Genomic DNA, 144179 nt, shown 5'->3' with positions numbered 1-144179 from the left:
TATCGCCACAGTGAATGATGCATGGTTGTTGTTTAGAGATCTTCTTACTGCTGTGATCGACAAACATGCCCCAAACAAAAAGATACGCATAAAAAAGTCGTGGATTAATTGTGATCTAGCTGTTCTGCTTCAGCTACAGCCTGGCGCTAAGCAAGCAAAGTCCCATTCTGCCAATGACAACCTTGTATTTCGCCAGATAAGGAACAAGGCCACATAAGCAGTGAGGCAGGCCAAAGCCGGCTACTTTAAAGAGCCGTTCTCCCTCCATACAGCCGAAATTCCACCTGCTTGGAAAGAAGCAGTTGTGCTTCCTCTGTTTAAGGGCGGTGATCAGGCTGACCTAAACAATTACAGGCATATTTCCATCTTGCCTTGTGTGTCTAAGATTCTGGAAAAACTTGTCAACAAACAACTAACCAAACACCTTAATGTGAACGGTATCATTTCCGGGGCACAGTCTGGCTTTCGATCTGGGTATGGTTGTGTTACAGCTACCACAAAGGTACTCAATGACATTACATCCGCATTAGATACCAAACAACACTGTGCTGCTATATTCATTGACCTTGCCAAAGCTTTTGAGTCCGTGGGGAAAAAAAATTGGAAATTGATTTATTTGAAACTGGGACAATTCACAAATAAACATTAAACTTGTTAAACAACAGAATATGTCTTGGGCCAGGTTATAGCAGCAATTGCTCATTTCCATCTATAGTCCCTGGGCAGGTATAACAAATTATACGTGAACCACAATACACTCATTCACAGACTTAGCAGCATTGGTGTCACTGATCACTCACTGGTTTGGTTTTCCAATTATCTCTCTCACTGGGTGCAATGTGTAAGATTTGAAAAGCTTTTCTCCCATTGTCTCACGGTCACCAGGGATGTCCCCCAAGGCTCCATACTTGGCCCTACACTTTTCTCAATTCAACCAACTGGCAACTCATTCACTTATATGCTGATGATACAATTCTTTATTCCACTGGTCCTTCCCCTGATACTGTCCAAGCTACTCTGCAAGATAGCTTCTTCCAACTACAGCAGTCATTTTCCCAACTCACTCTCAATACCTCCAAAACCAAAGTCATGTGGTTTTACCGTAAGGGTCAGGGGCGTAGCACAAAATCCTGGGCCCTGTAGAAAGGCATTTTCTATGGGCTCCTCGATCCCCGCATCCACAGCTATTCATTCTAGCATCTTTTTGGGCCTTACCACAAAAAGTTAATTTCAGTTTTTTATAAACATGTAATGTAATTTTTTGTATCACTAATTTTGGGATGAAAATGCCAGTAGGTGGACTATGTAGTTTTTGAAAAACCTCGTTCTTCCTTTTAAAAATGAAAATTTTAATTCAAAGGTAATCAACGCACTGTAGCTTAGCCTACTTTGACTGGTATGACCAGTATGTAAGCAAACTTTAGATGTTGTGTATTATTGCCACTGTTACATTACATTTTTGCATTCACATCTCTCAATTACTATTTGGCCAATGTTCAGGAAATGTTACATTGTTTTTGTTACAACAACAATGCTAATGTGTTCAGAATTTATCAATGAAAGTGGACTCATGATAAAAGTATGAGTCAGTGGGAGACACAGAGACGGAAAAAAGATTTAACAAGAAGCAGGACAGCAGCTGTAACCAGTTGGAAGCAGGAGAGTACAGTAATTTAAACAAATGTGACATCATTTATGGCATTATAAAAACATCTCATATCTCAGTTTATTCATGTACTGTATAGCAACTCTCCACTGATTGGATGACATGAATATGGGTCATCTGTAGATCTTTTTGTTTTCAAGTTTAGATTTAATGCTCTCATTACTGAATATAATTTTCTGTTTAAGACTTCAGAAAAGGTAGAACAGAAAAAGAAAGGGTACAGATAAAAAGTTAAAAAGAGTTAAAAATGTGTTATTTCCTTTTTCATAGATTTCACCCTGCTAAATTATATCTTGAGAGGCTTAAACATGACATTGATACTGATTGCTCCTTTTGCTCTAACATGCCTGAAACTGCTCTGCATGTATTTTGGAATTGTGCTCATATACTGTGAAGATGTGGTCTCATTAAAGAAAATATCATTGTTGATTTTCTTGGTTTCTATGATTTCAGAAAGGAGGAGGTTAATCATTTTATTATAAATCTTATCCTTCTTTCCAAAGTCCATATTCATAAATGCAGGTTTAAAAAAACTCTAAACCTATCTTTGCTGCATTTAAAAATGAGCTTGACCATTTTTTAGATAATATCAAACCCTCTTCCAATGTTAAAAGCATGAAAACTGTATCATTGTACTCTTCCATGGTCTCATAATGTCGTTTGATGTTTAATTGCTGAGCTGTATTTCTCATGGCAATGGCATACGTTTTTTTGTTGTATTTGTGCTGATCTTGTTGTAATGCCGTGATTTTGCAATAAAAGTGTTAATTTAACACCGAAAAGAGTGGATGCATATAGATGCTTTCCTAGTGTTAAATGTAACACCCTGAGTTCATTTAACACTGGTGATTTTGCTGTGTACATAATAACTTTTTCCAGCTAAATATTTGAAAGGTTTCTCCCTCTCTTACTCGCTTGTACCTGTGCACTTATCTCGTTATAGCCTAAGTGTTTACTGTTGTCTGTGTAGCATTTCAAATTGTATTTTATTGTAAATAGGAACCTGTTTTTAATGACTTGCCTCTAAAAATAAAGGTGAAATAAATAAATAAAAGTCAGCGTTTAATGACGCCGGTGTCTCGTCTCGTCATTATCGTTAACGAATTTAACACTTCAGCAGAGGTGTTCATTTACAAACAGGCTAGTGGCTTGACTGTTAATGTTGAAGTATGGATTTAATTGCGGGGGTATTTTGCCGACAGTAATTAGCAGTACACTAGGCCTAATGAACAGGACACAGGGTGAGTCTGATGAAAACTGCTGTCTTCGCCCAGACAGGTCCGAGATAGTCTCGCATTGCCCGACCTTTCTGCACAGCGCTGCTCCGAGAACGTTCTGCCTCTTCTGTTTAGAAGTTGTGAATTAACAGCTCAACAGCATCTTAGTGTCTGGCTTTCGTTTGATATTTAGTGTCGGCAAAATGGCTTTTTATTGAGTTTCCTCTTAGCGAAATGCGCTAAGTGAATTTAAGTTGGGGTTTTATTGTGAAGGGTAGACATGAAAGGTTTAACCATACCAGCGGTATGGTTAAATAATTCTTTTCTCAACCTTTTTCAACAGTTGCGATTTTCCTGTCAACTATACGCGTGCTCCAGGAAAGCGAAGAAAAGTTTGCTTGGTATATCCACCAATCATAGTTACATTTGAAGCAGCAAAAAGTGTAGGCTAGTCTACCACAGTCAAAGCCCCTCGCTGATGTACAGAGCCGCGTGCTTGCTGTGACCATGTATTAAAAGAACGGCTGTGACCGCAGTTTTTTTTGACGTCAATTTTTTCCTCAACCTTTATTGTTCGGCCGTTTAGTTTTATTAAACGTTTTTAATATCCAGTGCTGTCAAAACTGCTCCAAATGCTCCAAAATCCAAACCCCAAGTTCATTGGGTACCCAGGTAACAAATTAAGTGTGAAGTAGATTGGATATACGGTTCATGAGACAGAGGCTTGACCACACACGCACGCATGCACGCACGCACACACACGCACACAAACATATAGAGGCTTCCCAATGTTAGATATAGTCTACTAGCCTAGAAATCTCGACGCACCCTAGCGGCAGCAAATGTAATCTGCCATTAGCCATCTTGATGTGGGTCTGGCTTGTCAGTCATAATATAGCCTACTGTAATTATTATTATTCATGTTCTTGAACTCATCCTGTAAAATGGCGACCTCTAGCGAGGGTTACCCTGACAAAACAGCCATCGGGTTATACCCAAAAACCCTATATTAAAAAATTGTATAGCCTAAGAAGAGTAGAATTGACATTACATAATATAATAATAGATGAGATAAAACGTAACTTTGTGCAGTCTGTCAGTTATGGTTAGTACACTTCTGACGTAGCGTTCCAACTCTTTCTCCGACCAATAACAGACCACTCACGTCAAAACACTTCCGGTTTGCTCTCCAACTTGCCTTTCCATCGGAGCAGATATCAGAGGAGTGAACACCACGTAGACCATAAGCTAAAAAAAACCCATAAAGGTACCAAAAGATGAGTTTTATCCGCTAATTAGCGTTCGAGATGTTTGTAATGACTACAAAATGCAGGCAGTAGTATCTGTTGAGTCAGATATTTTGGCTAACCGGTAGCTAGGAGTGGTTTCAGTTAGCCACTAGCTAACGTTAGCATGCTCTGTTTGAATGAGCATATGACTGGAGCTGCATGAACACGTTTTCAGTGGAGCTAGTTCAACAGCATGAAGCTACTTAGTTATAAATGCCCAGACCTAACGTGTAGCAGGACTGAGGTGTTGGTACAAATAAGTCTGGCTTTGGTGAAATATTTTGACGTGGGGTCATGGTGTAACCAACTTGTTATAACTCTCGCAGATGCCTCCCAAAAAGACAGAAGCTCCCAAACAGCCTACATTAATTGGACGATTTGGAACCTCTCTGAAAATTGGAATTGTGGGATTACCTAATGTTGGGTATGTACATGTCATAAGTAATGTGGATGTTATGGCATGTTAATGTGAGTGAATGAACACATGTTGAATTCATCATTTAGGGTTATCTATTGACACTTTCATGACTCTGTCATCCACAGGAAATCCACCTTTTTTAATGTGCTGACCAAAAGCCAAGCTTCTGCAGAGAACTTCCCTTTCTGCACAATTGACCCAAATGAGAGCAGGGTACCTGTTCCTGATGAGCGATTTGATTTCCTCTGCCAATACCACAAACCAGCCAGGTGTGTGTTATGTCCTCATGACAGCTGGTTGTAATTTCTTAAGCATCCGTGGATTTTTGTCTCCTCAACAATCCCTTCATGTCTGGCTGTTTTGTCTCTTTAGTAAGGTTCCAGCTTTTCTAAACATCGTGGACATTGCTGGTCTGGTGAAGGGAGCTCACTCAGGACAGGGACTTGGCAACGCCTTTCTCTCCCACATCAGTGCCTGTGACGGCATCTTCCACATGACTCGTAAGTTGTCATTGCTACTGCATGCAGCTGCTGTGTAGTAACAACTGAGTAGAGTGGACAGCTGTTGGGAGGGCAAGTTAAGATCCATTACGCCACTTCTTAAAGGGGAACAAGGCTCATTTACAGAGTTCACTCATGTTATGCCTGTGGCCCAGGTAAGATGATATGGCCAGTACCTGTGAATATACTCTCTTTTATAGTGGGGTATCTAGAATAGAAAATACTTTGTTTGGTTCCTTTTTTTGCATGCAAACGAGCAATCATTTGTCTTTTTTGCATGTGCAAAAACTATTACTAATATAAAAAGGTATATTAAATCACTTCATATCCAGACATGACACATTAAAAGACATTGACATAAAAACGCAATAGAAGCTACATTAAAGGAGCACCAGGTGAGGACTGAATGAAGGTTTAATAAATAGTTATAAAGTGCTATAAGCTGAGGTAGCAAACTGGCTTCAGAAAGTGGCTGTCCTTACATGTTAAGATATTTTATGGCAACAGGGACATACAATTTTCTATAGATATTTTTCTTTGCACAGGGAACTCTGTACCTTTGCCCTGAGGGCAGAGCTGAAAGGGGTGATTTAAAGGATGGCTGTGGTCATCTAGAAATTCCATGGTGATAGACAGTGGGGTTTGTTTGCAGCCTGTACTTGTACTGCCCAGTTGAACTACTCTGGAAAGCCTTTGTCTTGCTTTTGACACTTAGGTGATCGAACCAGGACACAATGTTAAAAGTGAGTATACTTTCAATTAGGGATTGGTACATTCTGTTTTAAGTGCATTGGTTGACCTCAAAATTCCTACGTTTGTGCAGCAGGAAGGAGTCTTTGCTGTACAGTTTGTAACTGCATTCCAACCTTAATACCTTTATGGTATCAAACTATTAAATATTGAAAGCTGGCATTGAAAATCTGGTCACACTCGTAATTTGACTTACTCATTGTCAGATCTGATAGTTCCTGATTTTAAATACAATTTAGACAATTTTATTTAAGCAATGGTCTTATCTGGCAGCTTTTATTTAGACATTAGGTTTATAATTTAGGTTTTACTTGGGTGCACAGCCTAATCTAAAACTCTTAACGGATCAACACGTTTTTTGTGTCTCATTCATTGCCTTTTGAAGTGTGCATGATTTTACATCCCCGTAATATCAGTTCTCAAGTCTATAGCTTTAGGAAAGACACACATGGTCATAAATAATGACTGAACTGCTCAGGGTTTAGGATTGACATGGTTGAATTTGTTTTGATGTAATGAAAGGCCCTTGGATTTCTGACTTGATCTGCAAACACTTGTGTCTTTTAGGTGCGTTTGATGATGAGGATATTATCCACGTGGAGGGTAACGTTGACCCAGTGAGGGACATTGAGATCATCCACGAGGAGCTGCGACTAAAGGACGAGGAAATGATTGCTCCAATCCTTGACAAACTGGAGAAAACTGCCGTCAGAGGAGGTGACAAAAAACTAAAACCTGAATATGTAAGTAAAGTGTGTTTGTGCTATTAATCTGTTGTCCTGTTTCACATTTGTATCGTTATGTATCACTATTGGGGGATATAGGAGATGATAATCTGTAATCAGTCTACAGACATCATGTAACCTGCTGCTTCTTGCTTCAGGATATCATGTTAAAGGTGAAACATTGGATAGAGGAGGAGAAGAAACACGTCAGATTTTACCATGACTGGAACGACAAAGAGGTAATTATGTATGTACTATGTATGTATGTGTGTGCATTAATACGTTTGTGTGTTAGGCTTGTGTGTCTAAGTGTTTGGTGTAATATTCCTAAAGTGTAGTGGGTAAATAGTGGGGTTTTTTTTCATATCAAAAAGTCTTTGTCTGGCAGCTTCATTGCGTCCTCGCTTGTTTGATATACCAACTTTTCCAACTTAAACTTTGTGATTTTTATCATGTTTTATTTCTTTTTGACAAATTTCTGCCATTGTCCCCCTTTTTTTTTTCTAGTGCGCAAATAAAAAAAAGCTTTTACTGTAGTCGACTTGATGAACTGAGTTTTTGAAAACCAAACTGTTTTATGATGTTTTTAAATTCTCTCCACAGATTGAGGTGTTAAACAAATACCTGTTTCTGACATCCAAGCCCATGATCTACCTGGTCAATCTCTCAGAGAAGGATTACATCAGAAAAAAGAACAAGTGGTAAGTTTGCTTTCACATACCCAGTGTGCATGAGTGCATGTGCCATACATTGTTTAAGTATGCGGGTATTGTTGACGATTCAACATAACTCACCCTGCTTCCTGATTTTCTCAGGTTGGCGAAAATCAAGGAGTGGGTAGATGCTCATGACCCCGGTGCTCTGGTCATTCCCGTGAGTGGAGCTCTTGAGTCTAAACTGCAGGACATGGAGGAGGAGGAGAAGAAAAAGTACTGCGAGGAAATGAAGACACAGAGGTGAGACGTGAACTCACAGTGTAGCAAGAATATTGTGGTATCGGGTTGAGTAATGGTTTACCTACCACTAAGGGCTGCAACTAACGATGATGTTTGTTGATTAGTCTTTGACAAGTCAAAGTATCTGCAGTGCAAAAGGCCTTGAGTCAACTGACATTGAATAAATTAAATAAGTCTCGCACCATTGTGTAATTCAGTTTAAATCTACAATAACAGAGTAGTGAACTCTGCACCTTTTTTAAAGATGCACTTTTGCTTGAACTGCTCCATCATGGCTTCTCTGTGTGTTTCTAGTGTTATGACCAAAATAATCAAGACCGGCTACGCAGCACTACAGCTGGAATACTTCTTCACAGCCGGACCAGATGAGGTGCGGGCGTGGACCATCAGGGTAAGTGCTGTGATATGAATAACCTTTCTTTAAAGTTTGTTATTTTATGATTAGTGGTTAGGCAAATAATTCTGTCATTGTATCATGTTTTCTCTCTTCTTCTTTGCAATGATTTGAGTAAGTTACTACACATTAATGGCCTGAAGTGTGACACTGAGTGATTACTACATCTGAGAAATGCGCTCCAAATTTGCATTATTTTTTTATCATAACCACATTTTTGCAGATTTGGATTTTCTTAGCCTGACAATCAGACTGAATTGCCATTTAGGATTTCATCTTTCACTGTTCATTATTTGCATTGCTAAAAAAATCTGAAATGTGGGCAGCAATTCAAAGGTTTGTTAGTATTTACTTACGGTTGCATGTTTTTTTTTTACAGAATTCCTGAATTTCTAAGTGTATTTGCAGCACATTTTTTCATGTTTAGATTTTCACTCTTGTATACATTTGGTCTTTAGGGACCACCATACAAGGCTCCATTGAACATTGTTGCTTTAAAAATATGTATTTGGCCATTTTAGCAGCATGTTTTTCTTTAGAATTTTTTATATATATATATATATATATGTGTGTATGTGTGTGTGTGTGTGTGTATTTATAGGGACTTATGCTAGAGTCTGTATCCTAAACTGTGATCAAATTCTTCAAGGTTGCAGTGTGTTAATATATTTTCTGTACGGTTCTGTTGTATTTTGCTCCAACAGAACGGTACCAAGGCTCCTCAAGCTGCAGGAAAGATCCACACTGACTTTGAGAAAGGCTTCATCATGGCCGAGGTCATGAAGTACAATGACTTCAAAGAGGAGGGCAGTGAAAATGCAGCCAAGGTGTGTGTTTTATAGAGCCTATTAAGCTTGAACTGGCGCACTGTTGAATTTCTGCCAATAACGGCGTTCACTGTCTTAGAAATGTCCTTGGAATACAATTTTTAAATGTGTCTTCTTTCACAGGCTGCTGGAAAATACAGGCAACAGGGCAGGAACTACGTGGTGGAGGACGGCGACATTATCTTTTTCAAATTCAACACACCCAATGCACCTAAAAAGAAACCATAAGACCATACGATCAGCAGAGGGAGAACTCAGAATATTGTTTAGTTGGGCCTCAAAGAGCTACACTGTCTGCTGGTTTTCATACTTCTCTTTGAATTCAGAGGACCAGCACATGGCTTGGTTGGCCAGAGGTTTTTACTCAACCGACCTCCCAGGTCTATTGAAATGATTAACGTTTCTGTACGAGAATAACACACATTCCTATCTGTAATATTTGGAGCAAATTTTCAAATGGCACTAACTGTACCAGTCATACATTTTTGAAAACACTAAATTCCAGCTTTCATGGTCGAAGAACGGGTATAATTGAACTGAGAAATATATAATTTTTCATTTTACTAGAAATAGACGTATAAACGGTAACAGAACACAAACTGCACATTGTTTTCTAATTGATGCTGGCACGGTCCATGTGTTTTTAATATGCATCAGATGATCAGAGCTTGTCCTCTCTTCTAGATATTTTTTGATCATTAAGCCACGATGCTCGGAGGCTTTTTGTTGAAATTTATCTTTAAGACGATCTTTCATTCCTCTGAGTAATAACAGCTCGCCTTTCTGTCATTAGTTGACAATTACCCGAATGTGGACTGCTGATTAATTGGCGAGCTTTCACATCATAACGACTTAAAATAAATAAAATATAACTTTTAATTAGTGCTTTATTACAGACACCTGTGTGCTCAATCTGTAAATCAACTCTTATGTCATAAAATAAATTTAAACAGTTCCACCATGAGTGATAGTAATATACAACGTTTGTTGTTTGCCACAGGTGCCTAATCAGCATTAATTAGGTAAAGGCCATCTTTAATGAGTTTTAGGTGTTTCCCCCTAGAATTAAAAAGACAAACTATTTTCTCAGTTCCTTTATACCTTTTACCTGAATTAAACTTTGTTTTATGCTATTGACAATAAAGTCTTAATACCTTTGCCAATTGTGCTGAAATATACTGTCTATAAACGTTTGACTGGTGCTGTGTTTAGTATTAAGAGAAAATGAAAGCCATCAAGCAGTGTTGTACTTTAGGCCAGTACTGTGCTGTATTCTGAGGGGGAAGAATATTGTTATTTTAGAAAGAGCAAAGCAGACATCCCTGAAAGTGCAGGAATAAGACACCTGAATAGAGAATGTTATAAACACTGCTTTTATTGACTTTGGTTTGGGCTGGTTTAAAAAAAAAAAAGGACAACATTTACTTTATGAACTCCACCCTGTGTTACGAGACAATGCTTTATTGTAAATCAGCTACAAGAGCGCTGTGGATCACCTGGATTGTGCAGCCTCATGATGCCTCTTGTTTCACCTCACTGAATCCATAGTGTGAATCTTTAATTTCAAGAGCCCCCAACGATCCCATCATTAAAGATTCTGTGGAAGATAGAAAATCCCATGAACCTTAGGGAGCCAGGATATAATAAATGTCATCTTCATCAATATGCATGTGTCAATAAAAGGAGACAAACCTGTCATTGCTTTGTGTATTTCTAATTTTCCTGATGTTAGTGACTAAATTCACAAAAGGGAATGAATGGACTATGCCACTGAAATAATCATAGGTTTTTGCAATGTTAAATTACAATCAGTTAATAAATTGATATCTTAAAACAAGCTATTGTATTATTTAATTCAATGTATAGCTAGTTTTAATATGAATCTAGTTTGATTATGATGAAAGACTGTAAAAGTCATTAATGCAGTGACACACTCCTGCTCCATACAGGTAGGGCATGTGGATGTTATTTATTACCTAAAAACCTACTTAAAAAAACTTTTCAGATGGCAAAAGAGCTTTTATTGTGGACCAAACCAGTATTTTGGCGTTTTCCCCTGCTTTATCTATAAAACGTTTTGAAATGTTAATGTTACATTTTTATCCGAGCAAACTTACTCGGTTATTAAAAATGTGTGATAATAGTCACAATATCCACAACAACAGAGTGGACGTTAAAGACCGTAAATGTTAATGTGTAAAGGTTAACATATGTTCTTTGTTAATTATGTGATAATTTATTCACGAAATTAACTATTGTAACCAGTTACAAGTCACTATAAGGCTGTAATAACTTTTGAAAACTGCTTTGTTGTAGTAATGGAGGCCATCCGATGATTTACAGTGAACATAACTTTAAAAACTGACTCGAGGCACTTTTATTGCATTGCAGTGTTATGAAGAAAAGAAAATGCACTGCATTAAAACAATCGACAATATTTAAAATATATAACTTGATTTTACATCAACATTTTGAAATAAAGTGTGTAGTTTCGACACAACTGCTGCTTTTTAACCAGTATCTTTGTTGGGAATCAACTACATTCCATCTCTTGTCTCCTTCAACAGCAAACAGGAAACACACGTCCTATAAAAAATTAATGACATTCCGTTTAGCCAATGACATCCGCCAAAACTCTCGCTTAGCCAATCCCCTTAGAGAAGAAGGGCGGGACGTCCTGTAATGTGACGCAAATTCGACTTTCAAGCTTGTTAGTCCCACCTTTTTGTGTTTCCCGCACCGTCAATCAAAATAGAAAAAAATCGACCCGAATTCACCGATCAACACTAGCCCGCCTTTGATAAAATAATCATGTTTGGAGTTTAGTTTACCAGCTAATCCTCCCGGTTACTACCATTTACGATATGACTGGTACCTAAACATTTAGCGCATCGAAGCGTGCAACTAATCGGTGAGTTTGTGCAACCTACAGCGAACCAAGCTACGTCTTTTTATCTTTTGCTCTACTGCTAACTAGCTAGATATGGTTAGCTAACTGAGCTAGCTGGCTAGCCACGGAGTTGACAAAGTAAACATTAAATCTGGGTCGGCATCGCCAAAGAATTTGCGCTGCAAAGTTGAATTTCGCAGCCAGCTCCTTTTGGACTGGAGAGTGGGGATGCTTTGCGGGCTTTTCTGGCAGGCAGGAGTTGAAGATTACAGAGTTTTGCTGAGTTTCCCCCTCTCTCCCTGCTAGCGCCACAGCAGAGCAGCCTCTGAAACAAGGAGAAATGGCGTCCGCGGACGTGGACAGCAGTCAAAGCGAGTTTCTGCAACCCGGCGGCGCAGCGGAAACACAGGTATCCGACATTTTCTAGCTCGTTTTTCTCGCTCGCTTTCGATTGCTGGTTGTGTTTTTGAGAGCATGAAGTTCACACGTTTTAAAATTTTGATGGCATGGGGTGAAAGCCGTACACTTCCTGTGTTCCCCTCAATAACGGCCACCCACTTTACCCCTGTAAAACCCGCCCATAGTGGGTAGGACACTGAAGTCAGTCACTTGGGTCGGCTCGCTGGAAGATAGCCGGTGTACCTTGGGCTGGGAGGATGCTGGAGTGTGATAATATTGCAGGAATAGCGTCCATAATCAAAACAGTAGCGTTCAGTTGTGCTGTAATAGCCACCCATCCCCCACACCCTGCTCTCGACCATTTCTGAGCCTGTTATCTTCACTCTGTGTGTTGGTGGTTGCTTCTAGGTTGTGGCTGTTGCATCGTTTGCATCAGCACAAATCCTACATGATCCCCCACTTCCTATGATTTACTCTTTGATCTAGCAGCACGATCTCTGAATCCATATCTGATTTCCACACAATAGCCAGGCTGGTTCCCTTTTTCTTTGATCTAATCTAACGCTGAGACAAATCTTGTTGAAGTGTGATGTGTCCTTGTTAATGTGAGTGTTAATTTTACTCCCAGACAACAGACATGTCCGCCATTCAGCTGACTGGTTCCGACCGATGGGAGGTGTTAACTCCTGTCTCAACTGGGAAGGAAGACCAGGGAATCGTTCACATTCCAAACTCGGGGATTGTTACGTCCAACGGGCAGTACATGCTTCCTATTGGGAGTCTCCCCAGCCAGCCCATTTATGTTACAGCATCTGGGAATGAGGCTGCAGCCAATGGAGTGTCAGGCATTCAGTATCAGGTAAACAGAAACAGATAGACATTTAAGATACAGCAGGGGATCTGTTCAGGCAATAAGTTGCTCAAACCTGTTGTTTCTTCTTCCAGGTCATCCCCCAAATCCAAAATGCAGATGGGACACTTACAGGTTTCACCCAGGGATTGGATGACGGCACGGGGCAGATCCATCTCCTCCAAGATGGCGGCCAGGGCAGCATTGGAATCAGCTGTGCCACAACAGCGACCACAGACCTCCTGACGCAGGCGGGGCACGTACAGTCAATCCAAGGCCTCCCGCTGGCTGGGGGGTCAGCGTACACTAATACAGTAGGGCTGCCCGGCAACATAACATTCGTCCCTATAAATAGTGTGGATCTGGAGTCTCTAGGGCTGACTGGAGCACAGACGGTCCCCATTGCAACAGGGGTAACACCCGAAGGTCAGCTGATCATGGGCGGCCAGACGCTGGACAATCAGGGTCAGGACACTGGCGTCAAGCAGCCGCTGGTGACAGTGAGCAGCGCCAACCAAGAACTCTACGTGCCAACCACCACTTCCTCCTCCAACCCCTCCCATCTTCCGGAGACCATCGACGGCACCGGGGTTCTGACCCAAGCAACCGCCGTGTCTGCAGGCGTGTCCGACCCCTCCTCAGAGAACTTCAACTCCCAAAACCACCTGCAGCAAATCCAGGTCAGAGTGTGTGTCTTTAACACCATGTCGTGTGTATGTGTGTCAGGCCTGGATGCTTTAAGGCAGTGGTTGGGATGATCACTAGATCTGATGGATCACAAGAATTTAAGTGATAAGAAGGAAAATACTTATTTCATATTTAGTCACTAGTTTAAATCACACTTAACATTTAAGAACGTTGGCTTCTTTAGTTCACTGAAAAAAGTTTGTTGTTGTTGAAAAAACACGATTGTATTCCTCAAAGTAAGGTTTCTGTTCTGTTATCGGTATCGAAAGTCAGGGATTGCATCGGCACTAGTATCTAGAAATTTCAAACGACTCCAGCCAGGGGTATTACGTAGACACTGATTTGATTTAAGGGGTCACAAGCCAAAAAGGTTGGTGCCACTGCTTTAAGGCCACAATGGAGCTTACTGTGTATTTAACCCATGGGAATTACACCTACTGCTTGTTGAAGCGTTCAGCGTGTCTGATATGCATCCCAAATTTCCCAGAATTTATTTGGCCGATCCACTTAGATTTGCCTCAAATTAGAGATGTTTTTTTTCTTCTTTTTTCACAACAACAATTGTTGCAGAATGTACTTCTATGATCAGATGCTGTTGTGCAATCAATTCTCAAGTGTTTGGAGCTCCTAACCCTTATTTTCCACTGGGCGCGTCGCAAGCAGTTACAGCCATTCAAGTCAATGCTTGATATTCCAGCCCCACAACGCCGGGTCTATTTTTATGCAGTCGTTCAGACAGCCGGCCAGGAAGTGAATCAGTAAGTGTATCCAGTCACTTTACCAAAAGACACCCCCCAATATAGTATATGTCTCCTCTACAACACCACAGACGACGAGAGATTCATCTTGGAGGTGGAAAAACATAATAGACGTCACAGATCTTTTTTTATAAAGACAACACCAGAAAAGAGAAGGCATGGAGTTTAACTGTAGGAGTGCCTGGAGTGCAAGGCAGATACTAGCTTAATTAACATGTGACTGTTCTGTAAAGAACAAAGTAGAGGCAATATAATCTGCGAGTCGGGCTGGCAAAACGCTCCACTTCTGATATGTTCCCGGTGTGGTAGGCGCCTGGCGGTGCACGGAACAAAACCGGAACGCAGCACAGACGTGCCCAGTGGAAAATCGAGGTAAGGGTCAACAACCACAAAAAAAAATTCTTAGCCTGTGGGAAATGCTAACTATCCACTGTACTGTACGAACCAGGACCTCCTTTATAGAAACATGACGTGAATGCTGCTTTCTCAACCTTTTATGTTTAATTTATTATTATTTAATCAGCAGGTCTCATCCTCTAATGCCACCACTATCTCGCAGCCCATCCTGCAGCTGTCTGGGGACAGCCAGGGTCAGGACCTAAATGCAGCAGGTCAGACTCTACAGAGTGTGCAACTGGTCAACCCAGGGACCTTCCTCATCCAGGCCCAAACTGTCACCGCTACTGGGCAGATCCAGTGGCAGACCTTCCAGGTACCTACAAGGAGTTACTTAACGTTTTAAAGCATTAAAGTTTCCCATGGGCATTATTTATGTAGCATGTTGTGTTTTCGTGCTGTGAAGGATGTCAGATTACTAACATGTATCCCACCTCTCTCTGTAGGTCCAGGGTGTCCAGTCACTCCAGGGGCTCCAGTTGCCCCAAGGGCAGGGGCAGGCCCAGCAGCTGACCTTAGCCCCAGTCCATACTCTCCCTCTGGGCCAGACAGGCCAGGTCAGCCTGCCCAACCTCCAGACAGTCACAGTGAACTCGGTAGCACAAGGTGGAGTTCAGTACACACAGGGAGAGGACCAAAACAGTCCAATTGGTATGGGACACCTGCACAGGCTGTACGCTAGGGCTGTCAAAACTGGCCAAAAATTACAGTTGAATATTTTTTTTTAAAAAGGCACAGAGGTTCGGATATAATTCGAAAATCATTTGCTCAATATGTCCATAAGAGGGCAAACCAATACAATGAGAGACATAACTACATGTGTAACGTTAGTCCTCTCTCCCTCTCTCTCTCTGGAGCGTGCAGGAGACAGGACAGGCCGCGGATTACACCGCCGTCATGGAGACGTTCGTAATTTGGTCATAAACAACCGAGTCTCTTGCTGTTTATGAATTTTTTCGACGAAATTTTGTCGTTTCTGCTGTTAAAGATTTACGTTGGCGTCTTTGTGCCGTCTTTTTCCCCTGTCCTCGTTGTTTGTTTACTTCCGGTAGCGAGGCACATAGCCCAGGTAGTGCTGTTTTTTTTTTAGTCTTTATAATATTTGAATATACATTCAAATTTAGAATATTCGTTGACAGCCCTACTGTACACCCTCACACATAATTCTTCATTTTAATGAGCAAATCTTAAATTTCTCGTGTTGAATCACTTAAAGAGACCCTAAATCTGCATCTTCCTACCCACCTCCCTGGTTTCAGGTATCCAGATAAAGGAGGAGCCGGACTCTGAGGAGTGGCAGCTCAGCGGAAACTCCACGCTCAACCCCAGCGATCTGAACAACCTGCGTGTTCCGATGGGAGATGAGGAAATGGAGATGGCGGGCGGGGAGGGCAAGAGGCTCCGCAGAGTAGCGTGCACCTGCCCCAACTGCAAAGAGTCTGGAGGAAGGTGGGCCTGTCGAAAAATTTACACATTACAAATACACATATACTAGGAAGTGTAGGTGTTTGGCTCACCTTTGTTCATTACAAATAACTCCGAAAAACAAAATAATGCTCAAAAACTTTATTGAACGTCATAATAACAGCAATAAGAACTAGATTACAACTATATAATGCAGGTTTGTTCAGCATCGGCCAATTTGAATACAACCATAAATCCATTTTAGAGACACCTGTCAGTGACCCCCACATGTTGTTAATTGCAGTGCCTGGCTACAAAACACTTGACATTTCTTCTCTTTTATCGCTGTTATTCTCGTTTGTTTATGTGCCATTAACAATTCAGGTTTCCTGGGACTTATTTGCATACAAAAATATTAACACAAAATGCAAATGTTTTGGCTAATCCTTTGTGAGCACAGTGATGTAAGACTATTATTGTTTTATCACTTAACAATTCTTGCACTTTTTATGTCTTTTTTATTAAGCTTTCTGTGTCATTAAATTGCATATTTTCAGCCTTTGCATTCATTTTTACCCACAGTATATGTGTTTTTTTACTCATTTGTCATTGTTCTGGCATTTCACAGAGGTTCAGGCATGGGGAAGAAGAAGCAACATATCTGCCACATTGCCGGCTGCGGGAAGGTTTACGGGAAGACGTCTCATCTTCGAGCTCATTTGCGCTGGCACAGTGGAGAGAGACCCTTCGTCTGCAACTGGATGTTCTGCGGGAAGAGGTTCACCAGGAGCGACGAGCTGCAGAGACACAGGAGGACACATACAGGTGAGGCGATGCTCAAATAAGTCTGGTCACTTTTGAAATCACCTCCAAACACAGGTATACTGCATTCATGTTGGAAGAGTGACAACAAATGCAAACTTGTACTTGTACCGCTTTCTGTCCATGATACAAACTTTAAAGGAACATAGCTGTTGTTAGACTTTACAGTTAACAAATAACCGATACCAAAATATGTTCATGTTTGTCTGCACCTGTCCCCGCCATTGTTTTTGATTACACAATGTTCAGTGATTAGAGGTGTCGAGCGTCATCTGGGAAGTGAGAAAATGAAAACTTGCAGCAGCTCCAAAGCTAAATGCTAAGACATTTTGAATGATGTACAGCTAAGCCTGGTTGTTTTATGAAGGCAATAATTAGCAGGGATCTCTTTTTTTTTTATAAGACTTAAACATGTTGGGTGTTGTGTGACTTCACAGGAGATGACTACATGGTCGCTAGCCTGTAATTGTTCCTGAAATTATCCAAGCTGCACAAGCAGTATTCATTAAATGTTAACAGAGTGCTAATAGAGCTTAAATGACAAAAAGTTACCAGAATTTTGTTGATCATTTATTAAGTAAATTTATGAAGTGTTTTATTTACGTCATTATTTTCTATGTATCATAAAGTCTTTGAAGTTTTGTGTTTCATCTGGCTGCAATACAAATGTTTTTTTTGGGGGTTTTAGTTTTCAGATCTGTTAAAGGACAACTCCGGTGTACATCAAACCTAGGGGTTAATAACAGATGTGTACCCACTCGATCGCTTTGTAGCTTGAAACTAGCTAGCGCGGGCCGCTGATTAGCTTACAACGCTAGTATTCGGGGCACAGGGAAAGTAAAAACAAATCGCTATTTATACCTCTAAAAAGGCTCACAATATCACCACACTTCAACGGTAGCATAATGAGGGTCCCTAAATGTTAACTGAAGCATTGTGAACATTGTAAGTGTACAGACAGTTTATTAAAAAGATTATAAAGACGTTCTCGTATACAGGCGGCCGTCTTGGGAGCTACTGTCTTTCTAAACTATCTTTTTAATACAGAAGTACAGTAGTCCTCCGACACTCTGTATTAACGTTACTGTTACACTTTCCAGGTTAGTGGGGATGCATACCGCTCAAAACCAACATTAAAAACGTAGTAATATTTAAAGAGTTTAGTTTTGTTGTTAAACTGTAAAATGAGAGGTGACGTTAAATCATCTGTTTCAGGTAACGGCACTCTAGGGTAGCGTCTATTTGCTGGATTGTTCCGAGGTAACCGGCGGTAGCTAACGTTAGCAGATAAGCCTGTTGACAGCAACGGCATTGTTCATATTTATGCACAATGACACATAAAGCAAACTTGCTAAAAAAGGAACTAGGCCTACACGCTGTTTTCAGGTAACGTTACTGTTGACATTCAAACAGGCCTGTGTGTGTGTTTTGAGAAATATCTTTATACTGCATTAAGGCTATATTTATTTTTATTTATTTATATATTATTTTATTGCCATTACCTGTTTTCATACATACATAAGTTTAGTTGTTTTAGTTGGATATTGGATGTGAAAAGAAGGAAATGGTTCTTCCATAACATTGCACTTTAGATGTGTGTGAATTTTCCCCACCAGGAGTCATTTATATAGTTGTATTTTATAGCGATCGATTATCTATTTAAAAAATGTTCTGTGTTCTATGCAAAATGTAACATTTTCTATTAAAGAAAAGATAGAAAATAAATATTTGTGTGTGCTTTGTAGTTAGAAAAAATGAAATCGGAATCGGCTAAAATCGGTATCGGCTGGCCTAACTCAAAGGAAATCGGAATCGGCCTAGAAAGTTGTAATCGGTGCATCTCTACTTAGAAGCAGAAATCTCAGAGGCAGTTACTGCATTGTTAGATACCACTGGATGTATTTGAGAAAATGTTTTTGTAATTTGGGTGAACGGACTTCCACAACACGTACAAATCAACAATAGTGGTTATTTCTGAGCAACAATAGTGTTTATTTTGGGTATGGTTGATGATGAAAAGAAACTTTGTTCGTGCCTACAGCTATACCCTGGCAGGAATAACACAAATAAACACAAATGATCCCAATATGATTCCGCTGCCAACTTGTGTGCAAGAACTTTGTATTTTGGCCAAAATAATTAATTTGGCTAGCCCATTTATCAGTCAGTGTTAAGAGATGTGTGTTAAACAGTGGTCTATATCAACGACGATTCATTTAGGGGATTGCTCCGGTGTCGCCGGAAGATCCGCCGGATGTCCCTCATTTTCGGCCGGATGTCCCTCACCTTCCACTTTCTTTGCGTTGGCATTCAAAATTTTGATTTATGAGGACTATGGTTAACTGCCCCTCACATCTCTGCAGGGTAAATCCAGACAGCTAGCTAGACTATCTGTTGAATCTGAGTTTACTACTTAGCGCCACCCAAGACGATTGTGATTGGTTTACAGAAATGTCAATAAACCAGAGCACGTTTTCCGGAATGCTGTGTGGACTCGACAGACCCTCCTCCGCAGGGCTGTGGAGATAGGTCTTGCAATGCGAGACTACTAAAACAGTTACTATTATATTTGCCTTCGGCACTCTGTCTGATGTTTCTGTTTCGCTGATCTTACAGGAGAGAAGAAGTTTGTGTGCATAGAGTGCTCCAAGAGGTTCATGCGGAGTGACCACCTGGCCAAGCACATAAAGACTCACCAGAATAAAAAAGGCGGGGTACCCTCCACGTCTCCGCCCACCACCGACGCAGTCATCACCGCCGACGGAACCACGCTCATCCTCCAGACCGCCAACCACGACCTCTTAGCCAATCAGGAGATCCCTTTGCAGCTGGTCACTGTGGCGTCCGGTGAGCCTATGGAATGAGGGGGTGAATGGGGCGAGGTGTTTGTTTTTGAGAACTAGCCTTTCCCAGGGACCTCTTGGGCTTTTCTCTTTCCCCTCTTAACTTGTTTTTTTACATATGAATATATACGTAAATATATATGACAAATATATATATTTTAAGTAAGAGTTATCATGACTTTGTTTGTTTTTTTGCAGTCTTTTTATTGGCTGGCAAAAACAAAAAAACATTAAAATGTGGTTGCTATGTACACACACACACACACACACACACACACACACACACACACACACACACACACATACATACATTAATACTCAAGACAGGACATGAATACTCAACACGATGAAATGCCTTATTTTGTATCATACTCTTGTATAAATTGCTGGAGGTGCATGTATTTTTTAAGCTTTGCAGATGATGTAACTGCATCAGAGATAAATGTGTTTGTGAAATGATGATGATGAGGAGGAGTTTCTGAAAGAGAATAACGAAGTAGTGAACCTCTCTGGGATGATTGCATTTTTGTCTCTGGAGAATTCTGACACTGTTTGAAGCAGCGCTGCATTCACGCTGAATTGTTGCACTGCTGCAGCCATGAAGGAACACTTGTTTTTAAAAGGAATGGTTCAACATTTTGGGAAACATGCTCTTTTGCTCTCTTGCAGAGAGTTAGTTAAGAAGATTGTTACCACTCTACTTGGTGAGTGGTAACAATCTTCATATCTAACTCTTGGCAGGAAAGTAAATAAGCACATTTCCAAAAATGTCAATCACTAACAGGCAGCAACACTGATGTTATGCTGTGTTGCTTCAAGCAGAGCGGGAGGTTCAGCTGGTTGTCAGAGTAGGACGACAGTGCCACTGTTAACTGATCAGAAGTTGGGGGGAAATAGATGCAAGCCGCTCTGAAAAAGGGCAACTTCTTCCAGCAGCTGGTTAGTCTGAACAGAATGTCTCATCTGTCCTCATGAGCACACCGTCCGCGGTGCTTGTCCACGTCTTTATTTTTCTTTCCTTTTGCATATTTTTGTTGTAAATTCACATTATATTTCAGTTTTCTGTGTCTCTTCGCTGATCTGCGTGTCTTCTAAATCAAAGCCACATGATGGTGATCATAGAAGTGTTGAGTGGCTGCCTCTGAATTGCTGCATGGCTCTTCATTGTCATTGTCAGCTGCATATGGCTGCAGCAGAAAATGCATGAATCTTGCCATGATGAAAACAGAGAAACAGATGCAAATCAGAACCCCCCCCTCCCCCAGGGTGTTTGTCATCGAACATTCCAGTTGGACACCGGATGATGTGGGATTAGTTTTGCAATAACTGGTCTGTTAGTAATTCTGGCCAGATGTCACTCAAGTCAAAAGGAAAACAATCATGCCATTGTTTGTTGTTTTGGTTTTATTTTAATTAATGTAATCCCTTTCTCGGTTTGTCCTCATGTTTGTAGCATTCATTTACATGTATATTATCTTAAGTTCACATTGTTTATAGAAGCCATTACTTAGTTAACAGAATTTCTTGTATCAAAACCTTATTTTAAGTGATTTTTTTTTTTTTTTTAAAAGAATTGGTGTAAAAATTGAATGTTACCTTTTGTAAAACCTTTTTTCAAATGGATCACAATAAAAATCTAAAACCTTCCAGTAACAGGATTTGTGTCCAGGGCAGCATCGAGGTACCTTTCACATAGAAGAATGATCTTCTACACAGAGAGGGTTATAGAGGGTCGGCATTTTGCATTTGGAACAAAAATGCTGGCTACTAGACCAACAGGACACTGACGGTTTCCAGATTTTCATTCAAAGTTTGTTTTTATTGTTTTTAACAACATAAATCACATTCACAGTCCCCCGCCCCTTAGAATAGCGTCCATACTGTCCATTAAATCAAAATAGAATTGTAATAACCGAGTATACATACAAACATTAACCTCCAACCAAATACAACAAATACATACATACAAAAAAATAAATAAAATGAATAAATAATAAAGTGTCCATAGTAGTGGCGTTATTTAAACAGACTTAACATATTCAATAAAAGAGCACCATATCTTAAGGGTTTCCAGATTTTGAATTTAATAACAACGGGGGGGCTTTAGCCTTTATGACCTTTCATGACTTTTAATTGCATACTGTACTATGACATGCTTTGACTTTTTTATTTGTATTTGTCTTGACTTATTTATGACCTACTATTCTTACATTATATGACTGACATTTATATGACACTTTATTTGACATACTGTATTTTATTACTTTTTCATGACATACTTGCTATATTTTTTTACTCTTTATGACATACTTTAGTACTAAGACTTTCTTATGACATACTATACTCTTAACAGACACAAAATGCAATTAATATGTCTGTGCCACATGAACAGGGCCCTTAAGTGTCAACAAGATGCGTTTTCAACTCAGACATTGTTTAAATTCACCTACCCTGGTCCCTGTCTCGATCCTGCTGGTAGCTAGCTTGCCCTGCTAGCTGATAGCCGTTAGCCATTAGCTGCTAGCTGCCGTCCGGTGAGGGTATTCAGACAGGCTTCTGTGATAATCATCCCAATAAAAATCCAGGGAGCAGCAGTGGTGTGGCTATGTCCTCCAGAGGACAGTTCATGTCATGTCTTGAAGTGTATTCCCCCCTAAAATAAACAGTACTGCGGTAGTAGCTGTTAGCTGCTAGCTGCCCTCCAGTGAGTGTGTACAGCCAGATAGCCGTTATAGTATAGTATAGTATGTCCAAAAAGTCATAATATAGCATGTCAAAAAAGTCAAAGTATAGTATGTTGAATAAAGTATAGCATAGAATGTCAAAAAAGTAGTAGTATACTATGTCGAAAAAAGTGATAAAAAAGTCATAGTACAGTGTGTCGAAAAAAGTGATAAAAAAGTCATATGTTGAAAAAGTCATAGTGTAGTATGTCGAAAAAGTCATAGTATAGTGTGTCGAAAAAGTCATAATATAGCATGTCGAAAAAAGTGATAAAAAGTGATAGTATAGCATTTCGAAAAAAAGTCATAAAGTCATAGTATAGTATGTCGAAAAATGTCGAAAAATAAGTATTTGGTCACCTACAAACAAGCAAGATTTCTGGCTCTCACAGACCTATAACTTCTTCTTTAAGAGGCTCCTCTGTCCTCCACTCGTTACCTATATTAATGGCACCTGTTTGAACTTATCAGTATAAAAGACACCTGTCCACAACCTCAAAACAGTCACACTCCAAACTCCACTATGGCCAAGACCAAAGAGCTGTCAAAGGACACCAGAAACAAAATTGTAGACCTGCACCAGGCTGGGAAGACTGAATCTGCAATATGTAAGCAGCTTGGTGTGAAGAAATCAACTGTGGGAACAATTATAAGAAAATGGAAGACATACAAGACCACTAATAATCTCCCTCGATCCGGGGCTCCATGCAAGATCTTACCCCGTGGGGTCAAAATGATCACAAGAACGGTGAGCAAAAATTCCAGAACCACACGGGGGGACCTAGTGAATGACCTGCAGAGAGCTGGGAACAAAGTAACAAAGGCTCAGTAATCATCAGTAACACACTACGCTGCCAGGGACTCAAATCCTGCAGTGCCAGACGTGTCCCCCTGCTTAAGCCAGTACATGTCCAGGCCCGTCTGGAGTTTGCTAGAGACCATTTGGATGATCCAGAAGAGGATTGGGAGAATGTCATATAGATGAAACCAAAATAGAATTTTTTTGGTAAAAACTCAACTCGTCGTGTTTGGCGGGGAAAGAATGCTGAGTTGCATCCAAAGAACACCATACCTACTGTGAAGCATGGGGGTGGAAACATCATGCTTTGGGGCTGTTTTTCTGCAAAGGGACCAGGACGACAGATCTATGTAAAGTAAAAAATGAATGGGGCCATGTATCGTGAGATTTTGAGTGAAAACCTCCTTCCATCAGCAAGGGCATTGAAGATGAAACATGGCTGGGTCTTTCAGCATGACAATGATCCCAAACACACCGCCTGGGCAACGAAGGAGTGGCTTCGTAAGAAGCATTTCAAGGTCCTGGAGTGGCCTAGCCAGTCTCCAGATCTCAACCCCACAGAAAATCTTTGGAGGGAGTTGAAAGTCCGTGTTGCCCATCGACAGCCCCAAAACATCACTGCTCTAGAGGAGATCTGCATGGAGGAATGGGCCAAAATACCAGCAACAGTGTGTGAAAACCTTGTGAAGACTTACAGAAAACGTTTGACCTCTGTCATTGCCAACAAAGAGTATATAACAAAGTATTGAGATGAACTTTTGTTACTGACCAAATACTTATTTTCCACCATAATTTGCAAATAAATTCATTAAAAATCCTACAATGTCATTTTCTGGATTTTTTTTTTCTTCTCATTTTGTCGCTCATAGTTGAAGTGTACCTATGATGAAAATTACAGGCCTCATCTTTTTAAGTGGGAGAACTTGCACAATTGGTGGCTGACTAAATACTTTTTTGCCCCACTGTATAGCATGTCGAAAAAGTCATAGTATATAGTATGTCGAAAAAAAGTGATTAAAAAAAAGTTATATGTTGAAAAAAAGTGCTAAAAAAAGTCAACATGGACATAGTATAGCATGTCGAAAAAGTCATAGTATATAGTATGTCGAAAAAATTTATAAAAAAGCCATAGTATAGTATGTCGACAAAACGTAATAAAAAAAGTCATAGTATAGCATGTTGAAAAAGTCATAGTATATAGTATGTCGAAAAAAGTGATAAAAAAGTCAACATGGACATAGTATAGTATGTCCAAAAAGTGATAGTATAGTATGTCCAAAAAGTCATAGTATATAAAACGTAATAAAAAAGTCATAGTATAGCATGTCAAAAAAATGTCAAAAAAGTCATAACATAGCAAGTCGAAAAAAATTTATAAAAAAAGCCATAGTATAGTATGTCGAAAAAAAGTCATAGTATAGTATGTTGAATAAAGTATAGCATAGAATGTCAAAAAAGTAGTAGTATACTATGTCGAAAAAAGTGATCAAAAAGTCATAGCATAGCATGTTGAAAAAAGTCATAGTATATAGTATGTCGAAAAAAGTGATTAAAAAAAAGTTATAGTATGTCGAAAAAAAGTGCTAAAAAAGTTAACATGGACATAGTATAGTATGTCCAAAAAGTCATAGTGTAGTATGTCCAAAAAGTCATAGTAAAGCATGTCGAAAAAATGTCAAAAAAGTCATAGCATAGTATGTCGAAAAAATGTATAAAAAAAGCAATAGTATAGTATGTCGACAAAACGTAATAAAAAAAGTCATAGTATAGCATGTAGAAAGAAGTCATAGTATAGCATGTCGAAAAAGTCATAGGTATGTCGAAAAAAGTGATTAGAAAAAGTAATAGTATAGTATGTCCAAAAAGTCATGGTTTAGTATGTCCAAAAAGTCATAGTATAGACTGTCCAAAAAGTCATAGTATATTAGGTCCAAAAAGTCATAGCATGTCGAAGAAAGGCTATTTAGCCTCTCCCCCCCTATCCTGAACCAGCTTTTGCATTATGTGCTATGAACTACCCACTACCCTATCTGCTCTATTCTTATGGCCGTTCTCCTGGTGTATTTGACATCTTCATGTTCACTGCTAGCCCTTAAAATTCATTGCACCTTGTGAGGTTCAAACCCACAACCATTGTGTTCTTAAAACCACATTTCACCTAACATGCCATGAACTACCCACTAGCCCAACTGCTCTGTTCTTAAGTATGTTCTCCTGGTGTATTTGACATCTTCATGTTCACTGCTAGACCTTAAAAGTCATCGCACCTTGTGAGGTTTGAACCCACGATCATTGTGTTCTTAAAATGAGCTTATGCCTTTTGTGTCACTAACTACCCTCCACCACAAATTCTCCACTTTTGGGACTGTTCTCCTGGAATATTTGACATATTCATGTTGACTGTTAGACCTTAAAAGTCATCACACCTTGTGAGGGTTGAACACACAACTATTGTGTTATTAAAACCTCTTTTTGCCTTATGTGCCACTAATTACCCTCCACCCCAACTTCTCTACTCTTGGGACTGTTCATAGAGTAGAGAAGTTGAAAAAAAGTCATAGTATAGCATGTCGAAAAAAGTCATAGTTTAGCATGTCGAAAAAGTCATACTATAGCATGTCGAAAGTCATGGAAAAAGTCATAGTATAGTATGTCGAAAAAAAGTCATAGTATAGCATGTCGAAAAAGTCATAGTATAGTATGTTGAAAAAAGTCATGAAAAAAGTCATAGTATAGCATGTTGAAAAAAGTCATAGCATAGTATGTCGAAAAAAGTCATAAAGGTTTCTTTCTTCTTTTTGATCACTTTTTTCGACATACTATGCTATGACTATGCTATGTTTTATTTGGTAGGACGTTGGCTCTGAGGTTAACACTGCTACCAGCAAATAGGCACTGTAGATTCTGACCCCTGGTCAATCCCCAGTCCGGTATGGGCTCTTTTGTGTTTGCATGGTCTTCCAGACTTTCTTTCACATGATATGCGTTGCCTTTTCAATGACTGTTTTCTACATAATATACTATGACCTTTTTTAATCACTTTTTTTTATGACATACTATATACTATGACTTTTTTATGTTTCTACCTTTTTATGACATACTATATGAAATAAAAATTGTATGATATACTTTACTATGACTTTTTCTGACATACTATATATACTATGACTTTTTAAACCATACTATATTATGACATGTTTGACATTTTATGACATACTATAATATGAATTTCATGTTATACTATACTATGACATTTTTATGACATACTATAAGTTTTCATGGCATACTATATTGACATTTTTGTGACTTTGTATAACTTTATGACCTAGTATACTACGACACTTTTAATATTTTCCTACCTTTTTAAGACATACCGTGCTATGACTTAATATTTTTCTACCTTTTTTATGACTTACTACTATGACATACTATCCTATGACTTTTTATTTTTCTGACATACTATACTATGACCTTTTCATACTTAATATTTTTCTAACTTTTTTTATGCCAAACTATACTATGACTTTTTATGACACTATATTATATTTTGACATACTTTACTATGACATATTTAAGACTTTTTATGACATATTATACTGTGACTTTATGACACACTATACCTTTTATGACTTTCTATACTATGAGTTTTTTTTTAATATTTTTGTGAATTTGTTATGACATACTTACTTTATATTTTTCTTACTTTTGTAACTAAATATCTTAAGCCAAATACTATCTAAGCAAATACCTGAAAACATGCACGAAACAGTGACAATACACTGGACCACTTCTTAATTGGGGAATTTTATTTAACAAAAACTGACAGCCGAAACAGGATGATAATGACAAATCCATGGATATTACCAAGAAACAGAAAATCCAATATTTTTAAACTGAACTCTGTCATGGCTGCTCTTCCCACAAACTCTCGTCGTTTGTACTTTATGCTGCAACCTGCACAAGCTAGTGGATCCACCACTGTACAAAATAATAGAACCTACTTTTCCAGACTTATCTAGTATTTTAGAATTTTATTTTAGCAAGTCTCAAGTGGGGCTGGGCATAAATGTAATATCTTAAAATTAAAAATATTCCACCCAAATTCATTATTCAGGGTGAACAGTACGAGTTTAAGCTGATGTAATGAATAACGGGATCATAATTCACTGCATTGGACACCAGTTTGTTTATCTGCTCTGTGGTTAAAAAAAACTTATTAATGTCATGATATTGACTTCCAACATATTGCCCAGCCCTAGTATTAAGGTGTAAAAATGGACAAATTCAATGATTGTTTACATCATATGGACTCTGTAAAATAGAAGTGTAAACATATCAAACTGTACCCTTTACCAATTTAGAGCCTAGCCTAACAGCTTGAGTCGTGTTCCTGTGTGAACAGAAACCCCTCCAAACACTAAATCTTTGATTTGTCAGAGATCAAAACCCAAACCCAAGTTAACCAGCAGTCCTCCTCCCTTTGTGCTTGAACTACAGCCCAAACCAAAATCCCAAATCAGTGCAAACTTACAGAATGACATCTATTACAGGGGAAATAAAAAAAGAAAATAAGTAATATTAATGATTCACTTCACGAAATACATTCTCACCACTTGCACACATGGACAGAAAAACCTCACAAACCTTACACCTGACCACTTTAACTCCCCTTTACACATTATAAAAAAAAAAAATAGTTTCAACCATTTAGCACTGGTCAGTGTGTCAGCAGTCCCCAAGGCAGATGAGAAGTCTCTTTAAACTCTTTAAACAGAGTCCAGTTCACTGCCTCATCACAGCCACTGCAGCATCCTCACAACTCTGTGTGAACATCTGACAAAGAAGAAGGGAAGAAAAAGATGACAAAAACAAGTTAAGTTGATGAATATGTTCAGGTTAGAGAGGCAGATGTGTTTGGTTTATTTTTAAGCATACACTGGACTTGCAATCTAGTCGGTTGTGAGTTTAAGTACCTGTGCCTTGCGTTTGTTTTGTGTGGTTTACTCTCTCCTGGACTCTGGTCTGCAGCCGTTTGATCTCCTGGTCATAATCGGTCCACTCGGCCACGATCCTCACCGCAGCCTGCAGCTTGGGTTCCTTGGTCATGGGGTTGTTACACTGAGATCAGGAAAAATGAGCCACATTATTACTTGCTCTGGCGATCTCTCAACAGGGGACAAGAACTTGTTAAAGTGGTCATTTAAAGAGATCATTGGTGTTCTTACTGCCTGACCCGTCTCACATTTACTACGTGGGAACAATTTCCAAAGCTAAAGTATGAGCTGTTCCCCTCAGGACAGGTGCAGAGGCCTGTACTATGAAGCAAGATTTGGCGTTTACGAGGTAACTTCAGGTTCAACCTAGGGGTTTCTGTATTACCGGGTTCAATCGCTGTGGTTACTCATGCTGAACACCTAACCTGATCATATGTTGGAGATTAGAGATCAACCGGTGTAAAAGCACCGCCTACTGACCAATCAATACTCGATTGATAACAGCGTCACCGTTCTTAGACATTTAGGTGGAGCTCGGTGCAGAGAGAGAGAGAGAGAGAGAGAGAGAGAGAGAGAGAGAGAGAGAGATTAAATTACAACATTTAGAGACTGACAACCCCGTTAACATTCCCTGATGGGTATTTTTTTATGAAAGATATAGATTTTCAGTGGAGGGAATTACGTATTATAGATATTTATTTTTTTGCTCTCATGATAGCTGCCACTGCCAGGGTTGCAACTGAAATACTAGGCTAAAGCAGTTAGCGGCAGTTTATGGAAAGTGCATAAGTGTAATTATGGTCAGATCTTGGTCCCGACTGATGGGGAAGTGATATTAATAAGCGTTGTGATTTACGCATCTACAGCGTCGGCTATTTTTTTTTGCCGGCTTTCCTCCTGTTTTAGGAAGCAGCGACCGTATTGCGTTTTGCCCTCGAAACCGTGTCTGTGTTCTTCATGTTTATGTAGAATTATAGTTTGCTCTTCTTATGTAAAATATGCGGCTCTGGTAGATGTTTGCGATTGGTCGTGCTGTGCAAACACCTCTTTTATGTGAACGCGCGCGCCGCTGGATTGGCTTGATTGAACTAGTTGATAACCACCGTTGTGACACAGCTTATGCGGGACCGCGGGTGTTAGGTTAGGTGAAGCCGGGTAACTGAAAGAAATCCAGGGCATGTTGATCTTGATTCGTAGTACAGGCCTCAGGTCTAACCACAACACCATCAAACTGCTCAAGGCTAATGAGGAGACATGGGTTAGGTGATGGCAGCAGGGTGTACACTAGGTTTTATATTCTGCTGTCACTTGATTTAAATTGTTCCATGTGACCGTGTGTGGTGGATTTTAGTTTATTTGTTTTACATATCTTTAAAGAATTAAGTTAAAGTTGACCGTTTTCTATCTGTGGTGATGGTGTGGAAAATTCTAACTCTCAAATTCTGTGAGTGAACACAAAAAAACACCAAATTAATAAGAGAGATCAGCTTTCTTCAGTTTTTTCTTGTGTGAACGCGGCAGATTTATAAGGGTTAAGGGGTTGAAAAAAAAAATCGCCCACTGTTACAGCACCACTTTGTGTTTAAAAAGAAAAAGAAAATAACTCTTACTCTTCTGCTCCAATTATTAGATTTTCTACTAAGAATGTAACACTTTTCAGAGTATCAAACATAATGTACCCAGATCCAAACCCTTCATAAGCCTTTGGAATTATTTTTTCACAGACTCAGCACTCTGTCGATTACGACCTCTCAGTGAGCCTGTCTGCCCTCTAGTGGCTGTTTTGAGGCATGGCATTCCTCATTGAACTGTGCAGGGGGCTATAGGTCTATGACACTTTGTTATTTTTGAGCATTTTGTCCTGATCCTATCCCTGACGTCTACACACAGACAAACTGCTGTTACCAGGTCTATCGTCTTGGCGCTCCTCTTGGTGCTGTCGTCACACCACGTCTCGCACCACAGCCACTCCTGAGGCAGAGACTTGATGGGCACCTGGTGGATCATGTTGTTGGGCAGATCCTAAAAAAAAAATGACAGACTTCACAAAAAGAACTTAATGGAAACAGTTGTTAAGGTTACCTCTTTGGTTAAATTAAACCAGGACAAAGAACGTTAAAGCTTTAGATTCTTTAAAGTCAGCTTTTTCAAACCGTTAAAAATGATGATATAAAGGTTGATCTATAATGCGCAGCCAAGCATCGGAAGAAAGCATCTGCTTAATTAACATGCCCCACTCTCAGTCTGCTGCCCTTATGTTTTGTAACTGTGGTGAAAGCTCTCCTTATTAATGAGTTTAAGGAAATTAGAAAATCTAAGATGTGAAAGTCAGCTGCTGAACAGCATTGCTTTCACAGTATGTTGTCATAAAAACATGAGCAGAGAAGAAAACAATTAGCAAACTGACATTGTGAAATTAGTCTTTTCTCACATTATAAGAAGTCTGCTGATTAACAACCAACTCTCAGATTACAGAGCTTCCTTGAACACAACAGGGAACGTTTTCCCTGTTTTCCAATTTCATAAAGCACTAAAATTAATGGAAACTGACATCTAAAAACATGCTTTGGAAAATGGTTGGCAGCAAAATAGGTCTTTTAAAAAACTGTCTCAGTCTTTAGAATCAGATCCCAAACGCACATTAAAAAGGCAAATGTGGACAGACAATGAAAAGACAGACCTGGTCGAGGTTGGAAAGGCTGTTGGGGTCCTGGCTGAGCCCCTGGTACTGTCCTCTGAGTCGGTCTCCTGCAGCTATTTTCCTGAACTTCTTCAGGTCAACCACATACAGGGCACTGCAGGGTAACAAGGGTAACGCATGAAATATGCAGGAAAGTATGAAAAATGTATTGGGAAAGAGCGTGAGAGCATGTCTGTGTATGCGAGTGTGTTTAAGGGCGACTGCTACAAGACGAGTGTGTATACCTGATGTGGTATCTGCGTCCGGCGAGGTGGCTCGCCCAGTAGCCGGACTTCCAGAAGCGGTAGCCATCCATCTCCTTCCGGCTCTCGCAGAACGGAGTATAACCGTACGGAGCTCCCTCCAGGTCAAAGTCCCGCAGCTCCTTCAGGTCTGTTCGCACAATCTGAAGGAGAGTAAACAATACAGGTGACACTTCTCGTCATCAACAGTTAATCTGTTTCTTGATTGTCCATACATATTTCAGAAAATAGGGCAAGACGACGTCTAAACTCCAAAGTCGAAATATATATTCAATTTACTACTATAGAACACTAACAAAACCACCAAACATTTACATTTGAGAAGTTGATACCAGTGAATGTTTGGCATTTTTTGCTCATAAAATGAATCAGAATTGTTGCAATTTTGTTGATCCACCAACTGACTAATAGCTTAAGCTCTAGAGCACGCATGAGACAGTATAACATTGTTTGTAGTTGTTTAAAAATCAACTTTTTAATGATTTAAGTCCCAGCGAAGGAAATCATACCCCATGGACATTGTTGTCATAGAGGTATCTGAGTCAGCTATCAGTTTATTCATCTAGTTGCTTTTATATCATCAGCTTATGATCTGAACAGTAGAAAGGAACAAATAGTTGCAGGATGAATAACAGTGATTGTACAGCTATGTGTGAGCTAACCTGGTCAGCGTCTACGAACAGGATCTTGTCGACAGCGAGAGGAAACAGCACGTCCAGGAACAGGATCTTGTAGCCCCAGATGATCCTCTGCTTCTCGGTCTGTTGGTGTAACCAGCGAGGCCACTTGTACTGGACCAGCTCATACTGGAAACCATACTGCTTCGCCATGTGGGGGATGAACTCCTGCAACAGGGTCACACACAAAACACGCCTGTCACCGTGTGCTAAGAAGTACGAGAGGCAATGGCGTCATACATAACTGGCTAAAAGACATTGATTGATAAATGGGCAATTTGATGAAAACCTTAAAACATTTTGAGAATGACACTATTGTGTTGATTTTTGCTGGCTTTTTGTTTCAAATGTCTTCAGATTTTTTTGTTATGTAAAAAGACTGCACAGGCTGGGTGCTCAATCAGTTCCACAAATACAGAAGTAAATCCAGGGAACTCTAAGGTGACCTGGGAAGTTAAAAAGACTGATCACAGAAAAACAACAACCACCTTAAAAGCTTAAATCAAGACTTAATTCAGTCTGGCTTTAGTCTTACTATACTATACATATATATATATAAACAATTATGAGCAATGATATCTGGAGCTACTATGGAGTTAAATATGGAAATGGGCTGAGTGTGATTCTAAGTTACAACAACAATCTTATCTTTGACTTTAACAAATAAAAAAGTCAGAAAATACAGCGTATTACAGGATAATGAGGCTTAACTAACTAACTCACTAAAACCAGAGTGAAAACAGTCATAAAAACAGGACTGATAATGATGAATGGGCCAAGAGAAGCACTGTCAAGTCTTCTCATTCATCAGGAGATTTTATTCTACAGGTAAGGAGTAAAAATCTCATCCCTGCTGTATGATTCATCTTGGTTTTCAGAACTTGTGTTTGAAGCTCACATTATTGACGGACAGTGAAGAAAAGCTGAGATGCCAGCTGATTTTTCAAAAGTAAAAATCCTACCTTGAACGTTGGGGACAGATAGTTCTTGAGAAACCAGAACTTGACGGGGGTTTTGGTGTTTTTGAGAACTGACAGCATCATAATCCTGAGAGGGAAGGAAAAATGAAAAGATTGGCAACAGGGCTGAGAGAACAAAGGGATGTTAGTTTTTTTAAGGCTTTTCGATGATAAAACAATCCCCTTTTTCTTTGCCTGGTCACATCTCTGAGGCTCACCTGAGGAAGCGCTCATACAGGTGCCCCGAGGCCACAGAGAAGATGTTGATCACGTCGTCCTTCTCCTGCTTTAGCTCCTCTGGCTTTCCTCCACCTGTGAACCCTCTGAAACGAAAAAGCACAAAAAGGTTTTTTTGAAAAGTTTACAAATTAAAATTAAGAAAAATACACACAAAATAAATTAATCACATTTGTTTGTCATCCAGGTACTTGCAGGTTAAAATAAATAAATCTTTGCACATAATGTACTGACGGTGCAAAACTATTGTTAAGGCACCTCACCTCAATTATGTTCATTATTGATTAATTACTGTTTTGAGTAAATTCTCACACTGTCAGAAAAACAGTTCAAAATCCAAAGATGTTCACTTTTCAATGATGTAAAACAGATCTTAATGGCTCGCAATGGCTTAAATGTAACGGACGTTCATTAATATCAAAAAGTTACGACTTAAATCAACGACTTAAACCCTTACTAAAATTGTTATTGATTCATGCTGTCGATTGACTAATTGACTCATTTTTGTAATAGTTTTTTTGTCACTGCTAATTTTGAATCAAAGCTGTACCTGGCCAGAGATTTCCAGAAGCCAGCGTCGTTTTCCTCGGTCGCGTCACTCAGCAGCTCCTCATTGAACTTGTCTGGTTTCTTCTGGACCTGATCAACACGCAATTTTGTTAGTTGAACAACCTGTATTAAATTATATTATCGAACCATTTGACATAGCAAATCAATATATTATCTAGCTTGGATTATATGGAGGACCCAACCCATCTAATCTGTAAATAAATAAAATGCACAAAAAAATATCTAGAAATGAATCTAGAAATCAGTTAAGACCTTCTGTGTGTCCCTGATTTTGCATTTGGCTGATATATGTCAACATATGGCAGCTGTTCTGACTGCTAATGCCATACTTCTCAAGAATTCCCACCTTTACTACTACCTACTGAAATAATACTATATATATATATATCTATATATATATATAGATATATATATATATAGTAGAATATGTTGCTAAATGCTAGGCTGAAATTAAAAAAGATGTCAGTTTTGTGCAGTGTTTTTGTGCTAAGTTATAATTGTTATTACACTAGTCCATTGATTTACTGGTGGCTGTAATGTTCAAAGAAACACACCGATGTGGCAACCAAAGTAGGGAAAAAGAAGACTGCAAGCTAGAAAAACACACATTTAAACAATGCAGGTTTCAAACTTTTAGACATCAATGCACAATACGACACAATGCGTTTTGCTGAGTAACACCGAATGTAAACACAAGAAAGCTCCACGGGGAACCGTTAATATTGAAGTGAGTTTGAAGATAAAAATATTTGGATTTAAGTTTATTGTGTTTCTTTGTGCCTTTGTCTATTAATTTATTTTTTTCAAAATTTATTTGGAGTATTTTACTTGTATATTTATTTCCTTATTTATTTTAATTAATTCGGATTTAGTCATCTATATCCTAGAGCCGTTCTAGGAATGTATTGTGTTTGCATGTGGCCACATCTATGATATGTAAATTTCCCAATAAAATGTATAATTTTACCCATGTAATTTATGTACATACTGTATAATGTATATTATATATACAGTGTATATGTTCGGCATTACTCAAAAAAAAAAAAAAAACAGTTTCTTCTACTCATTTAAATTCATGAGAACCCAGTCAGACTGAGAAATCTAAAATTGTAGCTACTCCACTATCCACCGATTTGGTTTTTATTTACTTGGGGACAAAAATGAAATCTAACGGAGTGCAAGGGCACATTTCTAACACCGTTTCCTATTGTGCCAGACAGTCATCACTTCATCCCAGGTAAACTGACCTTGACTTTAATGATCCTGCTCTTGAAGTTGTTAAGCACGACTATAATGTCATCAGACTCTGCTGGAGAGTCCGTGCCTTCATGGCTGCAACAGAAGAAAAAAAGATTTAAGAAACTGAAAGTTTACAGCCAGTTTGTAGATCCAAGAGACTTAACTTTAAAACTAATATGGCCAATTCTCCATGTTCTTACCTGTAAATCTTGTAGATGTCATCCGAGCGTCCTTTCCTCATCTTCAGGATCCAGGCGCCTGGGTTTGCCTTCAGCTGAAAGTAACCCTACAGAGCAGAACACAAGAGATTTACAGTTTTTGGGAGTATACTAATAAAGGGACATAAAAAGCTATTAAAAAGTATTAACAAACTATACCAAATGGCAACTTTCTGCTCTAAGGTGTTCTGAGGCTCATCGGTAACTCACCAGGTTTGCCATGACGATTGTATCCATAATGACGGGCTCGGAGGCAGTTCCCAGGGTGAACTGGAGGCCACGGGGCGGCTGGCCTGAACTGACGTCAAAACAATGGCCTTCCAACAAAAGGTGCTCCAACTCGTACTCTGCTGCTACAATGTTCTCCACCTGCAGACACAGGAGTCCAAACAAATAAAGTTCATTTTGTGCAGCCCAATAACAGAGGCCAGGGGATTTACAAACACACACATTAGTAATGCTTCCCAAATAAACCCAAGGTCTTCAAGAAGAGAAAGAAAAATCCTCAGCACATAAGCAAAAATGGAAGAAATATGTGAGGGTGCAACAGGGGCCAACATTATAAAAGAAAGTTTAACAAGTAATAAAAACAATTAAATAGGATTATAATTAGAGGGAAAATACAACAATTATTGGGGTGCTGAACTTTATGTATCTCACCTTATAAAAAGGCAAGGCCCTCAACATACAAAGTAGTATAACAGTGTTTAATTGGTACATCTTGTTTAATCGTGTACCACAATTTAAACCTTAATATCTGAAACATAAAAAAAATCCTTTGTACAGTCCCTTAGACTAATAAATGAAAAACAGATCCAGTAAATTGAATCATCTGACATTTAAATAGTGCAATATCAGTTTGGTTTGAGTCTAAGGGGGACAGGCAGCATTTAAACACTGACTGATGACACACATTACAACCCAAACCATTGGACCAGTATTAAAACATTCATTCAGAGAGCAGGATAAAGTGGGGTGATAACTTCGGACTTTAGAGACTTCAGAGAAACACTTCATTTAAATGTAAACACTTATTTCACAACTATAGATCCTGATCGAACCCAGACAGACATATTGCTTTACCTCCTCCAGGTAGATGTTGTCCAGATCGTAGCGGGTGTGCACAGACTCCACCATCCAGCTCTCAGGAGTGTTGAGGTTCAGGGTGAAGAGGGGAGACTGAGGCATGTCCAGGAACCTGGCCATGGGGCCGGGAGAGAAACTACCATCAGCTTGGAACGCCACCTCCGGCTCCAACACATGACGGTAAAAACTGGAAGAAAACACAGGGACTCTTGTAACAAGTGGAGGAGTCATCATACCATAATCTGCAATTTCTGCATGCCTTTAGCTAAAACAGCAAACATAAAGAAACTGAAAAATATCAGATTTTGTAAAAAAAAACAAAAAACATCAACAGACTGGCTTAAATGTTAAGGCATCAACGTTAAAAGGTGCCCTGTGGAGTTTTCTTGTAAACAAAGAAAAGTTATGTTCACACTCAGTATAAAACACAGTGTGTGTATCCTTGAGGTCTAACAAAAGTGTCCTGTGCATTTTTCTTCCTCATAAAACATTTGCACATAAACATTTAAGTATTTCAAATCCAACAACTGAGCAAATTGTATGAAGTGCTTGAAAGCCCTGGAAATATTTTGCGAACTGGATTTAAATGGTTTTAAACTGATCCTGTTTCCTGCTGAAAGAGGACAATAATCCGCACAGTTTAATGCTAACAAGGTCTTCATGCGACACTGAATGCTTGTGGTAATAGGGAGTGAATAGAAAAATGAAAATTAAGCAAAAGAAAAACCTTCTAATTATGCAGTCCTATAAGTCAGAAAAAAAACATGTTTAAATTAGAGAGTGTGCCCTGTCAATTATATTTTTCAAATCTAAATTTTACATTTCTGGCTTTTCCAAAAAGAACTGAGGCCGTACGCATACAGTGATGCTTAAAGATCTGTAGTATGGTTGGACCAAATCGTAATTGGAATCCTAATGCTGGCACAGAGCTATACAGTATTATATTTAAGGATCCAGTGCCTAATTTAAAGTAAAATATCAATAAGCACATTCTGAGGGTAAAAGGTAAACATCTAGCGAGAGAAAGCAGAAACACCAGGGTATTGGACATATACTGACACTGATATAGCTAGGATGTAAGCTTCAGAAACAGTCCTCACCTCTTGAGAGGTATTTCTGACAGTTTGGATTGGCAGTTCATGAAGACCCGTAAGTTAACGTTTACCAGCTGCTTCAGAACCTGCAGGTGGAGAGGGGGAGGGAAAGACAGGTTAGAAATAAAACGTGGACAGGCTCAAAGTGAGGCCACATAAATCAACTGGACGAATCAGTAAGAAAGACCAAATCCAACGACGGACGGCCTTCAACCCACCAACAGGAGAGGAGCTAGTTTCTGTGCGTCCCTGGTTACAGGATCCACCACGGCAACAACATTGAAGTACACGTCTCCCTCCTTCGGGCGGATCTTCACAGCACTGCCAAAAATCAGCAAATCAATGATGAAGCGAAGTAAACACAAACAAGATTTTCAAGGCTGTTGCTGGGTTGAACACACACAAAATGTATTCTGTATTTACATTAAGTTTGAAGGTAACTTTTGATACAGTATTTGGTGAAGACGGTCCAATATTTTATTGAACCCAAAAATTAAAAAAAATACAACGACATACATTGCAAAACCCTAGAGGAAAGCTAGAGAGGGTCTCCCCTCCCAGAGTAAAGGAGGCTTGCTTGTATAAATGATGTGCTTGTATTACAACTTTACCTGTAGCGGTCATCTGCAAAGTCATATTCTACCCGGGCCTCTCCTTTGGGCTGAGAGGAGAGCAGAGCGTCCACCTTCATCACAAGATCGCTGGCCCTGAGAGAAATCCTGCATTTTATTTTACAGAATCTACAAAAGATTTTAACCTTGTGAAAGTGTACAGATGCGATGAAGGGAAATAAAATACCTGTCCTCCTCAATCCCAAACTGTTGGACTTTGCTTTTGATTCGTTCTCCGGACGTTTTCAGGATGATGCTCTCCAAAAGCAGGAAGTCATCCTGGTTAAACACCTCCTCCTCCTCCAGAGGACCTATGATCTGTAAACAAGAAAGAGAGTATTGATTGAATAGCTACAGTAGCTGTGGTAAAATGGTAGATTTTATCCATAAATACAAACTATATTTGTTCATGATGTATCTGTATTTTCAGTGCAGGTTCTTAAAACAACAAGAAACGAGATTGTGACTCACTCTTCCGTTGCTGATAACGGCATTTTGTCCTTTCTTTAGTTTTAGCACGTCTCGGCAGTAGGCAGCGTGGGAGAACAGGAAGTCAAATTTGGGACCCTCGTACGCATCCTTGAACAATGACACATCCATTCCCTGAAGGAAAAATAGATAACTTGTAGGCAGCTGATAAAAGGGAACATTAGGAGTAAAATAGGGTTAAATGTTTCAACAACAGGCGGAAACAATCATTTTGAACAATGATGAGTGAACCCGTCCGTCCCCCCTCACCCCGACAGCGAACTCCCCGATGTCGACTCCCGTCTCCAGGGCCGCGGCGGTCTCTTCTTTAGCCAACTTGGTGATGAAGTTCTTGGCGTTGTTGGCAAATTGCGTCTGCATGGCGGCCCAGATGGCTCTGGCCAGGCGGCTCGTCTCAGCGGACGGAGCGGCGGACGGGTTGTTGATCATCCCCAGTCGGACATTGTTGCTGGTTTTCTGTTGTGGAGCAAGTGAGTGTTGAAGGATTTGTCACGGCTTTAAGAGCAGAATAACAAAACAGCTGATATTTCCAAACACATATTAATTAAATTAATGAATTAATTAAAATATAAATAAAATGAACACATGATGCCACATTAGAATCTCACTTTGAGATATTCTGGTCCTTTCTTAATAAAGTCATAGACATAGAAACTTTTACTCTACAGTCTACAAGATAGTAGATCAAATCTGTAAAATCAATACCACAATACGAATAAGAACATTTTCCTTCATCAATGTTAAGGAAAATGTATGCAAGTCCCATAGAAAATAGTCAAATAAATGATTAATGAACTGTGTTTCATTTCTTAGGGTTACATTAAACAAAACTCTTCACGTGTAAACAAGAACTTAAAAATATAGGAATCGCTCAACATTTTCAGGAAATATTTGTTTTCTTGCTAAGAGTTAGATGAGAAGTTGATACCACTATCAGATCTCTAAGATAAATATGAAGATACATCCAGAAGCTAGTTTGGCTTAGCTTAGCACAAAGACTGGAAACAGCTTATGAGCTTGTCGTCCTGGCACGTTGCAGTAACTTACTGGAGTCTAGTCGTCACAGTGAGGTTGGAGACTCCAGGAAGCACAACTTGACATTTTTACTTTCCAGTTAAACAAGAGAGACATTATGGGCCCATTCTTGCACCCGGCGCAACGCAAAGCCTGACGCAAGTGTCTTCGCTGGTTTAAGACCGACGCAGTTGTCAATTTCCCGTCCAGCGCCCACGCCGTTGAAATAGCAAATGCACCTGCGCCCATCTGTGCGCCCATGGGCGTGCAGGTCTCACAGGGAGGTGTGTTCAGGTGCATTCTTGGCGTGTTGCTATCTTGAGGCAGCAGGAAGTGATCGCGCCATTGACCAACAAAAACCTGGTCTAAAGTCAATAGCGCAGCATTTCATTGTTATTTTAACAGCAAATTAGTAAAATGCGCCTAGGCTCGTGCACAGCGCGTGCACACCATGCTTGTTACACACACACACACACACACAGGGAAGCGCAGCAGCACACAAACATGCAAAAGATTACAAATAAAAATATTACGGTGCAAATCCGCCATCATAATAGCAAAGCGCCAAGGTACAAACGCGCCTGGCTTTTAAAGGGAATGGGAGATGACACTCTGATTGGTTTATTGCATGTTACGCCCAAAACACACCTATGATTAATGACGACACTAAGTACAACCCTTTTGAACCATGCGCCCGGCGCACGGACCCTTTTTTCCGCCGTCAAACTAGCAAAAGTGGATTTGGACACGCCCTAAACGCACCTGCGCCAGGCGCTTCAAGCCATGCGCTTAGATCATTAAAATAGGGTCCTACATGTTAATTAGTGAGCTTTAGAGGTGTCGGTAGGCGGATTTTGTTGCCTTTGGACAGAGCCAGACTAGGTGTCTCCACTGTTTCTAGTCTTTGTCATTATCAAGAATTAAATACTGTATGCGTATTTCCCATAATATAACTATTTTTTTAAAGGACTCTTTTTTTAGTTTGTAAATACAATTTGCTTGAAATAATTAATTTGGACAAGCACAGTATGTTTTATAGAAAATGTGTTCATATCATCATGATATAAAATGCTATAAAACAACACTATTGAATCAAGATCCAGCCCAAAGAGATGGAATAAAAAGATTTTGTACCATGTGTCTGATGGCGTCATAAAGAAGCTGACGTCCCGAGGGCTTGTCAAAGTCTCCAACCACCCAGAAGGTCACAGGACGGATGAAGCCATCATCTGACAACCACAAAGGAAGAAACAGGGACTGTCAAAATAAGTAAATGAGGTGACGCGACACAGGTCAACATATGGGGCAAAGGAGCCATTTTGTTTTCGGTGAAGATGAAAGTTTGGTAAATTGGGCAAAAATCTATGTGGGTAGCATACTGGGCTGCAAGAAAAAAAAACATGAAAAAGTATATATATTCTGGGTGGTATCTACTTGAAAAATCATCTCATGTCATTCTCCATGCAGCTGTAACAAATGACACATGCTCTCCTAAGGCCGTGATTAGACAAAACGGGTTTGTAGGTTGCAAAAAGCGAGGTGCACTGTCTTTCTTGTTGGAGACCCTGATCAGACCAGTCGCATCTTTTGGTTTTCTTGCTAGGCAAGCATCGAATCAGCCGTCCTCAGCCAACCGTTATTTTCCTGTGAAGTTAAATGACGTTGGGCGTTTATTTCCACTTTGAATTAAAGTTCTTTTCTACTCTGTCTGATCGGGGCCTAAAGATGGAAAAAAAAAACATGTTAGAACTTAGTGAGCAGTTATGTCAACACATTAGTACTTCAGACTTTGATACACAATAATCACATGCGTAAATGGTGCTTTGTTTCCTCTGAGAAATGAAACACAGATGGAAGAGAGGTGGTGGATTCACAAACACATCTAAACACCGCCAGCAATGTAGATCACAGGAAAACAGAAAAAAATGAGCAAGTGAGAAGAGGAGGGAATAATGCGGAGGAAAAAGGGTGATTACCATGCCTGTTGGTGGTGGTCATCCCTGATGCAGGGGAATTTTAAAATCACATGAATAGGAGGAGGAGAGGACAGAAGGAGAATACATATAGAGAGATTTTAGGCTTGAAGGTGACTAAATTATCTTCACTAGAAACAACAAAACCAACTCCACAAGCATTCTCTTCCATTCAGTTCATTTTGTTATTGGACCAGCCATCATATGAGACCGTCTTGCACACCCTTACCTTTCTTAGTCATGTAGTTCATGCTGTTGGCCACAGCGGTGCTCTTCTCTTTGGTGTCGAGAGTCAAGAAGCGAGCGTAATCATCTACAAAGAAGTTGTCTGCAAGAAGAGAAGAAAATGGAGTGAACTGTAGCTCATGTAGCAAATGCCAAAGATTATATTTTTTTTGACTCTCAAGATGTGTGAATGTGTACTAGGAGTGAAACGCAAAGCTACTATCTTTTTATGTCACAAAAACATCTGTATTCAGATTTATATCGTACGTTGGCCGAGCCTACAGCAGGAGTTGTGAAAAAAACTTAAAAATGTTTCATTAAATGTTGTTCTGCTGCCATTTATATTGTGTATATTTTTGATTTTGAATAGCTGTATATTGATTTTTGTATACTTACACCTACTGATATTTTATATTTTGCTATTATTTACTCTGTACTGCAAGTGCAGCACAACAGTTTCCCTGGAAAAAGTGTTCATCGCTTTTACATGTTATCCCTTGGATCCTTTTGTCTTTCTATATCCATAAATAAACCAAACCAAAAACTTCAGCATGTCGGTTTCTGGTCTACTGTTAAGTCTTGAAGGTGCCAGGCTTCAATATCGGACCATTAGGTAAAAATAACAGCTTTTCAACATTAGTCAAACGTTATCCTCCTCCACACAGCTAATCAGGTAAAAGCATGAGAAGTGATTGAGGAACTGTTTATCTTCCTAATGTGTACTCACTGGTATCAGACAGATCCAGGTATGTTCTGCTGGTGGACAGCACTCTGGGGTTTATGCGAGGAACAACATTGGGCTGATTCATGATGAAGTCCACAACATCATGATCTGTGGCCAGCTCCCCCTGCGAGCCATATGAGCACAGACTCAGAACGTTAAAGGAATCATTCACAGAGGACATTCTTCACTGTTCACTGCAGACCCAAAAGTGATGCAGGATGTACCGGTCTGCGTGAATTTCATAGTCACAGTTAAGACAGCCATCTTAAGACTTAGCTTTTCCACTGCAGTTACTGACGCTTGTGTATCGACTGTTTTCCTCCAACAAGTTGGGATTAAACATTAAAAAGGAGAAAACAAGAGTGATGACTTACACCATGTTCTCCACTAGAACTTCAGTAGTAACTGAAATTGACAGTGCTGATGTAATGGTGCTTAAAGACCTTACAAAACAAAGGCCTTTGAAAAACATTTCTCTCTTCAGACTGCTGGAACGACATTAAAACAGGAAAGCATGGCAGATGGCGTGCTCACAAGGATCTAGAAACAGAAAAATGATTACCCACTATAAAGACAGTGTACTTGTAAAAATGAACTCGTCCCAAAAAAATCATCTGGAGCTCTGTAATTTATTTTTCTTTCAATTAAACTCTATTTTGCATCAATAAAAAAAAAAAAAAAGGACAAAACAGCACAACAAAAACACACCCACTGGTATTATCACTGTGTCAGCTTACTATCAGTGAATATTTAACTTGTTCCTTTAAGTCTTTTTTAATGAGATTAAACAATTGGAATATCTAATCTTTACAGACTGTATGTACATAAGAGCTCATCTGGAGTTTGTGGAAATAACTCGATGCATTACAGCATTTATGCAAAGCATATCAAATACTCATCAATAAGGTGTACTCGTGTCTGCGCAGACATTGATGCAGTCAGTAGTTATTTTGTGATTTTGACTCAACTGCAGTGAAAATTGATTTTGTGCTGAAGATGAATATAACGTTAGCTATCAAATACACATCTTTCATTTTTAATTAAACCTTAATAAAACAATAGTGTTAAATCGTGACGTAATAATGAAACGTCACTGGCATCACTGTATATCAAAGTGTGTGTGCGCTCGAACTGACCAGGTAGACGGCTCTCTGGTAGAAGGAGGTTGTCTCCAGAATCTTCTGCATGGTGACTGTCTCCAGTTCGTCCGGGTCCAGCTGTTCACGCTGGTAAGGTATGCCGTTGTACATGACCACAGGCAGCGGGCCAACCCCTGTCTGCTGATAGTACGCCCGTCCTTCCTGAAAGACGAGATACAAGGTGGTGTTTTCATTTGCGCCCTTAATAACACAAATTGGAGTAGGAAAATCTGAGCCATGCTTTTATCTAAGGCAGGTTTGGCTATTGCATAGTTATAAAATGTTCATTCTATTTCTATGGACTATTGCAACATTTTTAGGCAGCTACAACTTATGTTAAATGTTCCTAGAGTTCAAAAACATTACACCTGTAAGGCGCTGTCCGACTTAACTTAAAACGTACTTGCTCGCTGTTGCCTGTAATAAAAAAATGCCATTCCTTGTTTAACTATCTATTGCTCTCATTTTAAAAGGAACAGTTTGACATTTTGGACATGTTTTTCCCTCTGTTGCGTAGAATCAGGGGACAAGATTGATACCTCTAAAGCTCACTAATTAATACATTATATTTTGCTTCAATAATCTGTACACAAACAAAAACGGAACCACATTTGTAAATTTTAGATTTTAGTTTTACCCCTTGTCACCTTACCTGCCACCTTCTGCATACAGTCAAGAGAGTGGTGTCAAACTAATCATCTAACTCTTGGCAAGAAAGCAAATAAATGCATTTCCCAAAGTTGCCCGTGTGTATGCCTTTTCCTATATAAATACCTTACTTCAACCCCAGTATAAAACTATTACTAATAAAAAGGTAACCACGTTGGTTTGGGCTGATACTGTAAAACCAGCAAAATGATAGTAGCATTCAGCAGTGACTGTGACATGACATTCAGCCCCACGCACCTTCCTGTTGCTATCGTAGTTGGAGTCGGCTCCCAGGACGCTGCTGACCTCCACATAGGGGAACCTCTTCTCCAGCACTTTCACCACGTCCCCAACACTCAACTTCCCACCGATAGGCACCCGGTTGAACATCTAGTAGGTAATAAAAAAAAATGGGAAGGGAAGGAAAAGGTGACGGGGAGAACAGTTATTAGCTAGACAAAATGATCACAACTTTACCATTTTTTTTTAGAGTCTCTGGTGTCAAACCTAGGCGTTTTAATTAGAACCATCAGTGGTTTTGAAAGGTCGACTCACCGAGATGACGGCTTCAAATGCACTCTGACTGTCCACCTCGTCGCTGATGTAGTTGTAGGCTCGGACCAGCGCCACACCTGCATCCTGCATACCGTCTATGTCATCTTCATCTGACACCACAAACACCAGCCCTATCCTAAAACACACACCAAATAAACTTCTTTAAAACAGAGTCTCATGTGTATATTGGATAGTTGAAATGCAGAGTGCGTGCGTATTCAAACAAACTAACCATCCCAAGATGCCCCATGCAGGGAGGCATCAAAGGTCTCTCCAAACCTGCCTGACAAAACTCCTAAATTAAAATGGATTTTAACTACACGTCCCAAATTTTTCTGTTTTTTGTTGTTGTTGTTGCAGTAATGTGGAGTGATAATATCCTTATCCTGAAGAAAATACATATAATGTCAATGTGTAAGGAATCTAAACCTAAATATCCTTGTTTATTCTCCTGATGGTTCTGACGAGTTTACAGTCCACCACATCCCTGATGACACCAACGCACCTGAGTGGGATGTTGTTAGCGTAAAACATCTCTGCAACACTCAGCAGCTCAGCAGCATTCTCCTGAGTAGGCTCCAGAATGATCACCTGCAAAATGCACACAAATGTTTGTTTTTTTCACAAGGATTCAGATCCATCTGGATTTACAAAGGGTTGATTAATCAGGTAGGAACGAACCAGATTGTGGAAGTTCTTGCGGATCTGCCTGATGACTCCGGGGAAGGTCGGTCTGAGCAGCTCCTGCACGTTGTAAGGCCACGAGCTGTACCGGTGGTCTGTCTCCAAGTTGTTAATCCACTAAAACAAAAAACAATCGAGGAGGAAATAGTTTGATAGGAGCATACAGACTGCAGAGAATATTTGGTATTTTGGCCTCATAAATGACTAACAATGAGCTGATTATCCAGTGCTATGTATGTTTATTGAAGTACAGTACTGAAGCACAATTTTAAGGTAACATAATTATAATTCAATTATAGAACACAGTGTATATTATTCTGAAATGGGTAATTCTGCATGAGTACTTTTACGTTTAGTACTTTAGGTATATTTTGATGCTAATACTTTTGTACTTTTACATTAGTAAAAATTTAAATGTCCTAAAAGGCTGTATTGGAATTCTAGCTCCTCCAGGTTTTCCAGGACATGTGGGAACAAGAACTGGCACAGTAAAACACAACTGTGTTTGCATTTTTTGTTCCCAGCACCAGGGCTTAATGAAGGGTGCTAATTTTTGGGATTTTGGTTACGTGATTTTCTTACGCTGATGGCGGAGTTGCGGATGTCGACAGCATAGTCAGACTCAGAGGGCTGCACGTTAAGCTTCAGGATGTCGTGGATGTAGAGCGTGTCGATGTGCAGGGAGCGCAGACCCTCCATCACCCTGGCCTCACTGCGCAGCACCTCAAACACACTGTAGGGAACAGGAGTCAGAGTGTGGCAATCTACAGTTGGTGTGTGCGTTGCATGCATGTGTGTTTAATATAATAATTAAATTCTAACAGGATATACAGTAGTGAGTACATCAGCATGAGAATGTTACACATTTTAAATGTGACTGCATATACATGTTGGATTTCATAAGTTGCAAAAAGTTGATGAAATAATGTCTGGAAAACTAGGCAAGGAGGGCAAAAGAAATGAGAATGAGACGAGTGGACAAAAGCAGAAAGGAGAGGAGGAAACACACGAGACAGAAAATGAAATAGTTTGAACAAAATAAAAGCATTAGGAGTAGGGCTGTCAAACAATTACATTTTTTTAAATCGCGATTAATCACTGAATTTCTATAGTTAATCGCGATTAATCGCATATTTTAATCACATGATTAAAATTCTGTTATTTTGCATTTCAGAATTGCAATTACAGCAATTGTTACCAGTGTATCTTGATTGGGAATCAAATGAATGCAAAGAAAGTTACTTTATGAACTTGATTTTAAGATTTGTAATTATTTATTTACTGTAAACAAAAGAAAAATGTGTGAATCTGTCATTATTGCACAATTTCTCCAAGTACCTAACTAAAAAACTAAAAATCCCTATCCTTACTAGAGTCAATATAGTGTTTAGTAACTCCTAAATAATGTTGATTACTCACTGATGTCCAGTGATCACCGGTTAATGAGACAGCGTTTGCAGCACCTTGCAGCAGTTCCAGTGTGGCTGCTTTCTCCGCGTGGTATGTGTATGGTGAAACTACTGTCTCCCTCGACGGCAACAAGACAGGTCAACCGTAGTAAGTCTTTAAGACCCGAGTCCTCTACGATGCTGACAGGCCTGTAGTTAGTTGCCACCCGTTTAGCCCGCTAGTGGGTAGCATCACGTTAACTGTACTACTATGCTTAGCTCCGTAGGTGGTAGCTCGTACTTCGGTGATATTTTAATTCGGCTTTACACAATGTGCATATGGCTTTCGACTTGTCTACGAGCCGTCTGGGAGTTTTGGAAAATAAAAAGCTCCATTCAGAGTTATTGCTGCTGTGTTTCTCCATCATGCAAAGAAAATGTAAGCCTGCAGTAGAAGGATGTGTTACGAGGAAGTGGCAGCTTGATGATAAGGAACGGTGCTGCAAAGGGTCAAAATAGTAGCCTGTTAGGCACGACGCAAAGCCGAGTGAAGTGTAAAATAAATTAATAAATGCCGGCATGCGATTAAAAACATTTATCGCGTTGCGTCGGCCCTTAATCGCATCACGGTTAACGCGTTAACGCTGACAGCCCTAATTAGGAGCATTTGTCTGTACTCTGAAATGAGTTTGGAAATTGGAAATCTCAAAAGAGATGTTACACAGCTAAATGATAATATACTGTACATTACTATATGACAGTGTGTGTGTGTGTGTGTGTGTGTGTGTGTGTGTGTACCTGAAGATGTCTTGTGTGTCCAGATCTATATGCAGCCCATTGATGAACAGGGCTGAATCCCCAGGCTGCAGGCCCAGAGTTCCTTTGAAAAACTACAGAGACAGAGACGTCAACAAGACTAAACATCCTGTTCACATCAAACCCTAAAACTCCCCATTCAACTCCAGCTGAGCAGATCCCCACGCTGCGTAGCAGGCAAACGTCAAAGCAGGCTGTCGCGTAGTCAATTATAACGTAAAACTAGAAGCAACAGTCACCACAAAGCCGTAACAAGGAACGCCTACAGCTCCAAACAAGCACTGACAGCTCTGTTTAAAGTCAGTCTGTTTAGAGCAATCAAACCCCACACTCAACAAATCTAATTATTGGAGAAAGGGTGTGTACACGCTCGTGAGAAGTTGTGTGAGTGTTTGTGCGGCTGCATATGCAAAAGGAACGCTCAAAGACGTTCTGGCGCAGTCAAATCTCATTACAGAAAGACAAAGACGTCAGATTAATCATACTCCAGACACTGCAATTACAACAAGACATGATTAACACAAATATTTTTCATCCTAGAGAGAGGGAGGGAGGGAGGGAGAGAGAGAGAGAGAGAGAGAGAGAAATGTATGCGTGCATGTGTCCAAACTACTTCAATCAATAATCATTTCTCGCTGCAGGACTCAGTGCGCCTGCCGTATGAATCACCGATTTAGTAATTAAGACGTTTGTTTGCTGTTCAGCCCCCACCCATCCAAACTCTGGTCTGCACACCAAGATAATGTGAGCACAGCTTGAGGAAGGGGGGGTGTGAAAGTTTTTGACAAGAAAAAGGTGTGATTACTTGTTCCATTAGCAGGGCAAAGCCAAACACACTGTCATATATTGAATGCTTTTCAAGTCAGATGTTGTTTACAAATTATCACATTATAAAAAAGGTGTGAGGAACAAAAAGAAAACAGAAAGGGCCGTTCTCATTTTGAGATATTTCCCTAAAGACGGCTAAGAGGCGGAGGGGTTGTGGTTATGGCTGTATGCAATAATGTTATCTAAGGTTTTTCTCCTTTATTGGATTAGATTGGTAAACAACTAAACCTAAATTATCCCTGACCACTGGACAACACGGTCAGCAGGAAGGGAAAAGTACCAGCATGCTGGATAAAGATAAAGACATAAGACAGAGGAATGAAAGAGGATGAAGACATCGAGTCACTAGCCAGGTTTCCATTGAAATGTAGCGTCAATTTTAAACAAATTTACAGAAAATCAGGAGAGAAAAAAAAAAAAATGCTAATTTCCATTTCCATTCACTTTATCTAGATTTGTGTCATTGTCAACACATTCCACGAAAAGTCAAACCAACATTTTATTGATCATATTAACGTTAAAGTGGTGTCTGTGTAGCCAAAGCCTAAAATATTTTATTCCTCTGCGTCACAGAGCTCCATTGTTTTCCTATTAAAAACACATCAATGAGCCACACTGTTGCACCGCATGACATGTTCCATCATTACCATGCACGCATGAGCACGCGCGCGCACGCACGCACGCACATACACACACACACGTTTATTACACGTCAACCCCACATACACTGTCCTGCTGTGAATACTCACTAGAGCACCAAATGTGTATAAATCCACAATTAAAAATAGTTTCCGATAAGTGCACTATTTTCTCCTGTTTAAGTGATAAAAACTACAGTGCCCAAGTGTTTAGGAAATACTGTAATTTTTTTTGTCTCTTCATATGAGTAATTGGAAATAAGAAAAATATGGAATAAAGCCAGGCTCATCCCATTATCATAATCTGTTGGGAGTTTTAGTTGTATTAAATAATAATAGAAAGTTTAAGAAGATTGATAGATGAAAAACTACGAACATTCAACAAAAAGTGTACCTTTTGGTTCTCGCCGATTTCTTTGCGGATCTCAGAGTTGACCACTGTTTTAGTGATGGACCTGTGAGGGGAAAAGGGCAGACTGAACTGTAAAACTGCAGACTTCAGTAACTTAACTAAAACTTTTTACTGTAGATACTGTGTGTGTGTGTGTGTGTGTGTGTGTGTGTGTGTGTGTGTGTGTGTGTACCTGGCTTTGGTGGGGAAGTTCTGACTTAGGTCTTTCATAACAGTGAGGGCTTCAACAGCGGGAGCAGCAAGAATGCGAGCTGCTGTCTGAAAACTTAGATCTATAAAAGAAAAGGTGGGTGGACAGAAAGGTAGGCAAGGAAGGCAAAATAAAAATGGGAATGGGATGAGTGGACAAAAGCAGAGAGGAGATGAGGAAACACACAAGAGACAGAGAACCACAGAAAGATAAATAGTTTTAACAAAATAAAAGCAGTATGAGCAATTGTCTGTACTCTGATATAAGCCCACAAAGGGTGGACACTCAACTTTCTAAAGCATACAGTTTTGTTTTTTTTACAATTCATCCTGAGTGGGACATGAATGTCTGTACCAAATTGTACTACAATCCACCCAATAGCTGTTTGTCTGTGTGTACCCAAATGTCAACCTACTGGTGGCGCTAGAAGAAAAGTCAGAGAATTACCAAAGTTATTAGAGCACATCGTCTGGGCACCATGAATGTCTGAACAACATTTCATGGCAATCCATCTATATGTTGTTGAGAAATTTCATTCTGGACCAAAGTCGTGGATCCCCCGACCGACGGACGTTGCCATCCCTAGAGCCATGTTGCTAGCGTGGTTAAAAAAAGTAATCTGTTAAGCTATTTAACGTATTAATTAGTAAATAATTCCATGTTAACAAGCTTGTCTTCACACACAGACATTAATTAAAACTATCTCAAAGGATTTAAGGCAGGATTAAGAATATAGACTAGACTATATCAACATATGTGTATGTGTAGAGGAGACACTGTATGAGAGTATATAGAGCTTCGAAGAATGGAGGCGTCGAAGAGTGTAGCGAGGACTACTTCAATGCAGTGAGCATCTGTAACGATGTTGTAGCCTGTGTGGTTATTAGCCCCAGGAGGTCTCCCTCTCTTTGTAAACAGGCTGAGCTATGCCGCGTTCTATTTACCTTGGAACTCAGAAGGTAGAAGGAAGGAAGGAATGACGTCATACCCGAGTTGAATGCGTTCTATTTAAAAGTCGGATTTTCATTGTTTTCATTAGCTCTAGCCCGGTTAGCTATTGTTAGCAATATCAGTTGATAACAACGCATTACGTCGTTTTTTGTGCATGCAAACAGCGTAACAACATGTCCACAGATAGAAGTTGAACATGCCTGTGTGAACGACTGATTTAGTGACACAAATAAGACAGAAGTGCTCAAAACTTTATGTTACTGCAGCTTTTCACAACTGTTGATACAGGGGGCAGCCATGCTGGATTTTGAGCTCGGGCTACTGCAAGGTTGTACGAGTTCCGAGCTCATAAATCCGAGGTCAGGGGGCGTGTTTACGACTTTGACCTCGTTAAAACCGAGTTGCGAGGTAAATAGAACGCGGCACTAATGAGCCCCAGCGGGGTAGAAGATAAAGACAGGCGCCCACATGACATGTCTCTCCCATCCCCTCACATCCTTTATTAAACACAATCAAAGCAGCCTCATGCCTACGATAGACATTTGCGTGAAAAAACCCCCCCGCATAAACCAGGAATAGTATGTATAAATATGTATAGGATGACCTCAAAAGTGGACACAATTACATCTGTGAAAGTGTTTAATATGTAATCCAATAGATGATGTAACCTTAATCAATATTGCTTTTATGTTGCAGCAGACAATGCTCCCATGGCCTCAAGATATTATGGCTCAAATGTATCAAGAGGATGCTGATCGACCGCGGCCATTGATTGCGGAACTAAACAGATACATTTACCGCTGCGAGATTGGTATGATCTTACTGTTAAAGCAACATAAGCCAATACTAATTTTGGTTTATTTATTTATGATCAGTGCGTAGGTAGAATAAATCAAACTAATGAAACAACTGCATTGATAGCACATCTACAACAGGGGTTCTCTCACTGGACTTAGTTAACTTTGTGTGTCAGGGAATGATTAGCTAAACACGTACAGTAAAGTCTTGCAATTTAGAGTTAATTTACATTTACATTTAAATCAGCAGAAAACTAAATCTAAAATGTCTCTTTATATCTTATTGTACATCAAGGGGATCACGTTTTTGCTCCTTTTAATTAGTTAGCTTCTTTCATTGATTAGCTTTAAGGATGTTAAAATCCAGTTATTCCATCCTGTCTGACAGTATCATAGATACACCCTGCATAAGTCACAGCTCTTCACTGAAGCTATGTGGTGTATACACTGGGTGATATTCAGTGTCTTGCATCATTTTATACCCATTGTACATATTGAAGTATTCAGATTATTTAGTTAAAGAAAGACAATACAACACATTCTTTCTCTTACAGGTGAAAAGTTGATTTCATAATCAATAAACCCCACCCTTGCACATATTTTAAACTCAGGGGTCCTGCATTCTATATCTTACTCATGTGACAGTACAAAAGGTATTATCAGCAAAATGTTCTTAAAATATAAACTATAAAAAGTACTCATTATGCTGAAAATGCCCTCTGTAATGGATTTACACATACGATCATTGGATAATTAAGTAGTAATAATTTAAGAATAGTTTGTCAAGGCGGAGCTATTTTTAAAATAAAGTGTGTGTTTAAACAAAGTTTGGCTGCACAGTCTGACTTCATAATGAGTGAGGTTTCGGGGGTTTTAAGCAAGGGATCTGTAAAAATGGTTCAGGGTCAGAAAACAATTGATCACAATTTGATGGGGATGAAGATCTGCGACGTCTGCCATTAGATCATTATCTTTTGTCCACTGTGGCAATGAAACTAAAAGACACGGAGTTCAGTCCGAGTCCTGAGGGCGTATTTACAGGATCATAAAATCAATTCCCTCAAAATGTAAGTGACAGGAATAATGCCTGCAGGTGGTAACAGTAAGCGGAGGACGTGTTTAGCTTTGATGCTCAGAGGGCCTCACAGTTTTATTTTCATTAGCCTGTCAAGACATTGGCCCTGTCAGTTTTTCATATTTGTTTCACTCTGCTGTCAACAATCAATCAATATTAATTAGATTGACCTGAAATTAGCATAGAAGATCCCCCTGCCTGTTCTCCAAAGTTGACTCAGAGTTAACCTTTGCAGAGCAATGGCGGAGTTGCAGTTGGAAAAAAGCTGCCTGTAAAACCCAGCGTTAGAACATTAGAGGGTAACGCCGCTCTCTCTCTTGCTTGCCCCACACACACACACACACTTCAGTGTGGCTGCTGGCTAACACGAGCACTCTTTTTTTTTTTTTTCCTCTGTCTTTTTTAAATTGAGTCCAGAAGCCGAAAGCAAAGCCTAACTTCACTTGTAATGATATTAAACAAAGTAGTTCAGTTAGAAGGTCACACACACAGCTTCAATTAGAAGTTAGAAGCTCACTGCTGTTTTTAGGTCTGAAGAGGTTATACAGGAGAGAAGCCAGTCATATCCTTCATTTTGTGACTTTCGATTGAATAAAAGACTTTTTCCAGTCATATTTCGTCACTGAAGTTGAAATCTTGTCTCGTCTCGTGAACCCAATATCATGTGTCGCCTCGTGAGCTGAGGGTCTCTTTACACCCCTACCAATAGGCATAAACACATATTTCTTACATATTCTACATATCCAAATATGTTACAGCGGGAAGCGAAAGAAAAAACAGAAGCTTTGCAGAGGAATGATTTGGAGAAGAGACCCACCTTGCATTTGCCAGACTTTCAGAGGGGCCATGTCATTGGTGCTTTCTACCAAATGTTTCCTCAACTCCTTTAACTGCTCTTTCAGCTCTGGGTAGAGGGTCCTGGTGAGAGAACGACACGGACAGAGAGTAAGTGCATCTGCTTAAAGCCCTAATTGCTCATTTAAAGTGTGATTCACGGGATTCACATACTGATTTGTTTGTTTTAAAAAACTGTATCACCGGCTGATGCAGAGCCACTCACTTCAGTTTGCCAAAAAGGAATCCCTGGACCTCGTCCACTGGATCATTCTCTCCGATCACTGTAGCATTCACCTCCGCCTCTGAAACCACAATCAATTACCTCGTTACTCACATGAGGACTCCTCCGGATTACACCATCATGTGTGTGTGTGTGTGTGTGTGTGTGTGTGTGTGTGCGCGCACCTTGGACTTGTGTGTCGTCCTTTGCCTTGTACTCCTGGCTTTTGATGGCCAGCTCCACTCCATACCCCGACAGATAGACTTTCTTTCCGCTTGGATTCTGGAGGGTTAAAACATTGTAAAAAGACGAGAGGGTGAAGTCGTCCTTATCTCTATCACAGGTTTGTTAGATGCTTTAACACCACTTGAGGATATATTCAGCAAGAGAAAAATGCATTTGTAAAATGAATTCAAACTGCACTGATGGTGAACTTAACAATGTTTCCAATCCATATACAACTAAGTCAGCAGAAGAAAAACAATATAAATATGTGCTTGCTCGCTACTTTGACACCTTTTAAATACAGACAACATTAACTGTACCGATTGGCCTCGAAGCTTTAAAGTAAAAAGAAAAAGTATTAAAACCTCTCTATTGCCCAGGACTTTGTGCCTATAAAGCTGCGGACACACTGACCAGACGGCCGACCCTCGGCAGAAAAGGCAGTTGGACTGATCAGTCTCCCCGAGTTAGTCAAAAAAGTGCCTCGGAACGCCAAAGCGACGAGACGTAATACGTCTCCATAACAGCAGCCGGCGCTAATCTGTATTGTTGCCCAAAAATGAAAACCAGCAGCTGATTGGACGAACGCGTCACGTGGGTCTGGTTTCTCCGGAAATTCAAAGACAGACTGTCACGGCGGCTTGTTCAGAATACGATCTCATATTGTACTAAAATAGTTCACCGAAACCGTTTCTAAAAACATTTTAAGCGAGAAATAGGCCATGCAGTTGCTGAATCGGTCTTCATTTCAGATCAACAAAGGTCAGTTTAAAAGATCATAATACGCTCCCCGTATCCGGGTTAGCACTCTACTAATCAGATTGGTCATTTGAGTCCGACTGCCGGCAGTGCCCACCCCGCCGATTATACATGTCAAATCGGCCAAAATGAAGGGCGACGGCCCCTCGGACGGACGACGGCACGGAACACACCGAACAGACTCGAGTCACTGACCTCGCCAGACTGTCCAACGGCCGATTATTGGCTTGATGTGTCAGCGCCTTAAGACAGATGGTGAGAATAATTTAGCATAATTAGATTAACGTAGCAACTGTATTTGCATGTGAGGGAAGTAGCAAGCCAACTTCAACCTGACATGATAAATGGGAAGCACTTTTCATCCCAGGTCAAAATGAGAAGCCCAATTAAACTGCAGTGTTTTCTTAAATTAACCCTAACTTTCTTTAAGATAAAGATAACTGGAAACACAAGTGCTTTTTAATCAACACCTTGCTTCATGTTCACTAACAGGTACATACAGTCTATCACTTGTGGGGGCTGCGCAGTACTTCCACACACCATGGCAGCAGTTGTGGATGGAGAGGAGAGTATACATTCACAGTCACACAGAAAACCACAGGAACTAGAATATCATTTAAGTTCCCACATCCAGATGTTTTTCAAGTTGCCAGTTCGCTGTGCTTTTCAGACTACACAACTTGCTATTTTGTTTTACACACTTCCTGACTGACCGGCGACAGGGGCTCACACTACTATTAGATCTTTTACGAGGAGGACTCCCCAAGCGTAGTCTCAAAACTACGTTTTTGTCACAAAAACACATGCGAGAAATGACACGGGACATGACGGGAGTACCATACGTGAGATGGGATTTTTTTTTTTGCCAAAAACAAGCATTCCAGGTTGTTGGTGGCTGATTTGCGGCGATAAAACAAAGAAGAAAAAGAAAGATCAGACAGATCGCTTTTAGGGGGTGTTGTCGTTGACACACGTGTTCACAAAACAGCCTGTTTCCACACATCTTTACAATTCATAGCCTGTTTTCTCTATGTACAAGAACAACTTTGGTCTGTGCTGAACATGTAATACATACAGTTAACAAGTACAGGCGACCCCCCTCTTGTTTCCCCCCTCAGCCCGTGTCTTGTGGTCTCACTTGCTGTAGCTCCCCGGCAGAGTCCCTGACTGCTCCAGATATTAAGCCCGCTAGATTTCTGGAATGTGTCTGCGAGGCATCAACAAGCCTCTTGTCTCGCGTTTTTCAACAGTTCACACATTGCGCTCGAGCACATGCACTGAGCCACTGCTGACTTGCTTCCGATATGGTGCTTTTGTCAGGGAGCTCCAAAAACCTGGCCAGCGGAAAATCAGGGCTAAAGTCCTTTAGTGGGCACTTGCCTTTAGTAAGCAATCTAAATACAGTAGTAGTGCATCAATTTGTACTTTTTAGTTGTGTTGGTATTTCTGAGAATATGTGCAAATGAAGAAACACATCCAGATATAGTGTGTTTATATCTGTTATAATGTGTCTAATGTGTGTGTGTGTGTGTGTGTGTGTGAATGTGTGGGAATTGATTTATGTCTTTGCTGCTTGCACTCACAGAGTATGCACATTTTTATGATAACTCTTTTAGTTTGGTATGGCATGTGTAGAAAGCGACTGCAGGGTCATAACTAACACGATGTGACAAGCCTGGAAGACAGCCACAGTGGAAATGTTTAGTTGTACCACAATTCGTTTCCAAAAGGCTGAATTGTTTGATTTGTTTTACCTTGTGTAACACTTTTTACTAAAATAAAGCCTGTATCAAGAGAAGAGTGAGCTGGTCAAAGCCGGGGGGGGGGGTGGGGGAGATAGATGAATGGATGTTGAATCGGCCAGGCTCTTATACCCAATTTACACCTGGCCTTAAAATGCAATTTGTGTTTTCATATGTTATCTAGATGAAAAACGTGTGTTAATGTCTGTTCACAAATTCCGCCAGCCCGCAAGTTAATACAGTGTGTCCTTTAGGATTTTCTTTTAGCAGTGGGGGCAGGTCTGTGGAGCGGTTCGTTTAATAGTCGACTCGGAAGAAAGCGAAGTTTTGACAATAAACTACATCAACAGAACAGTATGTGGAGTTAAACTGGACGGGCCCAATAACCTCTGAATAGTTCTACTTGTTGTTAAATTGCAACGTGAGCGGCAGCCAACGGGGGGTGCATTATGTCGGCAGGATCATTAAAAAGGCAACCGCGACTACATTTTTTGTACAGGCCTATTTCTGATACTGTGGTGGCAGAAATTTTGCCGTGGTGGGCTGCCACTACAAAATCAACATAGAGGAAACACTGTAATACTTCTATATCCTGCTACCCGCTAGCTTTTAATTGCGGTTGTGCCATTGTGTACTGTGAACTGCATCAACCATTTAAAGTGAATCTTGTTAAAAGAGTGTGAGAAACACCTACAGCCAGGTAATGGCGGAGCACATAAGTCGCCAGGCCTTCGTTGACTTTGGATGATATGACTTGGTGAAGCCTCTGGAAATCTGGTTTCCCAAACTCGCCATACAGAATGACAACAGGAGCATCTGGATTTGATCCTGGGTATTTGTGATCGCCTTTGAAAAGGTATGGCTTCCGCCTGAAAGAGAGACGGCGATGTCAGGTATAAGTTTGGTCATTATTTCACTGGTTTATCACCCTTGTGTCTGAAATGTACGCGTCTTTAATTACCTCTCAGGTGCTGATTTCAGCAGTGTTGCTAAACCCTCTTCATCACACGTCTTTTCTCCGTGGACGCTGAAAAATGCTGAGCAGCCAGAGGGAGGAGGCTCATTGGACGCTATCTAAAAAAAGAACAGCAGGATCTTTCATTCACATTGAAAAGAATAGGACACCTCTCACACACACATGTACAATCCTTCAAACACAAAATCAAAGCATCCTCCTGGTACCTGTTGGAAGGAGTATACTGTTGCAGAGTAGGCTCTGAGGGAGAGGGCGAACTTGAGCATGTTCACCTGGATGGAGCTGAGCAAGGCGCCGGCTTTCTTTACAATCAGGTCATAGTAGGCCTGATCTGTGTCTGCATGACGACAATCAGCACAAACAATAGTAACGTGTCAACATTGAGTTCCTTGACATGGTTTCTCTCGCTCTATTTAACTGTTTAAGATTCTTTAAGTCTTTCACGGGAGTTATGGTCCAACAGGGGTCGACACAAATGAAGGAAATATTGTTTGCAGCTCTGTTCTATCATGTTATTGCTTGCATAAGTGTTTGGCCAAAACACTGACACTGCAATTGCTTCCAAGAGGCTTTCACGCACATCATAAATTCAGCTGCTCCCAGCACAGAGACTAAAAGTGAAAACTCGTCTCGAGTGGCTGAAGCAGCTTTACTTTACCATCATGCTCTCCTTCAATGTTCTGACTGGCCTCCACAAAGTCCCAGAATTTCTCCTGGCTCTCCTCTGCCAGGAACTCACTGAGGACGAAAAAGATAAGGGTGGCAGTTTCATAAGATGTGCGTGTATGTATGACACACATTGTGCATACTGTCTGTAAATTGTTAACAGCTACATTTGGATGAATAACGGACTTGAAAGAAACAATGACTTTCTAGAAAAAGTTTTTTATTTTTTATTTTGCTAGTCAAAGTCAGAGCACAGGGCCAGCTGCAGCATGCAGTACTGCATCTGAAGCCTTTAAGTATTCAGCATCTTGCTCAAGGACGCATCAGTGAGACACAAGTTTAAACTCACTTAGAGGACATCCTCAGTAATGACCCTACAAGTCCTCAGGACATTGATTTATCTATTATCTGCTTCCGAAATGTAATGTCAGACGTAATGCGGCCAAATGGCTGATACTGCTGAGCAGTGCAGTGTCATACCTGGCCTCCAGCAGCAGAGGGGTATCTGCCCATTTGGTTGTGAGGCTGGTAGTGACGGCCTTGGAGTCTGCACCCCCAGATACTGCAGAGAGCAGCGATAGCAGCAGGACCCATAGAAGCCACATCCTCACACCTATGCCTGAGAGAAGAGTGGAGGGAGTGGTGTCAAATGAGTTGAAGATTCATAGGAATGGCAGGGTAATCAGAGCAAGAGTTTGTGTTAAAGAGCCAGAGAGGAGATAGCAAGCTAAGTTTATATATGGCACTTTAAAAGGATATTTGGTGACACATGGACATCTAAAATACAGGTGTGACACGGGAATCCAGTCAATGAGTGCGAGAAACATTTCACTGTCTCAAACATCAGTAGGATTATTTTATCTGTGATTTTGCAATTGTTAATATGCAATGTACATATTGCTACTTGATATTGCTTTAAGCCATATTACCAAACACACTAGGATACTACAGATTTGCCTCTGCCATAAAACTTGATTTTGAAGCCTGTTTGCAAGCTTTCCGTCTGAATGCAATGTGTATGTTTATATGTCAGCAGTGGTCATCATAGTTTCCAACAGTTCAATGACACATGAGTAGGAGGCAACATCATATCAAAGGTGGCCATTAGAGATGCTTTTGACATGCTTTATGATGCAAGGTGCAAAGTACAACCCACCTCAGCTTGATGTAGATTAGGCTGAACCACTAATTTGGCAAAGCAGCCAATTGCACCAAGGTTCAATTTGGCATTTGGTTTTTCATCATTTGATTCATTGCAAATTTGTTTGGCAATTTACATCACTAAAGTAAAAATATCAATGAATGAGGGCCCTGCATTATTCCATTAGGCTGTAGCCCTGAGTCTGAAGCAAGTCTTAAGAATTGTTTTAGTTTATATTGTGTCCATATTCCTAATAAAAATGTTGCTTAATGTGAAAATTGCCTATTTGAGGCACAGTGAACCTGAGGCTAGGTATGGTCTACTATGGCTGCAACTGATGATTACATTTTATAATCCACTGCCATCAATCAGCTAAATAGTTTGCCAATTAATCATGTTTAAAACATCACAAAACACAATAGAGCCCAATGTGATTAATTAAATTACAACAACCGAAAGTTAATCAGTTTCTAATAATGTTAAGTGAAGGTAAAGCTGAAAACTCTCACATTTGTCAATCAAGTTATTGACTTATATTTGCTGCTCTATAGTCTAGTGGTTCCCAAAGTGGAGTCTGCGGATGCCCATGGGTCCTTGAGGGGGTCCCCAGCACAAAGAGGAATAATTTATTTTCACTATAATCCATCCATAAGTAACACAATGACTAGTTTGGTGATGGGTTTCATCCACTTTCTTCAATAAAACATCTACAATCAAAAATCCTGTCAGATGGGGGACCCTGGGATGAAATCTGATCAAATAGGGGTCCGTAAATAAGTTTGGGAACCACTGCAATTGTATACTGTGTGCACTGCACTTTATTGAAACTTCTAGGCGACATGGTGCATACACAGAGGGCTGGAGGTAGCAGATTTTTGGCAGAACAGGTTAATCCGGCCATAAATCTAAAACAAAATATTGATTTATCTGGATACAGAGTCATACAGATATAAAGTGCGAGTAAGGCAGGAAGAGGAAGGACCCTGAGTCACGACATCCTAATTTTAATGACAGTTTCCTATCTACTTAACAGAATACTATGTTACGGATATACGGACACTCGCTAGTAAACAAAAAGCTCCGGGATCACTGTCCAATAGCAAAGTTCAGCGTGTCTCCTCCGTCCAATGAACGCACAGTTTGTACACCCGGATTGTTTCAATGATAATCACAAGAGCCGTAAGGTAACGTTAATGTGTTTGTAACATGTTTAGGTTGAAGTGGTCTCAACAGCGTTAATGTCCGTTATATTGACATCCAGAGCCCGTTAATAGTTGGTGAACTCAAGGCGAGCTAACGCTACCCGAAGATTAACGTTAGCCAAAAAGACGCAGTGAGCTAGCTAACTGTTCCTACACAACAAGGAAAACTACACGATTTTAACTTGTTTCAGTTTAATCACAGTCAGCTAATATTGCAGTCTCTAAACACCATTTACAACTAGCCTCGGATACAGTCGTTTATAGTTTAATCACATAGAATATTATAGAGTTTCTCACCGAAGCCGGCTCCGTAGCTTCCTGCATTCATGGTCGGCTGGGGAGTGGGAGGGTCCTGTTAGATAGATTAGGTAACAATAATTTTTGCCTGTTTAAAATTTCTGAAATCCTCGGAGCATTAAACTATTTAACAACACTGAAACGTGACTTGAACACAAAATATTCAATTTCACTGAGAGATAATTAAAAAACTGAAGTATGAAGGAAACTGAACCTAATCTGGCAATTAACATTACTGCCTAACCCCTTCCTCCGAAACTGAAAAAGAAAAAAAAACCATAATTAAACATATATTCTTCTTTTTTTTACTCAATTAAAAAAATATTTTCCCCCAAGAATAATGACACTAGCACAGAACATTTGGAGAAAAGGAACAAAAGTTCATATTCATTTTAAAAGTGGTTGGACTGTGACATAAACTCAGAAAACAAATGCAAATCACAAAACTATGATATTCTTGCTAAAATGAGACATTTACTGTATTTAAAAATATAAATGTGAGTGGCTGGAAAGAAATTACCTATGACAACAGAGATCATTACTGGATAGTTATATAGCTAATATAAAAATGTAGCAGTGTTCAGTGGTTATTTGTTTCAGTTAAATGAAAACCCCCACCCTAAACATAATTTACATCGTGCCATCCTAGTAATTTTGGACAGTAAAATCAATATTTACTAACGTACACAACTCTCTCCGACTACAAATCAGAGCAGGCGTCACTTTTATTGAGTTGGTTCATTGACATTTCATTAGTGGCAGGCTCCATTGGTTCCTGGAAATTAGTTTGAGATAGTACATCCAAAAAGAGTTTATCTGAAAGCAGTTCTTGCTGATGTAAAACAGAAAATGTCCGCATGTTTTTCTGTTTTTACTGTCTATGCTGCAGATTTACAGGATTACTGTCATGTCGCTGCCATTATGTCATATCACATGTGTTATATATTGAAAGAGAGGAGTCTACAGAAAGCACAGGTAGGCTATGTATTTGCACGTCTATCAATACATTTGTATGCTTGTATCTATGTGTGTAAGTAGGTGTATCTATGCAGGTATGTACACTATATGGCTATGTACATGCAGAACTACATACAAATATTCTTGTGTGGGTATATTTTATTCTGTAGATACGTTTAGGGCTCCCACACTAATTTTACACCAGCCACTGCTAAGGTGATTCTTATGTATTTGGGACTTGATTTGAGAAAACAGCATGTATTCATCTGAAAATGGGAAATTAGGTTTGCTGCATGCATGGTGTGATAGCCATGGGAAATAAATCCTGTATTTAGAATAAGAATAGGCTGTCCCTTTGGTCAGCAATATTTCTTATGTGGTAATGGAAAAGTGGAGAAGGCACCTGGGATTCCTGGGATCCATTTTGTAAAGCTTTACCTTGAGTTTGTGTGATAAGCTGTATCTTTTTTCTTTTGGGACAGAGTGGTAAAAAAAGTATCTACCTGTTGTGTGGTCTAGATAAAAGGACGATGAAAGGTACAAGAGACACTGTCCCAGGGTGAAGAGACACGGGTCTTGCTTTTTTCATTTACTCGCTCTGAAGCCTAAATTAAATTGGACAGTTGATCCTCTGGAGGGAGCAGTTCCAGGGTTTGATTTAACATTGTATAAAAAGCAGCGACATTAATTATCCTGCTGGATTTGACCTTCACTTTGTGCACGCGCACATGACACCTCACGCATGTAGATGCACGCACACACACACACACACACACACACACACACACACACAAACACAATACACAAAAATCAGCTGTATCCATGAGGACAGGCCAAAACATCCTCACTAGCCAGTCCTTGCAAGTATACCTAAACCTAGCCCCACACACACACACACACACACACACACACACACACACACACACACACACACACACACACACACACCTGCTGCTCACAGGGCCTGTTCATCTGTCAAGGAGGTGACATCTTCAGATGAATTATGGGAGATGGTTGTCATCTTCTCCGGGGTCACATACGAAATGGCGAACCCAGGCTGTGGGCTCCCTTTCCTCACATTGTCACTCGTCAGCCATTTTAGAGGTTGGAAGCCTCAACAGGGGACCAAACGACCTCAATTAAACCTCCATTAATATTAATACTTTTTGTCGTTTCACGTGAGTTGCTGCTAATTAAATGTGTCCCTGACTGTATAATGGGGGTCAGCTGGGGTCTCCTTCATGAAGCTCATTCACCACATTACAGCCACCAAACACTGGTCTGGTCTGGGCTCAAATCATAAATACAGGTAGAGAAGAGGGCAGTCTTGGTTACCTTGGCGTTTCTACATAAACACTTTTTCAGCAAGAGGGGAGCTTTTTAATTGAGATCCATCACTTTTTTTTATGCATGGTAACATTTATGATTTTCATTTCTATGCTCCCTTGTGTGCATGTGCCATTGCATGTGTATTAAAGCTAACAGCCTTACATTTTCATGTTTGGCTCTGATCTAGTATTTGTATCCCGCTACATTTCTCCAACATCAACATTTATAAGACTTTTATGTAGAGGTTATTAATAGTAGCTGAATATTAAAAGTTTGCAGTGGATCAGCTTTATGAGCTCCTGGGCCAGAGGCACGCGCGCACGCACACACACACACACACACACACACACACACACACACACACACACACACACACACACTATAATGGGATTGTGGGATTCCTCAGATTGGACTCCCACTGGTCTCAGTCTGTATGAGTTCCAGAGCCGAGTGCTTCCTGGGAGGTTGGATTCTTCTGTTCAATCCTTTAATATCATGAGAGTTGATTTGGTGTTGACCTGGGAGATTAACCAAACCCAGTGTGGAAGGTCAGAATAACGGCCCCAGATGTCCAATCTAATCATATTCATTTTATTGCTGAAGGAAAAATGTGCACTCCCACACTGGACCTCTCTTGTTGCCCTGGGCATTTACTTTTTGACAAAACAGGGTATTGAAACTCTGCAAATTGTTTGTGTATAGAGATTTATCCACATTGTACTGTATATTTGACGATGAAGGTCTAAGCCATGCCACTGCTGGAAATGACTCAACCAGAGACAGAGGACCAAAATCCATGGTGACCAGTGCCAGTGCCAAAAGGGCAATACTCCAGAACTACAATAGCCTGGCTCTGATGCATGTGAGGGAGGCTCTCAATATGAACTTATCTGCTGAATTCCACGCTGAAAATAAGCGATAATAATGCCAGAGCTTCTTTTGTCTGCATGAAAGAAGCATGGGACCGGCAATGACGAGCTGCAGCCAGTTTGACCTCCTAATAATGGACGGCAGCCAGAGCCCATGCGATCACTCAAAAAGCGATTCCCACTGCAGGAGAGAGCAAGCACTTTCTCTCAAACACTCACATGCACATGTACACCCAAACAAAAGCCGTCCAGCCCTCTGCAGTAGCTGAGCCATTATTGTTTGTTTAGTCCAGCTGCACTTGAAATGACAGCGACCCAGAGCTATGGGGAGGATTAAAGACCGCGTTCAGTCCAATACACCATGTACCAGCTGCCAGAGAGGCTGCACAGCCTGCCCCTTTTCTCCGGCTCCCCCTCATTCTCTGCTCATATGTCAGGCACAGAGACATCCTCTCTTCCCTCCTGTCTTATATAAAGGCCCTCTCTGATTCCTCATCTCCCTTACACTTGTCTTTGTTGGTACAGTCTGCCCACTCTGATCTCTCTCTAGCCAATTGCCTCCGCCTGTCGCTGTCCAGGCAAATTATTTTTCTGCCCAGCCTCGAGGGGTCAAAGTTGAAGCTTACCGGACTGTTAATGAGACAGGGTGAAAGCCTGTGCTCTGCTCCCTCTCCTTTGCGTGCACAGCCAAGGACAGGGAATGATATTTATACTGGCCCTCCGTCTCCTGCTCGCCAAACGCTACCTGCCCGAGAGGAGGAAGTGTATTTGTGTGCATATACGTGTGTTAGGCAGGCCCTGAGTGTCTGCAGATTTAATTAGTGCAGTGGATCACTGTTGACAGGGCTGAGGCTGTCATTAGGGGGGGTGGCAGGCTGCTTTATGTGGTCACGGTCCTGTGGTTAGTGTAGGCGAGTGGTAGAAATGTCCTCTAGTTATAGACTGGCCTGTGGATGGCTGTAAAGAAACCTGGAGGGAAAAGTTCCCACAAAAGTTGTCATAAAATCTCCCAACTGAGCATTTCTTAGAGGAATATGTGGCTGCATTTTAAGTCAGTACCTTGGATGTATATTCCATTTGTAAAAAGTTAAAGGGAGATGTTTTTCATGCTTGATAATAGAGTGATAGAGCAGGTAAACTTCACAAAGGATATGCAATGACAACCAAAACACAGTCAGGTCTGTAAAAATGACATTTTAATTGGTGGCTTGAGGATTCATTTTTGCAATCATAAGAAACAAACGCAGAATGATGCATACAGAAGGAGCCAGAGACAGACTGCACACCAATCCGGAAAAAAAAAAAAAAAACGAGTCTCTATCGCACTCTTTTTAACACGTCTTTTAAAAAAATAACAAAAAGAAAAAAAGGGATGATGTTGGCGACACCTGGGTTGCTTCATTGTCACAAAGGAATAGCTGTTAAGACATCAGATATACATAGTGATGAGACATAAAATATTTGAGTATAGCTTTACAGCATCAATTCCTGGAATCATTTCAGTGAAAGGATGTGTCTTTCACACACTGCTCAGGTACAGGGAGTATTTTTGAGGATTGCCTCAAGTCTGATGGGTCACTTGAAACTGGAACACTGAAAAATAAAAACACTTTGAAGGTAGAGAAGCAGTTTTGTATTTTGTCCTCAAAAACTAATGCAGAGCCAGATATTGGTTTGGAGCCCAAACGCAAGTCTGACTTTGAAAAAGAGGTTGTGGGCAAAATGCCCGGAGCTGCAGTGTTTTCTAGTCTCCAGTTTCAAGAATACAATGAAGGGGAAGTTAATACGAAACAAAAAAAAAGGGAGATCTCTCTTCCCATATCCATGTGCGTTAGTTTGAAGGCTACACAAAAAGCAGCATATTGACTCTGGATGCATCCCAATACCTTTTTATCATCCCCCCTTGTTCTTCTCTCCTTCCCTTCATGAATCATCTCTGATTTGAAAGGAGCTGATCAAAAGCAGAGACACTGGAGGATCCAGGGTGATTAGTTGAAATTTAACAAGGAGGGTGGTGGGCGGCTAAATCGTTGGTTTCTCCTTCCTTCAGACGTAAAAACAAAAGTCTATTGTTAACAACAGGATGCAACATGTTATTTATCTTACACCAAGGAAGCATGCATCCTCCCATTGCCCCCCTGGATGACACCAAACTTGGACTACATTCAGTTTAATTAAATCGTGCTGTGACACGTCTTTCTCCCACTTTTACATTCTCTTCTCCACAGTCTCCTCTTGGTTTTCCCTCTTATTGCTCAGATTCTTTGCTTTTATTAGGGTTGGGGTTCAATAACGTTTTATGGAATATGAATTCAGTATTAAATTTGCATTTTGTATCTGAACCTTCTTAGGTTAGAGTTATAAGATCTGTAATCACCCTTGGTTAGCAGAGGTGGCAGAAACACTTTACAACCTGCACCTACAACCTGATTAGATTAACAGGATAAAATATGAAATGTTGATTAAGTGTCTGGCACACTGAAAATAACAAGTGGTGCTTACTTACTTTTACACCTCATGTTCCGCAAGCAACTTGCTCCAAATGCTCAAAGATCCTAATACAGAACTATTAAAATGATCACCTTAAAATATTAATATGAAAAGGTTAAAATTGACGTTATGCAATCAGCTAGATTATCTGGAGAAGCCACTCTTGTTACAAAACCACACAGTCCACTCACAGTTATGATGTGGCATTTCTTCCCCTAAGAAACCAAGTTCCATTTGAGCCATTATGAAGTCAATATTAATTGGATACAGCTGATGTAATCTGCCGTTGGTATGGCAACATCTGAGACCTCAGCATTCTGTACGTTACTCCGTGATTCATTCACATAGTGTTCCCTACGTAAACCTAAGGGTAAAAGGTCAAAACGTTATTTTTTTTTTCCCCACAGTTATCCAGTAGCAGGTTGTGTCTCCAAAGTTTTTTTTCAGACTGATAAAATGTTTACCCGGGGCAAGACCAGCGTTTAAACGCAACCATTTCCACAGACTTCCTCTATGCTGGCAGGCACACTAAGTCAGCTGCTCAGGTCATGCCAGTAGCCATCACAATCTATAGAAATATAGGATATAAATGTTAAATTTGCCCAGAGCTGACACCTGTGGGGCCACAAAAATTCCCTCTGAAGAATTGTCCAGCTGCTGGAAAACAGCTGCTGGATAACTAGTAAAAAAAAAAAAAAAAGTAACGTTTTTATTTACCCCTAAAGTTTGTGTAAGAAACTCTGTGACCGAATCACAGAGTAAGTGCTGACTGAGATCACAAAAGGGTGCTAATTTGGGTAATGTTTGTCATTTTAACACGCAAAAGCTACATACAGTACATGTTTTCTACGGTGCAGGAGGAGAGATAAAATGTTCAATAAGAGATTCGTTAGGATCAAAGCTTAGCGAATGTGGGTATTTTGCAAAGCAGGAAACGCTGTTACAACCAATTCTGTAATCCTGGGTCACAGAATTTGCTACAATTGGGGGAGCCGACTGACGTGAGCCAACCCTACTTGTAGATTTTGCTGTCAAGAGTAAAGACGTGTCACACGTGCAGATTTCGAAAATTATAAATTAGGATTTTAGATAATTATAGTGATACAGTCCTCATGTGTAACTACGTCACGGGAGGTAATAGGAAAAAAGGGAAATAAACTGGTAAAGGAAAGGGCAGAGGGGAGTATTATTGGCTTGCATCACTGTTGGAGGGACTTTGTTGCCCTGCCCCTTCACCACAAAAACATGGCAAGATAATTGGTCATGGAACCAGTCATTCACAAAACTCATCAGGCATCCTCTCTCAGTCAGGCACGCTATTTACAAAGGCATACACATACGCCAATCAAAAGGCATACTGTACATACTATTTACACACACACACACACACACACACACACACACGAGTAGTCAGAGAAATCACTGGAGTATAATGCAGACATAATATCTGGCAATAATTATGTTGACTATGATCCCAGTACATAGAGGCACTGCTACCTTGCCCCGTGCGTTCTTCAGGGTAAAACCAAGTAAAATACCGGCCCCACTAATGAACTACAGGTCACCGGTGCCATGTGCGCCCTTTCAGCAGGTGGGGAGGAGGCTCGTTTGAGACTGCCGCTTTTGCGAACGAAAAAAAAGAGAAGAGGAAAAAAAAAAGAAACATTGAAAATGCCACTCACTACATTAAGGGCTCACATTGCCATGGTGACCAGTAGTTCCACAACTCCCATCTCATGCATTTGTCTGAGTTAAGGTTTCCAAAGCGCTTGCCGCTCACACAGCACGGTTCCTGGCAACAAACTGCAGCAGACTCTCCCTCCTCTCCCTGCCCTCGATTTCTTCGCACCTATGTAAGATTCAACTCTGTAATTGGATGTCATTCTCTGCTGGACTGAGACACACAAAAACAAGGAGAGATAATTAACTTGTTAAGCGACAGGAGCTTTGGAAACCTTGAACAGAGAAACAGGCCACTTCTCCTCCACCCCCCCCCCCCCAAGATGCAAGGCTTCAGTAATGGCTATGGTCCATTGTACATCAATCCGATCCATTAGCTTTGACTTATAAAACCAATAAAAATAAAGAAATAAAGGAATCACTTTTCTTTAGGCAGCAACATTGGTCTCAGTGTTATTACAACTCTGCTTTAAAAAAAGCATAAACAAAAAGGAAAATATAAATGAATCATCCTAAAATGAGAATGAAATGTCATTATTTCATGACCAAAGCGGGTTCAAGGTTTTTTTTTTTTTTTAAGCGGAAAGCTTTATTACACAACTCAGTCCAACTTTTCTTCACTTCTTTCGAGTTCAGTGTCTCATGTACTCCCACCGTTTTCTTTGTTCAGCTCAGCCATTAGCACACTTTTATAAGCTTTCCCAGTTCTTTTGAAAATGGAGCATCCAGGAAGTAGACTGCTACCTTTAGCAAGAGTTAGTGGGAATTCACAGACTTAATTTTTATTTTCTCATGCTCCATGTGAGAGAGAACGAGAGGAATAGAGGAGGAGGAGGAGGAGGAAGGGAGGCGGGAGAGATGGATGATACTCGGTTGTCAGCAAGTCTTAAAAATATCTCTCCTCTGCTCAGTCAGTAATGATGATAGGAGAGACAGAGAACCTCAGAGGGGGGAGAGGGCAAGCGGGTGCTAATAACAACTGGGCAAACCTCAATAATGAGAGCTGATGCAATCGACCAAGCCCAGGTCTCCATAACAACCACTGCGACTCTCATTCACGCAGCCCTCTCTCCAGTAAAGTCTGTCAGTCATTTGGGTCTTTTGATGCAGGCGCCACTCTCTTTCTCTCTCTCTGTGTGTGTGTGTGTGTGTGTGTGTGTGTGTGTGTGTGTGGGTGTGTGTGGGTGTGTGTGTACTTTTCACATTACATATGCATGTCTGTGTTTTATTTCTCATTCTGCTGCTACCAGCGGTTGATGATCTGGTTCATGTAGTCCTCAGTGGGAAGCCTGCTGCCCGCCTCCTCCGTTCTGCCTCCCTCCTCACCGTCCTCCCTCTCCCCTTCTCCGTCCTCCAGTGTCGACACCGAGCTCTGCCGGCCATGGGAGGGCCACAGGTTGACGCCCAGGCCCAGGCCCTGGTGGCTCTGCTGCAAGTGGTTCTTGATGCGCTGCTGCCGCCTCTCCTGCTGCCTGGTGTACTGGTAGCGCTGCTGGAACAGATCCCTGGCGTAGTCGTACAGCTCCATGTCCAGCTCATTCAGCTCCTCTATACGCTGGACCTAACGAGCAGGGAGAAGACGAAATGATTACCTTAGCTCAGAGGCAGAGAAGAACGGAGAAGGCAGAAAGGAAGACAGGAAGAACAGTTTAATGAAAGAGTATAAAGGAAGTTGAGAAAAGAGACAAAAGGGTTCAGTTTTAGCCATTTGTGACCAAATAGTTGCAGGATCTATGGAAGCAAAACTGAGGAACTAAACTCTGGACCGATGATGGTTTATAAATTAATGGCGGCCTTCGAGACAATTTTCATGCGTTGTTCTTTGTATTAATTGTGACGTGACTTTAATGTTTGAGTGGATTTAATAAATAAATGAAAAAGGAGACACGCCGAGTTGGAAATGGAAACTGAAAACTCCAGAACGCCTGTCTCCACAGCAGACACTCTGGGCCCATTATTTATTAATCATCTCAAGAGTAGAAAACCTATCCAACCTGGCCAGTGGCACATTTTTGGTCGTACTTTTGAAACCAGGAGTAAAAGCATTTCATCAACTTTCCAGCATTTTGTTTGCCGGAGCAATAGCTGGCCTGGCAGTCGATCTGAACGTGGCCTTAGAAAATACTACTCCCAGAGCGGGGACTTTTTGTAACCTGGAACTATTATATAGGGAAACGTATAAAGATCCTGAATTCCTCAAAAGGGTCTTGGCCCCCTGGGTTCAAGTTCCTGCGGTGAAAACGCCCTATTACATGACATTTGTACAAAAGCTTTATAGGACTTCTAACATGAGAGAGAAGAAAGAAAGAAAATGTGTGTTGGCAATGTGGAGCAAGATAACAGAAACGTGTTTGATGTTTGGTTGTGCACTGCAGCTGGCTTTATTGGCGTGTATCATCTGCTGTGTGGATTCAACATGGAGGGGGAAATGTGTTTAATTAAGAGAATCCCTTTGAAATCTCTGATGGAGTGCTGGATATCATTTGTGAGCAATATGTGCGACAACAGAGGGAAGCGACGCGCTGCATCAGTGTTCGGAAATTAGATGCGTTTGATCGGCAGCGTAGGGAACAGAGGCACAAAGCCAGGAAGATGAAGCTGAGCTCAAGTCGTCACAAAAACGTCATGTATCCGAGAGCAGTCGTCACTTAATTTAGACACCAGTTTCAATTAAAAAGGACTCACTGGGATCTTGACGCCACAAAGGTAGAAATGGGCTTTTCGGCAGCTTTGCAGGGGAGTGTAAAGTAAACATGTTATCTCATCGCCTGCTGATGTAATTATTTGACTTTTTAGAAATAATTAAATACTGTCACAATTTCACGCCGTGCCTTTGGAAGTAGTTAATTGGAAAGCTACTTTTAAAAAAACAACTTTTCACTCAAATTGCCACACACAGCTTCCTCCACCTGTCAGACTTTCACCACGCGATATTTTCTCATTTTTGTGATAATCGGCCCACCTTTCCACAGCCTCTGTTAGAGGGCATATTTTATTTTCTATCCTCCTTGCTTGTTTTGATTTATAAATTACCAGTCTGCTGTGTACTGGAGGATATTTCTGAGCCTAAGAACTCCCACACTGGACCAATCAAAGTGTGAAGAGCCTGTTTGAAGCTGTCATCCAAACTCATTTCACAGCAATATAAGATCACAGTGTTTCCTCTCCATTTCTAGTTTCTTTCCTCGGATTATTTTCCACTTCTTTTTCCAAATACCTCAAAATTGTACTTGAGTACAGTATTTGAGTATATGTACTTAGTTACTGTCCTCCACTGACTTTCTTCTATGTCTCTTCTTATCTGACATTTTCTGTTCAATGTGTGCTTCCTGCCTACAGAGCTCAATCTACAAAAGATGACTGAGCAGCAGCACGAACCGTAGCGTTGTCCAAGTCCACCCCCGCAGCTCGGGTGCTGTTGTACTGCATGAAAGGCCTGATGAAGCGCAACCTGAAGGTTCGTTCAAACAGGAACTGGGTTTTCCTCTGGTACTCTGTCAGACCAAAGAAGGCCATGTCTCGAAGGTTCTTCTTGGCGGACTCCAGGAGAAGCTGGGCCCTTTTCTTCTCTGGAACCGTGGACATGTTGTAGCAGCCGACGAGGCTCAGGTCCGCTAACATACGAACCTGTAGACAGAGGAACAGGAAGTGAAGGAGGTTATAGGAATCCACCTTTTAATCAAGGACTTGTGTTTAAGAAAGGCTCAAATGAAAAGATTATAGAGCCAACGTTCAGGTGAGTTTCTACTTCATCTGGATTTCAGCTTTAGTTTTACAAGAAAAACAGGATATGTGGAGTTTTCACTTGTGTAATACAGTATGATTTCTTTTAAAATTGAGCCTTTGTGGAATTGATGCTGACATGATGAAGAAAACACAAAATGAACGGATGACTGGATAACTGTTTAATCATCTATCTAGGGCTGCAACTACTGATTATTTTCATCATCCATTATTATTATCTATTATTTTCATAATTAATCGTTTTGTATAGGAAATGTTTAAAAAAAAATGGCATTCACAGTTTCTCAGATGTTAAAGTGATGTTTTCAATTTGTGTATTTTGTCTTCAGATATTCAATCTTCAAAAACAGTAAAAAAAAAAAAAAAAAACTCACATTTGAAAAGCTGGAGCCAAGTACTGGTTGAGAGATTATATATATATAAAAAATCATTAACCACTTTCTTTTCAGATTACTTGTTTAGGCATTGTCCTAAATAAACTAAAGCACTTTCAATTCTTGTGAATTTGTTCCAAAATGAGACACTCACACACTTCATCACTAAGTGCATTCTGGAGCGGTTGTGTTACAGTACAGGAACTGCATACTGATTTGGATTCACAAGAGTACACCAGAATACGTCAAGTGTGTGTGTGTGTGTGTGTGTGTGTGTGTGTGTGTGTTTCACATTTATAAAGACATGGGACCCTGAAAACAGCCTCAGGCTCAGGTGAGATAAGCTGGCCAACACGTTTAGGTGGAAGACTGAGAAAGTCATCAGAAAAGAAGGTGTGAATTTGAGATGCTTATGGCCGGCAGGCGAGCTCCTTACTCCTGTGTGCGTATGTGCTTGTGTGTGTGTGTGCGAGAGAGAGAGAGAGAGAGAGAGTGCACGCGCTTACATGAAAACAAAAAACTAAATAAATTTTTTTCTCCTTTGACTCTTTTTGTTAAGAAAATCAATAACATTTGGTTGATTTAGGGGTTGAAATAAATGCATGAGCTTACCAGAGAATTGAATGTACTTTTATCTGCAGAGCTATGTTCCCTGTTATAGTATAAATAGGCTTGGCATTGTCATTAAGGTTAACTAAACAAAACAGACATGAGAGAAGTCGGGTCAGGTTCAGAGATGCAGGTTAGCTAGCTAGTGACGATAAACGGCAGCATCAAGCTTAAAATCAGTTGCTGCTGTAATGTGACAACCCTGCAACATATCCCATCTTTTGAAGCTTATAGTGTGCAGTTTGCATTGTTATGCAGCATAGCTACTGTACTAGTGTGCTTGTATTGCACTTCATTATATTGAAAGCTTTTTCTCTGTACCTGTCTGTTGTTGGCCAGGTTGTAAGGGCAGTCCATGAACTGCTGCAGGGTGCACCCCGACCAGTCGGAGCCCTCGTAGCATGAGGGCAGCTCCTCGGGCGTAGGGGTCCGTCCATCGCACATGTGCAGGGAGGTTTTCCACGTGGCTCCCCGCTGCACGTGCCGCCACTCGCTGAGGTATCGAGACACCGGGTCCCTTAGCAGAGTGATGTAGTAGAACTTCCTTGGGGGTAAAAAAAAAAAAATAGGAGGGAAAGGGGCAAAAGAAAGAAGTAGAGAAGGGGAAGTAGAGGGAAGAGTAGGAATAGAGAGGTACAACAAAAGGAGAAAGAGAAGATTTACATTAACACATGATTGCCTTACTTGCACAGAAATTTGTCTTTGAAATAATAATAAATGTAAGTAAGCAAGCAAACAGAAATAAAAAAAAACAAACAGCAGCAACACAACCTGTAAAAACAAGCTTGTGTTAGTTAATTTGATTGCCGTTTTAGTTTTTCTTTGGGAACAAGCAATTTCTTGATTGTTCAGATCAAGTGAAACATAGATAGAGTTACATACATACAGTTAAAAGCTAAAAGTGCAGTGATAATTCTTTGAAAAACACGGCATCATGTGTAATTCCCCAGTTGACCATGTGGCGGCACTGTTTACAATGCTTTACTGCAGCAGTTCCGTCGACATCCACAAAACTCAGTTGTAGGAAGGCTACAGACGGAGGTTAGCAAACTTAATACCATATAATTGGCATTTACTAGAAGCAGTTCTGTGGTGCACAAAGGAAATCTGATCAGCTGATAGAAAGTCAAACTACAAATGAGGGGGCGGAGGAGGTGAGGGAGAGAGTTGATATGTCAGGCAGGGGATCAGGTCAGTGTCCGGGTCACACAGTGCGGGAAAAGAAATTGCTGGCACAAGCACATCTCACTCTGCAACACACATCTCCTCACTGCAAACATCCTTATGTCTCAGACACTGACACACACACACACACACACACACACACACACACACACACACACACACACACACACACACACAGACAGACAGACGCGCATCCTTCCTCTCGCACCAAGTATTAGGTCTGCCTCAGAGATGACTCATCCCGCATCTGAGATATGGATGGGACTGTGGTGGGTGTGTGTGTGTGTGTGTGTGTGTGTAACGTAATGGTGCATAGCACAGTTCAATGTCTCTCCAGAGGGGACACTCCCACCAGAGCAGAGACCTTTCTAGGCCTTCACACTCCAGCTAATTAACGCAGTCTAATCAATCAACACATCCTCATTAACCACGCACACATGCAACTTGTGTGCATGTGTGGCTATGCGCCTGCAGTGTGTCTGGCAGCGATGGTATGGATTTGTCTGGGCAACAGACACACGCCGCTGGTTGAAAATACACACAGGCACACACGCTGCCCTCCTCTCCGGGGCTTGCATCACGTCGGAGGAATGTTTGCAGAGAGAATTTTGTGTGCTGACAGGACTCCACGAAATCGCCCGGTCTACTAAACCGCCTCACATATACACACAGAGTCTCTGCTTCCATCGCTAAATCTTTGGCTTCAAACTACAAAGCTCGCCTAGTGAGAGAGGGGGGGTTGCTGGGTGAATACAAAGCCCCAAGTGTCACACAAACAGCAGCAGTGTCTGGATATTTAAAAGAAGTGGCTAAACCCCCATGATATTCAGTCAGTGGCAAACAGGGAGTTCCTGGACAACAAAACAACTAAACCCTAAATCTAGCAACAGCTGATAGATGTACAATAAAACAACCAAACTCTAAATCCAGCAGTGGCAAGCAGATCCTGGACAATAAAACAAACCAACCCCAAAACTAATTTCATCTGGGAGATACTGCGCAACAAAACACACGCACCCTGAATTTAGCTGCAGCATGGAGAGATCCCTGCAAATGAAACAAATCTAGTAGCAGCAGGGGGATCATGGACAATGAAACGACTAAACCCTAAATCCAGTGGCAGCTGGGAGATCCCAGGCAACGGACCAAACAGACCCTCAATCCCGGGACAGCGGGGGGATCACGGCCATAGAAACAAGTATCTAAACTCTAAATCCCATCAACCTAAACCTAAAATCTCATCCCTGATCTTATCAAAAGCAGAGGAAGGGAGCGGCACAGTCAAACTGGAGCCCGCAGGAGACCGGGGTACATTATGGAGATTCCTATGATGACATTATCAGGATTCCTAACACTCCCCAGAGTGCAGTGTGTGTGTGTGTGTGTGTGTGTGTGTGTGTGTGAGCCTACTGTGTGTGTTTCAGAGTAAGACTACGCCTATTAAATCAGTGATGACATTTTCCCCCTCTTGGCTTTTATTCTACTGAAAAAACACGGTACTGCTCGGCCCTCGCAACAGAGACGGGAGGAGAGAACGAGGGAGAGAATGAAAAACAGAGCGAGCGCGAGAGAGAGAGAGAGAGAGAGAGAGAGAGAGAGAGAGAGAGAGAGAGAGAGAGAGAAGAAACGGGGAGAAAAAGAGTAAGAGAGAGGGCGGAAGAGAATTTCAATTAGTTTTCTAATACTGTGAAAGCAGTGAGGGCCCCGAGCCCAAGTGATTTATCAAAGTTATGGCTCCAGCTATAATGAAGGCTCAGGCATATTACCAGGGAAAATAAATAAATAAAATGCACGCAAACACACACACACAAACCAAATAAATGATCTTAAACGGCATGCCTGCCTGTCGTGTCTGTTGGGTCAGGCAGACTGTAAAACTGGTGCCGTGGAGACTTTTTGCCTTAAAGCCTAATTATGTCTGGCCGTGTACTCAGATCCCTAGGTAATGATGTTCTCACACACACACACACACACACACACACACACACACTCTCTCTCTCTGAGGCGACAGCCCTTTCTTTTATTCACAGGTGATATTTCTTATAGTTGAAGCATACGTGCACTTGTCAAATTAAATTCAAAGCTAATACGCAGCGCTCAATCTCGCACCGTCGAGTTTTTAGCACATCATCCTCCAGCTGAGTACAGGAATTTGCAGTCTGAGAGCTTGACGGGGCCCCTCTTGCAGACTACGTGAGATACATTTTTCACATTTCTCCTGTAAGCCTTTTGTTGTTATCAAATAGAGGAATACACCCCTAACACCCTCATGAAAACACTCAAAACTGCATTTAGCAGGTGTCAAACATGTCAACTAATCGAGAGAGATTTAGAGTATGCTGATACAAAAAGTGTAGCAGGGAGATGTATGATGAAGCTATTATCTGGACCACTGTGGGATTCTGGCTGAACAAGGACAATTTTGTCTTTTATCTCCCACTTTCTCTCTCTCTTTTATCCCGATCACTATGACTGAACTCAAAATTGAGGCTGTAAGAGCAGGATGGAGTGTACTAGCTGTTTTGCAGACTAAAAAAGAAAGCAAGAACACAAAAAGGAAGAAAAAAAAACATAAGGCTATTATTCATTCTCTATTTCGCTCACATTTCTTTAGAGGGCTTTCTGACTTTTTATCCATCCTTTCTCACTATCTCTACCATCTCCCACGCACATTTGTGTGTTTACACACACTCTGTAGATAAGTGAGAATGAGACACTTGTAAGGCCTTTTCACCTTGCCAAGAGAACAATCACCAAAGGAAACACTGAATACTTGTAATTCTTCACCATTTTTGGTGTGATAATGTTTAAACTTTAAGAATAACGTTAAACATTAGCAGCTTCAACCCAAAAATGACCAGTTTCGGCACTCAAAAAAGCCATATTGGCCGAGTGCACAAGTGAGTACATGTGAGCTTGCTGAGCGTTATCAAGAGGAAACACACAGCGCCTGGGCCTGTTATTGTCCCTCAGAGCCTGGGGTCAATGTTTCCTGTGGGTCACAAATCACCACTTCTACAACCTCTACCTTCTCTCGTTAACCTCGCTTCCCTTTCTGTTTAAATCTTTCCCTTTCTGTCGCTTCTCTTCTTTCAGCCCACCTCTTATTCTCGCCCTGCACCCTGTAGGTGTTTCTCTGCCTGATTACAATGCGTTCTTCCTTCTAGGAGTTGGTTTTAATAAAATCTCAAACCAGAACCCTTGTGTTATGTCCCGGAGGGTGCACCGCAAGTTGAGGAATGGTAAGCTTTAAATAGTTTTAGTTAATGTTGTTGAAAGGTTAAAAACAGGAGAATGATTAATTAGGGTTAACCTACAATTTCACATGCATGGGTTACCATTTGTAGTTTAGGTTTCATGCAAATTAAGTGGTTTTGGAAGCTTTTTTTACATGACAGGGAAGCAACAAGAGCAACAGGACCACAAGAAATACTGGAGATGGCTTGTGGCTGCAATACACAAGAGATACAAAGTCTTTTTTTTCCCTCAAGGGAGTGTGACAAAGTTTAGAAGTCTTGTTTAAATATAAGGTTATGGTTCATAGTATGATTTACGCACCCAGACACACAAACACGATGAAGCCAACAGCGTCTCACTGTGTAGAGCAGCCGTGATTTATTAATAGTTCACGGATCGTTTGTTGAAACCAGATCCACTCAACAACACAGCTCTTTTCCACCTCCAAAAATGGACCTGAACTCAAACAGCTTAAGAGTAAAAAGAAGAAAAAAGAAATTACGGAGACGTACGGAGACCTGAAGAAGTGCAAGTTCAAAACAGACGCAGATCCACAGAGCTAAACCACATTTAGCAGAACAGATAACTGAATCCAATTCAAACACAGATGGAGAAAGATTTAAGGTAAGTGGCAGGATGTCATATTTCACATCTTTCTGATGGGGTTTGGGTTAGTGTTGGGTATAAACAACCAGTTCTGAGTTGGTATAAATTCATAAGACGAGAGGATTTGTAAAGTAATTTCTTTTTAAATGTGATCATTTGCTGCCTCTCTCCGTTTCATATCACTATACACTGAATATCTGTGGACTTTGGATCGTTGGTCGGAGTTGGACAATAAGCAGTTTAATGATTTCATCTTGGGCTGAGAGAAATAGTGTTTTACTATTTATGGACAAAACAGACTTAACGGTTAAACGATTAATCGGAAAACAAATGGCAGATTAATCAATGATGAAAATAATCATTAGTTTTAACCCAACATCACTGCATTGAGAAGAACTTGATGTTCCTATCTCTTTATTTGTTTGCACCATATTGATGAGTTTTATGTTGAAATTATTATTGATGTTTACATGTTGATGTAATTGATGGTAGGACTTGATCTAGGGTCCGTTTCAGAAAGCAAGTTTAGTGAAAACTCTGAGTTGGTTAACCCTGACATGAGGGAAACTCTGGGTTTTCTGTTTCAGAAAGAGAGGTAACAAACTCAGAGTCAGTTACTATGGTAACTGAGCCTGTGAACCTAACCTGGTCAGGAGCAGGTTTTCTTCAATAAACCTCGAGTTTCTCTCTGTCTCCTCCCTGACACAGCGCTCTCTCATTTCCTCATTCATTCAGTCTGTATCAGGCGCATTTTAGCGCAGTTTGTTACTGTATCTGCATGAATAAAAAAAAACGGGTTGGTTTATTAACCATGTTACTATAAAACGACTAATAAGACTATAAAACGTTTTTTTTTCTCAAAACATGGCATTTCCTTTTGTCGATGATCCCGTTGATGAAGAAGCTGTATTACTTCGCAGGGTGTTGAGATGATATTGAGGCCCCGATGCATTTTCATTTCCAGATAACTACCTATTTGAGCGGTATCGTTTCTCTTCCCAGTCTGTCAGTTATGTAGCCTACATACCTTATCCGTCCTCATATCACTAACGTCACCCATCGTGGACATGCTCTACATCCCAGTAGATTATTTGTGTCGCATTATGTTTTTTTGCAAACGGCAGTTTTCATTACAACATTGGTGATGCGGAGCATTTTAGTAAAGCCACTGTAGCAAAGGGCCGTCAGAAGAGTGTGACTCGCTCTGAAACATGTTTTAAACATTTTTGTATTGTTCCCTGGACACAAACCAGTATTAAAAAGGAGTTCCACAGTATTGTAGGTTTTTGTAAACCCTTTGAAATAAAAGATTATGAATTATAATTCTGTTGGCGCTGCAGCCTCAGAATGGGATTAGTAGGTCTAGTACTTTTTCGCCCGCAGTATTGCACCTAAATGAATTAGATTATAGGTTCAATACCATTTCAACAGTAATATTATACTTATGATTAAATATGATATTTATATACTATATTGGAATATGCACATTTACTCTAGCAGCAATTTTCTCCCACGCAAATTCTCTCTCTTTTGCAGCAGCTGCTATGATTGCTTTTTTTTTTAACAAAATACATGTTCAAACTCGCTGTATGTGCACATGAGTATTTCCGCCGACCCGTTTGTTTGTGGTTGTTGCCATGGTGAATCGTAGTATCGTGGCTCCATTCATGCTGCCTTTTTATTGTGGTGGTGTGCACGCGTGAACCTACTCCGAGTTGATTGAACCAACTCATATCAGCTGTTCTGGAACCGAAAAACTCAGAGTTTCCCATCTCAGGGTAAATCAACTCAGAGTTCAAGGGTTAGACACAGAGTTTGTTAAACCTCCTTCCTGAAATGGACCCCTGGCATCCACACCTGGGTTGAATCAGGTCAAGCATTTGTAATGTTACATGATTCCTGCAAACAAAGTTTGGACCGATTGCCCTCCGTCTACATTGTCGTGTCTGGTGTTTGTCACAATGGTGGACTGGAGGTAGCGCCGATGAGGAGCGTGGTGTCGGACTTCACAAAAGACAGACAGACAGACACAAAGCAGTGAAACGTATAGCTGTAGTTGAGGCACTTATCTGCAGTATGCCCAACTCTTTGATGTGTTCAATGAAATGGGGCAGGTTTTGTGTCCATTGGGGGCTGCTTTCGCCGTTTGAAGAAACAGTCGACCAGTCACAAAAATGTGACGAGGATGTAATCTACCTCGCTAAAAACACCCAAAATAGAAAGAATGGAGACAAGCGAAGATGTAATTGACGCAGATGTAAAGGGTTGTTGTTAAGTCAGCTTACAGAAATAGTAACTCTTAAATCAGTTTCTTTTATCAATGTGAAAAACGTTGAGGTAACTGGTCCTAGCAACCGTGTCAACTGAAAATGACATAATATGGTGTGAATCAAAAACCAAGATTGAATATGCATCAGAATCGATACGCAGAATTTAAATGAGATTTGATGAAATCGATTTCAGACCTGACTCTTTTACTGAGGGTACAGCATCTCTGTGAGTTTTTCACGGAAAGCTCTGGCCTGTGTGCCTCCACTCCCTTTGCTTTCAGAGGAATGCTCCTGTGGAATGTGCTGGCTTTAAATGCAGATGATATCAACCATGTCGGAGGGTGTCTGTGTGTATTTAGAGAAGGGAGAGTGAGGAGAAACAACATGTCAGGAGTTGAATCTCAGTAGACTTCCACTGAGTCCTTCCGGTTTCCTTTTTCACACACACACACACACACACACACACACACACACACACACACACACACAGAGACCGGCTTCAGGCTACGGACTGAGAAAGCCTTGTCTCCATCTCAATCCTTTTGTCTGCAGCACCAAATGAAAGGTGACCGAGACTAACCTTCACCCTTCGCCCTCCCTCCTACTCCTGTCCTCCACACACCGTTCGTCATCTCATCCCGTGTGTCTGGTGTGTCTTCTGTCCAATAATGACGCATTGAGACAGACAGAAATAGACCCTCCGGTTCAGACAAGCTCTTGAGGCTTCTTCTCTGCCTGCACTGACTCTCTCTCTCCCTCCACTCTCTGTTCTTCGTTAGTCGATCAATAACAGCCTTAGGATGCAGACATCCTGCCTTGGTAGTTTGGACTTTAAACACAGAAAACGTATGAGAGACAAAGTGAGAAAACAGAGAGTAACAGAGAAGACAGTGGTGACTGTTGGAAAGAGGGGACACAGAGGGGCCACGCTGGAGTGAAGCACACATGCAGGAGATTGTGGTTCAATATGAGAAAAAGTTGTGGAGATTCTTTGTTCTCTCTCAGCAAAGAGAAAACAGATTGTGCCAAGAAGTCATGGTTTCTGAATATTTTCCATTGCAAGTGTCCACATTTTATACATATCATAACATCCTGACTCAGATTTGCAGACTTTTGGATGCAATTTGATATGCTGTGTGTTGATGTGGCCGAGACATGGGACTGGGACAAGTGGGCCAAGTCTAGTTTTCATAATGAAATAAAATCATATATAGTGATTACAACTAGTGCTGCGACTAATGATTTATTTTTTATTTTTATTATTGATTGAACTAAAGAAGTCTGGGAATGTTGACTTGCCGAATATGTTTCTGTTAAAAGAATTTCAGCTCTGAAGACAAGCATACAGCAACTTTGGGTTTTGGACTATACAAGCAACTTGAAGACGTCCACTTGGGTTCACAAAAAATGTATTTTGGGACAAGGTGATGACATATTAATCAATAATGAAAATAACCATGAGTTGCTGCCAGTCATTTCAACAGTCAGTCAGCAGATACAGATTACAAAAAGCAACGGCCATGATGTTGTGAAATGTCACATCTGTAAATAATGTATTCACGGATATAGGCTGTTCCAGTCTATTTAAAGAAGGAATCCTGCTTTATGGACTCAAACAGCATTGTGGGGAGATTAAGATTTACATACGGCTGCAAATAACATTTCATACATTGATTAACCAACAGATTGTCTTGATTCATTGATTTATTGTTGGGTCTATAAAACACCAGTTTACAATCACAGTGTCCTTAAGCCCAACTTCATATCTTTAAATGTCTTGTTTTGTTCAACAGTCAAAAACCTTAATATATTTAGCTCACTATCATATAAGACTATGAAAAGCAGCAAATTCTCACATTTGAGAAGCTGGAACAAGAGAATGTTTGGAAACTAATTGGGTCAGGTTTGGATTTAAACAGTATCAAGTCAAGTATTTCTTTAACTCTGCTTTAGACCCAAAGACGAGCCTTCTTATGGTGGCTGTGTAAAGTACGATTTCTTCAACCCCCGTTCACAGAAAGACAGAATGTATCAGAGCATGTGCAGATACTGTCAAAGTATTCAGGCGAGCTCCTCTCCGCACGCAAGGTGCTCTTTACAAAAAAAATGCAAGTTGGCGATGCAAATGAGAGTTGCACTGTGACCGTAACTAAAGCAGCGTGTGAAAACTTAGCTTATGCCATGAGTGCAAAATGACACATGGCTTGCTGAATTTCAGCACAAACAAAATCTACATCCTTTCCTTGATTACCAGACAAAGAAAAGACGCAAACAAGGAAAAGAATGCCTCGGATGGAAGTGTAGCCCACTGCCCGAGTTGGACGTTACAGTACAGGAATGGACAAAACAAAGAGGGGGAGAGGGAGAAACAAAGAGGGGGGAGAGAGAGAGAGCGAGAGCGCGAGAGAGAGAGAGAGACAGAGAGAGGGGAGGGAATCCCCTGAGTGCAAAGCTATGTTCAGGAATGTACCGCCGCCTGTTCTCTCATGTAACTTGACTGGCAACAGCCCCGAGAGCTGTCTGACACAGACGGAGAGGTGTAGAAAATAAGATGGATTTGGGGAGAGGGAGACAGGTGGAGGACGAAAGCATTGCACAAGTAATAACAGATTATTTTTCATGCTTTCACCATTTAAAGTTATGCATCCCTGACAGTATTGGGTGATATGACGACATAAGATGTACTGCAATAATCTAACAAGTTTCATTCATTTCATTTTGCAATTGTATTCATACCATGGTTCCTAGCTCGTTAATGCCGCTGAATGTATTAGGCCAGTAATGAACAGGATTGCTTTGTGGCAATATTGGATTTTTATTGGATTTTTTTAGTTCCATTTCTGCATCAAAGGTGCTTTCCGACCGGATAGTACTTGTACTTTTTAGAGGAAAAGTACACTTCTAAGCAGTTCTAAGAACTACTCTCCCCCAAAATCTTTTTTTCCGTTTGCATTCCCACTGGCCAAGTGGCCATAGGGACTAGTAGGAGGGGCAAGGGAGTGACGCAAGCACGGCAACGGTCTTTATAGCATCGTCACTAGACCTTAGCGCCACATACAACAACAACAAAGCAGCATGGAGGAGGCCGTACACGGCCAGCAGTGCCTGCACCTCCGCATCAGTCCACTTTTCCAAGTTCCGCATTCCGTCCATTCTCGTAGTTATTCACGTAATGTGACAGACGGGGCTTTATCATACTCGGAACAGACCCCGCCTCTGCCTGCTGCGCTGTGGACGTGTGTGTGTGTGTGTGTGTGTGTGCGTGTGTGTGTGTGATGGCCGGCGAGCCGCAGGACACGCTTGTGGAGTTTTACTTCGAAAAGACAGTTAGCCACAGGTTCCCGTTAATCTTATGATGGACATGTGTTGTGATATTTAAACAAACGAACCGTCAACGGTGAAATAAAAGGTTCTAATTTACGAGAGCGGTCTGAGAGACCTCCAGCTTACAGCGAGGTGTCTGAGCATGACTGGCCGAGTGACGAGCTAGTCGCCTCACTTCATGGAGGTTCTCAACTCCGAAAACCTTGAAGCAAATTGTCAATTCGGCATCAATTTTCGCAAGACTGCCTATATTCGAAATCTAAACAGTTAATTCCTTGCCTAAAACGTTGTCAGAAGTGAATTTAATGATGAATAAGATGGTGAAAATTGTTAAAAAATGTCCCGTTGGTTGTTGCTCTGTCTGCAAGTTCCGAGTTGGCAGTGGGCGTGACTTATAAGTTCGACCAATCAAGTACACCTAGGAAAAGGGAAAAGGGAAAAGACCCTACTCTGGAGTAGGAGCTAAAAAAGTATGCTACTGTGGCCAGAGGAACTTAAAAATCCCCACATTTTTCCTGTCGGAACACGACGAAAAAAGTGTTCTAGGAACGTTTAGTTCTAAGAACTGCAAAAATCCCTCCGGTCGGAAAGCCCCAGATGTGATAAAGTACTTGAATTTGTCAGTTAATTAATTTGCTGGATTGGGGGAAAACAGACATTCCTGTCTAATATTTGATCTGGGGTGGCAATTAACAATTATTTTGATTAGCGATCGATTAATCTGCTGATTGTTACATTGTTTTGACTATAAAATGTTAGAAATATGGCAATTATAATTTCCCAGAGCCCATAATCTCATATTATATATATATATATATATATAAAAACAAAACAAAGAAAAGCATCAAATCCTCAGATTTCAGAAGCCGGAATCAGCAAATGTTTGTTTGCTTGGAAAAACGACTAAAATGATTGACTGGTTCTGAGAGAGGTTGTTTATTAATTTCTGTTGATTCTTCTGGTTTAAACTGATTTATTGAATAATCATTTTAGTGTTCATTTATATTTCTTACTTATATGTCAGATTTTTGCATCAATATGATAAAGTACATTCATTTGTCAGGTATTGGTTTGGTGAATTAGGCAAAAACAAGCATTCCCGTCTAATATTTTATCCATAAATATAGACAGTTACTATATCATATTTATCCATTTTACTTTAGAATTACATAAACTGTTTTCATCCATATTAGCTACTCCTAAATCGCTGAAATATTAAACACAAACATATTCTTTGCGAAGGTTGCCTTTGGATTGTAGCTGCATCCTAAAGTAATAAAGAAGTGATTAACAGATTTTTGTACATACGGACTCCAGTAAGACTGTGAATGTGAAAAAAGGACTCTCCACAGCTTTAAGAAACACCGCGCTGAGACAAATAAAGTGAAAATGTATGCAAAAAAAATCCAATAAAACAATCTGCTTTGGTTTCCTGAAGCTGAGATAAATAGTCATGATTATAAGTGGGGACACAGTAGTAAGAAAAATACAGTAATCAGAGTCCTTTTTCATAATCATGGAGCTATAAAGGAGAGGAAATGTGAGCCAGAAAATGAGAGTAAGTGTTCAGGTTGTTCAAGGTAACACAAATCAACCTGATAGCTCTGAGTATGCGTGTATTTGTGCATATGTGTGTGTGTACTAAAAGTGTGTGTGCAAATTCCCCTCCACCCTGCGTCATATTCATATGCCTCCTGATACTGAGGTCAAAGCAATCACTTTGCTAATACGCTGACATATGGACTCGTATTACCCCACCCAATCCCAATACACGCACACAGGCACACGCACACAGGCACACGCACACACAGGCACACGCACACACACACACACACCTGCTCAGTATGACATAATCCTTGCTGTATAATGATGTCAGCTTATTGATATCTCCCAATAGTTCACTTAACACGATGAAGAGAAATCAGCAAGAGTGAGGAAGAAAAGAAGGAGGAGGAAGAATAGGAGGAGACATGATGAAGAGTTAGGGGGCAATTAAAAGGCTGGGTAACGAGGCTAATGAGTAGACAGGTGGCCCCATTACAGAAGCAGCCGCACACACTCATACACACAAAACCTCCCCCCTGGCTGGGATTAGTGTGCGCGAGTGTGTGTGTGTGTTAATCAGTCGTCACATACGGGACCGGAGGCAACAGGGTGTCTCTGTTGCGTGTGCATTGTGTTTGTGCGTGTGACTAGAGGCGAGAGTGTGAAATTAGAGTGATAAGGCAGTTACATTCAAACCTCCCCACCTGCCCTGTGCAACCTCATCGCACGCACACACACAAATACACACACACACTTCGATGCTTGTTTCTTACACTTTGCTCTTTGGCTTTCCACTCCAGTTCTACACCTGTATATATGCAAAAAAAGTAGCCAATTGTTTGTATGAATAAACAGGATAATGAGATATTGCTGAGCCAGTAGCAGTGGAGAATAGTATACACTTGTGTGCGTGTGTGAATGAGGGAGAGGAAAAGACAGGAGGCAGAAGCTAGACTAGGATTTTTTTTTTTTTAAGAAAACACTCTTTCAAGGTAGTGTCAAGTGTTTGCCCAGGAAAGGAAAAAAAAAAACTCATGTGGCTGAAAATACACAGACATAGATAGGTATGGTGATGCTTTACAATTATCTGGAGAGCTCAGCAGATGCACAAACAAACACAAAACAGCAGTCACATGAGGATAACTCGGTCTCTTGCTATCCTTGAAAAGTAAAAAAAAAAAAAGAATCCCAGAGGTAGATAAAAAAATTCTCAAGCAACCAAGACACAAAGAAGCACAAAGAGTCTAATTGGGAAAGAGCCAGATTGGGAGAGAAACAAAAAGACAGAGAGGTGGTGGAGAGGTAAAGGCGAGGTAAAGAGCAAGTGAAAAAGCAAGCGAGAAGCGGCTAGAACAGCCCAGTGCAATTTAGGAGATACGTCTGCATATCAATGCCGCTTGTATGGGTAGTGATGGTTATTATCTATTGACAGAGAAGTAAAAGAGGGGAGAGACGGCGGGACAGCAAGGAGACCAGTCAGTCAGCCAGGCCTGGAGACAGGCCTGGGGCTGGATTTACACTCTTCGGTCCAGGAACCGCAACCTCACCCTGGGGAATTAGAAGGGGACAATTGGCTCTTTAAGAATGGAGGGAAACATGTGAAGGGAGAAGAGGGAGGGGTGCATATGAGTGATGTATGTATGTGTGTGTCTGGGTAAGGGGTCCTCCAAGCCCAATTAAGCCTAACTGCATGTCGGAGGGCTGTGCCAAACATGCCCCACCTGTTTAGAGAGGGCCAAGGGGCTAATGAGCACTGCCTGGAGGGAGGAATGGCATGAGAGCGAAACAGAGGAAAATGGGAAAGAAAATTCCAAGGAATTAAAGAATAATGATGACATTCCCCAGTTTTTGTACTCCTGCCTTCTCTCTCGTTATGCAGCCGTAACTCAGAGACACAATGTCAGAGAGATTTCACAGCTAAAATTAGCCTTTGTTATCATATGCAATCATACGGTACAGGCTAGATACATGTGACAAGGCGACACACACACACACACACACACACACACACACACACACACACACACACACACAAATCAGTCAGAAAAAATAAAACCAGAAACAGGTGGAGAGGCAGGAAAGCAGGAAGAAGAGGGCATAATGAAATAATAAGAGCCAAATATTGTGCAACAGGAGCAACAACAGTTTTTCGAGACAGAATGCCTCTTCTGTGTTGGTTGTGTGTGTGTGTGTGTGTTCGCCAGTATGCGTTTCTTCTGGCTGGGCACATTAATTTAATTACATATCAGCCTGTGTGTGTGAGTTTGGGTGAAAGAAGCCCATTGTTTAGCGGTGTAACTCAAGCTCACAGCCCCAGCTTTGCCTCGACAAATGAGGCTGCGGAATCCTTCCTTCCATCCATCCTTCCTTCAGTCCTCATTTACTCCTTCCTCCACTCGGTTCAACCAGACTCAATTGCTTCTAAAGGAACAGTTCGACACAGATGAAAAGTTGATATCACTCTCGTATCTGTAAGCTAAATAAACAGCCACAGCATAAAGACTGGAAATGGGGGGGGGGGGAAGCTTAACTGGCTCTGTCCAAAGATCCCAAAATCCACACCTCTAAAACTCATCAAAACAATCTATTTTTTTTATTTTTTTTTATCTATAAAACTGAAGTGTAAAAAACAACAGGAAGACTACAGGAATGTATTGCTCCCAGCCAATAGAAATAGTTCCCGGATTGAACAAACTTGATGTTTAGGAGTGCTTATTAGTGACCTTTGGAGGTGTTGGTAGGTGGAATTTGTTACCTTTGGACAGAGCCAGGCTAGCCGTTTTCCCTTGTTTCCCATTTTTTAATGCTAAGCTAAGCTAACCAGATGCTGGTTGTAGTCTGGTGGTATCAGTCGCCTTATCTAACTCTTGGCAATGAGGTGAATAAACATATGTCCAACAGTTCCTTTGATTATCAACTGACCAATGGCTTCAAATAGACTAGCATTCACACATTCAGGTGACCAGAGCAGTGAGAGGAACTTAATTGCTTAGTTGATTTTTTCACACAACATCACACAAATACATATACCCCAGTGCTCCAAACACACTCACAATCAACCGGCAGCTGCTAACCCCGAGATTAAGGCCAGTGTGACAGACGTGATTTCAGGCTACATCTGTGACAGAGAGAGAAAGAGAGCAGAACAAACTCTACAACAAACGAAGAGGAACATGCAGCTAACATGCACTGAGCAGCAAATTGTTACTGGCTAGTGGAGAGAAAAAAACGAGGTGAAAGAGGAAGAAACGCGGTGGAGCCACGCACCATCTGTTGGGTGCATACTGACTGTGCATTCAGAGATTCAAAAGGCCATTCATCCCACACAAAATCCAACATAGAGGGTGGAGGAGAAGACGGCTCTTATCAAACAACCTTCTAATACAAATTAGAAAAAGAGGAAGAGGAGATGTTTGACCGGGGATGGCTGCAAAGTCCCTGTCCTTTTTAATGTTTCCTTAAGGGAACCTGGCCTTTGGTCATAGCTAAAATTGAATTAGATCTCCATTTAGCTTGCTACAAACAGCTCTGCTCTGCCTATGTCAATGTTCTCATCTTCTCTCAGCTCTCACTTCCCCCTTTTCACTCATCTCTCTTCTTCTCTCCTTCTTAAACCATTACGAATGACACCGAAAATAATTGAAAAGCCTGCTCAGTCCAGCACAAAACTTCAAAACCTGCTTTTCAAGAAAGGCATGGAAAAAAGAGAGAGAGAGAGAGAGAGAGAGAGAGAGAGAGAGAGAGAGAGAGAGAGAGAGAGAGAGAGAGAGAGAGAGAGAGAGAGAGAGAGAGAGAGAAAGGCTGAAAAAGAAACGTGAGGAGGAGAGAGAAGTTTTTTTTTTTTTTTTTGGGTGAGCTGCTCATTGATGTGACAATTTGATTTTCTGGTCTCTTGTGTGAAGCAGCTTAAGAGGGCATCCCTCTATTATGAGGCCTGTGACATCTAGCCTCTCCAGCTCTTTAGCCCTCACCCTGTATGTGTGTGTGGGTGGGTGATTGTAAGCTGGTGCATGTGTGCTTCTAAGTACATGTGTTTTTCACTGCGAGTGTAGATGTGTGTGTCCATCCCAAGCAGACTCTCCCCTGAGTTTCCAATCCCGGATCACATGCTGGGGAATATGAAGTCGGAGCAGCTGTCTGCCTGGCAACGCTCCTCTTACTTACCAAGCATCAACACCCCGACATTCAACACAGCAGAGGACAGGGTGCATGCAGGGTGTGTGTGTGTGTGTGTGTGTGTGTGTGTGTGTGCGTGTGTCAGCTTCAACAACCATTGACGTTGTCAGTAACTATTAGGTATATAGCTGAAGACCCCGCCCAGAATGATTTAGTCAGAATTCAAAAGCAGGATAAATGTAAATGTTGGTATTTGGAGCATTTTAACATTAATAAATGAGCATTAAATTAATTTTGAGTCTGGCAGCCTCTATCGGCATCTACAGTGCCTTTCACAATTTGTGCCACCTGGTTGGATTTGGCATGGAATCTGCTTGTATGCCTTAAAGAACGAAACTGGCACAAGGCTGCGGTTTCTCTAGCACAAACTCAAGCTTTGGGATTTTCTCGCAATGGAAGACGAAAGAAATGGAAAAATAGCAAGTGAAAGGCTGATGGAAAAAAAATATACGTCACAGCTGACATGTTTATCTTATCCACTAAAAAGAAAGTAAACAGAGGCCAGGGGTCAAAGCCAGAGTGCTCCTTCGAGAGAGGCAAGAAAAAATAAAATAAAGTTAATAAATATTCCCTTTAACGGTCATGTATAACAGACTAGTCCTCAGTACAGAAATAAACAGTTGTTTTAAGAAAGGAACCAAATCAGGTGAGTATAGGGGACTGGAAAAGGGTGTAGCATGTGTTTGTCTGAGGTAATGGAAATCTCTAAATTAGTGCAAAGCTAGAGACTATAAGGAAGTGTAGGAACATTTGGCCTCAGTTGCAAAAAAAAGGTAAAGCTATATTTCCAGTGTATTAAAAGGGTCCTATTTTTTTAAGTTTTGGTCCATAGTTCTTCAAGCCAGCGTTCTTATTGGTAATAATAAGAACAACATTGCACTCATCAAGTTAACTACTGCGATCGGGGAACATGGCAATAACGCAAAAAAAGAAGTCAGATGTGGCGAGAACCACAAGCAGTCAGGTTTTAAACAAACCCCAAGGTTGGCCAGATTTATTTGGAAGAAAGGCACATAGTTAACTTTTTTTTGGAACTTTCTTAAACCTTTCCAAATTGTCCGTTATAACACAATTTACAGAGAGTGCACTCCGAAACCAGCTATGGTACCGTACAAACAAACAAAAATGTCATATGCAACAACAGCATCGTCAACAATAGAGACTAATAAACATTTCCAATGACTTGTTGTGGCGGAATCCAAATGGAAATGGTTCTTTACCATCTCTGTTAACACTTAAAAGTAGGGCTGGGCGGTATGGAGAAAATCAAATATCACAATATTTTTGACCAAATACCTCGATATCAATATTGCGATGATATTGTAGGGTTGACAATTGGTGCTTTTCCCAAAATAACAAACAAAAATGTTAATAAACAGAACAGTCTGGAAAGTTCCGAAAATTACGTCACTTTACTGTAATGCAGCCTTAAAAACCAGGAGAAGACAACCATTGTGCCATACTACGATATTACGACATCCAACATCTAAGACGATATCTAGTCTCCTATCACGATATTGATATAATATGGATATATTGCCCAGCCCTACTTAAAAGATTTAAATAACGTTAACCACAGTATTTTCTCTACCTGCTGCCGTTTGATTATCTGCTAATAGACCCTTTTCAGGTGGTATCGGAGATGGTCCGATACCATTTTTTGCTTCCCGATACGGATTCCGATACCTGAACTTGCGTATCGGCCGGTTACCGAGTACCGACCCAATACCAGTGTGTCATATATTTTATTATGTTTTAACAACTGTATACTACTATCCCTGTATGGATGTGATATTATTTCTATCTTTGTTGTCGGTCTGGCTCAAGTTAAACTCTTTCTGAAACATGAACAAACACAAACAATGAACGCCACAGAACGTTCTTTTATTCTGCAGTTTGACAGTCAGTTATAACGAAAAAAGAACATAAATAAACTACTAAAGTTGGATTGTATGCAAAAAGGGTTGGGCATTTAGTCATAATAGTGAAGTGTTGGAGCGGATGTTAGTCAATGGAATCTCTACATAACAACAATAGTATGAGTGTGTATGTGTGTGTGTGTGTGTGTGTGTTGCAGCACATCCTACCCTCAACAAGGCTAACAATACAAGATGTGTCTCCTTGGAAGATATAAAGGACTGTTTGGGTGGAGGCTGATATGTAATTAAATTAATTGCCCAGCCAGAAGAAACACATACTGACACACACACACACACACACACACACACACACACACACACAAAAGGGAGAATATCAGGGTGATCTGAGTGAATCCCAAACAAATCCTTGGATCAGATGCTGTGGGAGGGGGGTGCCGGAGGGAAATAAAAGAGGGTAGACTGTGTGTGAAGATTGTGCTTAAGGGTCAGAGTTGGAGTGTGTATGTTCATGTGCTGGTCACTAGAGAGAGAGACTTAGTATATTATAGCTAAAACTCACAAGAGACGATGTGCCAGGGGAACAATACAATATGCAAATGAAGCTCCTCCATATGAAACACACACACACACACACACCTAATTTTCATGCTAAATCTTAAAAGCCTTGTAACAGCCATCTCTGCTCAGTCTGCAACAAAGAAAAAAAGAGACGAGAGGAAAACAAAATGAGAGGAGAGGACAGGAGATGGATAGCGTGGGGAGAGGCAGACGCTCAATAGAGGAAATAAGAGAAACCAGCCAATACTGTCTTCTGCTCCTCCTGATTAGCATTCAGAAGGAACTGGGGGAAACAGTTAGCAGTCAGGCCCTTATCAGAGTCTGCCTGCATACCTCCCACACTGGGTCAGCGTGCTGAAAGCTCACTGTGTCTTTTTCCCATGTCTTCCCACTGCCTGTTATCTGTTCATCCACCCACACTGGTTCATCCCAGTGTAACAGGAAACATTATTAAGTGCTGAAAAAAAGAGTGACCTCGAGACTCGTAGGGAAAGCTAATCGCCCAAAAGCCTGCAGGACAAGTCTGTTCATCTAGCCCACGCTGTGTCGTCTCGCCTGACAGAGGGGCCGGTCTACCTACACAATGCTTTGGACAGCAACCTCATGAGTTCACAACCCGTCCCTAGGGGAGTTATGGCAGGACAGAGGGATAAGGAAGAAATATGAAGGATTGAAGGAGTAACATATAGACTTCTTTAGAGTTCAAACAAATGGATTGGCGCTGAGAATATGTACCAAAGAGATGCTGCTGTAACAGAGGGATTTTACCCTGTACTTTATTTTGTAGCGTTTAACCTACAGTCTACTACCAGCAGCTGGTAGGAGCTTCAAACTCACACACATAAATCCTTGTAAAAAGTAAATAAAAACATCTGTAATAGGTTGGAGGTAGCCACCACTCCCCAGCTGGGGGTTAAATTCCCCTTTAAACTTTCCCCCCTTGATGGTCATACAGTGGAGAATGTTCCACTGGAATGTGAATGTGTGTGTGTGTGTGTGTGTGTGTGTGTGTGTGTGTGTGTGTGTGTGTGTGGAAAGAAAAAGGTAAGCAGTGGTGGAATGATGATCCTGTGATTCCCCCCCGAGGCCACATCTGCCCTCGCTGAGCAGGCCGCCTCTAAAAAGCCCCATCTGACATTCCTGGAACATTCCGCCAGCATTCATCACCCGCTGCAAGACCCCTCCTCAAACCCCAAGTCCCTGCTGTGTGTACCTCTCCCCCTCAGATTCCACTAAGAATCTCTGAAGCTAGAAATGCAGAAATGTCCAGAATATCTGCTGTGAGACTAGCCAGAGCCAGAGCATGATCCCTCTCTCCCTCTCTCCCTGCAGCACCAGGGTCATTGTTCATCGCTCTCTGTTCATTCCTCGTCCATCGTTTACTCGATCTCTTTTTCTCTACCTATGCAGGGATTTGCGGCTCTCTAATAGAGGCATCTACCATGTCCCACTAACTGCTGGAACAGCTGGAGCCGGGATGCGTGTGGAGCGCTGCCCATTATGTGTGTGTATGTGTGCGGCTAGGTGTGTGATCGGGCGTGCACGGGCGAACATCTGTGCTGAGAGGAGCGATGGGAAATGATGTTGCAAGCGCCAAGCCAGGAATATCTGTCACACTGACATATCAACGCGTTCGACTGCACGCACACACAAGCACGCACGGCTGAGGCTAGCGGTGCTCAGACACGGTGACACCCACCAAACACGGCAGCGGCTCTGGTTTTTATCACACGCCATAAATCACCCGTCTTCTAATTGTCCCCGACTTCCCTAGTCTCTGACAATCTGCTCCTTGACAACCAGCCCATATAACTGACAAACGGTGCCCTCGACAACCATCGTCCCTGGTAACCGGGGCGTTCATCAGGGGTCTCCATCCCTTTTGGAATGGTTTCTGCTTGGCAAACCCCTGAAATGTTGATAAGGTGGAGGTGAGCACAAAGCTCCATATTTAGCCACTGCTGTCAAACTCTGATTTAACACTGCAGGTAATTGCACAGTCACAACATCGCAGGCAGAGAGTGAGTTAGCGGTGTGGGATGTGAATGCGGCGGGGGTGAGGGGAGGCTAAATTATGCTGAATAGCAATGCAGTGATATCCCCCTTTGCTGTTGAAACAATGCATCGGCATCAACCACTTTTCATTAAGACAGCAGCATCAAAGCAAGAATAATGGATCCTTGCAGAAACCTCAGCTCGATAGTTGGAGAAACAAAGCTCTCATTGTAATCTAAGGCTCTCTCCCTCCTCTCGTGCATTCATCCCAATGTTAATCCTTTTCACATTACTCTGACTCTACTGTAGGCCATTAGAGGAGAATTAGAATCCTACTGTACATTTCTAATCTGTTCCATTGCGTTCTGCTCCCATGTTCCAGCAGTATAAAGAAAACACAAGAAATCTATAACGAAGTTACACAGATCAGATCCATACACGAATGCTCATTGGAAACAAACTCCAGCTGAGTTGAATATCAAATATCAGGCCATACCTCATCATATCATACAGTATTATTTTGAAGCCTGATGCAATGACACCTGCAGGATTTAGATATTTAGTTTCTCTAGCTGATATTTTAGTTTGAGGTTCAATGTTCATTCTTGCTCTTGGAAACAGCAGTTGGCAAAACAATGTCACCTGAAGGTTCATTTTGTTCTTTCTTTTAAGCTTTTTATCTTATCACATGATCTTCAGGCTTCAAAAACAAAAAGACATGAATTTCTCATCAACGCCAAAACAGACTGGGCTGCAATCTTTGGCATCCATCTCCAATTATTGCTCACATTGTCAGGTTCTAGTTGGAGACTTTTCCTTTCCTACACATTCACAGAAAAAAATCTTCCAGTGATGGAATTGATTTCTCCTCTAACTGTCACATGTGATAGCTGGAGGTCTATATGGTGATGGGCTGACCACAGGGTTAAAAAGAAGTGACCACAGATATAAAACTACAGGACGCTATTGACTGCAGCTCTGCAGATCAATAGCCACCAGACTGCAACTGGCCTGTAGGGGAAAAAGGCCAGCTGGAAAAATAGATGGGGGACTGTGATGTATAGCATCTTCTAGGTGCCAGGGGGCTTCAGTGATGATGATGATGATGATGATGATCATAATGGATTTTACAGGGATTCCGCATAGACTGTGGTGACACAGAGGAGAAGTCCCAAATTCAGCTTTAAGGCAGTGTTCTGGATGTTGTTTGCACAATGTGCGGCAAAGAGGCCAAAGAGCATGTGTGTCATGGGTGACCAAAAGAAAAGACATAATAAATGCTATGGCCATAACAGATAAGAGAGTCCTGGTTCGTGTCAGACTGACTAAGGTCCAAACATTCCTCACCTCAAGTCTGCTCAGCTCATATATTACTACCTTAATTTGAATAAAATGAATTGAATCCTTATCTTGTCTTACGAAAAGTTAATGAGCAGTATTAAAGTAGAAACAGACAGTCTGGCGAGGGGGAAATTAAGAAATAGCTGTTAATTTTGTCGGGATATTTTTGTTTTATTAAAGTGCAACTGAGAGGGTCGGCAAGGATTCAGTTGGGAAATAGAGGGGAGCAATATGAGCAAATTTGAATACTGAGCTACAAGGTGTGGACACACAGAGCCGATAATTGGCCGTCGGACAGTCTGGCGAGGTCAGTGACTCGAGTCTGTTCGGTGTGTTCCGTGCCGTCATCCGTCCGAGGGGCCGTCGTGCTCGCTTTTCTGGGGGAATATGACCACAGGCATTCCAATTGAACTTCCAGATTCCACAGTCTTCCCATGAATTATAACTGTAGGCATTTATACTTTATTAGTTACATTTTGTATTTGAATTCCTAGATTTATTAACCCTTTTTATATGTGGTAATTCAAGTTGAGTGTATACACAGACAAATAAGGGTCATTCTTTTTATACAGATGTTGCCAATTACTCAATCAATAGAAAGTTAAAAGAATACCCCATTGATTTAGCATTGCACCTCCATAACATTGTCGGACTCACAATGGACAGTTAGAAGAAAAGAAAAATCGATGCAGCAAAGGCCTAGATAGTCTTTTTTATGCCACACATTCAAGTCAAAACCTGCCACCTACGTTATCCATAATGCAACTCGATCACTGACAGCTGGGTTGCAGATTCAAGTGTGTTATGCTGGTAGCGGCTAATGTAGCCTCGAGCTGCTACCCTCGAGCAGCGATGAGAAGCGGGTTACAGAGCTGTGGTGAACTCACTTCTTTCTAACTAGATTTGTTTTTATGTTAACTGACTATTTAGATAATTGATACATTTTTAAGCACAAATGTCAAACAGACGTTGGACGGACAACACATCTAATTTGAAAGACCTTTACCTTGGGCTTTCAGAAGTTATTATGGACAATTATGGAAACGTTTTCTTTTACCGTTTTCTGACATTTATACAATTGTTTATTGAGAATATAATCAGCTGATTCATCAATAATGAGAATAATCGTTAGTTGCAGCTTTGCTACAGGCTATTGCACACTAGTCAAGTTTGTTAGAAGTAGTTGTAATTCAATAATTACGTTTATCTGTAAATCCACCAACACATGATAGGCAGCAAAACTGCTCTGCGCCGGCCGTTCCATTGATTTCCTATGGGGAGAGCGGTGCTGTCCAACTAGGCGCGTCGCGCACCGCTCGGAATTGCCGCAGTGCAGTTCAAATTATTTAAACTTTGACCTAGTTGTCGTTGACCTTTCAAGGCGCAACCAAAGCCAGACACTGTGCTTTGTCTCTTTGCTCTGCGCCCGACCTCAAGGTTTTGCCACGGATCATGTGTCGGTGGCTTAAGACTAGTAGTGGGGGTGTCTCATTGCTGCTAGATACTTCTATAGCATGAGCAAGACAACACGTAGCTCAAAAACAGATGTAAAATAAAATATTTATTCTTTTGCATTGTGGGCATCTCCCTCTCTCCGACACAGAACTTGTCACTTGAGTAAATGATAATGCCTACTCTGCAGACCAAGAGATGAAGAGAAAAGAGTTGTAATTTCTGTTTGATTTAGTTGATAGATAAGTATAAGAGGCCTCTGGGCGCAATTGGATAGTCCTTCAACCAATCAGACCAACGATCTGGGTGACGTAGCAGCGACAGCGGCATCAACGGGTTGCTGCGCTTCGGTGGCCGTCATGTTGAACGTAAACAAAAAGCTGCTTTCCGTTGCTGCGCTACCGTCATCGTGTAAAGCACGCCTCAACGGTTGTGATTGGTGCCTCGATTTGGAAAAATTGGAAATGGGCTTGAATGGGCTCTCGGCCAGAGAGCAAATCTCAAATTTGTCGGAGTTTCGTCAGGGTTTTCCCAGGCTATGGAAGACCAGTAGTATGTCTGAAATCTTAGTATGAAACCAATAGTCCGTGAATTGCAGACTATTTCCGGTGAAATATTACAGCATGCAACCACTGGACACTACGCCGGCATAAGTATCCCACAATGCAATGCGTTGTATATGAACGTTGTCGGTACCAAGTTTTTTTTTCAGTCAACACAATTCTGTAACATACCATATTATTCTATTCTAGCTATTTTTTTCTCTCCGCTTTATTTGGCATTAGTATCTTCACCACTCAATATGACTATGTCTTATGGCTACATATATGAGATCTTAGACAAATGGATTTATCTGCTCTGACCTGCAGGGCACTTACTTCTGAGGATAATGTTGGTGATGTTCCTTAAGTGTGAGCCAATCCTCTATGTTCCCTCTCCTCCTTCATATTACTCCTACTGGTATCTCAGCACAGTCAGCATAAAATGAAAATAGCTGGGCTCATTTCCCTACCTTAAAGCTACATTGTGTAAGAATTTCTCCCATCTAGCAGTGAAATTGTATATGACAACCAACTGAATATTACTTTCTAGCGCCCCCCCATTCTGAGCGCGTTCCAACTCCTACGGTGGCCGAACCCAAAATTAGCTCTTAGTATCTCCATCGTTTACACGCAGCTGTTCTAGCTGTCTGTGTTACAACTGCATGACGCGAGTTGTCTGCCAGGGAAATCACGACGTTATGCACAAACGTGCTATAGTTAGCCAAGCAACTGTGAAACTTTGAATTTACACAAATAAGCAGAATTACCTGTCGAGAAGAAAGCAGGCAACTTCGGCGTCCCTTTTAAAATCCTTGCTCCTTATGAGCTCTTTCCATCTTGGAAAAGCCACTCCAATATTAACTTTGGTCTTGTTGCTTTGCCCGTCGTGTTGTAGTTTTAATTCTCTTTTTAACTTCCTTGGCGACTCCGTTACGTGTCCTAGAGAATAGGTGTGATCCTCCATTTTCAACAGGCTTTCAAATCTGCCGGCAGTCGCGAGTAATCTTCTCCCCCTCTCTGGCATTCGTCACGGTGCCACTGAGCGTAAAAGCGCGAAAGGGGGAGGTATGTCCCTCTTTGGCTAATGTATTTTAAAGATGGAGGCTCTACATGGCGGTCGTCATTCCAGCGACTCGCTCGTATGTATTCTGAATGATTCTGAATGGCAGATACTACGCGTACGAGACTACTTTCATTTGTTGGTGGAAGTAATTGCACATGAATGAGCACATATTTGTGAAAGAACAAAAAGGGTTTTTGCTAAGAATCAACTAAAAAAAAATTACACAATGTAGGTTTAAGGGGAAACCATTAGCTGCCATTCATGTTCGTATAATACAATTAAAAAAGAAAAGGTTCCCAAGACAGATATGTGAGAGTAAACATGAATTCTTAATTTGGTTTTTACTGGTGTTATTGTTATTTCACTGTGCTTGGGCTGTTCTCAGATGACTGCTGCATTACATTACTCTGCTTACTGTCAATTGGCACTCGCAGGAAGGCAAGTCTCTGCCAGGAATTCGGAGATTGTTATTCTGGATGTAAGTTAGCCAGGACAAGCTGGATTGTACACCATAAAGTCTATATTTTGAACATTGAGGCAAAATATAAAGTGCACTACAGAATATGCACTCAAATGTGAACTTTTGCACCTGGAATATAATGATAAAATTCAACCTAGACTAGACTTCCAACAGTGTTGAAGTTTCCTGCAGCTAAATGTACTTCAATCACTTGAAACCTGCATGCTTCAAAATGTTTGACCATCATATATTGTGTGGGGAGAATCATTGCACCCGCTGTCGGAAAAACAAAAATCCCAAAAAAGCATCTCTGATACCTGTAGCTCTTTCCGGCTGCCAGACACACGCAAGCACAGAGTGAGTTGGGGCTGATCCGGTTTGATCCAGTCCCACGCAAGGCCACCGTGCAGTGGAGGTCAAGGACACCCCAGTGCAAACTCCACCTGTCAGCGGAGGATGGCAGGGGAGGGATTATGGTGCGACACAGGGGGACAGATTAAAGGGTGACACAAACTGAGATCTGGAGTGCCAATCTGCCAAGCAGCGGGGGGTCCACCGCTTTTAGAGCTGATCGATGTCACATGCACTATGTCGATGAACCGCGCTGTACACACGTATACACAAACGGGCAGTTGCTCAATAGAATGCCTTTATTATTGCACGTAGACATGTAATTTAATTTGAACCCTTCCTTTCGGTAACGCCAAAGCCTGTTACCTCACCAAACAGCCTTGAGTCATGACGAATAGAATCACCAAGTAATGCTGATACAAACTTAGCTATCTTAGCTTTAATGCGCTGCAGTTTGAAGGCACTGCAGTAAGTAATAAGCCTTGGGGCCGGGATGTGGTGTCTGGGCTGTGAGGCTTTTAAAAAAAAAATTCTGCCTGAGGATCTTAGGCTGGAAAAATTAGTGCTACCAGTAACTTTGGATTCACTTGTAAAATCATACTTATACAGGCAAGCTTTCATATGATGTAGTTTTAGTTTAATTCACGCTGTGTTCTCACATATTATTCTCCTACACCCATGCTTTTAATTCATGCCTAGCAGTTTCTTCTCATTATACTGTTAATCTTAATGGCTTGCCTTTCTCACCGTTTTGTATAGCTCTTAAATGTGTTTTGAAAACTGCTATAAATGTGAAGTTTACTGTGATTCAAGTCTTGCTGCTCAAGTACTTGTCTAAATTGGAATTCATAAATATAAGGGGAAACATTTTATTTCGCCTCTGCTTGCTATCTGACAGCTTAGCGCAGCAAAGAGCACAATCAGTGCCGGATGACACTGCATTAATGCCGGTTGTTATAGGGGAAAGCATTTCAATATTAACAACCTTCGCTTTAAGGTGATTTTGCATCCAAATGCTGACATCAGTGGAAAATGTGCAATACACACACTTACGATTTGCCACTTGGGGAATGGGAGGTTGTTGCTGTTGGAAGCTGAAACTGAAGTGTGAAAACACACACAGGAGTAACTAAGAGAGGGGACGAAATCCAGATGAGTTAATAATGTTCTATGGAAAAAAAACACACACACACACACACACACACACACACACACACACACGTACATGAGTGAGCATATGTACACACAAATACTCACACACACTCATGAACTCCATTCAACAAACAACACATGCAGACACGTGCAGACACACAGACTGTCAGATGCGTTATGTCCTGTGCCCTTATCGTTTAAGATGTCCAGCTTTCAACAGGCCCTTATATTCTCTCTCCCTTCAGTTCCTTGTGCTCCCTCCCACTGTTTGCCACCATTCAGAAAAGCAAAATGTGAAAAACACTCTCGCCTCCAAACACTGATTTAATTAGCTGATTTAATTAACTGATTACCAAACTTCTATCTCAATGCTACAAACGGCAGCCAGCATTATTAATCTTTATAGCAACACTACTGCACTTCCCACTCACTGCTGAAGCACAGAAGGAAACAGGACAGCTGCCCTACTTACACACCACATATACAATTAAACCACTGGAACATTCAAATGTCCTACTATGATATTTAACACACACACACACACACACACACACACACACACACACACACACACACTCACTCTCTCTCTCTCTCTCTCTCTGATGGGACAGATGCTGTGAAAAAATAAAAAACACACTTTGGTTCAGATAGTGTCCCAGTGGTGCCCATAAGCTGTCACTTCTGTTCTCCTGCTGCGATTAATTCAGTGACAGCGTGCATGCATGTGTGAGTAAGTGAGTGAGTGTGTATGTGTGTGCATCCAAGTCTCCATTGTCTGTTGTCTTTCTTTAACAACGGAAAGAGAGGGTCCCAGTTAAATTAGCAAGTTTCATTCCATCAATGTTCATCATTATTTCATGGACTCCTGAATATTTTATATTGTGTGTGTGTGTGTGTGTGTGTGTGTGTGTGTGTGTGTGTGTGTGCGTGCACACACACACACACACTCTTGTGTTTATGACCATGCAAGTCTGCAACTGCTGTGCTGTGTGTGTAAGTCTGTGTGTGCTGGGACATTAAGTATTAACTGAGCTGGGGGGCTCGGAGATGAACGTCCGGGTCCTCTACTATCCCAGCATGCTCCGCTGCTCTCCTGTCTTGCCTTTCCAGGATAGGAGCCTGGGGAGCTGTCAAGACGCACTGCACTGCTGTCTGTGTGTGTGTGTGTGTGTGTGTGTGTGTGTGTGTGTGTGTGTGTGTGTGTGTGTGTGTGTGTGTGTGTATTGTCTGAGAATGGGAGGGGACGCATGCAAAACCCAGATGAGTTAATAATGCTGTTTGAGAATCCCTCTTCAAAAACACACACACACACACACACACACACACACACACACACACGGGACGCTCCCTCCCTGCATGACATGTTCTTGTCTGTCCCCTCGTCCTTACGATTCACGGCAACAGGAGAAAAAAAAGGAAACAAGGAAAACAGAAGAACTTAAATATTTAGGAGAGAGACGAAGGAGAGGAAAGAATGCCTCTGTATCAACAGAGCGCTGACATGAAGCAGGTGTCGCCAGTAAATTTCTCAACTGCCGTCCGCAACTTTTTACCTTGGCACCCCCTCTGTTCCTCATCATTTGTTCTTTCCATCTAGGTCATGGTCAAGGGGAGCGTCTAATAAAATATCCATGGAAGAGAGTCCAGCACCCCCCAAGTATCCACGGCTCCCATGACTTGCAGTTCTTTTACCAACCTTTTACCAATGCCACACACCGAGACTATTATATGTCATTGTTCTGGTTGCCAGCGTGAGGAGCAGAGCAGCAGACCATTGGCTGGCGTAGTGGTGATGGAAGCTAGATTGTTTTGGCTGTTGTTGTTGGTGATGTTGTGCTGGCCTTCTGGTTAGTTTAAGAAAAATGACGAAATAGAAAAGGAAGATGATAAAGAAGAAGAAGCAGACTCGCTGCTTTCATGTCGACATCAGTGGACTGAACAAGAACAAACCGCAGTAGGGCCCGATGCACCGGAGAGCAGGGGGAGATTCACATAAGTGCGCACACCCACACTGTATTCACACAGATGAATATACACACACTTAGATGTACAGGAGGAAGCAGAGCACTGGGCTGGAAACACAGATTGTCAACAGATTGTAAAACTGAAGACCACTCTGGAGATAGAGGGGAGGAGAGAGAGAAAGCGAGAGAGCGAGAGAGCGAGAGAATGCTAAAAAAAATGAATTGGAGAAAACAGACGGGTGGGCGTTGGAACATCGAGAAACACCCTTCCTGGACCCCCCCTCCCCCACCCACACACACACACACACAGGTGCTGTTTCTGGGCTTGGCTCTGCTGCAAGGAAGAGATAAGAGACTAGAGGGAGAGGATGGCAGAAAGAAAAAAAACCAAACAGAAAAAGTGATGGAGGGAATACAGAATGATGGAAATTCAATGGGGAAAAAAACACATCCTGCAGGTGATCTCAACCAGACACACACAAGGACTACAAAATGTTTACACTTATAAAGAAATCACACAAATACAAACTAGTCCCACAGGCTGCATAAATAGAAGGAAGGAAGGAAGGAAGAGGCCAATCCCATCTGGGATAGCAGAAATGTCCCAACAGGGAGAACACACACACACACACACACACACAAAATGAAGGACAACGAACACAGACACAAAGTTGAGTTAACATTTAACCAGTTTAGTAAATCAACACCAGCATAGTAAATCAACACACATGGAGGTTGTGTTTGTGACCTGAGATTGTAAGTGCATGTCAGACTGTGTGTGTGTGTGTGTGTGTGTGTGTGTCTCTCAGGAATTGTGCTTGTGTGTGGAAAGCCACAAGGACAGTGCAATTTGTTTGATTAACAAACCTGCATGACAATGTCACGACATGTCCTTTGACAACAGAGCTAGTTTAGACGAACACAGAAAACAGGTGAGAGAAAACGATCTTACCTGTTGCAGAAGAGGCCACGTTGATGGGACGGTCATGAAAAAGAAAACAAAAAAGAGAGACAGGGTAAATAATGAGTTGCATCGGCATTGGGCGGCACAGCATTTACTAACAACCCAGTGACATTGTGGAAACAATAGACAACCAAATAAAATCCTTAAGCAATCACACTGTCAGAGATCAATAGCTCAAAAAGCCACTCCTTGGCTCATTTAAGGGATGCAGAACAATTCATTTGACGAACTGACAAGTGGGAAAAACTTAACAGTGAGACGGGCCGACTAGCGCAGAGACGGGTAGAAAGACAGACTGGAAGGAAGGCCAGTCGGAAGGACAAATTGATAGGTGGATTACCTATTTATTTGACAAGGAGTGAAAGACCGGCCAGCATACAGACAGGTGGACAGATTAGGAAATGAGAAAAAGAGATGGACAAGCAGACATATCGGACATGCTGGCACAGACAGAGACAGCATGTCAAAGGCAGGGAATTTGTGCAACCACGGGGACAGGAATGCCTGACACCTAATTATAAATGAATGAGAGATGTGTGCTCAAAGAGGCCGACGCTAAGGGGAAAAACACACAGTGAGAAATTCCCTCCCTGGAGTCAGCGACCATATGGACAGGTAAAGACAGGGTAGAAATGGAAAAGTAGTAGCAGAGGAGTGATTCCCAGTTTGCTTTCGTCTTCTTCCTCCAGATCTTCTGGAGCTTCAGAAACTAACCCAAGTTGGACACACACTTGCTCACGAGCAGGTATGTTCAGACGGAGTCAAACAGAAGGATGGAGACATAACTGCTGAAGGTGACAAAGAGAAAGTGCGAAAAGATAAAAAAAGAGAGAGTGGGTGGGTGGGTGTGTGTGTGCCAGTGCCTGAAATAAGCCTGATGGCAGCTGTCAGCTTCTATCTGATGGAAGGGACAAGAAGAGCAGGAGAGAAAGAGCTATACAGAGATGAATGGAGAGAGATGAAGAGATGACAGAAAGAGCACAGGTAAGAGTCGGAGAGACAGGGAAAGAGACACAGAGAAACACTGAGGGAGGGACAGAGTGAGATATGCGAGGAGGCAGAGATACCATCTCTTATTCCACAGGGACCACATCCCATTCTAGATATCCACAGCAGTCAGGAACCACATGCATAGGGGTGTGTGTGTGTGTGTGTGTGTGTGTGTGTGCATGCAAGGGAGTCACGTTACTGTCACCTCAAAGTTAAATTAATCAAAAGGGTGATGTGGCAAAGCGGACAGCTAACGTGTATGGTCATACATATGCATTAACGCATTAAAATGCAGCGTTACTTTAAAAGCAGACATCGGTGGATACAAGAGTGGATAACGACTTTAAATCAGGGAGTGGCACAGGGAGAAGAGGCTTTCCCTCTTTTATTTAGGGCTAATTCTGGCTTTTTACTACCGTGGGAAAACCCTGACGAACTTCCGGCAAATTTTAGATTTTCTCTGCAAGTCAGTCTGGCCAAGAGCCCATTCAAGCCCATTTCCAATGTTTCCACATCGAGACACCAATCACAACCGTTGAGGCGGGCTTTACACAAGCTTTTTGTTTACGTTCAACATGACGGCCACCGAAGCGCAGGCTACGTCACCCGGATCGTTGGTCCGATTGGTTGAAGGACTATCCAATTGCGCCCAGAAGCATTTGAGAGGCGTCCGTTGGCGACGCCCCTTTGGAAATGGGCTGCGAATGAACGTTCTCCAGACCCACTCTCAGTTACAACTGAGAAGGGTCTGGTGTCAACCAGGCTAGCTTTTTACAACTTCGGTCTCATTTTACCACGTTGGTTATGATAAAATTGTCCAACTGTGTAAGAAACGATTGGTCAAACGATCACCAACCAAGCCAACAGTCTAGCCGGATGATCAAGAGCACTTTGTTTGGAGGTAAAACCGAAAGTGATTGCCACCTGAAACGCTTGCAATAATCCCTCATTGTAAATTGTGTTGTAATGTAAAAAGGTGAAGGTCGGTGTGATACGAGACAGACTGATTAAATATATCACTGGTATTGATTTACACAATATATTTAGATTTTAAATGAATGAAGGTACTTATATTCTTTAAACCCGTTTTGATGACTGAAAGGAACATATTTGACCCCTTTGATGCTTGCTCCTTTGTTAGTCAGATATTTGTAGCTGGAGAGGACTTCCTTAACAGCTAAACAAACATGAAGAAGCAGCATCTGCTGCGGATCACTGCACTGATTACCACACTCCCCTTGGAATATGTGCTGTTGCCGTCCTAATGTACAACAACGGATTATCCCGCTATTTATGAAATCAGATTTGGAATAATTAACATCCCTTTTTATTTAATTTCCTTGGTTTGCTATATGGTTACTTGATATATGGTCACCATGACTACTTTCTGAAAGGGTTCTGCTTCATCCACTGTTCAGTGTTTGTGTAGCTGAGATGGATGGCGGTCAGATCTCATCCTCACTGCAAACGATTCTCACTCCAGAAGTGCAGTGAGACGTACTGAGCCTGCCCCCTCAACAAGGTCCTGGTCTGATTGTTTTTCTCCCAAGTGAAATTACACGGCCCAATTTCTTATACGGCCCAATAAACTGAAATAAGGGCAAGTTTGAAAAAAAAATAAAATAACTGCTTCAAGTGATTGAACTGTAAAGATTACCTCAGCTAAGGAGACCGATACAAACTGGCAGTCTTCACATCAGACTAGTTACCAAAGAAATACGGCAATCAGCGCGAAATGTGTAAATTAAGTTGGTGAGAGAAGACTGACGAAGTAAATCCACCCTCCAAAATATAATGCAGGACAAAGTTGCTCTTTTCACGTGGCAAAACCCCTTCCAGCACTACTGATTATCCACTTTGTATCACAGTAGGAATGTAAGGAAGCATGCTAAACACAATTTTGTGTATGTAAAGAGGGGACAACATACACATTTTGTGTGTTGGTACCACATTTAATTTGCAAGCATCCAGTAGAGCTGTAAATGACCATATGTAGTGTAGCTTCAGTAATACTTGCATACACAAGAAGTGTAGCTCAGTGTCATGAGGTCATGTCAACCACCATGTTAAATAACAGTGGTAGAAAAATTATGTTAATGAACATGGCTTAACTGTCAAAAAAAAAAAAATCTATTAAAGGCTGCATTAACCGATTTTGCCTCTGCTCTTGGGGTTTGGTCGGGGAGCTCAAAAGCTGTTGGCAAGCAGAAAATCATGGCCAAAGTCATAACCCATCCAGAAGATATGGAGCAACATTAGTATTTATTTAAAGTTGTGTAGAAAGACAGAGAACGAGTTTAATGAAAGCGCCATGGAGGAGGAAATTGGAAGGGAGGGATAATTGCGTTCAAGTAGGCCAACGGAAAGAGGCTGGGGGAAATGAGAAAGGGAGTGAACAGTCACCTGATGAATGTAAGTCGAATGTTCGCTCTCCTAAATCCTTCACTATGTTCTCCAGCTCGTCGTTACCTTTGTTGGTCAGCTGTTTGGTGCTCAGCAGCAGCGTACAGTGGGTTTCTTATGCTAAAAACATGCGATGAAAACAAAGTGTCTCCCCTGTGCTTTCTGACCACGGTGGGAAATCTGTAGCAGGAAAAGTGAACCCTCTCCTTGAGTTCATTTTGTTAATGGAGAAGGAGAACCAGGAAATGAGTCGGGGGGGAATCCAACGCTACCCAGCCACGGCCGAGTGACGTGCGTGGCCGCGAAGTGTAGTTACATTTTTCGAGAGGTGCACGTCAGGCTACGGCGTAGGGTCCGGCGTAGACGCAGAGGGGTCGATTCTACGCAGGACCATAAAACGGCCTTAAAACCTGCCTCTGTTTTGGGCCCGCATGATGAATCATACTAAGAAAAGGCAATTCAATACCGACTACTGCAATTTCCAAATCACCCGAGGCCGTCATTTTTTTATTTTTTTTTTTTTATTTAAAAAGCAAATAATATGTTTCAGACAGCTTCCTACACAAGTTAATTTGGTGCTTGTTCTGGCCAACAAACAAAGATGCATGCTGAAGAAAATCCTTCAGTACATTTAAATCCTAAAGCATCGCAGTCTCAAGACCGCACTTTCCTTTTTACATTGTGTTTAATTTTTAAGCAGTGACATTTTAATTTAAGTGTGGAAAAAGCTGTGTTAATGCAACTCCTGCCAATGTGCACAATTCAGAAGAGAAAAAAAAAACGATGTTTTTGCCAATAGTGCGCAAGCCTTTTCTCTCACCCTCAGGCTATCACTGCCCTGAAATAACCTTAGAGACATTTTTAATAAAAATATGAAATGTGCAATACATTTTAAATCGTTGCCATGCATGACACATTTTGATCCTTTGGGTGTTTTGTGATCTAAAACCCACTGTGAATGTCTGCCCAAGTTAACCCACTGGCTACAGAATTCCCTCTTTGAAATGTGTGTGTGTGTGTGTGTGTGTATATAGATGACAGGTATAGATGTTGAAAGTTTGGATTCATAAATCCATGCTTTTTAAAAAGCTGGCAGCTGCTCTCACAAAATGACAGGTGACAAAAAGGAAGACAACTTGTAAACAAAAGTAGTATCTTATTAGTATTTTATAGATGAAAAAAAATATTTTTAAATCTCCAAAACTGGATATTTGAGGTCTTGGAATTAAACCCTTCATGCAGTGTTTCATTATCATGATAATGCTCTCAAAACTAATGAATCAAAGAACTGTTTATGGCTGGGGGAGGGGGAAGTGTTGTAAAGGGCATTGTAATGGACCCCTGTGTGCAGTTGTTCACTTGAAGCACTTTAGACAAGGCTCCGAAAGGGCCAGAACACCACGTCCGACACACACACACACACACACACACATCTCACCTCTTTACGCTGATTAACATTCCATTAGGGGAGGAGGGGGAGACGAAGAGATACTTTCGCTCATCTTCTTGCCCTCTTGTTTTTCTTCCCTTTTATTACACTTCATCTCTGCTTCCCGTTTACTCTCTTTACCTCCAACTGTTCACTCCCCGTCTCATTTTTCCCCAGCCTCTTTCCGTTGGCCGACTTGAACGCAATTATCCCTCCCTTCCAATTTCCTCCTCCATGGCGCTTTCATTAAGCTCCTTCTCTGTCTTTCTACCTCCATCCCAATTTTTCTCCTGCAGTAACGTTAATGTCCCTATGCTTCTATGTGTTGCTGAGGCATGTCGTGGCAGGCCCGTTACTTAGCTCGCAGGCTTACAACAACTTTACTGACTCACCACATTGGAGCGTGTGTGTAATTCACACACTGATTTATACTGATGAATACTTAGAAAATTCATTTATTGCTATGAATGAGCTGCTGGTTACATGTAGACAAACAAGCACATGCATACACACGCTTTCTCATTCTGGCGATCAGAATAACAAAAACTAAAAAAAAATCCAGAGGCGTTTCATTCATTCATTCACACCTCCTCTGCTTTATTAAGACCTGTGACTCATGTATGTCTCCACACCTGCTCTCTCAAAGCCGTTGGTGTGCAGTGGCACGTGGCAGCTTGTGTGTGCCCGTGATGATGAAGCATTGCCTAATGAAGACTGTGTGTGTGTGCGTGTGTGCGCGTGTGTGTGTACACACCAATTCTTGTGCCCAATTTCCAATGAATTCCAAGTGAATGCAATTCCTCTTCTTTACGTATTCCCTAACTTTAAAAAAGGCAAAAACAACATGGCAATTTGTTGACTTGTTTGACGCTTATTAGATCAATTACAGGCATTTATATGTTTCTCTAGGCTACAAATCTGTCTGCTGCCATTTACATACATAAATGTGAGAGAATATTAGAAACTTCTTAAAATATGATGTAGTCCAACACTTCCACTACATGAATACAGCTCAAACATAACCAGAGTTGTGTCTGCGACAGTGTCGACACAAACTGAAAAAAGGTAGAATTAATCATCAAGTGTTTTTTTTGCATTGGATTGCACAAGATGGTAAAGGTGTATCTAATACACTTGTAACTGCAATTCAGTATTAGCTGCATGTTTGTCTCGTAACAAACATACAAAAAAGGTAAAATCCATTCCAGACAATATCTGCCATTTGACCTACAAACAGGTCGAGAGTAGAACTCAAACAAAAAGTCGTCTGACAGAAAATGAATCAAGCGAAAATGCCAAAGGTGACCTAGTTTCTCAATTGTGAGGATTCGTTGCTTTTCTTTGTCTTACAGTATGTGTTGGTGAACTAAATTTCCTTGGGTTGGGGATTGTTGGTCGGGGAAAAAGAAAAAGAAAAAAGACGTCCCCTTGGAATATTACGATGGGCATTTTTCACCATTTTCAAATGATTAATAAATGAAAATAACTGGAAAATAATCAGTGGTTGCAGTATTAGTTGCGAGAATGTCAAAATATATACTTATACTACTACTATACTGCCATGTGAATAACTACTGGAGGAACTGATAAATCTAGCCTAACCAGATTTCTTACTGGCAATAAACATCATAATCTGCTTGTTAAGCAGGAGAGGATAACCTGAGTTAAAGATGTACATACATACATACATACATACATGCCCACACACAAACAAGGTGAGTCATAAAAGAAATCTCCTCTCCCTCATACAAAAAGTGAACAGCCAGAAAAACAGACTAAGGCGAGCGTGACAGACTTCCAGTTATGACTTATTACTCGAGGGAGAAAAACAAATAAACGGCAGAACAACGAAGAGACAAAAGACGGAAGAAAAGTACCCTGGCACACCTACAAGCAATGCATCTTTACAAGTTAGGCAACCGTGTATACAAGACCACACAACCACATGTCCGTATAAACCACTTGCACAAAGAACAAAAAAAAACAAAAAAAACGTGCATATCCGTGTGTGTGTGTGTGTGTGTGTGTGTGTGTGAGCCAGACTCCAGCTGAGAGGGGAAGCAATAGCAATTCCCACTGACCTGAAAACTAGCTTGCCAGCCACCTCAAAATATAGAGGAATGAAAAGAGGGAGAATGTCAGTGAGCACGAAGGCGATGAAAATACAGAGGGAGAGATTTAGAAATACTGGAGAGTGGCCGTTGCGTAGTAAGGACACACGAAGGAACAGGCATCAACACTCCTTTGTACTGCCGGCTCAAGTGAAAAGAATGAAGGAAAGATGAGAAAGAGAGAAGACGGATAGGCAGCAAAAGGAGAAAGGGATAACGTATGAGGCATCTGCACGCAACCAACGAGAGTGACTCTGTATGGGTGTGTAGATGTTTGGGAGTGTGTCCCTCTTTTGCTTTTGTGACTCCTGAGGTTCCCCGCGGTCAAGAGCGGATCCTCTTTCTCTCTCGTGCCCTCTTTTCATTCACTTGTTCACCCTCTTTTTTATACACTCACTCCCCGTCCCCTCCCTCGCTTTTAGCGCAGCGCTGAATGGCCCTCTCTCCCTGATGAGTGACTGATGAATGAAGTAGCTCTTTGAAGTCAAGAGTCACAGCAAGGCTGGTCAAGCGTGAAGAGATGCTGGACAAAAGACGGCAGAGAGAGAGAGAGAGAGAGAGAGAGAGAGAGAGAGAGAGAGAGAGAGAGAGAGAGAGAGAGAGAGAGAGAGGAAGGGAGGAAAGAAAAAAAAAAACAGGGAAAGAGGGGGCGGGGGGTATATTCAACAAGGGACAGCGTCAAACAGTGAACATCCATAAAGTCAGTGAGGGACGGAGGCTGAATGTGTCTGGCAGAAAGAGAGAGTGTGAGAGAGAGCGTGGTCTGCATTTTGCATGCCTCTGAGTATTTGCATTGTGGCGCTTAACATGCAAAAGGCCTGTATCACGCAAGTCATGACAGAGTGAAATCTTTCTGGAACGTGCCTTCTGGACTACAGAGGCAGCCTGGAGGTCTTTGTTTTTTTTTTTTTTTTTTATCTGCCTCAATTGCCTCTACTCTCCTTTTATTGCTATGGACACACATAAGCAAACAGACTGTATACGGTGGAGCTTTTTTTTTGAGACATTACACCAACTGTGCCACCTCATTTAATTACTTTTGGTGGTTATCTTGGTTTATATTTTTTTGTGGCATTGCAGTCATTGTTTGGGTTTTCTGTTACCATCTGCAGATGATTAGCCTTATGATCATAGTAGTTTATTTTTATATATATATATATATATATATATATATATATATATATATATATATATATATATATATATATATATATATATATATATACATACATTTACCTTACAAATCCAAACATTTTTTTAAACTCAATCCCAATTTTGGGATTTTGCCTTCAATAGGCTGTCAGCATACATGAGGATTTGTTTTTAACTGACTTGCCTGGTTAAAGAAAGCTTAACTCAAACAGAAAACTACAATTTACTCCGGGAACATGTCTGGGCACACCTTGATTCACCTCTGAAAGCTTCTCAGTGCTTAAAAAGGCTCCTTGGTGGTGGTGTAACATTAGCTGGAAACCTTGGAGCTGCCACCAAGAATTTCTTGGCTATCTGGGAATTATGTCGGTGTTTTAAGCCCCCAACGTCTCCTTCCAGGCAGTGCTGCCTGGAAGGCACTAGGATTAGGTAATGGTTATGGTTAGGTTTGGGTTACAACTAGGGCTGTCAAAATAACGCGTTAATTTCGATTAATTATTCTGAGAAAAAAATAACGCGTTAAAGACGAAAGTCTGGTGCCACTGATATGTCTGCGCTTCTCTCTGATGCTCTGAAACAGACGATACCGGCAACACAAACCCCGCTGCATGTGACGCTAGTTAACACAATACTCAACAGCAGCTAACGTTAGCCTACCGCTAGCTAGTAGCTGGATTAAACACGGTTAAAATGCTGACAGCTAACGCTAAACGGTGTAAAGTTTGACTGTGTTTTACTGTAGAGGATTCAACACCGGGATGTAACAATCTGCAGCTGCCGTCGGAGAAACAACACGGACGGTGCGTTCAATGAAACTGGTAAACTACAGCCTCGTGGTGCATTTGAAGTTATTGTAAATGTCCTTTACCATCTGGTTGTTGTTTTTGTCGTTCAACAGCAATTTACTAGTGAAATAAGTTATTGTTATACATTATTATTAAATCATTTAATTTTGACCATATGGCCTTAGCAATAAACAAGCCGTTCTTTAATGTCACCAACTGTTGTTTAGTACCCTTTTTTTCCCTTTTCTTTTCTTACTTTCTTAAAACGTATCGGTTCAGGCACCGTTAATTATGTATGCGATTAATTTCGATTAATTAATCACAGAGTATGTAATTAATTAGATTACATTGTTTAACCGATTGACAGCCCTAGTTAAAACGCAACGCCCAGGATGATTTCTGCGAGGGGCACGGGCACAAGGGGTTAGGGTTAAAGTTAGGGTTAGGTGCCTTGAAGTCAACGGTCGCAGCGCTGCCTGGAATGTTGGGGGCTTAAAACACCATCGAGCATCTGGGAATGACACCAGCCTTCGTGCCTCTCTGCTTCAGAGAATATGGAATTTATGGATGACAGCAGTGTGACAGGCAGCCACACAGAAGGCTGTCTGATAGTCATTGTTTTGGTTTAATTTGTCCAGTAATTAGAAAGGGAGATACTCCGCCAAGTCAAATTTTGACAACAAGCAAAACCCAACAACTAAATTATTTGAATATTTCAGGCTGTAAATAGACAGTGTGGTAGCTGATGCTTACTGATTTCTCCACCACAGACACATGCTATCAGCATTTTGGGCGCCTTGGGAGGTGGGAGTTTTGGAAACGGTCTGCCTTCCATCACAGGGAAAAGACATCACAGGCTGGATTTAGCTCCGTGTGAACAAAACGCAGGGTCGTCTAGCAAGTTAAACCAGGCTCAACCGGCAAGACACTGCCATCGCCAATCAAATACATGCAAGTGTACATTCCTGGTAAATTTCTATGTAATGTGAATGCTATATTTCTGCCGTTTACCTTGCAATCATTGCAACCGAAGATAAAATGATTCCTGCCGTGCGTTTTAAAATTCTGTCTCCGAGTACTATAAAGTGCAGTGCATTGGCCTCTGTGATAGGACTTTCAAACTCATGGATCTATTACTCAAACTTACTGGATCATGTTTCATATCTCTACTTGAAACAACACCCACCCACCGACGCAGGGCTGCTTTCAGTCCGAATGCCCGCTAACCCCCAGTTGAGACATACAGCTATGATAAAGAAAATGCATCCGTTAGTTGAAGGACAGCCTACTCGCCAATTACGTTACCTCGTCGACCACATACAACGATAAACCCGGAAAATAAGATGTTCAGATAGCGTTGCCAGATTATCTAAAAATATCTGGCATATTTATGAGTGGTTGATGAATGTGTATTAGCCTTGCTTCTCCATGTGTATCTACTATAAACCACAGAGGCTTTTTACATTTAAGACACTGCACTGACTCCTGAAAATAGTCAAGCCTCAGTGGGACTGGGTTTTCCATTCCTATTAAACTCTAAACACAATCTATGTGCTTGTTATGACAACCCAAGGCCAAATCTGAAATATTGATACATTTATTGTCTTTTAGTCTTCTGAATGTACAAACAATGTACTCTGCATGCGTAGGAGCTCCTGAAAGTGATGTAATAGATTTATCTGCATTAATTTGACAGTCTTACATAAAAGTAGAAAAAAATAGGAGCAGGTGGTGGTTTAGTTTCTTCCTCAAAGACAACAACACAAGCCTGTCTGCAGACATATTACATATTGCATTTCACTGTTGCAGGACTACTTCCTAAACTTCTCTTATCAGGTTTCACAGGAGAGCAGATTGTTTTTAAAAAAGGAGTTGAAGGGCTGAATGGGGTTTCAAAGACCCACTTTATAGTATTCCCTTTGTAATTTCAAATACATGAAAGTGTATATCACCCCAAGACCACCAGATTGTTCTGTCTGTGCACACGAGGAAAAAAAGCAGGCACACAAAAAAAGGAGGGCTTCTCCATCGTACAGTTCTCAAGGGTGAGAGAGAGAGAACACTACACTCCTCTTGTGTTTATCTCAATCTCACATCAGATCAGATCACTGGCAGATAAAAAGCACCTCCTGACACATCACTTCCTCTCTCTGGAGGAAGCTGACACGCGCTGGGAAACCCAAAACGACAGGGTGGTGGCGAGGAGGATGAAGTATAACTTTTTTTTTTTTGACAGAGCAAAAGGGAGAAGCGGGGGGAGAGAAGGGGAAGCAGAGGTGGTACACAAAATGTTTAAGTATATAGGGAGAAAAAGGTGAAAACTGCATAGTCGTGGCCCAGATCCACAGTGCTGTGTGTGGGTGAAGAGGAGGCGGCAGAGCGGCAAGAGACAAAGAGGTGAAGAGACACTAAGAATAGTATAACTGGATTAGCTCTAACACTGACCTTTATCCAGCGTGATGGCACTCCCTCAATTGATCTTTACTGCCGTTACAGGAGAAGCCTGTCCTACTTAACAATGGACCATGTTGAGATTTCCAGATATGGTGACATATTTATTTATTTAACCCTTATTTGTCCAAATCTGCTGCTTACACAAGAGATTGTGTGTGTGTGTGTGTGTGTGTGTGTGTGTGTGTGTGTGTGTACCAGTATGTATATATGTGGGAGGGGTGATCAATTACTTGTTTTCACACACATTTTTAATTACATTATTAACAATCTCTTAACAATATGTGATACAAGTTTAGTGGAAGTACTGTTGTCAACACGTTTGCCAGCTATAAAGACAACTGTCTGCAGCAAGTTTGGTCAGCTGAAGTTAATCATCATTAATTCAATTAATCGGCCAAACGGCAAAATAAAACGCATGGCAGCTGTCTGGTTAATATGTCCTCTGCACACTCATGTCTGTACATGATGCTCAGCTAAAGATGGTTTCCCCCAAAAAGAGAAGCACCACTAGAGAGCCAAAGTAAAACTGGAACTTCAAGGTTCTGTTTTAGAAGTAAGAAAACCTAATTCAAATTCACATTGGTAACAACACTAAAAACTAAAGATCCAACCTTGGAACAGAGCCTTTTTCAACACTATGCTGTGTAGGGACAGCGGACATTGTCTTTTTGCTGTTCAATTTGTCATTATTACCATTAAAAGGATAACTATGTAGCCTTTATCAATAAGTAGAATGACACAAAGTCATAATCACTTTAGAAACATATTAAGTAACATCAGTCTTATTAAAACGGTCCCATGGCATGAACATTTCACTTTATAAGTTGTTGTTTTTTACATTAATATGAGTTCCCCCAGCCTGCCTGTGGTCCCCCAGTGGCTAGAAATGGTGATAGGTGTAAACCGAGCCCTGGGTATCCTGCTCTGCCTTTGAGAAAATGAAAGCTCAGATGGGCCGATCTGGAATCTTCCTTATACGTCGTCATAAGGAGCAAGGTTACCTCCCCTTTCTCTGCTTTCCCACCCAGAGAATTTGAGAGACATCATGGCTTGCAAATGAGCAAAGTACATAGACAGTTAAATAAATGGATGACAGATCCCATTGCTCTGGACGGAGACCAGTGATGTATATTCATATATTTTTGGTATTGCTCATAGAGCCCCCCCCCCACACACACACACACACACCCTTTGCTTGAATGCACAAATGAAGGCAGAGGACACACACACGGACGGACACACACACACACACACACACACACACACACACACAAACACACACACCAACTCTGGTGATCTACAGGTCTGCCCTAGAGCAAAGCAGACAAACCAAGTGTAGCAGAACGAAGAATTTCTGTTTTTTCCTTCGCTCTCTTTCCATGAATGGCATCAGCACTTTAGCTCTTCTGGTGGGGTGCTCACATGCACAGACGCACACACACATGCACACAGACAAAAGACACTGAAGTGCTGGGATGGCATGATGGGCAGAACGGAGAGGAGTGATGGGAAAAAGACATGGTGAAGCGTGTAAGGATGCAGACACAATACTATCATTCATTCTGTTTTTGGGATTTGGTAAAGGTTAGCCTACTGTGTGTGTGTGTGTGTGTTCCCAAAGAGAAGACAGTCCCAATCAGTTAAAACTCCTCCCCCTAATTCAAAGAGGCAGTATGGGATTTGCATTTTTCCCACAATTCAATTAGTACGCCTGTCAGCCTCTCCTCTCCGTTCACATGCCTCCGTTGGCCATCTCTTCGCTCTCACACATACAAACATGCTCCCACAGACACACATCAGCTTCATGAATGGATGCATTTATTCATAAACACACACATGCATGAAATTGATGCATTTGTTTGTTTGTTTACATAAAAAAATGAGGTGCTCAAACTGAGAGACAAGGAGAAGCTCCCGGGTCACATCCTGTCTGGACTTGTCACATTCAGGGACATGAAAAGACAGTGCTGTTAATGGATGCAGAGAGCAGTCCCTGGGGATGTCTTTCTCTCTCTCTCTCTCTCTCTCCCTCTCTCTCTATGTCCTTCTCCATCTCAGAAGAAGGGAAGCAGGGAAAAGACAGGGAGTGCCATCAAAGAATAGGGCACCATGGGGTGGGGGGTGTTAAAAGAAAGACAGACACTCAGGGTTGATATGTAGCAAGAGCGCACACGAAACCGACAAGGCCAAACCGGATTTAGAAACCAGGAACTAGGATCAGCCTCAGACGCACTGACTTTGCCGTGGGGCTGGCTAATGACTTCAGCTACCCTCTTGTCTGATTAATAGCCTGTAATCCCATTCTCATGGATAGCATACCACAGCATTCCTCTGCACCACACATTAACCACTTTAGAAAGGCCCACTAATCACCCAGTCGCTTTTAGCTAGCAAGGCTAATGCTAGGCTAGGCTAATCAATAGGGAGTAATCCTGTTGGCGGAGCTGCTGTAGCGTAGCGGCCCTCATTACCAGCCATAGAAATGTCTGCTAATCATTCGCCGCACGGTTATTTGTCCACAGGGCCGCAGAATCACTTTGGTGGTAGTGAGGGGGGTTGACATTTGACAGTCGGACGCAGAGGGTGGAAGAGACAGAGTGACACACAGAGTCACAGAGGCTGTGTAATGATTAAGAAACACATCACTCTTGCTTTTCTTTCCCGCTCGCTCTCCCCATCAGCCCTCTGTGTCGAGCACACAGCCAGATCGGATCTGGAAAGGCTCTGCTCAATGTCGGCGTCATTTAAGTTTTATCAAATCAATGAAAAACCCTCTGCGATCCATAATGGCTAATCAATAATGAAGCCTTGCAGGCAGAGCAAAGATAACCCCTCACAGACCACCAGTCGTCAGCGATCAAGCGGATCCTTGTCCTTGTCCTGTCTTTAAATGTGCACTGAGGTGAAACAGCTGGGGCAAATCAATGGCGGCAACAGCCTTAACTCAACTTGACCGTACGGGTTTGTATTCTGGACAGTTTAATGTTGATTCAATCATCCTTCTAAGCAATACAAGAATCCATACCTTACTCTGATAATCAGCATTTTTCAACACCAGCAGTTTGGCCTTAATCGGCCATTTTGCATCCCTGATCAACAACAGCCAAACAGTTGCCTGCTGAAAAATGGCTGCAAACAGCCGGTATGGCAGGGAGTCAAACTGAAAGCCCTGTGTGTGTGGCCGGGGGCCCAACAGAGGCATCCCCATATCCTCTTGAGCTAAAGTCTCTCAACTCTGAATTGTGATGCTGGTTATACATTAGGGGGACCTGAGGCTGAACCTGTGTTGAACTCTTGTATTCGAGGGGAAGCAGCGGTGTAGCTGAGAGAGGCCTGTCAACACATGCCTCAAGCTACTGGAGAGGAAAACACATAGGGGGCATATCACACTCTTATGTGTGAGATTGCGTGTGAGTTGACCATCCTTTCACTATATTGTGAAGGGCAGAGCACAAAACGTGAAGAGCCACTTGCTTAACTGCATTATCTGCTGTTGGTGTGCTGATCTAGTGTTGTATTTAAGACTAACATTAAAGTTAGAATAAGTTAGAGTAATGGACAAATGTGGTAATAATAACTGCATTTGTGAGTTGAGTTTCTTCTTGAAACAACACAGAAAACAACACCTATATCTACAACAGAAGGGCTAAAATCTAAGGGTTGCAGGATGATTAAAAAGAAAAATGTTTTTCAGACTTTTTATTAAGACTTTGCTTTTTTTCTTGAGAATTTCTAGATAATGTTTAGACCTTCGGTCCTCAAAAAATTATTCAAATAAAAACAGAAGGAATAATTTCATATTGGTTAAACAGGTGACAACTTGAACACATACAGTATATGACCTGTGACAAGGGGTTGAAGTAGACATGGCTTTGTTTTAGGGGTTACAAGCCAAAAAATGGGTGGGAATCCTTGCTTTGAAGTTAAAAATGTCAAAAATAAATATATGGCTATATATACACACACAGTATATTGGCTATATCACCAATTACCAGAGCCTAAATGACATCTTCTAATTGATTATTTCGACTGACCACCACTCACCAGTAAAAATAAATAATTATTTACGTTAATGATAGTAAAAGAGTCTGTAACCAGCATATATATGGTCTTTTTTTTTTACATTAGATAAGACAAAAAATAATTGTCAGCCCATTCATCTACTAATGGTCCTAGCACTAATTAGTTCAGAAAAGCATCATTTTTGCAAACATATTGCCACAAAATGTTCTTTAATGCCTATGTCTGTATGCCAATTCCTCACACACTTAACATCAGCTACAGTAAGGCATTAGGTCACCACTGGTAACCCCATTAGAGCCTGGTTTCCACTAAGACAAACAGGCTTGTCCCATAAGTGAAGGTGATTTGAGCCAAGTAAACAGGCAGGGAATGTGGGAATGTTTGTTGGGAATGCGAGAAGGTGCCCAGGATGAGTGGACATAACCGGCTTTGGAGCGACTGGCTGCCGGCGCTAAAACACGGCTAATCTGATTGGATTAACATCAACCTGCCTGGCATGAGCGTGTGCACGCACTCATATAGACATGGGCATGCACACACATTTGTACTATATGCCAATCAGCCAGGGCTGCCTCTGTAGCTTCCTGGAGTTCATCTGGATTCTGGGTTGTGCTGGCTGGCTGGCTGGCTGATGGCACCATGCTGAGCTACCACATGCACACGCATCCGCTCTCATGCCACGCACACACACATTTACACACAGAGCCAGCTTAGAGTGCAGTGATTTGTGCTGTGAATCTGAAACAGACCTATTGAAAGAAGAGTAATGCCCAGTGCTTGACAACCGTGCTAATTGACTAACCCCCTCCCCAGCAATGAAACTAAACGTTTTCACCCTCTACTTTTATCTTTTCAATCATTCCCTGACAGCTCTCCTCTTGTCCCACAGTCATCTCATCTTCTTCCTCATATGACTCTTCATCACCTCCATATCCTCCTCCCTTCTCCGTGCCCCCCCCTCCTCGTCCTTTCCCCCCCCTCATACTCATACATGTAATCATCCATTAGAACCAAGGCAGTTGTCCATTAGGCAAAGCAGCCATTTTGGAAATTGCAGCAAATCTTCCATGAAAAGACATTTCCTCTAATGTGGTAGTCACGCTCGGAGGGAGAGGGAGAAGAAGATGGCAAAGGAGTGGGCGAGTGGGCAGAGATGGAGAGAGGAGGAAAAAGGAGAGAGAGAAAAGTGAAGGAGAGAGATAGAGAGTGAGCCCCCGGCCATAAAGCCACCAAGCGGAAAGCAAGCCTGCTGTTTGATTAGAGAGTGACACCATCATGGAGGGAAGGATGCAGGAAAGGACGGAAGGAGAGGGAGGGAAAGTGTTTTAGAGGCAGGCAGAGGGGATGAAGAGGAGGCGGGAAAGAAAGAAATGGAGAGAAAAAACAGGGAGTGATTTGAGAGGGCCGAGTAGAGGCAGTAAAATTAGCCCCATCACTTCGCTTACTAAAACGCTCTATGACACACTAGGATTAAAAACACACAGACACACACTCATGACATGAGATGTGTGCACAAAACACACACATGCACAGGACAGATGGTATCCCCCATCTGAAAGTGTGGCTATAATTTGAGTAAAGTGGTAGATACCTCCTTAACCAATTAGAAGCCCCATATCAAGGCCTTGCATTAGGGGCTGTGTCCGTTTAGTTTCATACACTCATTAGTGTGTGTTCTACTATGTATGTGTGTGTATTGGTTTGTCCCATGGGATCACTGAAGAACATTAAAACTGATATAAGGGGGAGGGGGGAGGGGATGACAAATCCACTGTGAGTGGCGCTCAGCCGAGTATGGGAGTTCTTTTCTCCCACAATGCCACTCTTCATCTCGATCTCATCTCATCACCGATCAAAGATGGACCTGTCTCTCCTATTAAGAACCATTCATCTCACGGCCGCTTGCTGCTGCTTAATGTGCCTCCCTCTAAAGCTGACACATTTGTCACTAGACCAAACTGAGCCTAATCCATCGTGGCATTTTCTCTCCCACAATTTATGATATACTGAATTTGAAAAACCACCATATTCAATCCAATTTCTTCAATGGCTCAAAAACATTTGTATGCTCTCTTGGAGTAGAAACATTTTGAAGAAACTGTGCAACACACAGTGATACAGACCTATCTGTAGAATCAATAAATCATATAGCCATGACAACAGGGCCCGGCAAATGTTCTATCAATACTAAACAGTTCAATAGTGGCTTTGTACATTCAGTGATGTTCTTTCAAGAAAAACCCATAAATGTTGGCCTGGCTGTCTCTCTGTCTTTTAAATAGCAACTGCTGTGCTTATGTAGTCATTTTACTGTGCTGTACAACATAACAGTAAGTAAAGCGGAAAAAAATAATCAATTCATTTAAGTAATTTATTTTGACATTTTGTGGTTCCAAGTTTTCAAATGTGAATATGATGATTTTAGGTGTTCTATGACAGCAAAATGAACATATTTGAATATGTTGATGTCTTTTGGAGTGTTAGATAAAATAAGCAATTTAAATATGTCAACATAGGCTCTGCAATTTTCTTGCGTCCTTTTGGCACGGTTAACCAATAATGAAAATAATTATTGCAGGCCTAAACACTGGCACATATTTGTTTTCATAATCAAACGAAAGCATACGGCAATATGACAGTAAATGTAAATTACAAACTTTAAATTCTTAAATCTATTTGTCTGTTTTCAGTTGTTTTTTTTCTTCTTGTGGATGCGTTTTCTGACATCAAGGAGGCGTATTAATGTGCTTGAATCCAGCTGATGGAAATGGTGCTAATTCACATTTTATTTTTGCAGCATTTAAAACGTTTGTGTAAAATTCACTTGACAGCTGGATGAGAAAACAGCTGCAGAGAGATGCTGGATGTCAACACTAGAACTGCTGTGTTGCCAAATATTTCTAGAAAAGGCTGTTTTTTTTGTTTCTCACAGTTAACAGTGCAGCTCCAAACCACTTCCTCCACAAGTGTGCAGGTACAAGGTGTGTCAGACACATAAAACCACTGGCTGGGGCTAAAGACTGTTTATCTCCACCACGCTGACAATGCGCACAGCTGATTTTAAGGCTATGTGTACGACACTGCACCAAGAAATCCCTCACCACCGTTCTGTAAACACAGATGATCTTAATCACACTTTCTCTGGCCTCTTCGCCACACTGCTACTGCCTTAAAGACCAATGTCCCTAAACAAGCATTACCACAGTGATACAAGAGAGGCAAACAATCTCTCTCACACACACGAAGGGAAACAGAGTGTTATTCCAGTTTCTCTTCAAAGCTCCTCATTGCAGCGATTCACTTCACTTCCCTGTGGAAGTAGAGCTGCATGTAATATGGAGCAGCATTGTTTTTCTTCAGGGTGCTATTAAACTTGTAGTCCCTTGGTTCTCTGTCAGAAGTGATAGGATAGTCGATTATACCAGAGGCAAGAGATCCTCTCCTCTCCCATGCATGTATACCTAGACCTCTCATCTGCGCTGGCTTCCTGTCTCTTTCTGTTCCCGTGGCCTCTTCAGGTGCACACAAACACAGACACACACATAAATACACACACCCATACAAGTTCAGGCTTTGAAACAGTGCTCACAAAAGTGATGAAAGGCTGTTTATCCTGCTTCCACTGTGATATCTCAGCTCGCCATGCAGAATGGCCGAACACGTTATCACCTCTGAGCAGGGGAAACCACGGGAGTCAGGACTGACGCCAGCAGCAAATACCAGCGCTAGTGTGTGTGTATGTGTGTGTGTCCCAGCAGTAATAATCACCCGGATTAGAGCGGAGCCAAACCCCCGCAGGGTTCCCCTCTCCCCCCTACCGACCCAGCCCAACTCTGCCCAGCCTGCAGCTCTGATCCCCAGTTTGAGCAGCCATGGGAAGCAGAGCAGCCGGCCTGACATCTCCATGCGCCTGGCTGCCAGACAGATAGGCAGAGAGGCGGAAAACACTTCTTTCTTTAAATGACCACGTATTTCTAACACCCCCCCCCCCTGTTCTATTGATCACCCATAGCCAAAATAAAATATTGAACAAGCTCAGGCAATACAAAGACACATAACTCATTCAACAAGCATACCCTTAAATCACAAGGGTGCAGTGAAATGGAAGTTGATACAGCCGTCAATATGTCTGGGTGAGGGATGCAATATGTTGGCAACAACAGTAGGGAGGCGCGGAGAAGAAATGGGTTAGCCAATAACTTAATAAGAATGTGCGTAGTGTCTGGATACCTCACAGTCAATGCAAGGGATTATTACTGAGTGGAAATGTTGCCTGGCTGGATGTATTACACCCCCCCCCAATCCCCATGCCTGAAATAAATGTAGCTGAATCCCAGCTTGGGAGGGCACCCTGATATTGGCACCTATCAACAATTGTCACTGTTGAGAGAGCTTCTTTTGCATTTGTGACAGCTCAATGTCTAAATTTCGATCTACATTTGTCTCTCAGCAAGCATCTATTATCAATCTACTGTCTCAGGAAGATGCACACCATCCTTGACATTCTTCTTTTATTTTAAACCATACCAGAACACTGTCCCACTCGGTGAAGAAAAAGACCTTTGAATTAAGATAACATAGCAACCAATTACATCCATTAACATCCTGTGGGAACTTTCATGAGTTTGTTTTATTTAGTTATGATGACACAATTATATTACCTTCTGTTATGCTTTATCTTCTCTGGTATCACTCACTACTATATTTCTGTGGTATAAATTGGACCAAAATAGCTGCGTAAATTTAGATATTTTGTGTGAAAAAATGCTGTCAAATTTACTATAAGATAATGCCTATTATAATTGTCTCTCCAGAGGAATAAGCCTGCATTAAAGGATGTTTTGTAAACCAGACAAAGAGGTGTAAGAAGTAGAACTGTCAACAGGAGATATATTACTTTGATTTAAATGTTTGTTTAGTGTGATTAGAGCTTATCTAATCCTACATTAACACAGTGTACAGCTCTGTGAGTTCACAGTGACCTTATTGTACCTTCAGGTACATTTTCTCTACAGTGGTACCACTGCAATGCTCCACAGACACACAGTATAGCCTACTAAGACAGTAACGTTAAGCTATTTAAAAAAAACTTATCAGTAATATAATCCTCAAAAATGTGTCAAATAGTTATTATAGATTCACAATGTTTGACTACGTTATTTCCTAAACCTCACACTTGAAAATTCTTCATAATCTACAGGCAACAAACCAAACATCTGACAGTTTTACCTTAGATTTTTCTGTTTGTTCTCCTTCTTGTTGAGGACCCCTGGCACACAGTTGGTGAGCTCGGTCCAGTCGGCGTGCAAGCCGCAGCTCCAGCCGGTGGAGAACCGGGAGAAGAGCCAGGTCTCCTTGCGGTTCGGCCGGTAGCAGGTACACTTCTTCTGGCCCGGTCTGCAGTCGCAGGGGACCTCCAGACGTACATTCTGGACCAGGTGCCTGCCGAAGGTAGTCCCCCCGGTCTTCTGGATGTGCAAAAACACAATCACGTCCTCCCCTTTGATTTGGAAATCAATCGTCCTCTCTAGGTCTCTGACGGGGAAGTAGTATTTCTTAACGTAGTGGGGGTCCGGAGTGGGGAAGATGTCCCCCTCGTCTTCCTCCGTGAAATAACCGTGCGGGGAGCCGAAATTGATCACCCCGGGAGCCACGTACTGATAGAGAATCAGCATAAAACACACGGATCCGACGACGATCAACAAGAATTTGCTGCTCCTCTCGACCATGTTCCTTCCAAGTGCGGTTCCTACAGTACGCTACCATTTCCCAGTCAAGCCGACAACAGCGAGCAGGGCTCTCGGCTTCTGCATTCTCGCTCTCCCCCGCCAAGAAGGACTTGTTTTCGGGGTTCAAGAGTGGCTCATTCCGCTTCGAGATGACCGGCAAAGTTGGCTCATCGTTTACCGAGACCGTTCAACACCCTGAAAGACGCATTGTAACTCACTGAAAGCCCCCCCGTAGCCGACCCTCCCCCGTTTACCTTACTTTGGTTTCCAGTCTACACAACAGGCTCACTGCATCACCATAGAGTTATGTACCCAAGATGCAGCGCGACCTCTACTTTTTCAACGTCTCTCGCTCGCTCTCTCTCTCTCTCTGAAAAACGAGGAGAGTAGTTTTAATTTATTGGTTGAACAGTAACGACCGCGTCATCCGCTAGTAGCCAATAGCAAATGGTCTTAGATAGATAGATAGATAAATAGATAGATTGATAAATAGTTGAATTTATAAGTAATAAAACCACAATGTAGGCCTAATACACTCTCAGGTTTCGATGCTTGTATGACCGGTAGGCGGTACTTCTAAATCTTTTTAATAGATATAGGCTATTGCAATAATAATATAACTGACCTTATTGAGTCAGTTTTCTAAATTTGTGATTATTCTCTACTTATGTTATTATAACAATACATTTCACTAGGCTATAACTATGTCACAAAAAAAACATTTAAGTGGTTTTACAAAGTGCCTGTGGCTATATGCAATTGCCACAATAGTATGCAATATTAGCTTTTAAAATACAATGCATTACTAGGCAAGGAAAACTGTACATGATGATGAACTTCTTAAGAAAGGTTTTTCTCAGCCATTACAGAAACCACTCATTGTTCAATAACATAGCCTAAATTGCTAGAGACTGAATGGAAAACAAACATTATCTGTATCTAAAAGCAAACACACCACCCTACGATTATATAAAGTCATTTTAATGCACACACAATTGTTCTCCTGAGTGAAAAGTGGAACTAATAAATGCAGTCTATGTAGAACTTGTTGGACAAAACTGGAAGTAATAGAAACTCATCAGCTAATCAGCTACTGTCAAATCAATGAATTACTCCATTTGAATGCAACCTTCCAAATTACTATTACAAGAAATCCAAATAGCAAAATAAGAAGTAAAACAAACGTTGAAAACAGTTGGAGTGGCGCAAAAGCTCCAAACTGATTCCTTTACAAGAAAGCTCAAATGTCAGACAACCATGAGATCAACCAGTTCCCGTCGGTTCACGTTGCTTCTCGCGTTGCTACCACTGGTGGTCAGCACTGAGTCGTGCTGCTTCTTCTTTAATGCAGCTGAACAACTTGTCAGGCATATTTTATGTGATTCCCATGGGCGATTACTGTCGAACATATTTTGAGTAATCACATCTACGAGTGGAAGAGAGAAACATGTTGCAACAGCTGAATGTTGTTCAGATAAGACTGGTTCAACCCAAGCTGACAGTGTGCTTTAAATGTTTTTTTTCTTTCCACCAGTGCCCCTGAGGTTTAACTGCAATTTCTCAGGCATTTGTTATTGCAGATGCTTATTGTGGTAATAGGGCAGAGCGAAATGACTGGCTGAGTGCAATCTTGGTAAGCTACCAGGCGAGATTCCCACATGTTTCTTAAATGAAGCTTAATCAGTAAGATCAGCCCAATCAGCAGGCCCGGGGGTGTGAAAGCAGCAGTTGGTTGTGGCTGGTGGCAAATGAGGTTAGTAAGGGATGAGGGTACATTTTCACTTTGAGTGGTTTGGGTTGATGATGTGATGTGTGTTTAGTCAGGCTGTAATTGCCCGTGTGCTTATCCACAGTTTCAGCTTCCATGATTTCCCAGCTGGATGTGGCTCTCTTAAGGCCTTCCTGAAACCTGTCATAACTTTTAATTTATCTCAGGTAGTTTTTAGGTGGATCAGGTGTTCATGATTTTCAGATACACCGATAAGTCAGCCACACTTTAAAAACTGTTTTAGTGTGTTAAAGCTAAAACGATAAGCAGTCACCATTTAAGTCCCCCTTTATAAATGGCTTTATGGTTACACATTTTTGTATAAGCTTGTGGATCTCAATCTTTCTAATAATCTATTAAGTCTGCAGTTATACACATGCTATTTATAGTTAGAGGGTCTTACTGATGAGTTAAAGAGCTAAAAATGATAGTTAAGGTTAGGTTGGAGGTAAATCAAAGGAATTTTTCACAACCATGGCAACACAAAGGTTGTTCTGATTAATGACTTGTAGCGGATCTATAAAGTATTAGTAAATTATTCATAAGCCACTGATAAAGCCATTTGTTCCAACTCACAAACCCTTTATAAAGGGTGACTTATTAGAAAATGGTACAAAATAGTATTAATTCTATTACTGTAAAAGTAATTTATTAAGCTACAAAGCAAGACATTTTTGTGCAAGATATTTAGATCCCAGTCACATCCCTTTTTGGATCAAAAAGTTGTTTCTATTTTAATCAATTGTTGTGTTTCTCTTTCAATGATTTCCTCTTTTCAATGATGGTGGTTTTCCAATGCCTTTCACCTACATGTGATGTGTGTATAATCTTTATGCTTCCTCTATTGGAGCTTCTGAAATGTGAGGATTCAGTGTTTTTCTGTGTTGCAGATTATTGTGACAGACAAAATAAGCAATTTTAAGATGCAAACTTGGCCTTTATGAAAGAAAGATTATAAATAATGAAAATGTCCTTTTCTCACCGGCTGAAACTAAACATTTTTCTTTTAAAAGATTATGTTTTGGCATTTTGCCTTTATTGGACAGTTTGAAGCCAAGGCTGGATTTCTTAGCTCGATGGTGTTTTAAGCCCCAGCGTCGACTTCAAGGCAGCGCTGCGACCGTCGACTTCAAGGCACCTAACCCTAACCATTGCCTAATCCCAGTGCCTTCCAGGTATAGCGCTGCCTGGAAGACGTTGTTGGGGGCTTAAAGTGCTCATATTATGCTTTTTGGCTTTTTCCCTTTCCTTTATTGTGTTATATATCTTTTTGTGCACGTTATAGGTTTACAAAGTGAAAAAGCACAAAGTCCACCCCAAAGGGACTTACCATCTTCCAGAGAAAACACTGTTCACAATCTGCTCCAAACAGCTCTATTGTAGTCCAGCCTTTACTTGTGTGATGAACGTGCGTCACTTTGTAACGCACATTATAATGCTCGCCTAGCTGCTAGCGTGGCACTCCCTCATGCTCTGCCACTGACTAGCTAGCAGTACTTACTGCGCATGTGCGAGTCCCAACAAAGATGGAACAGAAGTGAGATGCCTCACTCTGTAGCTAAAACAGAGAGCTCAACACACAGGGTGAAAAGAGGAGCTGCAGCAATGTGCAGTACAACAAAAATATGGTGTTTTTTAAAAATTAATCCACATAAACCTATTCTGGTACAACCTCTAAATACAATTATGAACCTGAAAATTAGAATAATATGAGCACTTTAAAACACCAAACACCGATTTCTTATGGACTGGTTTGTACTGGGAATATGTGGCCCTAAATCTCAATATTAACTGATATGACGAAGGCGGGTCTTGAAGAAGAGCCATCTGTTAAAAGTTTAGTTTTTAGATACATACATACTGCACATTTCTAAATGAATTACTTTAATCAAATTAAGAGACAGCAAATCTGGGCTCAGATATGGGGGTTCATAGGGGCCTGCTCAGGGTTAATCAGGCCATGCTTATAGTGTAGACATAGACAGGAAATATGGAGGGAGGGATAGAGAGGGGGGAGGATTTACTGATTATTTGCTCTATAAAATATCTGGAAATGGTGACTAATGCCACTCACACAATTTCCCACAGCCAGCTTATAGTTTTGTTTTAACAACAGTTTCAAACCTAAATGTGTATTGTTACATATTTATAATTTAATTTATACTGTTTATTGAGCCCCAGTGGGGAAATTACAATTTACACTCTGTTTGTTAGAAATCACTACACACAGGCCTGAAATACACACACGTGCTCAGGACCTATTCATGCACGAAATGGAGAGATGTCAGAGTGAGTGGGCTGTCAGTGCTGGACCAGCACCCTGAACAGTTGGTGGGGGGGGCAGTGCCTTGCTCAAGAGCACCTGGCAGTGCCCAGGAGGTAAACTCACATCTCTCCAGCTACCAATCCACACTCTGTACTTTGGTCGACTTGAACCGGTGACCCTCTGGTGCTCAACCCAACTCCCTACGGACTGAGCTACTGCCATGATGTGAGATGGAGAAAAACAGCAAATTTTACATTTGAGAAGCTGGAACTAAAGTATTGTCATGTTTGCTTATTCAATAATCAAAATGGGTGCTGGCTAATTTTCGATCAATCAACCCATCAATTAATGGACTTATCGTTTCACCTTTTCTTTCCATCTGGTGAACTCTTCTGTTGTTATACTCCCGCATCCACCACGTCTCTTCTGAGCTTACCACAGCCTTGTGGTCACCACATGTGCATCCCCATGACTTCACCAAACCCTGTATTTACAATCATGTCACGTGAGTTGACTACATTTGTCGAATAACAAAACTCCTGCTTGGCTCAGTCTTGTGTTTGGACTGTGTTGCACCTTGACGGAAGAAGACAACCCTTTCTCTTCCTGAGATTATCCCAGCACGACTGTAGCTGAGCGGGTGAGGGCAACCAGCGTGTGTGAGCCGGTCTCAGTCTTGAATAATTCAGCCCTGCTTATTTACATCTTTACTTACACTGAAGCAGCATCCGCCTGTCACACTGCTGTTAAACACACTCATGATTATGACTTCTGCCTCGCCCCTGGCATTACCCAGTTGTATTAAATACTAGGAGATTTTTGTGAGTGTATGTGTGTGTGAGCGTGTCTTGCTGTGTTTGCTAGACAGAGAGAAAGCGACTGAGAATATTAATACTCTGTGTTTGCAAGTGTTAACTTGTGTGTGTTTATAATGGGACTTTGACACGTGTGTGTGTGTGTGTGTTTTCCTCTCACCGTGCGCAGTGTCATAATGAGCGGCGTTACTCAAAGAAGATGGATGTCACAGAGTGTATTGCCCTCTGGCTCGGGTATAGAGATATGACAGTCTGTTTATCATCAGAACCAGTTTATTGTTGCTTTTGCATAATGATCCTGTTTAGATGGATATGTTCACACTGTTACCAGAGGCTTTAAGCTGTGTATTATGTCCTGCCTCTGTGTCTCACACGCACACATTGTGTCTTTCTTCTGTGCTTGTAATGTATTTCCGGCACATTTTTTATCAATGTGGTTTGTCTTGCGATAACGATATTAGAGTCGCATATGTTCATAAAAAAAAAAAAAAACACTAAACAAGTGCATGGACACATGCATACACATATTTACATATGTAGGAGGCCCTTGTAATGCCCCCAACATTCTGTTTTAATACTAAACAGGTGGTCAGTGGATTATAGCTGGTTCTCATGTTGACACAAGCTAAACAGGGTTCATACATGGTGCTTGCATCTTTGTCGTGATTTGTAGGAATCTGCTCTCAGCCTACTAATGTATGCCCTGCACGCACACACACACACACACACACACACACACACACACACACACACACACACACACACACACACACACACACACACACACACACACATCATGCTCAGACATGCCCCGTCTGTTTGTGCTTTATTTTTCATTCAGCCAGCGGCCAGGGCCGAATTCCACCGAGGGAAAAACACAAAAACAAAAGGCAATAAGGTATTTGAAACTAACACACACTAACTTTCCCAACTCTGTAGTGAACTTAAATTGTTGTGTGAATACAGCAGTGTATTTGTTCTTTATAAATAAACAGGCAGAAATGAAGTCAAAAGAATTACCAATCTGTTTTCATCATGGAGCCCTGAAATGAATTATTCCCTGAACCTTCTGAGAGTTTCAGACACAAATATTTTCTTTGGATGTGCCTTAGGGGGGAAGTGCACACTGTAGAAAGAAAACAAAACTGAGCGCCATCTATTTCCTTCATTCCAGAGTCTGTTAGTGTTTGAGATTGTGTGTGTGTGTGTGTGTGTGTGTGTTTATACATAATGTTAGATTTGAGTTTGTGTACATATGTGTGTGTGTGTGTGTGTGTGTGTGTGTGCGCGTGCGTGCGTGCACCATACGGGTGTAAATGCGTGCATACAGGTGTGTGTGTTTTGTGTACTTTGGCAGCATGTTGTCCGTGTGTACAAGTGAGTTTGCATTAGTGTAAATGAATATAATAGACCTTGACACTGGAGACCGCAATAAAGTCTTGACTTTATTACTGTAACTGATTGACTTTTTCGGTATTCAACCCACACCATGATCTCTTTTCCAAGCACTTTAAGTGACTTAACATAACCATAAGAAACGGTAATCATGTGGATATTGTATTGCAAGTGGAAAACAAATGAAATAAAAAATTTTTTTGCAGATACATTCAGTATGCTGTCACAGCACAGGTAGTACTGGTAAAATGATTTATTGTAGGTCTAGGAAATTGAATTACTACTAAGCCTTATGACTGTACCGGCAAATAAGATAGACTGCAACATACTCTGAATGCCTTTGGTTGCCAACAACAATAAAGGATTCTTTGCTTAAATTTAGCTTTTTTCAATCAAGCCTCAATAAGATTAGTAATGCAGGTAGACAGAGACCTTTTCCACCTCACTGAAAGCATTGCCATGCTTCAAACAAAGTGCTTGTCTGAAACTCTCTCCCTCTACACCTCTCTGACTTTGGATAGGGGCAATGTGTCTGAGAAAGTTTTGTAGGTTTTGTAAACCAACAATCTGACGAGCATGCCCCCTTTTATGCAGCAATCGTTCAGGTGTACGCAAGGGGGGAAAGTCGCTTCTAAACTTCTCTCCCAAGCTCTCCTTTTTTCATGCTTTACAAAACTATTTTCATACTTTTGGTGTTTACAATCAAGTGCAACACTATGAATGCCTTTAAGGAGAGACTACAAATCATCTCTTCTGGCCCCTCTTCTTCTATCAAAGCAGTTGCCCCACATTTGAGTGTGGCCATTCAGAACAAGTACAAACACTTTTTGACGACACTGGTTCATTTCAAGAATTTTCCAGGCTTAACCTTCCTCATGTCATTTGTCTGCCTAAACATTCCTTTGTGTGTGTGTGTGTGCGCACCTTTATGAGCACTCAAGCATGCGTTTGCTGTACTTTTCTCTGCTGGGTTGTTATTTTCTAGTGACAAGTTGACCCTTAGACATTTTGCCAGAAGACTAATGTTTTCAATGGGTGTGTCAGGTTCACCACTTAATTCTTTCTCACAGCCATGAGGGATTTAAGTCCATAGGCGTGTGTGTATAGGGAATTGGATTAGCTCATGTTTCAAGGCAGTTACTAATGATTAAGGCTGTATTTAAAATGCTGCGCATAACCACCGTCTACTGGCCAGTGAGCATGTATTGATTTGTGGAGATTACTTGGGCTTAATTGATGATGGCTCACAAACAAGACTGAATTCAATTGTTTTGTAAAAAAGTATATATCAGGTAAACAGGTTCACCGGAGATACAGATTTGTCATTAAAAACATGTTACTCAGTCCTTCCAGAAAAACGCGATTATGCGATCGCATAATTCAATGCATAATCAGCCAAAGTCTGCATATTTATGCGGGGGCCGCATTTTTTCAAATATGCCGCACTTTCGCCGCATAAATTGCATGATTTCATAATCCCCGCATTTTCGTTGCAAAAAAGTCACATATATCTTAGCAGAAAGTTGAAAAATGTTGCGTTTACTTCACACAAGAGCAGCCATTTTCCCCTGTTGCCATGAGAACGTTATGAAGTGACGTAATTACGCGACGTGAACATCATCGAAAAGCTGCAAACCCCGCGATGAAGCCATGATGAAACCGCAATTTTAGCAAGTTCAATTTCATCGCATAAAATTACATAAATATCCCGCATATTCCATCGCATTTTTTAAGAAAACGTGCCGCATAATCGCAAAAAAACTCTCTTTCCAGAAAAAGACTGGTTAGTGTGGTGAGTAAGTAAAAGATCTTTACGCAGCAAAGTACATTCTATTTTCATGCTAGTAAGTTAGAAGCACTAAAGTTCTGTACTTAAGTACAATTTTGAGGTACTTTTACTTTACTTGAGTACCTAAATGTATGCTTATGCTTTACATTTTACTCCATTTAATTTTAGAGGGAGATAAACTCCACTACATTTATCGGACAGCTAGAGTTACTTTACAGATTCAGATTCTACAAACAAAACATATATAATAAATTTATAAACTATGATACTGTGCTGCAGATTAAACTATCCAAAAGTGTACAAAGTAGTACAGTCCACCATCTGTAACATTAAAATGCTCCTTAATATAACTCTCTGATATCTTACTATCTTAAAGGTCCTATGTCATGCTGCTTTTTGGATGATCAGAAATATGGGAGATCGAAAAATAAGCGTCGAAAATGTCGAAAAAGTGACAGAAACTACGAAAAAAACTTCAAAAACACCGGAAGCAAGCGTCAAAAACTTTGGAAAAAGCGGCTAAAACATTGAAAAAGTGACAAAACGTCAACAAAAGGGACAATTGGGGGGGGGGAAAAAAACAATAAACAAACAAAACAACAAAACAACAAAATTGTTGTTGATAAAAGCAACAAAACATTGCGATAGGGAGACCAAAAGTGTTTTATTTCATGGTCGAGGGAAAGACAACACAAGGGTTAAGTAAAAGATATTCTTCCACCATGGCAGCAGACAGAGGCTTAGTCTAATGTGACTGCTGAACGCAGCACAGACATCGCAGATCCTAACTTTGGTGAAGGAAATGCATTGTGATCGGTGAAGAATAATATTGCACTCAATATCAATTTTCTCTGTCAACATTTGCCTTGGGAAATTTAGCTGGTACAATGGCAGAGGACTCAAATAACCAAAGCTCTTTGTTTGAGTGGAGTGCAATCTGATCTAGCTGCTGCTCCAGTTCTTGGAAGACAACGGACGGCTAATGGAAGCTGCGTAACCTCACACTGTCTCACTCTCTTTCCTCCTTACTCCCTCCTCGTCTCTTCTACCACTCTTTCTCTCCCCTCGCCACAGCCTTCCTTCCTTTCATTGAAAGCCACATACGGTTCTCACAAAGAGAAATCTACACTATGCTCTATCACAACGCGTATCCACTTTGAAATAAATGGACTATAATTACTGGGCTGTTGGTGGTTTTCACCCACGTTTCCTCCTCCCGTCTGTTTCAGCTGTTTCATCTGAGCCTCAAACACCTTATACCCAAAGACAGTAAAGTTAATGGACAAAGCAACGCCGTAGATTTCCACGAAGACGAGTGAAGTCTATTAGAAGCACTTTTCCGGTGATGGCTGAGCGTTACTGCGCAGCCTCCAACTGAGCTTGAAGACGTAGATGTGACGTGAGCGACCTGTCTGAAAGTTGTAAGTCTTCTGGTAGCTGTGCCAAGAGAAATCTCAATCATTCCGAATCTTGCAGAGACGGAGAGCGTAGGTATATGTAAGGAGATAACATAGGCACAGGCTAATTATTGCTAACTAAAATGCTAGTTAACATTAGTAATTACACTTAAACAGCTAATGTAAGTCAAAACTGCCTGCGAGCTTCTCCTGCCTGTACGGTAATTTGTCTACGATGTGACAGAAAGTCGCATCTGCTACGGAGCCATAACGTGAGATACAAGGCAATGGAGCCTTTTATACATTGTCGTGTTTCTTTAGAAAAAAACAATGGACAAATAGAGTCCTTAAACGCTTCAGATGTAAAGTTATTCGCTGTCAAAGTGACGCTAAAATGAATGGCACGTGGCCACGCTAATGGAAGGTGATGGCTTGATAGCATCAAAATGGCTCCATAGGAGGTACGCTTTGTGGAGGCTCGCTTACCCCCTTGCTTCTACTCTCTAACTCAACTTCCACCTCATGTCAATTACACATTATTGGCATGACTGATTGGCAAATACAATATTGTTCCAAAGATAGCTGCAGTGTCTGGCTTCAGTATTGTCTCTCTGCCATGAGCAGATTGTAACCAAATCATGCAATGGACCTGCCAAGGTATCTTCTCTGGACATGAAAACAAATGTCTGCCTCTCAGTGTGGTTCCAGTTGATTAGGGTCAGCTGTCATCACTGCCAAGATGCAGTACCTTCATTTTGGGGTATTTTGAAAAGCGTTCATTGCATTCAGATGGCGTATAAACATATACCCCTAATCCATGTAGGTAGAGTTTATCACACAATACGCACTTTGACAGTTTGGGAAATACACTTGTTCTCTTGCTGAGAGAGTAAGATACTTTCATGTCTGTGAGTAAAACACAGACTTAAAAACATTTAGATGTAATCATTTCTAAAGAAGGATGATCTATCAGTGGATGTTTCAGGGACTGGAGTGACAGCTGACATTTGAGAGCTGCCCTCTAAACTTAGAAATCTCGAGCTACATTGAAGGAAAATCAAACTCAAAGCATACATGAACATTTGATTAAGGAATACTCTGACGTTTTTGCAAAACTAGTCGGTTTCTTATCGAGAGTTAGATAAGAAGATTGATAGCACACATTTCTGTCCGTTAAATAAAAAGCTTCAGCCAGGAGCCGATTAGCTTTGCTTAGCATAAAGACAGGAAACAAGGGGAAACAGCTAGCTTGACTCTGTCCAAAACAAAATACACCTGCTAGCACCTCTAAAGCTCACTTATTAACATGTCATGTCTTGTTTGTTTAACCCATTCAAAAACCAATGTGTAAACAACCTGTGTTGTTTTTTCACGAGTAGTTACAGTAGATAAACTCATTGCCTAATGGCTGTAGCAAAATTTTTTTGGTGGTATTGAACTATTGGATGTTTGAGCTTCCCATCAGCACATGAGCACACTAAACATGATTTAAACATCATGCATTTTCAATCGAATTATAACAAGTGTCATTTTAACTTGAATGATTATATTGACTAAACGTTCTCTGCAAATCTTTTTTTTTTTTTTTTATCTCTCAGCAATTTCCCAGCATCTGCAAATAGATTTTCATGAAATGAATGGAAAACAAATGCGATCAGTTTAAAAATCTATAATATAGTTGAGGAAATGGTTGGTAATGAAATAAAATATACACGCTTTGTAGTCAATGGGCCAAAACACTGGTATGTTCCTTTAGGACAATGACGAAGGCTCTAGTCAACAATTGTTTTGAAAATGAGGTGGGGTGGCATCATTTAGATCACACAGGAAATGCAACAGCAGATGGATCTGGGAATAGAAAAAAATAACATACATTTCCCCCTGTAGCATTTTAGTTGTTTCTTTTTCCGCCTTTTGTCAGATGGAAGCAAAAGATAAAATCCATGATGGGATATTGAAAGATGGAAGCCAGAGCGCTGAGCTCCTCCCCTCCACTCCCCCACCGCCTCTTCTGCCGTCCTAAGTATAAGCAGATTAAAGTTAATGATCTAAAGTGAATTAGATATTTAATCATCTTATCATCTTAGCGTAGTCAGGTCATAACTGATCTGAAATCCCGTCTGTTTGACAGCGCAAAGCAGAAGCACAATAAAGCCAACTTCAGAGGTCAGTTTGAAGACTCCAGTAGGTTCCACTAAATCAATTTGGAAATTGAGAAATTAAATTCACCCCCATGTTTTTTTTGCAGCTTTGGTACAATGCAAAACCTGTGTGATTTAGGACGAACAGTAATGGAATAGAACTGACCCCAAAAGATTAAAAAAAAAAGAAAAAAACCTGAGAGACGACTCCACTGATTCATCTAATTTTCTTCCTCTCTTCAACCTCCCCTTTGCTACACTCTCTGCCACCCTCCATCTGAACTCTCACTGATTGAGGTGCAAGCACTTTGATTTTGCACACTTGGTTTCCCCTCTCTTACGCTCACGCACGCATGCACGCACGCACGCACGCACGCTCGCACGCGCACACACAAACACACACACACACACACACACACACACACACACACACACACACACACACACACACACACACACACACGCACACTTTTCCCTCTTAATTTTCCCTCTTTGAGTTTCTCCCTTTTCTCAGTCGGGTTAAGGTGCCCACTTTAGTTGTCTCTCGATCCTAATTTCATTGCATCGCTTCTTTCCTCTGCCGATATATTTGAATAAATTTCCAACTGCTCAGCGTCTACCCACTTTACATCCTCTCAGCCTGGACGTTTTAAACACTGCATTGTGGTTATATTCAGTTGTGTCTGTGTGAGTTTCTCTGCTCTGTACCTCAGTGTGTATTGTTAAATTTTTGAGAAAAACAAAAACTCTCCAGAAAGGAGTTTTTGAAAGCTCTGTGCGGAAAAACCGGAAGGCTGTTTCCGATACTCAGTGTGGTGACAGAGGGAATTGAGGGCAAAGACATGGAGAGACAGACGGAGTGAAACATGGAGGAAAAGGCAGGAAAACGAGTAGTGTTATTCCTGCAAAGAGAGAATGAGTGCTGGTCCAGTAACACATTGGATCATGTAAGTTTTCAAAGAGAAACGCTCTGTATAGTCTTCTGACTATAAGATCACTGAGAGCACTGACATCAGAAGAGCTGCAGCTCGTCTGCTAGATGCCAAAACAGCGTGTGTGCACCTAAAGCAGAGTGTGCACCTCTCCTAGTTAGGCAGATTGTCAACCCAATGTTTAAGCACACCCATATGCATATGAAAAAACCCACTGCACTCACACTCACACCTTTTGCAGAGATTTGCACACATTGATGTATAGTGGAGGCAGCGTCCCACCGGTAGGCCTGGTGAATTTGTCTAAATGTCACATTACTGAGGCAGCCACATGCACCTTTTCTCAACAGCCAGTCAGATAAAAGCCATGTGGGGGGACGGGGAGGGGGGGGGACATGAGGAAAAAGTTCTTTTGGAGAAAGGGAGGGTAGAAACAGCAGGTTAGTGTTCATACAGAAAAGTTGAGGAAATTCTGGTGTATTTATCTTCGGTGTACCTCTTTGTGGTTTTCTTTTGCCGCTGTCTTCACCTTATCTCCCTTCCTACCCCACAGAAGATAAGTATGTTTCAGAGGAAATTAATGCTTTTTACTGTGTGTTTTATTTTTCATTTCTTTAGGGTGGCAAGGAACGTGCCCTAATCTTGTGCTAATTTAGTGTTTTTGCGACAGTTCCATGTCTTAAGTATGGTATTAAAAAAGAATATGCCCGAGCACATAAAACCACACGTAACTACACTTTTTCATTATGAAGGAAATAAGGAAATAATAAAAAACTGTGCTTCCCCTGTAGATAAAGTAAATGAACCTCTTTATTACCATGGGGTAGACTTCATTTAGACTAGATTAGGCTTCTGTTTACTCTGGTACAGGATGAAATACATGGTCAAAGACCAGGGGACTAATTCATGTAACGTTTGTTTGTTTCCCCACTCCATATTTTCTTAATTTTGAAATGTTCTTTGGTGAGAACAAATTCTGTTTGTGGTTGGTACAGTTTGTAAACGCACAAATACTTCAATACTTCACTGGCTTCTTCCTCAATGTGTGTGAGACATGTTGCTGAGCATCTGAATAGAAAAAAATAACAGTTCAAACCAGACCAAACTGTAGGTGATTTTCTTGGTAATTTGAAGGTGCATGATGTAAAATAAGTCACAATTTTTGTCCACTACACGACTCCAAGGCAAACAACAGAAACAACTGAGATTGCTACAACACACAGACCCAATGAACCCACTCATCCATTTCAGTTGTTTGGGAACTGCCTGTTCCCCTACCGTGACCAGAATGCTACACCTGGCAGTCGACAGATGTTTTTTGGTCCCTGGTTTTAAATCAAACCCCATCCTTTATCTTCTTCACACATGTGCAGTTTTAGTTACAATAACTGCACCCTGGGTCCATAAATCTACTGCGTGCACTTGAAATTGTTACCGTGTCCGTCTCATATTTCTTGAATGAAATGTAGGGAGTTCTTTATTTCTTCTCATTTGATTTTACTGAAAATGTTAGTAAGAAATATTCATGAGCAAAGAAAAACAAACCACAACTGTTATAGTGCCACCATACTTCATGGTGAGAAGGAGGTTGTTCCTTCCTTACGTTGCGGTTCATCCGACCATTATGTTCAGTCAGAGAGTTAATTAGCATTGATGGATGTCCCTTTGTCAATATGAAGCATGGTAGCAATCAAATGACAGTTAATCAATGATCGACCAGACAAAGAACAAGCAGTTCTGGTCAGTCACTGAGCCTGACTGAAGGCTCGTTTGAAGGATCCGTTATGTTTGATGAGGTGGCTGATTTAAGAGATTTATTCGGACTGATGGTGCAGTGAGAGGATGAGGGGACAGTCTCTACTGTGGGAGAGTTTTTCATTACTGTGCCCATGTTTTGGGGTTTTATAAAGCCTACTGTTCAGCTGTGGAAATTGACTCATTTAGTGGTTCAACTTGACAGTTTCTACAAGTAAATTCAACACAAATGTCGTTTGGTCTCAGCTGGCATTTAGATTGAAAATTATGTTGGATGTAACAATGCACAGCGACAAGTACTCGTTTTCCCTTTCATCCCACCAAGTTGTTGCTGCCGCGATTCACACACTTACAATCTCTTTGAAAAGCATGAGTTTACAGTAATTGTATGCATGGCCTAAGTATCAGGCTTCTCCAGGAGGAATTTACATTGGATAACCATGTTTTGCTTAATCCATCAACGTGTCAAAGGATAATAAACCAAGTAACCTGGTTATTGTGAGCTCTCTGTACTAACCTCGTTTGATGTTAAGATAATGAATAACCTGATTTCCCTAAATGGGTACCCACAGCTACATTTCTGCTGAGAATATCAAATGTATGGCAATGTATATGCCTGACTAGGTTTCTAACTGTGTATTTACATGTGCACGTGTGAGAAAAATACCTCATAGAGAGAGAAAGGACTGTAACGGATGAAACAAAAGATCACTACGTGTAGCTGTAGCCACTATAATTCAATCCAAAGTCTGACTAAAACTGAATATCTACAGTAAGCTAAACCGAAGGTAATTTGTCAAATTCAGACACATCAAACCAGGGGCGATTCTAGGATCAGACCTTTAGGGGGGCTCAGCCCCTAATGAGAATGTGACACGGATACAGTGCCTTGCAAAAGTGTTAACCCCCAATAATTGTTTGTCCTCTGTCACTAACAGACACGTTCACAAACTCTGGCTTGAAGCATTAAAATTGACTTTAAAAAAAAATTGTTTTTTATTATTATAATTTTTAGGGGGGCTGAGATGAAATTGCCCCCCTAAAAAGGGTCTAAAATCGCCACTGCATCAAACAGAAAGTAAAACGGTGCTCAGCAGAGCCTGTCCTCCCACTGTGCCATCAGTTCAAATGCAACAAATGTTTTGTTCATGATAGCAGGAGAAATGTGATTACTGACCAGCTGCATTTAGACAGGTTTTACTCTAACCAAGTTATTGCAGTGCATGAAAAGACATAGTCCGATTCACTGTTTCTCAAGAAAATGTTATCCAAACATCTCAATATCCACTTTTAATATCGACTAAAGTACAGTAATACTGAAATATGTTTTCCCTGATTGAATAGTGGATGTGATCATTACATTATTTCGTCAATGCTGCGTCCTGTTGCTTTGCCTGTCTATTATCTTGAGAAAGCTGTAATTTCCGCATCCTACTGTCCTGTTTGTTTTTCTTAGCCTGTCACTTCACTGGTTTTAGAACAGCAATGCTCAAAGACTGCAGTTGAAATTGAGCCAGCTGGCCAACACTGACACATTTACAGAAATGCTAATTAATGTCTGTCATCCTTATAGATAAAGAAAATTAAATTAATATGATATGACTTTAGACAGAAAAAGGCCTATGTAATTTGGTATCCATCTTATTAGGTTGAATTGCTTAACTGCCAGTCCTCCATGGAAGGCAACAGCTGAAACCTGTTTGCCAGTTAATAACAAACCAATGAATTTGGCTTTGTTTTTCAAAGAGCCTCACTGTATTTTTTTGGCTGTCAGTTGAACATTGTTGGGAAACATTTGGGATAATTTAAGTACACAACTAAACAAAATATATATATATATATATATATATATATATATATATATATATATATATATATATATATGTTTTTAGACATTTTAATGCAGAAATATTATGTATTATACCTTCAACATTATACATCAGCATGTTGTGTTAAAAGTGATGCATGCAACAAGTGACCTCTAGTTTACTGTGTCTGTGACTTTTTTTGATAAGTGCTCATTTCAGGACCTCAGTGTCTCTATGAATAAATGTTCTTCCTTTTTCTTTCTTTCCATCACCTTCTTGCTCTCTCACTCCTTCCCTCCACCCCACTTCCTCCCTCTGCCTGTGCTGTATGGATGAGTAGTTACATCATTAGTATGCCATTAGCTCTGATCATTGATTCCTCCTGCAGCTCTCCCCCCTCCTCCCCGTTCGCTGACACGGAATTCTGAGGAGATCCGTGAACTTTATCACCTTCAGCGTTTCGGTTTCCTCCTCAGAATTCCCACTGGATCAGCACTTTCCTCCCCTCCAGACCTTTTCTAATTATCCTGTTCCTGCCTTTCAATAAATAATTACAATAAAGGTCATCAATCAAAAGCGAAACATTGATAACTGAAGAGAAAGTCCAATATCCCTTTGGCACAGCGGCCCTGTTGTCATAAATACGATGACGGACTGTGTGCGTTAGTGTGTGCATCCTGAAGAGTGTGTGTTTGTAGCGGCAAATCATTTTCACATTAATCATGTGCTATGAGATAGATGAGAAGGAGCAGGGCATGCAGTGCGCACATGCGCTGCTGTGATTAAGCTTTGTCTGTTTGTGTGTGTGTGCGTAGGAATGCTTGTGTGTATTTTTCAGATGATAAAGGTGACGAAAGTAAACAAAATCTGATCACGACGATTTGACCGGGAATTAAGCTCAGGCTAAGCCCACACACGTTGCACACTAAGCAGCCGTAGCCTGCTGCATTTTGATGCGCGCGCTCGCACACACGCACACGCACACACACGCACACACACACACACACACACACACACACACACACACACACACACACACACACACACACACACACACACACACACACACACACACACACACACACACATACACACACACCTGGATAGCCTATGCTAATGTAAGTCTGCAGCAAGAGCCGTGGGGAAGTCTCTTTGGTGCCAGTGATTGGTTGCTATCTGTCTTGCCTGGAGGAACGGCGAGGCAGCCAGTCCCCCGCAAGGTTCAGCCCGGAGAGGAGCTCTGATAACGAGGTAGAAATGTGAGCCATCCACAGCGTCAGCCTGGAGGAACCGCTGCCTCGGGCCTCTTCTGAACTGAAGCTGCAGCCTAAATGAGTTTCTGTGCCTGGCAGCTAGTAGTGTGTGTGTGTGTGTGTGTGTGTGTGTGTGTGTGTGTGTGTGTGTGTGTGTGTGTGCGCACACGCGCGCGCACACACACACACACACACACACACACACACACACACACACACACACACACACACACACAAATCTGCACCTGCGTCTCCCAGTGTGTAGGCTTACACTTGGTCAGCCACTTACGAAGGCAAATTAGAAAATTAGAAAAAGAGAGGGACATTGTCTGTTAAAAGAGTAAACAGCCTCGCTAGTTGTGTTTGAAAGTGGGAGCCCGAATGCATTCATTATCCTGTTGCTTATGGAGGCATTGTGCTCTGCATGTCAACACTCCGCCACCCCCATACACTCATCATAATGCAAAGCCAATCACATGCACACACACACACACACACACACACACACACACACACACACACACACACACACACACACACACACACACACACACATACACGCTTACAGCTTCAATGACTCCAAAATGAGGAAATGACTTCCATTGGACTTTAAAATATTCTTATACTTTTCTTTTGCCTCCCCTCACATCACTTACCGCGCTCTATCCGTCTCCTTCGTTCCCATCTAATTGGTCCAAATACATGCCGGCAGTGCCAGAAACAACACTAAATTAGTTTTCAGCAAAACACCATTCCCCCTGATTTCCACCTGCAAATGTGCTGAATGCACAAAGATAAAGTGGTTAGGCTTTTAGAGGTGTCGGAGCCAAGAAAGATGATGGTTAGGAAGACACAGATTTGCTGATTTGGTATTAGTGTATGGTAGAAAAACAGGTCTAAACATGGTCTACATGTCTAAAGATGGAGAGAAGAGCTGAGACTGAGGGACGGGAAGAGAAGGTTGTCAGTGGGTGGTAACCAGCCGATAACACTTCATTCAAAATAGGTGAAAAATGTGTCACAGAGCAGATCCTTGTTATTGGCACACTACCACCTTTTATGGGTTTTATCAGTGGTTATCACGCTTCGCAGTCAGCAGAAATGTGTGCTTATGGGGTGTATGTGTGTCCTCAGGTGGAACAGGAGATATAAAGAACATGGGAACCTGTTCATTTACAGTGGTCACAGGGAAGCTGTAAACATTACAATATGATATTGATGTGACATAGGCATAGGCGGCGGGTGAGGTGGAGGTTTGAGTAGGCTGATGAGGAGGGAGGTAGATTGGGATGGCCTAGTCCGCATTAGGGTTGGGTACCGAAACCCGGTTCCACTATGGGACCGGATTAGAACGCAAATTTCGGTTCTTCATTTTGGTTCCACTTAATGTGTCGACTGAAATATTTCCCTCTGTCGCTCCGAAACGGACATACAAATATCACACTTTCTCTGTAGTCTACCGTTAGCTAGCTACCGTAAATGTAGGCTACTCTTAAAATGCCATATTTTCCCTCTGGGCTCACCAAAACGGACGTAAAAGCATATTAACCATTCACTGCACGTGATCGCTAGTAAAATTATTACATCTTTGATGTCATTTTTCAGTTTTTCAAGAATCGGTTTAGGAATTGGAATCGTTTTAAAAGTACCGGTTCGGCATCGGAATCCTAAAAATCCAAATGATACCCAACCCTAGTCCGCATACACATGATCCTTGGTAAAACCGCTCTGAGGGCACGCTCGTTACCGCTAACTGGGATATGATCTTTTTGGCATCGTAAGCATCAATTATCTCTTCTGCTCACACTTTTTTCTGTGAGGTCACTCTCCACTTCTCAGTGGCTCAGTGTTGACAAATAGAATTTACGACATTGTCATCAATATATTTTATGTAGCCTGATTATTTTTTTAGTCCACTCCCGAATCATCCATGGCAACCAAACCAAACAGACGAACACAAAGAGTGGCCACAGTGCTTCAGAGGCGCATTCAAAAGATGTAAATAAATGCTAAAGATGGAGAAAGTGGTCATAGCAACAAAAGCAGTAGGAGAATACAGGGAATACATGGGGGTTTGTATGCTTTAACTTTAGCGTAGTTGTGTGCACAATACTGTAACAGCCGACAGGACGCCGTTGTGCTCTGCGCTGAAGCACTGCAAAGGCTCATGGGACTGTGTTCTGAACGGTTCCTGTCTTCATCGAAGTATGTTTTAATGATGTTCTGGGTTACCTGGGTTTTAGTGTTGTGGGTTTGATTTAGTGTTCAGGTTTATCAAGGATAGCTGCTTGTCCATATTTGCAGGATGGAGTATTTGGGTAGGCTTAAAGGACAATTCTGGCGCAAAATGAACCTAGGGGTTATCAACAGATGTGTACCCACTCTGTCGTTCTCTGGGACATGTTTTCATGCTAATCGAATGTGTTTGTAGCTTGAAACAAGCTAGCGCGGACCGCTGATTAGCTTACAACGCTAGTATTCGGGGCACAGGGAAAGTAAAAACAAATCGCTATTTATACCACTAAAAAGGCTCAAAATATCACCACACTTCAACGGTAGCATAATGAGGGTCCCTAAATGTTAACTGAAGCCTTTGTAAGTGTACAGACAGTTTATTAAAAAGATAGATTATAAAGACAGTCGCGTTTTTGTATACAGGCGACCGCCGTCTTTGGAGCTACTGTCTTTCTACAACAACATTTTTAGATCTTTTTATTTTATTTTATTTTTTTTAAATTTTTGGGCATTTCTGCTTTTAATGAAAGGGGAGAGAGAGGGGGGAAGACATGCAGGAAAATGTCACAGGTCGGATTCGAAACCTGGACCTTCTGCGTCGAGGAATAAACCTCTGCACATGTGTGCCCGCTCTACCAACTGAGTGAACCGGCCACAGATCTTTTTCAATTAGTGGTGAAACGTTAGCTGATTTAAATGGTGATATAATTACCAGAAAACTGACAGTCAACAAGTCATCATTTCAGTTATTTATCAAGCAAAAAATGCCAAACACAAACAGATTTGTTCTTAAGTGGCACATACAGCACTTATCAATTTTCTCTTACTTTGGATTTTCTCTGAGGTTCAAAAGAAATTCACCAGTGGTCCAGATCTGACG

At 41.3% G+C, this 144179-nt stretch overlaps 4 protein-coding genes across 8 annotated transcripts; 2 read left to right on the top strand and 2 right to left on the bottom strand.

The window, feature by feature from the left end:
* Window positions 1–4044: 4044 nt before the first annotated feature.
* On the top strand, window positions 4045–9589 carry LOC144535678 (obg-like ATPase 1). Its single transcript, XM_078278245.1, has 11 exons — window positions 4045–4150; window positions 4499–4596; window positions 4716–4859; window positions 4963–5090; window positions 6408–6583; window positions 6724–6804; window positions 7169–7266; window positions 7381–7521; window positions 7816–7912; window positions 8620–8742; window positions 8866–9589. The coding sequence occupies exons 2-11, from the start codon at window positions 4499–4501 to the stop codon at window positions 8968–8970; spliced, it is 1191 nt and encodes a 396-aa protein (XP_078134371.1). The 5' UTR covers window positions 4045–4150; the 3' UTR covers window positions 8971–9589.
* A 1886-nt stretch (window positions 9590–11475) lies between these two features.
* LOC144535677 (transcription factor Sp3-like) lies at window positions 11476–21437 on the top strand. 4 transcript variants are annotated; one of them, XM_078278243.1, is made up of 9 exons: window positions 11476–11653; window positions 11939–12041; window positions 12660–12890; window positions 12977–13561; window positions 14853–15038; window positions 15169–15373; window positions 15982–16171; window positions 16755–16951; window positions 19565–21437. In XM_078278243.1, the coding sequence occupies exons 2-9, from the start codon at window positions 11973–11975 to the stop codon at window positions 19810–19812; spliced, it is 1911 nt and encodes a 636-aa protein (XP_078134369.1). In that variant the 5' UTR covers window positions 11476–11653; window positions 11939–11972; the 3' UTR covers window positions 19813–21437. The 4 variants fall into 4 exon arrangements, with proteins under 4 accessions (XP_078134369.1, XP_078134366.1, XP_078134370.1 ...); XM_078278240.1 differs by having other exon boundaries at window positions 14850–15038; XM_078278244.1 differs by lacking the exon at window positions 11939–12041 and having other exon boundaries at window positions 14850–15038.
* A 6525-nt stretch (window positions 21438–27962) lies between these two features.
* On the bottom strand, window positions 27963–60607 carry uggt1 (UDP-glucose glycoprotein glucosyltransferase 1). 2 transcript variants are annotated; one of them, XM_078276989.1, is made up of 40 exons: window positions 60553–60607; window positions 58393–58531; window positions 57905–57984; window positions 57453–57583; window positions 57232–57344; window positions 56965–57139; window positions 53730–53826; window positions 53548–53626; window positions 53305–53405; window positions 49647–49746; window positions 49457–49517; window positions 47579–47670; window positions 45975–46125; window positions 45390–45509; window positions 45214–45299; window positions 44709–44844; window positions 44412–44543; window positions 43503–43667; window positions 42370–42490; window positions 41647–41745; window positions 40579–40673; window positions 38680–38886; window positions 38413–38544; window positions 38129–38259; window positions 37942–38049; window positions 37549–37651; window positions 37337–37416; window positions 36234–36423; window positions 35361–35519; window positions 35133–35218; window positions 34941–35025; window positions 33674–33762; window positions 33105–33209; window positions 32890–32974; window positions 31913–32095; window positions 31233–31393; window positions 30988–31102; window positions 30213–30329; window positions 28287–28431; window positions 27963–28146 (listed from the first exon to the last, which is right to left on the bottom strand). In XM_078276989.1, exons 1-40 carry the CDS (start codon window positions 60581–60583, stop codon window positions 28127–28129), a joined length of 4605 nt encoding a protein of 1534 aa, XP_078133115.1. In that variant the 5' UTR covers window positions 60584–60607; the 3' UTR covers window positions 27963–28126. The 2 variants fall into 2 exon arrangements, with proteins under 2 accessions (XP_078133115.1, XP_078133116.1); XM_078276990.1 differs by having other exon boundaries at window positions 37942–38037.
* Window positions 60608–64886: 4279 nt separating this feature from the next.
* On the bottom strand, window positions 64887–124067 carry hs6st1a (heparan sulfate 6-O-sulfotransferase 1a). The gene is made up of 4 exons (XM_078276992.1): window positions 123246–124067; window positions 72926–73148; window positions 71256–71504; window positions 64887–69438 (listed from the first exon to the last, which is right to left on the bottom strand). Exons 1-4 carry the CDS (start codon window positions 123743–123745, stop codon window positions 69121–69123), a joined length of 1290 nt encoding a protein of 429 aa, XP_078133118.1. The 5' UTR covers window positions 123746–124067; the 3' UTR covers window positions 64887–69120.
* Between the last annotated feature and the right edge of the window lie 20112 nt (window positions 124068–144179).

The sequence above is a fragment of the Sander vitreus genome, chromosome 20 (genome assembly GCF_031162955.1).
Source record: "Sander vitreus isolate 19-12246 chromosome 20, sanVit1, whole genome shotgun sequence".
Lineage (NCBI taxonomy): Eukaryota > Metazoa > Chordata > Actinopteri > Perciformes > Percidae > Sander > Sander vitreus.
Note: the sequence above shows the minus strand (reverse complement) of the source record. Positions and strands in the feature narration are given on the sequence as shown.

Excerpts from the sequence above, each read along its gene's own strand:
- LOC144535677 (XM_078278240.1), top strand. The coding sequence starts at position 11,973 with ATGGCGTCCGCGGACGTGGACAGCAGTCAAAGCGAGTTTCTGCAACCC. Across the intron at positions 15,039-15,168 it reads TCCAGTGGCAGACCTTCCAG|GTCCAGGGTGTCCAGTCACT; the intron begins GTACCTACAAGG and ends CTCTCTCTGTAG. Across the intron at positions 15,374-15,981 it reads GGACCAAAACAGTCCAATTG|GTATCCAGATAAAGGAGGAG; the intron begins GTATGGGACACC and ends CCCTGGTTTCAG.
- uggt1 (XM_078276989.1), bottom strand. The coding sequence starts at position 60,583 with ATGAATGCAGGAAGCTACGGAGCCGGCTTCG. Across the intron at positions 45,510-45,974 it reads TCCGCAACTCCGCCATCAGC|TGGATTAACAACTTGGAGAC; the intron begins GTAAGAAAATCA and ends TTTTTGTTTTAG. Across the intron at positions 38,887-40,578 it reads ATGACGCCATCAGACACATG|AAAACCAGCAACAATGTCCG; the intron begins GTACAAAATCTT and ends GCTCCACAACAG.
- hs6st1a (XM_078276992.1), bottom strand. The coding sequence starts at position 123,745 with ATGGTCGAGAGGAGCAGCAAATTCTTGTTGATCGTCGTCGGATCCGTG. Across the intron at positions 73,149-123,245 it reads AACAAACAGAAAAATCTAAG|GAAGTTCTACTACATCACTC; the intron begins GTAAAACTGTCA and ends TTTACCCCCAAG. Across the intron at positions 69,439-71,255 it reads TGGACTTGGACAACGCTACG|GTCCAGCGTATAGAGGAGCT; the intron begins GTTCGTGCTGCT and ends CCTGCTCGTTAG.
- LOC144535678 (XM_078278245.1), top strand. The coding sequence starts at position 4,499 with ATGCCTCCCAAAAAGACAGAAGCTCCCAAACAGCCTACATTAATTGGA. Across the intron at positions 7,913-8,619 it reads TGCGGGCGTGGACCATCAGG|AACGGTACCAAGGCTCCTCA; the intron begins GTAAGTGCTGTG and ends TTGCTCCAACAG. Across the intron at positions 8,743-8,865 it reads GCAGTGAAAATGCAGCCAAG|GCTGCTGGAAAATACAGGCA; the intron begins GTGTGTGTTTTA and ends CTTCTTTCACAG.